The 121,896-nt window shown below is 43.6% G+C and overlaps 2 protein-coding genes, 1 long non-coding RNA gene and 1 pseudogene across 5 annotated transcripts; 2 read left to right on the forward strand and 2 right to left on the reverse strand.

Moving 5' to 3' along the window:
• Nucleotides 1-40,961: 40,961 nt before the first annotated feature.
• Nucleotides 40,962-52,400, reverse strand: LOC121539863 (fibronectin type III domain-containing protein 7-like). Its single transcript, XM_041848511.2, has 13 exons — nucleotides 52,397-52,400; nucleotides 51,751-52,008; nucleotides 51,150-51,410; nucleotides 50,191-50,448; nucleotides 49,667-49,921; nucleotides 48,931-49,185; nucleotides 48,354-48,611; nucleotides 47,911-48,168; nucleotides 47,470-47,724; nucleotides 46,914-47,174; nucleotides 46,724-46,753; nucleotides 46,526-46,563; nucleotides 40,962-41,705 (listed from the first exon to the last, which is right to left on the reverse strand). Exons 1-12 carry the CDS (start codon nucleotides 52,398-52,400, stop codon nucleotides 46,532-46,534), a joined length of 2,385 nt encoding a protein of 794 aa, XP_041704445.2. The 3' UTR covers nucleotides 40,962-41,705; nucleotides 46,526-46,531.
• Nucleotides 52,401-70,058: 17,658 nt separating this feature from the next.
• LOC121539862 lies at nucleotides 70,059-73,512 on the forward strand (annotated as a pseudogene).
• Nucleotides 73,513-76,384: 2,872 nt separating this feature from the next.
• Nucleotides 76,385-116,413, forward strand: LOC121540464 (G-protein-signaling modulator 2). 3 transcript variants are annotated; one of them, XM_041849347.2, is made up of 14 exons: nucleotides 76,385-76,544; nucleotides 102,504-102,725; nucleotides 103,861-103,996; nucleotides 105,012-105,151; nucleotides 105,368-105,491; nucleotides 109,817-109,932; nucleotides 110,203-110,358; nucleotides 110,581-110,689; nucleotides 111,009-111,180; nucleotides 111,595-111,671; nucleotides 111,907-112,104; nucleotides 113,958-114,120; nucleotides 114,351-114,586; nucleotides 114,821-116,413. In XM_041849347.2, exons 1-14 carry the CDS (start codon nucleotides 76,516-76,518, stop codon nucleotides 115,004-115,006), a joined length of 2,064 nt encoding a protein of 687 aa, XP_041705281.1. In that variant the 5' UTR covers nucleotides 76,385-76,515; the 3' UTR covers nucleotides 115,007-116,413. The 3 variants fall into 3 exon arrangements, with proteins under 3 accessions (XP_041705281.1, XP_041705280.1, XP_041705282.1); XM_041849346.2 differs by lacking the exon at nucleotides 76,385-76,544 and adding an exon at nucleotides 92,743-93,108; XM_041849348.2 differs by lacking the exon at nucleotides 76,385-76,544 and adding an exon at nucleotides 93,807-93,887.
• A 146-nt stretch (nucleotides 116,414-116,559) lies between these two features.
• On the reverse strand, nucleotides 116,560-119,308 carry LOC121540465. The gene is made up of 3 exons (XR_005995499.2): nucleotides 119,221-119,308; nucleotides 119,001-119,102; nucleotides 116,560-116,708 (listed from the first exon to the last, which is right to left on the reverse strand). It is a non-coding gene; the product is annotated as an uncharacterized LOC121540465 (long non-coding RNA).
• Between the last annotated feature and the right edge of the window lie 2,588 nt (nucleotides 119,309-121,896).

Raw genomic sequence — 121,896 nt, forward strand, 5'->3', positions numbered from 1 at the left:
GGTGTGCTGGCCTGGCTGTTGCACCCGCCACTGATGGAGTAGACGGTGAAGGTGTAGCGACGGCCACACACGGTGTTGGTGAAGAAGCAGGTTGTGTCTGAGGTCATACAGTCCATGTGTTCTCCGTCTGAGTCCACGGCTTTGGCCCTGTGCTGGGCTGTGTTGTTGGTGGCAGCCCAGGAGAACATGATCACGTTGCTGGAACACTCACGGTAGAGATCCAGCTCCTTGGGAGGACAGGGGTCTGAGAGAGGGAGAGGGATTGAGGGAGGGTGTTAGGCTATGGTTCAACCCAGCACTCAGAGAAACAACACGACAAAGGGAGTGGAAGAAACAAAAATATTTAATCAAAGTTAAAATTGTCTTAGTCCAAAAACAACTGAAGTAAAGGAACAGAGTGGGCTAGTCGGCTCCGGAGGAAGGAGAGGCTGAGGCAGGCAGGCAGGCAGGCAGGCAGGCAGGCAGGCAGGCAGGCAGGCAGACCGACAGGCAGGAAGGCAGGCAGGTTGGGAGATATGTCCGAAACTAAAGACAAAACAAACGACAGGTTAAGGAGAGTGGAGAGCCAGGCTGAAGACAAAGACAAAATAACTTTACTGGTGAGCCAAGTTACCGCTCTGGTAAGAACAACGATCTAGCGCCGGTGGAGAGCCATGCCCAGGAATAAGTAGTGCAGGTTGATGAGAGAATAGGATGCAGCTGCGTAGGCAGGAATCACTGGAAACAACCCGCAGCTGCACAGGAGAGGCAGATCCTGAGCACGCCCCTGATCCACTCCAGACACACCCACATAAAGGGGACAAACACACATACAGATACAACAGAAAAAGAGGGGACAAAACAAGGAGGAAGGGAAACAGAAAAGGGAGAGACAAGCTGCCCACATAACAGTACCCCCCTCAATGGTCGCCACCTGGCGACCCACCAGGCCTGTCAGGGTTGTCGTGATGGAAGTCCGTGATCAGCTGGGGATCCAACACAAAGCGCTTAGGGACCCAAGACCTCTCCTCTGGTCCATAACCTTCCCAATCGACTAGGTATTGGAGACCCCTACCCCGTCTCCGAGAGTCCAGGAGCCTACTGGACGGTGTAGGCCGGATGGTCGTCAATGAGGCGAACAGGTGGAGGTGGATCAGCCGCGGACACAAAAGGCTGGAGGACACAGGTTTCAGTTGGGAGACGTGGAAAGTAGGGTGTATCTTCATGGCTGAAGGCAACTTCAAACGAACCGCAGCGGGGTTAATGATGGACTCCACCACAAACGGACCCAGGTACCGAGGAGACAGCTTTGCGTGATTTGAGTACGAAGAGGTACGTTCTTAGATGACAGCCAAACCTCTTGACCAGGATGAAACACAGGTGCGGGAGTCCTGCTCCTATCCGCTGTTGTCTTGTTCCTGTCGGTGGTCCGAAGCAATGCTTCCCGAGCGTCGCTCCACACTCTCTGGCAGCGGCGGAGGTTCTCCCTGAACCGAAGGAACAGCCAATTCCTTCTCCTGAGCAGGAAACAGAGGGGTTGATAACCCATGGTAACCTCGAAGGGTGAAAGACCGGTGGCAGAGGCGGTGAGGGAGTTGTGGGCGTACTCTATCCAGGGCAGATGTTTGGCCCAGGATGATGGATGTTGAGCAGCCACACAACGAAGGGTTGCTTCGAGGTTTGATTGGCTCTTTCTGTTTGACCGTTGGTCTGGGGATGAAACCCTGAGGACAGACTAACGGAAGCACGCTAAAGCAGAACAGAAAACCTTCCAAACACGGGAAGTAAACTGTGGGCCTCTATCAGATACGATGTCCACAGGTATTCCATGGGGACGGAATACATGTTGGACTAGGAGGTCCGCTGTCTCACTGGCAGACGGTAATTTTGGTAATGCTATATAGTGGACAGATTTAGAGAATCTGTCCACAATGGTAAGTATAGTATCATTACCTTCAGACTTGGGTAGGCCGGTGACAAAATCCATGGCAATGTGGGACCAGGGACGGCTGGGAACTGGGAGGGGTAGCAGCAGCCCCGAAGGGGACTGATGGGAGGCTTTGCCCCGAGCACAGGTTGAACAGGCTGCCACAAAAGCCCGAACGTCAGTTTCCATTGAAGGCCACCAAAAATGTCTCCTAAGCAGCGTCAAGCGTGCGTCTCATCCCAGGGTGACCAGCAAAACGGGAGGTGTGAATCCACTGCAACACCTGAGACCGGACCGTCTCGGGAACAAAGAGTAGGTTGGGAGGTCCATCACCCGGTCCCGGGTCCGTGGCAAGTGCAGTCTTCACAAGAGACTCGATCTCCCACTGAACAGCCGCCACGACGCACGAGGAAGGCAGGACTGCCTCAGGCTCGCTGGTCTCCGAAGGGTCAGCAAACTGGCGGGACAAAGCATCTGGTTTAACATTTCTTGACCCCGGTCTGTATGTAAGAATAAAGTTAAACCTACTAAAAAACAGGGCCCATCTGGCTTGGCGTGAGTTGAGTCTCTTAGTGGCTTGGATGTAAGCCAAGTTTTTGTGGTCAGTCCAGACCACAAACGGCAGTTCAGCTCCATCCAGCCAGTGCCGCCATTCTTCCAGTGCAAGCTTGACCGCCAGCAGTTCCCGGTTTCCAACGTCGTAATTCCGTTCTGTGGGTGACAATTTCTTGGAGAAAAAAGCACAGGGGTGAAGCTTTTGGTCAGTGGGGGGAGCGCTGGGAGAGGACTGCTCCCCACCTGAGTCCGACGCGTCCACCTCCACAACAAACTGCAGAGAGGTATTGGGGTGTATCAACACGGGGGGAGGTGGAAAACAGTTCCTTCAAAACCCCTACCGCCTGCTCCGCCTCAGGGGACCACCGAAAGGGACTTTAGGAGATGTGAGTCTTGTAAGGGGTGCCACCACTCTACTAAAACCCTTAATGAATCTACGGTAGAAGTTAGCAAAGCCCAAAAATCGTTGAAGTTGCTTACGGGTGGTGGGTGTGGGCCATTCCGTCACTGCCCGGATCTTCTCGGGGTCCGCCTTCACCTGCCCGCTCTCAATTATGAATCCAAGGAACGATGTAGACTGTTTGTGGAACTCACACTTCTCTGCTTTGACGTACAGCTTGTTCTCCAAGAGCCGTTGAAGGACTTGACGGACGTGTGACTCATGCTCCTCGGGTGACTTGGAAAAAAACAAGAATATCATCCAGGTATACAAAGACAAAACGGTTCAAAAAATCCCTAAGAACGTCGTTCACCATGGCTTGGAAAACCGCAGAGGGGCATTTGAAAGCCCAAAGGGCATGACCAAATACTCAAAATGTCCCAGTGGAGTGTTGAAAGCGGTTTTCCACTCATCTCCCTTTCGGATTCGGACAAGGTGATAAGCATTCCTGAGGTCGAGCTTGGAAAACACTGTGGCGCCATGCAGAGGTTCAAAAGCTGAGTTGATGAGTGGAAGGGGATACTTGTTTTTAACAGTTATGTTGTTTAAACCCCTGAAATCGATACAGGGGCGTAACGACTTGTCCTTCTTTTCCACGAAAAGAAACCTGCACCCAAAGGAGACGACGAGGACGGATTATGCCCGAGACCAGAGAATCACCAATGTACTGCTCCATTGCCTCTCTTTCCGGTCGGGACAGATTGTATAACCGACTAGAGGGCAAGGGAGCACCAGGAAGCAGTTCAATAGGGCAATCATAAGGCCTATGTGGTGGTAGAGACAGAGCCTTGTCCTTACTGAAAACCTCCGCTAAGTCATGGTATTCTTTGGGGACAGATGACAGATCAAGAGGAGCTGAGGGAGGAGTTGGGTTACACTTAGTGGGGGAACCGCTGACCTCAGGCACTCGGAATGGCAGTTAGTGCTCCAACTGAGAATGGTGTGACGTGTCCAATCAATTTGTGGGTTGTGAAGAGCCAACCAGGGAAGCCAAGGATTAGGGGAGGTAGCTGAGCCAGACATAACTCTTAGCTGAATGCTTTCACAATGATTGCCAGAAATCACTAGGGGAAACGGGGTGGTTTGATGAGTTATCTCCGCGAGGAGGCGCCCATCAAGGGCTGTGACCCGAATGGGGTAGGTAGTGGCTCCATGGGGATACGAGCTTGTGTAACGAACTGGTGGCTAATAAAGTTATCTTCTGCACCTGAGTCTATGAGAGCTGAGAGTGGCAGGGAATGACTCTGGAAACGTAAGGTTACAGGTACTTGTAATCGGGGAATGATGGGTTCAGGATCTAACTCTGGGCTCGCAAGTAGACCCACCGTTACGAGCGAGCCTTGTCTTTTGGCCGCTTAGGGCATGTAGCCAGAATGTGTGTGGCGTCTCCACAGTACAGGCACTCACCCGCCTGGAGGCGCCGTTGCCGCTCTGCTGGAGGTAGTCGAGCTCGACCCACTTGCATAGGTTCCTCCTCTGTGCTCGGGATGGAATCAGGAACAAGAAGCTGCCGACTCCGGGAGAGGCGAGACTCGAGTGGTTGAAGGCTGGGGAACTCGTCCTCCTAGATGTGTGCTAATCGCTCTCTCTCCCGACGCCTCTCCCGCAACCGATTGTCTAGCTTGATGGACAGGAAACGAGAGAATGTAAATCATGTGGCTCATCACGAGCAGCCAGTTCATCCTTAATGGCTTCATTCAAACCGTTTAGAAATGCTCCTTGAAGTGCCACATTGTTCCACTTGGAGTCCGCTGCCAACGTCCAGAACTCAATAGAGTACTCTGCCACACTGTTAGAACCCTGCCTCAAATTAAAAAGTATCTTGGAGGAATTACCCACATGGTCAGGATGGTCAAAAACAGTCTTCAATTTAGCAGAGAAATCAGCAAAAGTCAATCCAGTCAAAGTTTGATCTGAGCACACAGCCTCAGCCCAAACCAGAGCTTTCCCTCTTAACAGCCCCAGAACATAATGTACCTTAGATGAATCAGTAGAAAAACGACAGTGGTCTCTGCCGAAAAAATCAAGTCACACTGAAGCAAAAATCCCCGGCACTTGTCCAATTCTCCATTGAACGGTTCGAGGCGACGTGACAGGGGGTTCCCGACGGAACGAAGCCTGCCTAGTGTCCGAGGAAACAACTTGGGGTGCATCAAACTGGGGGTCAGAGAGAGATGGAGAACTGATAACAGACAATTTAGAGACGTGTGTAGTTAACTGAGTCACCTGGTTCAGCAGTTGATGATTATCTTCCACAAGAGTCCGAATCAACTGGTCATGCTGTCCTAGCAACGTTCCTTGAGCCTGGATAGCTTGTTGGAAGCTGTCTTTGTTTGCCCCGTGCTGTTTCTCTGTTGGGTCCATGGCCAGATCGTTCTGTTAGGCTATGGTTCAACCCAGCACTCAGAGAAACAACACGACAAAGGGAGTGGAAGAAACAAAAATATTTAATCAAAGTTAAAATTGTCTTAGTCCAAAAACAACTGAAGTAAAGGAACAGAGTGGGCTAGTCGGCTCCGGAGGAAGGAGAGGCTGAGGCAGGCAGGCAGGCAGGCAGGCAGGCAGGCAGGCAGACCGACAGGCAGGAAGGCAGGCAGGTTGGGAGATATGTCCGAAACTAAAGACAAAACAAACGACAGGTTAAGGAGAGTGGAGAGCCAGGCTGAAGACAAAGACAAAATAACTTTACTGGTGAGCCAAGTTACCGCTCTGGTAAGAACAACGATCTGGCGCCGGTGGAGAGCCATGCCCAGGAATAAGTAGTGCAGGTTGATGAGAGAATAGGATGCAGCTGCGTAGGCAGGAATCACTGGAAACAACCCGCAGCTGCACAGGAGAGGCAGATCCTGAGCACGCCCCCTGATCCACTCCAGACACACCCACATAAAGGGGACAAACACACATACAGATACAACAGAAAAAGAGGGGACAAAACAAGGAGGAAGGGAAACAGAAAAGGGAGAGACAAGCTGCCCACATAACAGAGGGAGAGGAGAGAGGGAGAGAGAGAGAGGAGGAAGGGAGAGAGAGGGAGAAAGAAAGAGAGAGCGATCGGAGGAAGAAGGGAGAAAGAGAGGGGAGGGAGAGAGAGAGGGAGAGTGAAGGGAGAAGTGAGAGAAAAGAAAAGGAGAAAATGGGGCCAAACATCAAGCCTTTCTCAGGTAAAACACCCTGATGTTTAAGATAACAGCACTGTGGTATAGTTCTACACAGGGACTGCTTTGATCTAAATAGGCTGTTCTAAATAGGCTACAAAATACAATATAACATGACTTTCCAGCTCAATAGAGGACCTAGTTATCAAGAATGATGCATATGCACTAATGTGTGCGTGTCGTCTGTCTCTCTATCTGAATAAGAAACAAACAAACATGGATACCCATGGAAAAGCAGTAAGGTAACCAATTATTCCCTAATGACCAGCTGAAATGACCTCAGATATTATAAAAATATACAGTGCATTCAGAAAGTATTCTGACCCCTAGACTTTTTCCACATTTTGTTACGTTACAGCATTATTCTAAAATGTATTAAATAGTTTTTTCCCCCCTCATTAATCTACACACAATGCCCCATAATGACAAAGCAAAAACCGTTTTTTAGAAAATTTTGAAAAAAATTAATGAAAAATAAACTGAAATGTAACATTTACATAACTATTCAGACCCTTTACTCAGTACTTTGTACTTTCTTCTTGGGTATGACGCTACAAGCTTGGCACACCTGTATTTGGGGAGTTTTGCCCATTCTTCTCTGCAGATCCTCTCAAGCTTTGTCAGGTTGGATGGGGAGCGTCGCTATACAGCTATTTTCAGGTCTCTCCTGAGATGTTAGATCGGTTCAAGTCCGGGCTCTGGCTGGGCCACTCAAGGACATTCAGAGACTTGTCCCGAAGCCACTGCTGCATTGTCTTGGCTGTGTGCTTAGGGTCGTTGTCCTGTTGAAAGGTGAACCTTCGCCCTAGTCTGAAGTCCTGAGCGCTCTGGAGCAGGTTTTCATCAACGATCTCTCTGTACTTTGCTCCATTAATCTTTTCCTCAATCCTGACTAGTCTCCCAGTCCCTGCCGCTGAAAAACATCCCCACAGCATGATGCTGCCACCACCATGCTTCACCGTAGGGATGGTGCCAGGTTTCCTCCAGACGTGACGCTTGGCATTCAGGCCAAAGAGTTCAATCTTGCTTTCATCAGACCAGAGAATCTTGTTTCTCATGGTCTGAGAGTCCTTTAGGTGCAAACTCCAAACGGGTTGTCATGTGCCTTTTACTGAGGAGTGGCTTCCGTCTGGCCACTCGACCATAAAGGCCTGATTGGTGGAGTAATGCAGAGATGGTTGTCCTTCTGGAAGGTTCTCCCATCTTCACAGAGGAACTCTGGAGCTCTGTCAGAGTGACCATCGGGTTCTTGGTCACCTCCCTGCCCAAGGCCCTTCTCCCCCGATTGCTCAGTTTGGCAGGGCTGCCAGCGCTAGGAAGAGTCTTGGTGGTTCCAAACTTCTTACATTTAAGAATGATGGAGGCCACTGTGTTTTTGAGGACCTTCAATGCTGCAGAATTATTTTGGTACCCTTCCCCAGATCTGTGCCTCGACAAAAAACCTGTTTTCATTTTGTCATTATGGGGTATTGTGTGTAGATTGATGAGGAAACATTTTAATGTAATTCATTTTAGAATAAGGCTGTAACGTAACAAAATGTGGAAAATGTCAAGGGGTCTGAATACTTTCCGAATGCACTGTATATATATTTACAGCTTGCATAATACAAGATGTTGTATTGTCATCTTATGCGGACTGTATGTAAAATCAGATTAAAGAATTGAATTCGGGCAAAGCACTTGTCTACAGTAGGGGAAAACATGTCTGTGTGTGAGGTTGGAGGGATTAAAGGGTCAGAAGTGTAAGAGTGCCGTTCGTTCAGCCTTTTATGAATCATTGCCCTCCACTCCACTCTGTCCTCCTCTGTTTATTGTGGGTCCAAACATGTCTGTCTTACCTGTGTAAAATGCCTCACCTCTCTCCAGGTGTCTCACCTGTCCCGAAGTATACCTCCCTGATCTGTGTCCTTATCTGTGACAAAGTGTGAGGAGTAGTTGGCTGTGCTCTCACAGCTCTTGGACACAGCGGTGACCTGCACCAGGTAGTCCTTTCCGCAGCCCATCCCTGTGATCTGGCACTCCGTGCCCTGAGAGGTGCAGGACAGGGTGGTCCCGTCGCTGCTGGTAGCCACTGCTCTGTATGAGTCTGCTCCGAACACTGGGGACCAGGACACCATGGCTGAGCCACTGGTACAGCTGTAGTCCACTGATATGGACGTCACAGAACTTAATGCTAAAAATGACAAATAATACTACTGGATTTGGTTAATGTTCATGTTAAGGTTCATTCAGTGCTTGCTGTACTTCATACATTTTCTCTGATTTATGTTATGTATAGACAGAATTACATATTTACAGTGACAGAAATTATTCATACTCCTTGACTTTTTCCACATTTTGTTGTGTTACAGCCTGAATTCAAAAGGGATTAAATTGTGATTTTTTTGTCACTGGCCTACACACAATACCCCAAGTCTGTAAGAGCTTTCCACACCTGGATTGTGCAACATTTGCTCATTATTCTTTTCAAAATTTTTCAAGCTCTGTCAAATTTGTTGTTAATCATTGCTAGACAACCATTTTCAGGTCTTGCCATAGATTTTCAAGTAGATTTAAGTCAAAACTGTAACTCGGCCACTCAGGAACATTCAGGAAAAACTCCCCAGTCCTTAACGATTACAAGCATCATGGTGAAATCCCTGAACGGTTTCCTTCCTCTCCGGCAACTGAGTTAGGAAGTACGCCTATATCTTTGTAGTGACTGGGTGTATTGATACACCATCCAAAGTGTTATTAATAACTTCACCATGATCAAAGGGATATTCAATGTCTGCTTTTTTTATTTGTACCCATCTACCAATAGGTGCCCTTCTTTGCGAGACAATGAAAAACCTCCCTGGTCTTTGTGGTTGAATCTGTGTTTGAAATGTACTGCTCAAATAATTGTATGTGTGGGGTACAGAGATGAGGCAGTCATTCAAAAATCATTTTAAACACTATTATTGCTCACAGAGTGAGTCATTGTAACTTATTATGTGACTTGTTAAGCACATTTTTACTCCTGAACTTATTTAGGTTTGCATAACAAAGGGATTGAATACTTATTGTCTCAAGACATTTCAAAATATATAATTCCACTTTGACATTATGGGGTATTGTGTGTAGGCCAGTGACCCAAAAAATTTAATTGTAATCAATTTTAAATTCAGGCTGTACCACAACAAAATGCGGAAAAAGTCAAGGGGTGTGCATACTTTCTGCAGGTACTGTACTTATTGGCTATCAGTTCAGTGCAAACAAGAAAACATTCAGAAGAATGATTTGCTATTCATATTTTAAAGCAATAGGTCTGTAATTATATAGTTTATCATACAATTATGACTAATTATAAAACTGCTATTAAAGCTCACGGTTTGTAGTATACAAGTATTCTGTGGGCTCTCCTGGCTGCAGAAGCCACTGATATCTGATAATAGGAACATGGCAGTATATACTGTATGTCCAGTTGGTTGTTTGACACATTTGCCTTGAACGTGCCTTGTACAGAATAACCTTTTCCACTGGCTGTCTGCTCAGGTGTGCCAACCTATTTCCAATCTGCACGGCTGTAACTCCTTTTGGCGGTTGAACCACTATGGATGGACAAATGAACGGCCATGAATAATAGACTGCTGACTAGAGCTCACCTGTTGTAGGCTAGTTGAAGGGTAATGCCATAGTTAAGTACAGTATAAAGGTAAAGGTGGAACATTAAACATTTAAGCTAGAATACCCTGCCTTTAAAACTCACAGGTAGAAATGGTCCTCACTCTGCTTCTCTCTCCAAGACCAGCTTTGTTTCCGGTGTATATGTAACAGTCGTAGGCGGTTGCTGTCTGCAGGTTTTGGATCACAGCGCTCATGTTGGTGAAGGTCAAATTAAGTCTCTCTCCGCTGGTCTGTGATTCCACCAACAGGTAATGCTGCTCCGCGGTGTGCATGCGCGCCCATTCTACTTGGATTGAAGTACTTATCTGAGATGTGGCGGGAACTAAAAGAGTAAAGAGAGAGGGCAATGTCAGCTATTTATATTAGACTTATGTAATGTTGTTCTTTATAAACTGGGTGGTTCGAGCCCTGAATGCTGATTGGCTGACATCCGTGGTATATCAGGGGTATGACAAAACATGTATTTTTACTGCTCTAATTATGTTGGTAACCAGTTTATAATAGCAATAAGGCACCTTGGGGGTTTGTGGTATATTGCCAATATACCACGGCTAAGGGCTGTATCCAGGCACTCACCGTTGCGTCGTGCGTAAGAACAGCCCTTAGCCATGGTATATTGGCCATATACCACACCCCCTCATGCCTTATTGCTTAAGTAGACCAGTCCATGCGTAAATCTGCGTAATTTGGCTGGCACTATCTAACGCCTGAAAATGTTTTTTATGCCATGCCAAGAGTAGGGCTAGCCTTGGTAAATACATAGACCACATAAAAAATCAATCTGCGTGTTGTTGGAACTCATGTTTATCACAACTTTGCTGACTTACCTGTGGTGGCCACTTGTGTATCCAAGCACATCACATAGTAAAACTGGAACACTTTGACAGTGACACTATACATGGTTCCAGGTCTCAGACCCTGGACCACTTTCTCCGTACTGGACGCTGGAAACTTTACCACGACAGGTGCTATATCTACTGCATTTATTACCCGAAGGTCCAAAAAATAATTTGTTGCTCCAATGTATTTGTTCCATTTCACCAGAAGCGATGATGCAGCTGGAGATGTTATTGATGTAATCTTTCATACTGAGAGTGAGAGAGAGACAGAGAGAAAGTGAGAGTGAGAGAAAGAGAGAAGTTTGAGTAAAATTATAGAGAAAAAATTGCTCTAGGAGAGAATAGCCTACTAGAGCTCATTGTTGAGTAGTAAATCAGTAGACATCTAGGCCTATCTCAATACTCTATCAAGCATCATTGCCTGAGGGCATGACAATACGTTTTAAAGTTAATCTCCCCAAATTGTGTATACAATCTTTCAGTTACACTCCTTTCTGAAGTTTCAACATTTGAACACAGAATCATATTCAAGGAAGAAAGATGATGCAGTATTAACTGCTTGACAACCACATCTTCCCAGAGTCCAGAAACGAATAATATAGCTGGAGATGTACCTTGTACTTTTGAATATGATATCTGGAAATCAACAAAAACAACGAGTGAATTACACTCCAGAATTCATTTGACAAAACAATATAATATAAATATAAAAGTTTGCACACAAAAAAGTATATTCCAAGTATATTCCAAGATAAAAAGTATTTACCTGTGTAAGAGATACCAATACTAAAGAAAACCCTATTGCTCCTAACAATCCCATCTTTCACAATGACTGCAGGATCCCAATTAGTGTCACGCCCTGGCTCTGGGGACTCTGTTATGTTGAGCCAGGGTGTGTAGAGTCTATGTTATGTGTTTCTATGTTGGCCGGGGTGGTTCTCAATCAGAGGCAACGTGAATCAGCTGTTGCTTGTTGTCTCTGATTGGGAACCATACTTAGGTAGTCGTTTGGCATTTGTGTGGTGTGGTATCTTGTTCCGTGTTGGTTTGTGTATGTACCCAAGGACTTCACGTATCGTTTTTTTGTTTTTGTTCGTGTGGTGAATTAAAATAAAAAGATGTTCGCATTCCACGCTGCGCATTGGCCCATTTCTTCAAATGACGATCGTGACAATTAGTTTACTATACAAGGGAGTAAAATACAAAAGGTATTCTGGATTATTTTGAGCTAAAGCGCAGGTACGGGTACTGAGTGGGAACCAAATTGGGCCAGCTGTCCTCCTGATAGCCCTGGGCACAGAGTTGTCATGAGAAGATAGCGGAGCAGGGAGGGAACAAGGAGAGATGAGAAGAAAGACTTTGGGTGGCTCGTCTATTGGAATGGTACAGGTGGCTGCCCTTTCTCTCTCTGCATCCGTGTCAGTTTGGTTGCGTAATACTCTATGCATCCCTTACAGAATTTGGCGCACCTATTGTATATTATGTACAGTATTTACATTTGATTTGTTATTACGTCCACATTTACTTTTTTTATGCCACAAAGGCTGTGTTTACACTGGCAGCCCAATTCTAATATTTCTTCCGCTAATTGGTCCTATCACCAGTCTTTTTCAGATCTGATGTGATTGGTCAAAAGAGCAATTAGTGGAAAACATGTGCCACTATGACGGCATTTACACAGGCAGCCCAATTCTGATATTTTTTTTTTATTCATTTGTATTTTGACCAATCAGATCTTTTGCCAAGAATTGGGCAAAATATCAGAATTGGGCTTCCTGTGTAAATGCAGCCTATGTGCTACTATGTGGCATATTTGTATGTGTTGTGTTGGATGTGTTTGTGTTTCTCTTTGAGAAATAGATCAAGGTTTCTCAAAATAAAACAATGGGTTCTCATGATCATGATGCATTCATTTATCACAATGGATCACATTGTTGAGCCTATAGCTGCTCAGTTTCTTCACACCTCACTTATGGAACAATCTTCAGAATACCCTACTGTTGGATGCATTTGTGCCTTTCAGGCAATTCAGAATGTTGGTAGAGGACCTTTTCACTGAGGAATGTTGTTATATTTTATGATTATGATTTGTGTATTTTTCTTTGTGTTTTTCATATGCTCCTGCGTTCATTTAGTTATTGCTTGGTAATTGCTTGTCATGCAGGGCTCCATTGCAGGGTTCCTTTGGAAAAGAGACCTTGGTCTCAATGGGACTCACCTGCATAAATAAAAATAAAATAAAATAAAATACTATGGTCTTTCTTTTATGGGCTGGAAATGATCATGGGCCCTTGACGACTCCAAATCAAAGGGGTTTGTGCTATTACGTTGAGGTGTAAAGTCTTATATTGTATAACATGTAGTCACCTGCTAGTCAGAGGACTTGCTATAGTGTCATTCTGTAGTGTTGGCCACTATCAATATCCAGTGGTGTAAAGTACTTAAGTAAAAATGTTTTAAAGTAATACTTAAGTCGTTTTTGGGGGTATCTGTACTTTACTTTACTATTCATATTTTTGACAACTTTTACTTTTACTTCACTACATTCCTAAAGAAAATATTGTACTTTTTACTCCATACATATTCCATGACAAACAAAAGTACTCGTTACATTTTGAATGCTTAGCAGGACAGGAAAATGGTCAAATTCACACACTTATCAAGAGAACACGTGGTCATCTTGTTTGCTGCTGCATAAATTATGTAATATGCCAGGGAGATATGTATACTGTAGCTAAGAAAGTAATACTAAGTGTATGTTGTGTAGTAAGCTGTTAGTAGCCCATGTGCCTCACCCTATTAATTTGGTCTATTTTCACATCTTTAATTTCGCCTACTGTTCTGACTTGGTAGTGCACATGTAGCCTATAACCTGTTGTAGAGAAATGTCATCATCGAATATTGTAAGAGTTTTCATTGTCTGCTTATATGCCCCCTTTATTTATCCTACGGTTCTGACTTGGTGTACAGGGAGAATACTGTAAGAACAGCTCATGTTCTGAATTCTGTTGCTGTACATTTCTAAAGTGCTGAACAAATAGTTATATTGACTAACGTTACGTCCGTCCTAGCTTGCTCATTAATGTCTTAATCGAAATTACGGATTGCCTCTTATCTGCTTGTCGTCCCCTTATGCCATAGTTTGTACATCTCAATTGTCAGTAGAAACCACATTTGTTTCACCAAGTCAGCCATATCAGCTATGTTTTTTTTAAAGGCAGTAAATGAGGCTGAATGAACTGCTGCCAGACAAGGCTCCGCTGATAGCCAGGTGTAGCAGTGGTAAGGTGTTGGGACTGCTGTTGGGACTCTGCTGTTGGGACAGCTTTATGTAGGCCGTAACAGTTTGTGGGCACCGTTTGTCACCGTTATAGTGCAATTAATGTATTATTTATTGTTGTGTTGTGTAGTGGCTTTGCTGGCATGCATCCCACGAATATGTATTTTTTGCCCCACCAAGATTTACATGCTAAAATCGGCACTGCCTAGGACAACAAAAAATAAAAGCGTGTACTGTATGACAGAGTGATAGACCGTTTCATCAACATGAAAGAGAAGAGAATGGCGTTGGCGTTTCTCTACAAGTAGGGTGAGTCAACATGTTTTTTCTACTTCGGGTAGCCTTCAACAAGCTTCCCACAATAAGTTGGGTGAATTTTGGCCCATTCCTCCTGACAGAGCTGGTGTAACTGAGTCAGGTTTGTAGGCCTCCTTGCTCACACATGCTTTTTCAGTTCTGCCCACAAATGTTCTATAGGATTGAGGTCAGGGCTTTGTGATGGCCACTCCAATACCTTGACTTTGTTGTCCTTAAGCCATTTTGCCACAACTTTGGAAGTATGCCAGACTTGTGGAGGTATTCTATGTGTCTTCTTATTGTCTCTGCCTTTAGGCCTATATATCACAGTCACAAGGCATATGAATGAACAGGTTATAGAGCAAACAACGCAATAATCACAACACATAAGTTGTAATATGGCTTTTTTTTCTGGCTTCCCCAGTGATTTTACCCACGCATCGCTACTGCCTTTATGTAGTATGGCTTTGGTTATAAATGATTTTGTGAAGCAGCTACAGGTAACTGCCAAAATAAAGGAAACACTTGAGTAAATGAGGGATACAAAGTACTGTATATTGAAAGCAGGTGCTTCCACACAGGTGTGGTTCCTGAGTTAATTAAGCAATTAACATCCCATCATGCTTAGGGTAATGTATAAAAATGCCCAGTTGCCCATTATTTTGGCTACCATGGCTAGAAGAAGAGATCTCAGTGACTTTGAAAGAGGGGTCTCAAAGGAGCAAGTTGATAAACAGGTTAATGTCAAGCCCTGTATGTTTTTATCGAAAGTCTCATCGAATGTAAGCCTACATTGAACACAACACATACGATAGAACAGCTATTTCCATGTTAAAATGTTATGGGATGCATTTTCTCTATACATTATGATCAAATAGCCACAATAGCCTACTTGACCACTGTTAAAACTAACTTAAAGCGGGTACAGCCTCAGTGTTCACAGTAAAAGTGCGCCGGAAGTTGCACAGAATTTTCACAACGCTCAAGATATTAAAAAAATGAAAGGGAACATTGTTCCACGCACTTCTAGAATCTATTCCACATCGCATTGAAGCTGCTATTAAGACACTTTATGTTGGTGTTTCCTTTATTTTGTCAGTTACCTGTATGTAGTGCTAATGAAGACTTCATACGTGCTCTACAAAGCCTTCGTAAGTTGTTGTTCATTTTGAGTGTGACTAATAACTCTTTAGTGCCTTAGTTATTCATGGTTTCATTGTTTTTGTGATAACATTTATTTGTGACCATCACCCTCTTTACTCTTCGAGTTTGATTGATTTCTCAATGAAAAGACACGTTGTAGAACTGTGTATGTACAAAGGAAACCATTTGACCCAATCATCCTGACAAAGGGGAGTTATTTGGTCCACTTTACAGTTCGTCAATCACAGCTCTCTGACCGACATTGGTCATATAATTGAAATCAATGTCATAACCTCCTTCATATTTGCATATTCATGACAATATACAGTACAGTATCACTCCCAAATCTTTACATAAGACTTGATGTGTGTCCTGACCCACAGTCAGTCTCCATCTCCACTGTATAGAAACACAGTGGCACTTTGACCTAACCTAGAAAACAACCCACCTGTTGTGTGAAAATGTACAGTCATGGTCAAAAGTTTTGAGAATGACACAAATAATACTTTTCACAAAGTCTGCTGCTTCAGTTTTTATGATGGCAATTTGCATATACTCCAGAATGTTATGAAGAGTGATCAGATGAATTGCAATTAATTGCAAAGTCCCTCTTTGCCATGAAAATGAACTTAATCCCCAAAAAAACATTTCCACTGCAGTTCAGCCCTGCCACAAAAGGACCAGCTGACATCATGTCAGTGATTCTCTCATTAACACAGGTGAGAGTGTTGACAAGGACAAGGCTGGAGATCACTCTGTCATGCTGACTGAGTTAGAATAACAGACTGGAAGCTTTAAAAGGAGGGTGGTGCTTGAAATCATTGTTCTTCCTCTGTTAACCATGGTTACCTGCAAGGAAACACGTGCCGTCATCATTGCTTTGCACAAAAAGGCCTTCACAGGCAAGGATATTGCAGCTAGTAAGATTGCACCTAAATCAACCATTTATTGGATCATCAAGAACTTCAAGGAGAGAGGTTCAATTGTTGTGAAGAAGGCTTCAGGGCGCCCAAGAAAGTCCAGCAAGCGCCAGGACCGTCTCCTAAAGTTGATTCAGCTGCGTGATCGGGGCACCACCAGTGCAGAGCTTGCTCAGGAATGGCAGCAGGCAGGTGTGAGTGCATCTGCACGCACAGTGAGGCGAATACTTTTGGAGGATGGTCTGTTGTCAAGAAGGGCAGCGAGGAAGCCACTTCTCTCCAGGAAAAACATTAGGGACAGACTGATATTCTGCAAAAGGTACAGGGATTGGACTGCTGAGGACTGGGGTAAAGTCATTTTCTCTGATGAATCCCCTTTCCGATTGTTTGGGGCATCCGGAAAAAAGCTTGTCCGGAGAAGACAAGGTGAGCGCTACCATCAGTCCTGTGTCATGCCAAAAGTTAAGCATCCTGAGACCATTAATGTGTGGGGTTGCTTCTCAGCCAAGGGAGTGGGCTCACTCACAATTTTGCCTAAGAACACAGCCATGAATAAAGAATGGTACCAACACATCCTCAGAGAGCAACTTCTCCCAACCATCCAAGAACAGTTTGGTGACGAACAGTGCCTTTTCCAGCATGATGGAGCACCTTGCCATAAGGCAAAAGTGATAACTAAGTGGCTCGGGAACAAAACATTAAACTTTTGGGTCCATGGCCAGGAAACTCCCCAGACCTTAATCTAATTGAGAACTTGTGGTCAATCCTCAAGAGGCGGGTGGACAAACAAAACCCCACAAATTCTGACAAACTCCAAGCATTGATTATGTAAGAATGGGCTGCCATCAGTCAGGATGTGGCCCAGAAGTTAATTGACAGCATGCCAGGGCGGATTGCAGAGGTCTTGAAAAAGAAGGGTCAACACTGCAAATATTGACTCTTTGCATAAACTTAATGTAATTGTCAATAAAAGTCTTTGACACTTATGGAATGCTTGTAATTATACTTCAGTATACCATAGTAACTTCTGACAAAAATATCTAAAAACACTGAAGCAGCAAACTTTGTGAAGACCAATACTTGTGTCATTCTCAAAGATTTTGACCACGACTGTACACTGTTACTGTATGGCCTGGCCCACCCGGTCTTGGTTCTAGTGAGAATGCATAGCTATAACGTCACATTGGCCCTGTTTTTTATCCAGTGTTGTGTTTTTGTCCAGGAAACAATACATGGGAACAGAAAGGCTGACCTGCAACACAGAGATCAAGCAGAGGGAGGGGTCAGGTTAAGAAATGAGACAGGTGCCGGTGAAACCCAAGGAAAGTATTCAAACATGGGAATTGGGACGTTTACAATGTATGTCACCTTGCCAGGAATTAACAAGTCAGATCTTGAGGACCGCCAGTTCATCTGTGCCTTCAAGGCTACTCATTTCACCACCAGCTATGGACAGATGATGTTGGCATTTCTGATACAAAGTGTAGTTCAGTTTGATTTTGTATGACTAGAATGTAATCCCCCAGTGTGCTTTTTGTAGGCTACGTTTTGTGTTGAAAGGGATCTTTTATCACCAGAGAATAAAGGGCCTCTTAGTTTCTGACTGCGCATAAGAAAGAAGGAAGTCAACATGAAAGTGGATATGTCCCACAAAACCAACCAGGAAACTCAAACCCAGGCTTGAACAATGGGCATTTTTCAAGCTTAGCGAATAAGGACAAGTGGTGTTAATGCCTTGTTTTTTAAAATTGTATTATTTTATGAGCTTGCATTGCGATACAGTCCTGTCCTGCTACAGACACCGTTACAGTACATGTCACAGTGTAGGGACCCATAGTGAATGTCTGTGATGCAACAAATTTATGGTTGACTGTCATAATAAAACTACACAATAGCCCTATAATTTATTACCATACAGGCCGTTATATAATAGTACCAGGGATTGAAATAACTGGAAATGTCCTAAAAAGGGCATGACTTTACAGGGTAATTATTGTTTTGTGTTGATTATACTGTATTACAAATCTCACAGCATAATACGAGTGAAATAATCAAAAGCCACACTGGGTGGCAGGGTGGTGGTGGATGGAGGGTGTAACATGTGGTTGCTGTTTCAAAACCCACCCCAAGCCCTAACTCTAACCCTAACCTTAACCAATTGGAATTACTTGCCTAAACATAACCAATCACATACATTTCTGCCCTTAGGTAAGCTAAGTAAGTAAGCCTTGTCTGAGAATGGCTCATAGGGCCGGACCCTATCTACTGTATCTGTAGTATGAGGCAACTTGATGTACAAGTACACCCCCTGGACAGGACGCTAGTCTGACCCCCTAGAATAAGGAAAACTCCTATCTGCTCTCTGATAGGGAGTTACATAAGGTTCCAGTGCATATTGGTGTGGACATGGTACAGTAGCAACGATGATGGATGCTCGCAAAGAGCCTCATGCTGCTACTGCCTCGTGTTCCTTTTTTGTCCCTTTGAAATTTTAAGTAGAATTTGTGCACCAATATTGCATTTAAAACACTGTTATATTAAATGAAGTACCCTCCTTTAATATAGACCACATGTCAAATTCAATAAATCAGATTTTTAATTACCATCATATCTAAGCCAATGTGACACCAATGTCGATGAAAATTCACAAATCACCTTGATCACCATGAGCCGTCTGGCCGTTACCGAGAACCACATACCGGATTTTTAACAGCGTCATTAGGAAAATATATAAAATGTCTTGCCCTGATCTAGCTCAATATCTAGGCGTCACAACAACACAGCTGCTTGCACCAGGCTGCCAGTCATAAGAAGTGTATGCGAACAAACCTAGGCTACTTTAGAAAGCTATCTTAGAGCCCTGCATGTACATTTTAAGCCCGAGCCCTACCCATACCTGCAACGTTCAGGCCCTACCCTACCCAAGCCCGATTGCTTCTGCCAAATTTAAGGCCGGGCCCGAAACCCAAAATCAGAAATAACTTCCTCCATTAGTAAATCCATTAGCTGCTCCTCTCTGTCTGTCACTCGATCACTCCTTGCGCGCAGGCAGCTCGCTCTGCATGCACTCTGCTCATGGCAGCTCTGAGTCTGTGTATCCATAGCAACAACTCCGCTTGGGCTGCTCTGGCAGATATATTAGAGAAAGGGGGAGATAGGAATCCCTTTGGGCAATGAATGGAGGAACGTATAATACCCCACCAAGCAGATTGTCGACCAATCGCGTTCACGTTGTCATGCTGTTGTGAGGGACATTTTTGTTGTCTGAAGGGATAGCATTGAATTGTCCACAGCATCTCCTCTTACTCTATCTTGGTTCGTGCAGGTGACTGTGACCTCCTCCTCAGACCAATTGGCAGTACGCCCAGAATATTGCTCTGGAAACCAAGAGGAGTATCTCAGTTTCAAGGTCCCAGGTTTGAGAGAAGAAGCCTCGTCAGGCACATGCAGGAACCAAAGTTAAAAATGAATCATGAATAATGTAAATCATGCAATATATAAGGACTGAGACGGAACGCCCTTTTCAGAGTTTTCATCAAACTTGGATTGAGTTTGTGAACCTCTCCGGCCGTGATAATAAAGATTGATTCATTTACATTGAGTTTAAGTCCTTAGTGGTGGTGAATTTCCACGACACTGTGTTACGCAGTTGCTAAGCTAATCGTCACGCAATCCCTTCTCAAAGTCATGGTATGAGTCAAGAAACGTGCCTATTTTCCTCAAAAGTACTTAATGTCACAATTCCAAAGCTATACAATATTACAGATAGCAAGTTAATTATCTCACATCATATTGTACTTTGTTGACGAAATTCATGCTAATGATAGGTTTTTGATTTAGCGCCCAATTAACACTCATTCACTCTTTGAAGTAGAGCTCTCCTTGTCCCAGAATCGCCCAGAATGCACCACACGGCCCATTGACGTAGCATGGGCCACATACACAATGTGCGTTAATACGAGAAAACTCGGACAAAACTCTCCTGTCTTATATTTGACAAGGTTTAAACACTTCTGACACCAAATGATGATCTTAGTCAGATATGACAGCACTGCGCAGCAGAGCACAAGCAAATGGCTCAGCTTCAAAATGTTAGTGATCAATTTAGTGATACCCGAGCCCTACCCGTAGCCCAGTTATTGATGAAAAAACAGGCCCTACACGGCCCTAACCTGATGTACAACGTCGGGGCCCGTCAGGCTCGGGTCGGGTAGCAGAGCTCTAAGCTAGCTATATGGTGGTATTCAAGCTGAGGTTAATCAAGAAATGCAAACAGATATTTTGATTAGCTAGGTAGCTAGCTAGCTAATGTTAGCTAGCTACACAAGTCAGCTGAAAGCCAGTAGCTAACAATCAGGCAAAGAAAGGTAGCTAGCTATATTTGGTTATGGAAGGTTTTTACACAAATTACTTCAGCCATTAGCTAGCTAGCTAGAGCCAGTAGACAACAACAGCTGACCTTGACCCAGAAGCTAGCTAATGTTAGCTAGCTCACGTCCAAATGCCAGTCCTACATTTTTCCACAAAACATAGCTAGCAAAACCAACACCAAACTTTGGGCAAATTGTCACGTTGCTACCTCACAATGCATGCAATCAAAGATTTATGGATATACTGACAAGATACATATCTCTCCGCCCTAACAATGGGAGTCCTTGTCCACAAAGTGGCATGGTGTGTTGTCTAGCTCCCGCCTATCCTTTCTTTGGATTGGTGGATACATCTCATTGTTGTAATCCTTTATTGAATATTCGATGAGGGTTGTTGACATCAACAGCCTGTATTCAATGGAGAGAGACGCTATGCTACTAGCCTCATTCATGAATATGTATAGCTATCTATAGATACCTCCGATATAAATGTTTTTTCTCAAAGTTGCCGGGATGTCACGTGTCCTAATTATATCAGTACACTCGTAACAACTTAAGCATTATGAAACTTCTATTCAATCAAATAAACCTCAAATAGCAAATAAGCCATTCATTTTTTGTTGACCAAATTCGACTCTCATTGACCTCCATACAAAAACTCCTTGCTTGGTGGGTTAAACAATTAAAAAACACCACCTGCTGGAGGGAGACAGAATTTCCGCAGAGTTGGGCCTCTCTCTTCCTCTCTGATGCAATGGGCTTTTGCAAAACTAGCTGGCTGGCTACTGCATAGTCCAAGCTACGGTAAGAGCTAGCCACATTTTACTGTCGTACAGGAACCTGTGTGAAGCTAGCCACAATAAGGATTAGCCAGAATAGTGGAATTTGCGGTTTGCCTTCAAAATAAAGTCCCCCATTTGAAAGTGATTCAAACAGATACAAATAGCGGAATGCGGAATGTTGTTATATAAATTCTACAAAAGACAATTTCAGAGATTTTACTGAGTTACAGTTCATAAGGAAATCAGTCAATTGAAATAAATAAATTACGCCCTAATCTATGGATTTCACATGTTTGGGAATACAGATATGCATCTGACGCCATACATGTGGTCTGCGGTTGTGAGGCCGGTTGGACATACTACTGCCAAATTCTCTAAAACAACGTTGGAGGTGGCTTATGGTAAAGAAATGAACATTCAATTCTCTGGCAATAGCTCTGGTGGACATTCTTGCAATCAGCATGCAAATTGCACGCTCCCTCAAAACTTGAGACATCTGTGGCATTGTGTTGTGTGACAAAACTGCACATTTTAGTGTGGCCTTTTATTTTCCCCAGCACAAGGTAATGATCATGCTGTTCAATCAGCTTCTTGATATGCCACACCTGTCAGGTGGTTGGATTATCTTGGCAAAGGAGAAATGCTCTCTAACAGGGATATAAACAAATTTGTGCACAGCATCGGAGAGAAATACGCTTTTTGTGTGTATGGAACATTTCTGGGATCTTTGATTTCAGCTCATGAAACATGGGACCAACACTTTACATTTTGTGTTTATAGTTGTGGATGTGTTAAGACTTTAGAATACTTATATGCACTGTACAGCCTAACCTATGGATGTTGCACCTATGAAATGAGGTATCAGCCTACTCAGTGACACTCACAGAACACAACTGTGTAGAGTTTACATAAATATTAGCGTCTTAGCACTTATTGCAGGACTTTGACTGTGGGAAATCATCTTTCCCATAGCTAAGATGCTAATATTTGTGTAAACTATACCCCAAAATTCACCATCATTGTAAGCCCTGGTTATTTTGTTGATTTGACAAAGTCATTTCTGGAGATTATTATTTATTTCAGGTGATTAGTGAATCATTTGAATGTTGAAAAAAAATCTGTCCCTCATTTTAAAGTCAACACTGTTATGTGAACTGAACTCTTGTTTTAATATGGTGAAATTCTTCCTTTTTAATCGAGCAGTGCAGTAAAAAAAAGTTACTTTCCTGTTTTTTAAAATTATATTTCCACACAATAGCTAGGTTTCCATCCAATTGGCGACAGATTTTCATGTGAATATTCAAAAATCTACACAAAAACAATATGCAAATTTTCCCACCAGAGATGTTTCCATCAAATTGATAAAAGCCTGTGCTTGATGACGTAGTGCACATAAAAATAACTTTTGCGGTTAAATTCCCATGTGGTCACTCTGGTCTTGGCACTTGCAAAGGAGAAATGAAGCCAACAGCTCGCACTCGCAGATACAGTGCGGGTGTAGCCTACATGATTAGATTATTTTGGACAAAAGAGCAAGATTGTTTTATTAGTAAAACGGCAGCCAAGCATCAATCATCATGTCACCTGTATAAGACTCTTGATTTTTATTTGAAAGGAGTATCAAGCTCATCACCGTGCACTTTCACCACCCTGTGAAGTTTATCATAATTTATTTAATCTGTAACCATAATAAATTGCATGCTTTCCTGAGTCGTAGTGGGAGGACCACACAATATCATAGTGTGACTCCAATTTACTTCAATATGATGGTTATTATATCAATATTTGTGCATAAAAGCGTTTCTCACATAATACATTTTAACGATACAAAAAAATACCACCTTTTCTAGCGTATTTTGTTAAGTAGACATTTGGAAAGTTAACAGACAAATTTGCTGTTTCCATCAGGCATGTTGTGACATGTTTTATTATTAATATATATTAAATAATGCCTGGTATTTCAGTCTGTTCAGGTGGAATGGAATTTTGGGCCCACAGCATGACATCACAATCTGATCTGATTATTCTGACCAATGGCGAGTCATCTTTTATTTGCACATGTTTCCTCCTACTTTGAAGGGGTAAGCAGGGTAGGCTCTATCAGGGTAGAGTCTAGACAATCCTATCTGCCAATCAGGGCTGTGTATGTCAATATATTTACATTTGTATCAACACGCCAAAAACGTATACTTTTGACTCATCTGTCCATAGAAACTTCTTCCAAGAGTCTTGATTTATCATCCAGGTGCTTTTTGTCAAACTTCAGGCAACTTTTTGGAAGAGATGGGTGCCATTATGTCTGGCGAAAACCAAACACTGCATTCCACAGTATGAACCTCATACCAACGGTCAAGAATGGTGGTGGTAGTGTGATGGTTTGGGGATGCTTTGCTGCCTCAGGACCTGGATGACTTGCCTTAATAGAAGGAACCATGAATTCTGCTCTGTATCAGAGAATTCTACAGAAGAATTTCAGGCCATCCGTCTGTGAGCTGAAGCTGAAGCGCAGCTGGGTCATGCAGCAAGACAATGATCCAAAACACATAATCAAGTCTACATAAAAATGGCTAAAAAGTATCACATTTTAAGTTTTGGAATGGCCTAGTCAAAGTCCAGACCTAATCCCAATTTAGATGTTGTGGCAGTACTTGAAACAAGCAGTTCATGCTTGAAAACACAAAAATGTCACTGAGTTAACCTCTACGGGATCGATGTCACGTATATGGGACGGTTGAGCTAACGTGCGCTAATGTGATTAGCATGATTGTTGTAAGTAACAGCAAACTTTCCAGGACATAGACATGTCTTATATGGGCAGAAAGTTTAAATTCTTGTTAATCTAACTTCACTGTCCATTTTACAGTAGCTATTACAGTGAAAACAGATACCATGCTATTGTTTGAGGAGAGTGCACAACAACAACAAAACGTATCATGGCAACTGGTTTGATATATTCACCTTTGAATGTAAATAATGTACTTACATTCAGTAATCTTGCTCTGATTTGTCACTTTAAGGGTCGCAGAGATATAATTTAGCATAGTTTTGTTTGATAAAATACATTTTAATATTCAAATGTAGGAACTGGGTTCTACAGTTTGAACCCCTGTTGTCTCTGGCTCCACACCCACCCCGCCAGGCCATCTAGAGGAGTGAAAGTTAGTGTATAAGCTAATGATCCATCATGTATGATATTCCTGGGAGTGTGTAAATTGACATTTTGTATTACCATATCATGTTTGTGTGTTCTCTATAGTTATGTACTTGAAAATGTATCAATTGACCAATTCGGCACATTTGGGCAGACTTGATACAACATTTTCCAGTATTGCAATGCTTCACTGGATCAATCTGAAACTTTGCACACACACTGCTTCCATCTAGTGGCCAAAATCTAAATTGCGCCTAAACTGCAATATTATATTGTGGCCTTTCTCTTGCATTTCAAAAATATATAGAAAACACATGTTTTTTTTGTTTGTATTATCTTTTACCAGATCTAATGTGTTATATTCTCCTACATTAATTTCACATTTCCACAAACTTCAAAGTGTTTCCTTTGAAATGGTATCAAGAATATGCATATCCTTGCTTCAGGTCCTGAGCTAAAGGCAGTTAGATTTGGGTATGTCATTTTAGACGAAAATTGAAAAAAATTGTTTGATCGTTAAGAGGTTAAAGCAGTTCTGCATACAAAAGTGTGCCAAAATTCCTCCACAGCGATGTGAGAGACTAACAACTACAGGAAGCATTTGGTTGCAGTCATTGCAGCTAAAGGTGGCACAACCAATTATTGAGTGTAAGGGGGCAATTACTTTTTCACAGATGGGAATTGGGTGTTGCATAACTTTGTTAATGAAATAAAATAAGCATAATTTGTTTTTGTTATTTGTAGGTTCCCTTTATCTAATATAAGGTTTTGGTTGAAGATCTGATAACATTCAGTATCAAAAATATGCAAAAATAGAGAAAATCAGAAAGGTGGCAAATACTTTTTCATGGCACTATAAAAGCACACATTCATTCAGGTTACAGACCATGTCACTAGGCCTAGGACCCCTAGACAAAGCAAGTATAACACTATCTGTGGGCTAGTCAGGGGCGGTGTGTTCAATAGGGCGATATGGGCGACGCACTGCCAAACGGGAAAAGGAAGGGATTTTTTTCCTAATCAATTATATCACGGCAACAGTAGTTATCAGTGTTCTAATCTGATCTGACTGCCACTAAATGTCAAATCAGGCTAAAGTCGTGCTTCAAATGGCCCCGCCCGTTTTTGGGGCGATTTCAGTCATGTTGAAAATCGCCCAGAAGTCTGTCATAGACTCCCATGTAAAATCTATTTTTTTCTAATTTCAAAGCTTTCAATACAATCTCTATGGGTGTCTGTGGGCTTGCACTTACGCGCTTTCGTCATACGTGACGTAACCATGAACGTAACTAAGAAAATAGCGGCTAGCAGCGTCTCTGTTGCGACCTGCAGTGTGGCGTTATCTTATGTTTTTAATTTGTACACTTAGTGGCGTTATTTTATGTTTTTAATTTGTACACTTAGTTTACAAACATTCTGCCAACCATGGATTTCCAGTGGTGGGTTTTGGACTGATCTTGTTGATCGTGTACATACCCGTTACGAACGGACTAAATAATGAAAACGCTGCTGGCAGCGGAATCCAATACAGCTGGGAGACTTGGCTGGATGACAGAGTCCCGGACAGAGAAGTGGAGCCGGCCGGCTTCACCCTGGTCAGAGCGGACCGCGATCTGACACAGTCACAGGGAAAATCGATCCTGGTAAGAGAGCGACTCTGTACCCCGACATTGAACTGCTTTCTGTGTCACTGCGACCTTACTATCTGCCCCGTGAGTTCCCCCAATTGTTTGTTACCGTTGTGTACTGTTGATAATCACAAGTTTACTGGAGAACTGAGACCAAGTAGAGACTTTGGACAGGGTGGATATGGTATAATAAAGGCAGTTTATTCAGAGGTAAAGATATCTGGAATCGCGTGCACGGACTCGTTCGTCAAACTCTTAGGGAGCTATCTGAAGAGAGCCCCGAAAACATTGTGTGCAGACATTTTATACAATAAATGATGTAGGTTGAATCTAGTAGTTCTGATCTTCTGATTGGTCCTGATGAGTTGGGCGAGGTCCCCTCCACTGTTGCATTGGCTCTGAGTCGGGTTCTCTGTCTTCAAATGTTCAGCCTAAAGAGAGGGGATTTTTGTGTGTGTGTGTGTGTGTGTTTAACAGTGATGATGTGTGTGTGTGTGTGTGTGTTATCAGTGATGATGTGTGTGTGTGTGTGTGTGTGTGTGTCCTCAGAGCAAGAACTCGTGAGTTGGAAGAACTGAGAGACCTATGGCATGGGTGTTGTCCTTGGCCACCTGCTGACAAGGCTGACAAGATAGGACTCTTTTGTCCATTGTTATAGGATAGGAACAGCATTGATTGAAAACAAACGCCCAACACAAAATGGGTCATGCACAAGATTTTAGTCAGACCAAGCTATAACATTATATATTTACTACGACAGTACATTCAACCAAAAGCTAATATAACAAAGGCATCAGAGATTATTTATAATCTGTCACAGAAACTGGAATCCATCTCCCCAGATCAGTCAATAAATGCTTCTGGTATTGACTTATATGCTGCCCCTGTCTTCATGTTGTTGCTGGACATATCTTTTTTAAAATGTGTGTAGGTCACCTAAATCATCAGAAAAATTGCCCCTCCTGAGAATTTTTTCAGGAGCCGCCACTGGGGCTAGTTATGGGTTTCATAACAGGAACCGCCAATTGAAACTTACTCCCTGAAAAGATAATAGGTAGCACATGCAGGATGGTAGACAAAAGGACTGTTCCTCTGTGACCAGCGTACTTCAGTGTTTGATTTAGAATGCAACTTCATTGTCCAATGTGAATTGGAAATGTATGCTATTCTCAACACCCTGGCACCACACATACACACACGAGAGGCTATACGGCTGTTCAATGTCGGTCCTGGATGGCCGACACACTTCTGGTTTTCATCCTCTCCTTCTAATAAGGGACTAATTCAGACCTGGGACACAAGGTGAGTGCAATTAACTACCAGGTAGAAACAAAAAACAAAAGTGTTTTCGGCCCTCCAGGACCATAATTTAACAGACCTGGAGGTAGCACAAAATCAGCGGCAGAGCAGCAGTTTAGGGGTTAAGTGCCTTGCTCAAGGGCATAACGGCAGCAGGTGGCACCTGAGATTCTGGTGTCAGAAACACTCTGGTTGCCAGCTCACTCCCACCAAATTTCCACATCAGCCCTGGGATTTGAACCGGCAACCGTCCGGTTACTGGCCCTAGAGGTGATGAATACATTACATTATTCATTTGATTAAAATGTTTTGTCACTTCAGAATACTCTTTCTCAGGAGTTATTGCATTAATGTTTGTACAAAATGCTCATTGGCATTCGATTATGTAAATGCAATAGATTTCAAGCTGTGTGAAGAACAACACAGCAAGAACATATTGGAATTGGCTGCAGCCAGGTTGTGGTTTTGAGAGCTTCAAAGTGGAGCTACCTCATTGTCTGAAGTGTTAACGTTAGGTAGTAAGTAGCTACTGTGCTCAAAAACTGTGCTCGAAATGTAGCTAGCTTGTTGCTACCTGGATAGCTACTAAACAATAGCTGGAACGACCTAGCGAACAGACGCGAACTGGCTGAGTCGATTCAGTGGCTAGCTTTGCACTTGGCTAGCTAACAGTAGCTGCTAGGGGTAAGTTATAACCTACATTTGTGTTTTGTTTTTACATACTGGTAACCAGAGTCGTTCAAGGGAATTCGGGACATGGGTGACTAGTTAAAGTTAGCTTGGCTCTCTCTGTGTGTTCGTGCCGTGGGAGGAGTTTTTTTTTCGTTGGCTGAAAGCAATGGCTAGCTAGTATGCTAACTATTCTAGCTAACTAACTGGCTGAATAAGTTGACGACGGACTCGCTCAAGCTGTCGGGACTAACCCACAACGTTAGACACGGACACGAATGATCTGCTTGGCGTGTTGACACACTGGTGGTTTGTTGTGGCCGAGTATTGGTGCTAAACCGTATTGTTGGAGGCTGGCATGCTAGTTGGCTATGGCGTCATAGGACTAGGAGCCCTGGACGGTTTTCACGGAAGAATACTGTACTAGCTGAATAAGTTAGCTAGCTGAATAAACTAAGTTAGTCTATTCCTAGAAAACATTGAACCGCTGTAGTTTATACAGTGGCGGTTTTACACGGAGGCCGGGGGAGGCCCGTGCCTCCCTGGAAATGTCCCTGGCCACCCCTGTGGCCCCCCCGTGCTGACCAAATAAAAAATTATGAATTTATAACTATTTTACACGCGAGCGCCAAAAGCGGAACTAATGCAACGCTCTACACGGCAACGTTCTACACGGGTAAATTAGAGTGGCGCACCCAAAAACAGTATCCTGCCATCTGCCTGCCTGCCACGTGTGGTGCTGCTTCGGTGAATGAGAGCTCAGCAACTACTATTTGCGAGAGGAGCTACGATTTGCAGGAGTCGAAGGTAAGCAAAACGATTTAATATCATAAGTGACTTGTTGTTCTTGCACATAGCCTACATGTTCCTTTTGTTCCTCACACATAAATCAAATCAAGTTTTTAAATGTCTGGTCTCGATTTGTTTAGAAATGTAATCATATCTAAGCAAACTCATCGAAGCAGAAGCAAATATCCAAATGTTAGTAGGCTATCCTTGCTAGGTCTACACAATGTTGTGATGTTAACCACGTAACTTCATCCGTCTTGGCTGTTGCATCGCGATAACAAATACATTTTTTGTAAAGTAATCAACAGGTTATCTGCCAGTGTTAAGTAGGGAGGGATGGTTAGGTAACAAAATGTAATGCATGCCCCTACGTTTTTTCTTCTTCTAATAGTTATCATGAAACGAGGAAGGGACATAAAGTCATTTTTTGCCCCAGCAAACAAAAAAGTGAGAGAAACAAATCGAGGTTTTGAGAAAGTTGAGGAAGAGGGAGAGCCAGCATGTGATGAAAGTGAGGGGTCTGACAAAGAGAGGGAAATTCCAGAGGGTGAGGATGATGAAGAAGAGGGTGAGGAGGATGAAGAAGAGGGTGAGGAGAATGAAGAAGAGGGCGAGGAGAATGAAGAAGAGGGTGAGAAGCATGAAGAAGAAAGCATACAGGGACAGAGAGATGAACAGCCAGAGGGACAGCAAGTGGATCCATGTGGATCAAGTACTGCACCATCAGGTTTGTGATGAGGAAGGTTCTTACTATTTGCAAAGCAATGCAATTACAATGTAATGGTAGGCCTGCTGGGTGTCCTTAAAATGCTGCTTTCTGCTGTTAATTCTTTTTGTGTCAATATGGCTCTGTTTTTTTTTTTAAGTAAATACTTTGCCTACATTTTGAAATACATGCAGATATACAGTAAATAAATGTTGTAGTTGTGCCCTATGTTTACTGTCCACCTTCTTCAGATATCAGCAAGTCTAAGTATGACGTACCAGTACAGCCGAACTTGAAGATATTCCCAACCACACTGATGGGGGACAGAAGACGAAGCTTCAGACCAAACTGGTACACTACTCATCCATGGCTTGAGTATTCTGTAATGACGGACTCTACATGTTGCTATGCATGTAGACATTTTAGCACACCAAATGCCCCAGACACCGTTTTTGTTTCAACACCTGGTTTTACAAACTGGAAAAAGGCAACTATGAGAAATGCAGGGTTTTCACTACATGCAAAGTCTGAACGACACAAGTGTGCAATGATCGCATGGAGGGATTATCAAAGAGCTGTTAGAACTGACGCAACACTAACAGATCTCCTTGACAAAGAACACACTAAACAAGTACAAGAAAATCAGGCATACATTAAAACAGTTGGGGAAGTGCTGTTGCTTACAGCTACACAAAACATAGCACAAAGAGGACATGATGAATCTGAAGGGTCCACTAACAAAGGAAACTTTAGGGAAATTCTTAACACAGTTGCTAACCACGACCAACTTGTTAAGAGAAGATTAACTACCATTCACAATGCAAAGTACACAAGCAAGATCATCCAGAATGAGGTTTTGGGTTGTTTGGCAGAAATGGTTCGGTCTGAAATCATAGAAGAAGTGAAGAAAAGTGAGGTTTTTAAGGCGTCATGGCAGATGAAACAAAGGATATTTTAAAAAAAAAGAACAGATGTCCTTCACACTCAGGTACTATTACAATGGGGCCATTAAGGAGAGTTTTCTCCATTTTGAATCTGCAGAGAGGTTAGATGCAGCAGGGCTTACTGGAAAAATAGTACACTTACTGGAACGTTATGGCCTGGACTACAAAAATAACCTCGTAGGCCAAGCGCATGCGATGGCGCTGCCGTTATGAGCGGTAAGCATTCAGGGGTTCAGGCAAGGATCAAAGAACAGGCTAAATTTGCCTTCTACGTCCATTGTAGTGCTCATTGTCTGAATTTAGTGTTAGTTGATGTAGTCAAAAGTGTCCCAGAAACGGAGGAGTTTTTTTCTTTGTTACAGAGTCTTTATATGTTTACTTCTTCCTCATATGTGCACCCAAAATGGCTGTCTCTCCAAAGAGAAATGTATGGCAGAACCAGAGAGCTGCAACGTTTAAGCGACACACGTTGGTCATGCCGATTTCTAGCCCTACGTAATATCATGGACACTCTACCTGCCCTTAAACGACTACTGCAAGAGATTGCTCAAGAACGTCATGGTGAAAGAACTGTTGAGGCCCGAGGTCTTCTTGCTCAAATTGACCTAGAATTTGTTGTGCATCTTGTTACTCTGCGTAAGTTGTTTGGGGAGACAAAGCTATTGTCTGACATGTTACAGTCACAAACTGTTGATCTGTCAAGTGCTGTTGACTTAGTAAATGCTTTAGTCCTGACATTGAAAGACCACAGGCAGGAGTCTTTCTTTGATGAGTTGTGGGATGAAGCATTGAATATTTGTGAGCAGTGTGATTCTGCAACAAGGTCAGTGGCGAAACGTCAGAAAATGCTGAGCTCTAGACTCAGTGGCTACTGCACGCTAAGCACTGTTGGTCAGAGGGAGGTAGAACGTGACAAAGATATGTTTCTCACATCATTTTTCTATCCTGTAATTGACAGCATGCTCAATGAGTTGAACAGACGTTTCTCCAATACAAACTGTGAGCTCATGAGAAGCATACAGTCTCTCAGTCCCCAGATTGATACCTTTTTAAAGGAGAGCAATGTTTTTTCATTTGGCCGTTTGTATAATGCAGACATTGATGATTTAGGGCATGAGCTCCATCAATTTAAGAGAGTTTTGGACAGAAAAATACAGAGTGGTGAAGTCAAAAAGCCATGCAGTACAGTTGAGCTGGTTTGTTTTATTGAGCCATACAGGGAAGTTTTCTTTGAGCTCTTTAGACTGTGCAAGATTGCTGTAACCCTTCCTGTAAGCTCAGCCTCTTGCGAACGCAGTTTCTCCACACTGAAACTGATAAAAACCTTCCTGCGGTCCACCACTAGTGATGAGAGACTCAGTGATCTTGGTGTCCTGAGCATAGAGTCCAGAAGGGCCAAGGCTCTGGATCTTGATGTATTTGTGGACCGTTTTGCCAGACAGCACAACCGCCGTATCCTGTTGCTGTAGTGTATCTATATGATATATACGCTAGTAGCGTATGAGTGCCGCTGTGAGGAAAAATAGATATAATGAACAATAAAACAACAAGCTTGAGCTTCTTAAGACACGGTGGGTTTATCTGTTCTCAATACCACCGGTAAAATGAATGGAGTTAGTCTGGTGTCCACATGAAGTTACGTGTGTAGACAAAGAGTCTGGTGTCCATATGAAGTTACATGTGTAGACAGAGACAGTCTGGTGTCCATATGAAGTTACATGTGTAGACAGAGACAGTCTGGTTCCCATATGAAGTTACATGTGTAGACAAAGAGTCTGGTGTCCATATGAAGTTACATGTGTAGACAGAGACAGTCTGGTGTCCATATGAAGTTAGATGTGTAGACAAAGAGTCTGGTGTCCATTTGAAGTTACATGTGTAGACAGAGACAGTCTGGTGCCCATATGAAGTTAAATGTGTAAACAAAGACAGTCTGGTGTCCATATGAAGTTACGTGTGTAGACAGAGACAGTCTGGTGCCCATATGAAGTTAAATGTGTAAACAAAGACAGTCTGGTGTCCATATGAAGTTACATGTGTAGACAGAGACAGTCTGGTGCCCATATGAAGTTACATGTGTAGACAAAGAGTCTGGTGTCCATATGAAGTTACATGTGTAAACAGAGACGGTCTGGGGTCCATATGAAGTTAGATGTGTAGACAAAGACAGTCTGGTGTCCACATGAAGTTACATGTGTCTACTTAGATGAACCCACCGTGTCTTAAGAAGCTGAAGCTTGTTTTATTTTTCATTTTACATCATCTATCTTTTTTTCCTCACAGTACCAGTAGTTCCACACACTACTAGAGTGTATGTATGTTTGTATGTATGTATATATATATCCCACCAATCCTCTCTCAAGAGGTTTTCAAAAAAGGGGCAAACTCATGTCTCAAGACCTGCTTCTGTTGGTTCCCCTCTCCTGCCTGTAACTTTCCATCCACATCCCCAAAGTTTTGTGGCCCATTATGACATCACTCCATTAAGTGATTGCTGCATGTACTGCTCTAAGGAAACACTTCTCTCTCTCTCTCTCTCTCTCTCTCTCTCTCTCTCTCTCTCTCTCTCTCTCTCTCTCTCTCGATAGATAGATAGATAGAGTTTATGATTTTATTCTTTTGAATTATCTCTGCCAAACATCTATGTACTACAAATCTTCAAGCTCCACAGATGTTTTATGGCATCCACTAAACCTCTTTAGATATTTGTAAATTATACAGTGTGATACCTTTCAACTAAAGTTTATTTAATTTTTTACCAACTATGATTTTTCCTTTTGAAAACAAGCAAAGCAAGAAAAAAAAGAAACAAAATCACTCCAATCATTGCACACTTGTGTCGTTCAGACTTTGCAGGTCCAGCTTTGACATGATGATCTAACTAACACTAATATTGTAACTAATATTGTAACTGAAATATGTATGATCCTATGATGAGCGATTGCTTACTTCCCTTTCACATAAAATGTGTATAAAAAGGTATATGTAGTATATGTTTGTTTAGTGAGCATTCATGCTGTCATTTTTTCCTAATGTGAACTATGGTGGAAATGTGCTGTCCTAAATGGACTTGCCCATATACAGTGGGGAAAAAAAGTATTTAGTCAGCCACCAATTGTGCAAGTTCTCCCACTTAAAAAGATGAGAGAGGCCTGTAATTTTCATCATAGGTACACGTCAACTATGACAGACAAAATGAGGGAAAAAAATCAAGAAAATCACATTGTAGGATTTTTAATGAATTTATTTGCAAATTATGGTGGAACATAAGTATTTGGTCAATAACAAAAGTTTCTCAATACTTTGTTATATACCCTTTGTTGGCAATGACACAGGTCAAACGTTTTCTGTAAGTCTTCACAAGGTTTTCACACACTGTTGCTGGTATTTTGGCCCATTCCTCCATGCAGATCTCCTCTAGAGCAGTGATGTTTTGGGGCTGTCGCTGGGCAACACGGACTTTCAACTCCCTCCAAAGATTTTCTATGGGGTTGAGATCTGGAGACTGGCTAGGCCACTCCAGGACCTTGAAATGCTTCTTACGAAGCCACTCCTCCTTTGCCCGGGCGGTGTGTTTGGGATCATTGTCATGCTGAAAGACCCAGCCACGTTTCATCTTCAATGCCCTTGCTGATGGAAGGAGGTTTTCACTCAAAATCTCACGATACATGGCCCCATTCATTCTTTCCTTTACACGGATCAGACGTCCTGGTCCCTTTGCAGAAAAACAGCCCCAAAGCATGATGTTTCCACCCCCATACTTCACAGTAGGTATGGTGTTCTTTGGATGCAGCTCAGCATTCTTTGTCCTCCAAACACGACGAGTTGAGTTTTTACCAAAAAGTTATATTTTGGTTTCATCTGACCATATGACATTCTCCCAATCCTCTTCTGGATCATCCAAATGCACTCTAGCAAACTTCAGACAGGCCTGGACATGTACTGGCTTAAGCAGGGGGACACTGCAGGATTTGAGTCCCTGGCGGCGTAGTGTGTTACTGATGGTAGGCTTTGTTACTTTGGTCCCAGCTCTCTGCAGGTCATTCACTAGGTCCCCCCGTGTGGTTCTGGGATTTTTGCTCAAGGTTCTTGTGATCATTTTGACCCCACGGGGTGAGATCTTGCGTGGAGCCCCAGATCGAGGGAGATTATCAGTGGTCTTGTATGTCTTCCATTTCCTAATAATTGCTCCCACAGTTGATTTCTTCGAACCAAGCTGCTTACCTATTGCAGATTCAGTCTTCCCAGCCTGGTGCAGGTCTACAATTTTGTTTCTGGTGTCCTTTGACAGCTCTTTGGTCTTGGCCATAGTGGAGTTTGGAGTGTGACTCTTTGAGGTTGTGGACAGGTGTCTTTTATACTGATAACAAGTTCAAACAGGTGCCATTAATACAGGTAACGAGTGGAGGACAGAGGAGCCTCTTAAAGAAGAAGTTACAGGTCTGTGAGAGCCAGAAATCTTGCTTGTTTGTAGATGACCAAATACTTATTTTCCACCATAATTTGCAAATAAATTCATAAAAAATCCTACAATGTGATTTTCTGGATTTCTTTTCCTCAATTTGTCTGTCATAGTTGACGTGTACCTATGATGAAAATTACAGGCCTCTCTCATCTTTTTAAGTGGGAGAACTTGCACAATTGGTGGCTGACTAAATACTTTTTTCCCCCACTGTATGTTGTAAAGCCTTTTTTTGTACACCTGCTCATCAACTGACAGTGAAGTACACAAAGACACAGACACACACACACACACACACAGACACCTGTAATATTCTTGTTTTCATGTTGTTGCTGATATCCATCAGTGTTGTTCATATTGCTACATTGTGTTGACATGATTGTTGCTTTTAAACTAATGTTAACTTAATGTTTATTGTCTGCATCCTATTGGACTACTGGATGTTAATGTGTAACACGTTTCCCTGTTTATGTGCTTTAGCAATACTGTATGTCAATATGGTCATGCTAGTAAAGCCTCTTTGAATTGAATTTCTTTTCTGATTTGGTTTATTTTACCTAAATGGATACAGGGTAGTGTGTTTTGTTTATAAATCACTCAGAAAGTTGTCTTTCTTAAAACAAAATGTGGAATCAACTGTCCACAGTAGTGGGGCTTCCATAAATAAGAAATGGCACATTGTTGTACCCTTTGTTGTATCCTGGAGTTTTGTTCACATTGAATATGAACCCTGTATTTGTACCCTGTACTTTTAATTTTTAATTTTTTTATTTATTTTTTCATTTTTATGGCACTATCTCTCTTGCATCTGCACTCTTGTACAAAATACGTGTTATAATAAATGTCATATGATTTTAAAGTAAAATAAAGTTTATAATCTTTGAATATCATGTGTTGCCAGTTTTTTTATGTGTGCCCCCCTGATTAAACACTGGCCCCTCCTTGGCCCCCCTAGTAAAATGTGTCTAGAACCGCCACTGAGTTTATAACAATTATAATTTCTGAGGTGGAAGTTGGGAGAGTTATATTTGGGTGTTTCAGTGAAACGTAAGTGAGGGAGGCCCCGCTCTCTCGCTTTCCCAGATGTTTAGTTCATTTCGTTCCGATCTCCTTTGCATTATTGTAGCCATTTTCTGTAGCCTGCCAACTATGCGTCTGTCTATCCCTGTTCTCTCCTCTCCGCACAGGCTATACAAACGCCTCACACCGCGTGGCTGCTGCCTCTCTAACCTGGTGGTCCCTGCACGCACGACCCACGTGGAGTTCCAGGTCTCCGGCAGCCTCTGGAACTGCCGTTCTGCGGCCAACAAGGCAGAATTCATCTCAGCCTATGCTACCCTCCAGTCCCTCGACCTCTTGGTGCTGACGGAAACATGGATTACCACTGAAAACACTGGTACTCCCACTGCTACTCTCCTCGTCTGACCATGTGTTCTCGCATACCCCGAGAGCATCTGGTCAGCGGGGTGGTGGCACAGGAATCCTCATCTCTCCTAAGTTGACATTCTCTCTTTTTCCCCTGACCCATCTGTCTATCTCCTCATTTGAATTCCATGCTGTCACAGTCACTAGCCCATTCAAGCTTAACATCCTTATCATTTATCGCCCTCCAGGTTCCCTTGGAGAGTTCATCAATGAGCTTGATGCCTTGATAAGTTCCTTTCCTGAGGATGGCTCACCCCTCACAGTTCTGGGTGACTTTAACCTCCCTACGTCTACCTTTGACTCATTTCTCTCTGCCTCCTTCTTTCCACTCCTCTCCGCTTTTGACCTCACCCTCTCACCGTCCCCCCCTACTCACAAGGCAGGCAATACGCTTGACCTCATCTTTACTAGATGCTGTTCTTCTACTAATCTCACTGCAACTCCCCTCCATGTCTCCGACCACTACTTTGTATCCTTTTCTCTCTCGCTCTCCTCCAACACTACTCACTCTGCCTCTACTCAGATGCTAATGCGCTGTCGCAACCTTCGCTCTCTCTCTCCCGCTACTCTCTCCTCTTCCATCCTATCATCTCTTCCCTCTGCTCAATCCTTCTCCCTCCAATCTCCTGATTCTGCCTCCTCAACCCTCCTCTCCTCCCTTTCTGCATCATTTGACTCTCTATGTCCCCTATCCTCCCGGCCTGCTCGGTCCTCCCCTCCTGCTCCGTGGCTTGACGACTCATTGCGAGCTCACAGAACAGGGCTCCGGGCAGCCGAGCAGTAATGGAGGAAAACTAGACTCCCTGCGGACCTGGCATCTTTTCACTCCCTCCTCTCTACATTTTATTCCTCTGTTTCTGCTGCTAAAGCCACTTTCTACCACTCTAAATTCCAAGCATCTGCCTCTAACCCTAGGAAGCTCTTTGCCACCTTCTCCTCCCTGCTGAATCCTGCTCCCCCTCCCCCCCTCCTCTCTCTCTGTGGATGACTTCGTCAACCATTTTGAAAAGAAGGTTGACGACATCCGATCCTCGTTTGTTAAGTCAAATGACACTGCTGGTCCTGCTCACACTGCCCTACCCTATGCTTTGACTTCTTTCTCCCTTCTCTCTCCAGATGAAATCTTGCGACTTGTGACGGCCGGCCGCCCAACAACCTGCCCGCTTGACCCTATCCCCTCCTCTCTTCTCCAGACCATTTCCGGAGACCTTCTCCCTTACCTCACCTCTCTCATCAACTCATCCTTGACCCCTGGCTATGTCCCTTCCGTCTTCAAGAGAGCGAGAGTTGCACCCCTTCTTAAAAAACCTACACTCGATCCCTCCGATGTCATCAACTACAGACCAGTATCCCTTCTTTCTTTTCTCTCCAAAACTCTTGAGCGTGCCGTCTTTAGCCAACTCTTGCTATCTCTCTCAGAATGATCTTCTTGTTCCAAACCAGTCAGGTTTCAAGACTGGTCATTCAACTGAGACTGCTCTTCTCTGTGTCACGGAGGCTCTCCGCACTGCTAAAGCTAACTCTCTCTCCTCTGCTCTTGTCCTTCTAGACCTGTCTGCTGCCTTTGATACTGTGAACCATCAGATCCTCCTCTCCACCCTCTCCGAGTTGGGCATCTCCGGCGCGGCTCACTCTTGGATTGCGTCCTACCGGACAGGTCGCTCCTACCAAGTGGCGTTGCGAGAATCTGTCTCCGCATCACGTGCTCTCACCACTGGTGTCCCCCAGGGCTTAGTTCTAGGCCCTCTCCTATTCTCGCTATACACCAAGTCACTTGGCTCTGTCATATTCTCACATGGCCTCTCCTATCATTGCTACACAGACGACACACAACTAATCTTCTCCTTTCTCCCTTCTGATAACCAGGTGGCGAATCGCATCTCTGCATGTCTGGCAGACATATCAGTGTGGATGACGGATCACCACCTCAAGCTGAACCTCGGCAAGACGGAGCTGCTCTTCCTCCCGGGGAAGGACTGCCCGTTCCATGATCTCGCCATCACGGTTGACAACTCCGTTGTGTCCTCCTCCCAGAGTGCAAAGAGCCTTGGCGTGACCCTGGACAACACCCTGTCGTTCTCCACTAACATCAAGGCAGTGACCCGATCCTGTAGGTTCATGGTCTACAACATTCGGAGAGTACGACCCTGCCTTACACAGGAAGTGGCACAGGTCCTAATCCAGGCACTTGTCATCTCCTGTTTGGATTACTGCAACTCGCTGTTGGCTGGGCTCCCTGCCTGTGCCATTAAACCCCTACAACTCATCCAGAATGCCGCAGCCCGTCTGGTGTTCAACCTTCCCAAGTTCTCTCACGTGACCCCGCTCCTCCGCACACTCCACTGGCTTCCAGTTGAAGCTCGCATCTGCTACAAGACCATGGTGCTTGCCTACAGAGCTGTGAGGGGAACGGCACCTCCGTACCTTCAGGCTCTGATCAGTCCCTACACCCAAACGAGGGCAATGCGTTCATCCACCTCTGGCCTGCTGGCCCCCCTACCTCTGCAGAAGCACAGTTCCCGCTCAGCCCAGTCAAAACTGTTCGCTGCTCTGGCACCCCAATGGTGGAACAAGCTCCCTCACGACGCCAGGACAGCGGAGTCACTCACCACCTTCCGGAGACACTTGAAACCCCACCACTTTAAGGAATACCTGGGATAGGATAAAGTAATCCTTCTACCCCCCCCTTACCCCACCCCCCCAAAAAAATAAAAAAATAAAAATAAACATATTGTAACGTGGTTATCCCACTGGCTATAAGGTGAATGCACCAATTTGTAAGTTGCTCTGGATAAGAGCGTCTGCTAAATGACGTAAATGTAAATGAGTACCAATAGGACCTTCAGAAATGTGTCCATTTATTGCAGGAAGTGTCAGAGCAAGTCCAGCCATGGTTGATTGGGAGTGTAAGGGAAATTAGTGGTGATTGGATTGTTTGCAAGTCCATCAAGGAGTGTGGTGCTGGAAGTGAAGCGTGATGTGGTTTGGTTTGGAAGGTAATTTGAGTCAGCTTGAGTCTGACCTCTTTTTATCAATCTCTCAAATGATATCCAATCAACAAATAATTAATGTAAGGAATGTGTTTTATTGAAAGGAATATGCAACAGTTTTACACAACCAAACAAATACATACTCCAAACAGTTTTATTCTTAAGGTTCATCCTGGGAATAAATGACAGAACTCAGAGATGGCTTACATTCAGACAGGTGCAAGATGCAATACTGTACAACCACCACACAATGTTCAGGCAATGTTGTGGCAACATTGTGTGGTGGTTGTTTGTTTGCTGGGTTGCTTCTCTTGTCTAGTTAGCACAATTGAACACCCATCACACCCAGGAGGCAGAATACTTGGGAGTAACCTTTTACTGCAGTGGGCTAAATCAGAATCACACAGAGTGTTCCTTGGTCGTCTTAAACAAATCTACTTTGAAACAAAAGTATGCACATCACACACATTGTTATGGGATAAAGAAAGAAAGAAAACACCTGTACCATGTCAGATATAGAGTTGGAATGTATTCAATTTTGAGTTTGCATCCCAATATTACATTTTCAATCGGAACGTATTCAGACCCCTTGCCTTTTTCCACATTTTGTTACGTTACAGCCTTATTCTAAAATTTATTAAATTGCTTTTCCCCCTCATCAAGCTACACACAATACCCCATAATGACAAAGCAAAAAACTGCTTTTTATAAATTTTTGCAAATTTTTAAAAATAAATAAACTGAAATATAACATTTGCATAAGTATTCAGACCCTTTAGTCAGTACTTTGTTGAAGCGCCTTTGGCAGCGATTACAGCCTAGAGTCTTCTTGGGTATGACGCTACAAGCTTGACACACCTATATGTGGGGAGTTTCTTCCATTCTTCTCCGCAGATCCTCTCAAGCTCTGTCAGGTTGGATGCTATTTTCAGGTCTCTCCAGAGATGCTCGATCGGGTTCAAGTCCGGGCTCTGGCTGGGCACTCAAGGACATTCAGAGACTTGTCCCAAAGCCACTCCTGCGTTGTCTTGGCTGTGTGCTAAGGGTCGTTGTCCTGTTGGAAGGTGAACAGTCGCCCCAGTCTGAGGTCCTGAGCACTCTGGAGCAGGTTTTCATCAAGGATCTCTCCGTACTTTGCTCCATTCATCTTTCCCTCGATCCTGACTAGTCGCCCAGTCCCTGCCACTGAAAAACATCCCCACAGCATGATGCTGCCACCACCATGCTTCACCATAGGGATGGTGCCAGGTTTCCTCCAGACGTGACGCTTGGCATTCAGGCCAAAGAGTTCAATCTTGGTTTCATCAGACCAGAGAATCTTGTTTCTCATGGTCTGAGGGTCTGAATAGCAAAATGTCTCACAGCAAAGGGTCTGAATACTTTTTTATTTTTAATACATTTGCAAACATTTCTAAAAACCTGTTTTCGCTTTGTCATTATGGGGTATAGTGTGGAGATTGATGAAGAAAAATTAATTTAATCAATTTTAGAATAAGGCTGTAATGTAACAAAATGTGGAAAAAGTCAAGGTGTCTGAATACTTTCCGAATGCACATGACAGAAGACTGAAATATAACGAAACCTTTTGACATAGAAACACAGGATTTTCGGCTTCTATTTTTTATTGGAAATATTAATAACATTCCACTCATGAGGCCACTAGAGGGCAATTTGGTCATTTGACTGCAGGAAAGGCTACTCTACCTCAATGATTAATTGTTGTTCATCTTTGTTTTTTAAATTTCCAGTTAATGATCGATAGTTGGCATTTGAGTTTCAGTTTCAATAACAAACATTTCAATTACTCTGCATGATGTACATTTCAGTAAACCTTTGTACAATCATTATATAGATTTAAATGTGGAACATTTCACTTCCTTATTTCCCACTACATATCATGATTGTACTTTAATACATTTAATCCACATTTAGTCTGGTAACTACTTATCTTTTAAGTAGCAGTAGTAGTAGGTACTTTTTATTGCATTTTGCTGACACATATGTAAATTAATGTATTGAATTTGTCATTCTTATTAAAAACAATTATGAAAACACTTAATCAAAAAAGTGTTACATGAAAAATAATCGACTTATTCAGGATGAATTCGTTTTTAAATTCAGTATATTTGGTCAGATCAGTAACTGTAGATGTTTTGCACATCCCAAAAACAGGTCTTCCAAAAAATATAATTTAGGCTGGGATATTTTGTAGAGAGGTTCACTTCCTCATGGGGATTAGGTAGACATGTTGGAGGAATGTGGATGAGAATCTTGTCTCTGCTCCTCCTGATATCTACGGGACTGGAAACTGTGAAAGCAGAGAAGAATAACATACAAAAAATCTAATTAATTATGCATTAAAGGGCGTCTGCACTACCTAATTTGGCCCAGTTTTGAAGATCGATCATTAAGTAATACTAGCGGCCATGACTGAAGCCAAACGAGAGTTGTCTTGGGGGTGTGGTTTGATGTGGGTGTGTTATGTTTCGATATTGTAGCCTGGCAGGTTCTGTTTGTCCCTCCTGAGTCACCATAGCAACAACATAACCAGTTCCTTAAAAATGTATGCACACGTAAAAATGTATGCAAATGTATGCACACATGACTGTAAGTCGCTTTGGATAAAAGCGTCTGCTAAATGGTATATTATTATTATATTATTATTAAAATGAGAACAATAACATGACTACAACTTCATCATTGGCAAGCTGTCAAACTATCATAAATAAAGCACAAGCTACACACTTTTTATTAGTGCCCAAAATCACTTGCTAGCTAGCTAAGTTCCAACTGTTTGTCAATGAAGCTAGCAAGTAGTAGCTAGCAGGCACATTGAGCAGCCAGGCCACAATCAACTTATCAAGTCACTGGCGAGTGGTGATGTGTGTGCTTCAGTGCTGTTTAAAAAATAAATAAAAACTTTCACACTATCTATTACAGGGCTGCCAACTTTTGAAGATAGCTTGGAGTGAGATTTCCTATCTTGAATGTCAATGCTCCACTCCTAGCCGGGGGGTCTGAGGGTCAGCACCCCTACCCTCAGCACCCCTACTTCCTGCGGCTATGAATGCAAGTGGTGGATTGATGTGGATATAATGTAGCCTATGGATCTGGGCTAATGCAAGTGGTGGATTAAATCACTAGTAAGCCTAGTAGACTACAGCCTGTTATCACATACTGTCATAAGCAGGGATGTAGTGCTGCCATAGCATGAGGGACCCGTCAGTTTTTTTCAGTTTGAGAATACACAGAGCTGCATGGTAAAATAATTTCTGGAAAATTAATTCTGATAAATTCTAAATAAATTATTTTAGGCCTAATTTCCACTAAAATGCAATGAAAATAATAGAATGCCAAACTAAATAAATATGTAGGCTATAGCAGCCTATAGGTAGGTAGCCTAAATGGCAGCCTGGTCTCATAGACTGGACGTAACATAGTAAACATAAATCGTTTGGTATGATTACATAAGACAGATGGTTACTTAAGGCAAAAACGAAAGTAGGGTGGCTGCTCGGGGTGGAAGGGTGGTTGTATAACACGAACGTCTAGCAACCAAAAGGTTACGAGTTTGAATCTTATCATGGATAACTTCAGTATTTTAGCCAATTAGCAACTTTTCTACTACTTAGCATGTTAGATAACCCTTCCCCTAACCTTAACCCTTTAACATAACTCCTAAACTTAACCTTAACCTTAACCCTAACCCCTAACCCCTAGCCTAGCTAACATTAGCCAACTAGCTAACATTAGCAACCTAGCTAGAATTTATAAGATATCATATATTTTGCAAATTCGTAACGTATACTACGTTTTGCTAATTCGTAACATTACACATTTTGCAAATTCGTAACATACATTATCATACGGCAGGGCGGCAGGTAGCTTAGTGGGTAAGAGCGTTGTGCCAGTAACCGAAAGGTCGCTGGTTCTAATCCCCGAGCCGACTAGGTGAAAAATCTGTCGATGTGCCCTTAAGCAAGGCACGTAACCCTAATTGCTCCTGTAAGTCGCTCTGGATAAGAGCGTCTGCTAAATGACTAAAATATAAAAATATAAAATATATATAAATATATACGAAATGAGTGATGGACATACCATATTAAACATAACATATACTAAATGGAGCATCTCAAATGTATGTACAGAATAATACGAAATGCTCTGAGACCAGGTTGTAAATGGTGGTTCCTTCCCTATATTCTTTCTCTATGGTGGTGGCACGAATGATGAACTGTAGGCGTGTGTGCAAAGACCCATCGATCGGAGGCTTGACCACTGAGTGAGCCAAATCCGACGAAACAAGAACAGACAGAAAACTCCACCAGGGGTTGCTAAAACGGCTGTCCTCTAAAGAGTCTTGTACAAAGCACTTGAACTCGCCCTACTGTCCGAGTACTGTCCTTATTATCACACCAACGAGATCTAGGATCCAATTCACCGCGTCTGCCATGAAGTTCCTAAAACTCGTCTGGCACTGCAGGATTCGAGTCCCTGGTGGCGTAGTGTGTTACTGATGGTAGGCTTTGTTACTTTGGTCCCAGCTCTCTGCAGGTCATTCACTAGGTCCCCCGTGTGGTTCTGGGATTTTTGCTCACCGTTCTTGTGATCATTTTGACCCCACGGGGTGAGATCTTGCGTGGAGCCCCAGATCGAGGGAGATTATCAGTGGTCTTGTATGTCTTCCATTTCCTAATAATTGCTCCCACAGTTGATTTCTTCAAACCAAGCTGCTTACCTATTACAGATTCAGTCTTCCCAGCCTGGTGCAGGTCTACAATTTTGTTTCTGGTGTCCTTTGACAGCTCTTTGGTCTTGGCCATAGTGGAGTTTGGAGTGTGACTGTTTGAGGTTGTGGACAGGTGTCTTTTACACTGATAACAAGTTCAAACAGGTGCCATTAATACAGGTAACAAGTGGAGGACAGAGGAGCCTCTTAAAGAAGAAGTTACAGGTCTGTGAGAGCCAGAAATCTTGCTTGTTTGTAGGTGACCAAATACTTATTTTCCACCATAATTTGCAAATAAATTCATAAAAAATCCTACAATGTGATTTTCTGGAAAAAAAATTCTCAATTTGTCTGTCACAGTTGACGTGTACCTATGATGAAAATTACAGGCCTCTCTCATCTTTTTAAGTGGGAGAACTTGCACAATTGGTGGCTGACTAAATACTTTTTTTCCCCACTGTATATGTGCTGTCTTTCCAATTGATGTAAACTTTCCACACAAATATTCATTTGAAAAAGCTAAAGACCTTCACAGTGTAGATCTGTTGTTTCAACAATGTAATAACAATTTATAATGTTATGTGTATATAACATTCAGTAACAGTAATAATAAGTGTATAGCAGTGTAACCGAACTGTTTATAACAAATGTACAGCACATCTACCAATGCCCAGATGTGTTTCAAGAGCATAAACTATTTTGTTTCTGAATCCTTGCACCCCTGACTGGGAGCAGCATGGTGGACAGTGCCATCTAGTGGAAAGGAAATTAAGCTATTATTCAGATATTATTTAATGAAGAATATTGAACTTTCAATCATTAACTCCTTTTCAACTCATTAATATTTAACATTGTTGTTTAATACACATTTTGTTGTCCCCTTATTAAAATAATGTTAATTACGTTTTTGAACATGTACTGATTGCATGTTATTTCATTTACCCACCTAGGCAGAGTACCTATTTACAAATAACCACTAGAACTCAACAATTAACCTCAATACCGCATCTTAAAGCAGCAATCAGCAGTAGAAACAATAGCAAAGCGCCCTCCCCACCCCTGGTTCGATAAAAAGCTGAGGGATGGGGCTGGAGAAATGGTATCACTAAAATTCATAGACAGAGCTATGGATGCAAGGATTGACCATCAATGATATCAACATTATAGTTTTAACCATGTTTTGAGGCATTGTGTTTGTTGACATTTTTTTGTTTACTAACATTGGAGTAAAAAAAGCTTATGTTTTGGGTTCTAATGGGTTCTGATGGGGTATGACAGTTGAACTAAGATCATGAGGCATTTATAAGTTATATTCTTCAAGAATCAATAGATACATACAATTATTAATTAAAGTCAAAAAATGGATGTAGCAGCTGCTGATTAGCCCTTTAAAACAGGCAGAAAATATACTACGATTTGTGAACTTGTGTTCAAGTAGAGGGAGGACTTTTATTTAGAAGCTTTTTGCATGATGTGGCTGATTTCACAGAGCTGTTCTAAGGGGCAGTTGACTTTTAAAGATTCAAGTGAAAATGTCACTGTGAACTCAAATGTAATGTGAAAATGTGGCCATCCTTGCAATGTCTGTTTGTGACCAGCAGAAGGAGACTGCTATTCTTAATTCATAGAGAACCATTACAGCAAGGCATTCCATAAGACTCACATCTACATCCTCAGGGTATGAGTATATTTGATGGGTCCCCATCCTCCACACCCACAGTAGTCATTCTTAGGCAGGAGCGGACTGGGACCAGAAATTGGCCATGGCATTTCTAACATACCAGCCCACTCTTCCCTTGAGGCCCCCACACCGGACCATTTTTTCCCCTTGAGGCCTCTGTTATTAGCCAAATAATTATAATTCAATGCTAAAACCCCAAGTTAGACAGGCCAGTCTGCCCCTGTTGTAAGGTGTAGACTATAGTAGGGAGGTGGCTATCTGAGTCAGTTTTTGTAATTCTCATAATAGTGTTTTATATCAACCATCTATTTTATAGAAAGTTTCATTTTCCCTGTATCGATTATGTTACTTCAACTGTACTTTGGCTGACCCTGTAAAACAACACATTTCACTGCACACCTATCCAGTGTATGTGACAATAAAACATATATATACTGTATATAAAGGTCTATGGTTGAAAACCCTAATCACTCTGACAGGGTGGGGACGTTTTTTATTGACCCATGATTTCAGTTTAATGCTTCCTGTTGTGCTCTGCTGTGGTTCGATCCGCCACTCAAAGGCTATTTATTTCTAGAGTGTGTTCAGTTGGGATGACACAGGGAGCTACTTTGGGACATAATGGTAAATGCAGTAGGTATAGTATTATGAGTGTATGTTTGGATTGTGTACTTGAGTCGCTCTGATTCAAACTGATGAGAAATGGCATGATACATACCATCTGCTAGTCCAGACTTCTCTTTCCTCGATAGATTACTGTGGGAAAGAATACATTTGAGACATGTTAGAGAAGTGAACACATTTTGCACTGAAGCATAATTTCCCCTCCATTATATCCCACAAAATACCATAGGCTTGAGTATGAAAACCAATAGTAGACTACAGATCATTTATGAAAAAGTATTCAAAAACGTACCCATTCCAACATTGCTTCCCGAGCAGGAAACTGAAATCCGACAAGAAGATGTTAATAATCTGGTATATGCCAATGACTTTGTAAAACCATGCTATACTAACAAAGCAAAATGAACTTGACTGAAATGTCATTTCCTTTTAGATTATCTATGTAGACCTTTCCAGTGGTTTTGTGGTATTGAGTAGCCTACCTGAGTACATCCTCTGGGGGCAGAACTGGACCATGGCTCCGTCCTGGGTGAGAGGGGCCACCACTACATTGTAGACGTCCCCACACATGATCTCCGGCACTTTACAGGTGTTACCCCCGATGGGAGGGGTGCAGGTGTAGTTGGACTGGCTACCAACCATCTCGGCCGTGTAGTTATGGAGACCGCCAGTGGAACGCCAGTATACACGCAGTGTGTTGTTGGCCATCCTGTACAGCTTCACGCCCGATGGACAACAGGCACCTGGGAGGGAAAGCTAGTTCAGTAAGGCACTATAGTGGCAACTGTGCAGGGTGCAATGGTATGTGGATGTTACAATGTACTTAGCTATGATCAAACTCGGACACTCTTCTGTAACTTACTGCTATAGAAATTCCTTGTGTGTTTGTGGTGAATGTTCCGGAGTCAGTAATTCACCTAGTACTTTTTCCATTTGCTCACTCACTGACTCAGTGGTCCCTTTTTCGCTATGATTGGTGCTTGTGTCTTTCACTCATTGGATGAGAAGCTGTGATAGATTAATCTATCTGTCACTCACTGGATGAGAAGCCGTGATAGGTGCACTCAGACTTGTGTCCAGTGCGGCTGATGGCCTCCATGCTGACGGTGTAGTTTGTTCCACAGGTGATGCATCCCATCAGGCAGTTGGTGTCCAGGGTGTGGCAGCGGGCGTTGCCTTTCGGTGAGGTCAGGGAGGTCACGTAGGTGTGTGTGCCTCTCGCCATCGACCAGGTGACATTGGTCATGGCCTGAGTCACCTGGTCAACGTTAAGGGTTGCCGGGCAACAGGGCGCTAGGGGACGAATGAAAAGCACAATTGTGAGAAATATTGACATTTTTATTTTTTAACTGTACATAGCTGAATGAAAAAGTTCATAATTTTTTCACCACAACATCAACAGTAACAAGTGATACCAGTAGTCCAAACGAATTAACCAAAACATTTCCCTCTCCCTATATGGTTTCCATGGTTCCCTACCTGTTTCCAGTGGAATAGTGTAACTGGGTAAACTGTCGCCCACGGTGGTGGTTGCAATGGCGCTGACCTCATAGACCTCGCCACAGGGCAAGTCAAGTATCTCACAGGAAGTTCCTCTGGAAGTGCAGGTGTGTGTGTCATCCTGGGCCACTACGCTCACTTTGTAGTTGGTTCCTGCTCTGTTGGGCGCACTAAAGCTGATGTTGACACCGGTGGTGTTGATCTGGGCCACACTCAAGATCTCTGGCATACAGGGAGCTGAGAGAGAGAACGTGAAGGAGAGAGGAGGTGGCGGGGGGAGGGTTAGGGTCACAGTGATCTTTTACCTGTGGGTGTAATGACACACAAATCATGTTTTCCCATTCATCCAAATAAACCGATGACACGATTAGTTATCAGACACTTTTTCTATGTGGCAATTTTTTTAAAGATGTGTGTCTTACCTGTCTCCTTCGTGTGTGCTCTGCAGGTGTGGTTGCACCCTCTAATCTCATTACAGGGGATCACCACCACACTGTAGGGGCTGTTACAGGTGAGGTCGGAGAGAGCGCACACTGGTGCCGTGTCGTTACACAGGATGACCTCTGACCCTTCCACTGCCCGCGTCTCGTACACCTCCGCCCCTCGCACCGCTGACCACATGATCTCCAGGGTGTCGGTGGAGGCCAGGGAGATTAACACATCCTCGGGACAACAGGGTACTGGAGAGAGAGAGAGAGAGAGAGAGAGAGAGAGAGAGAGAGAGAGAGAGAGAGAGACATGGAATATATTTATTTCAGTATTTAAATAATTGTCAATATGAATTGACTTGGGCTATTTGAAGAATATCTGTCAGCCTTCAGTATTCATTAGGATCCCCCATTCAATGAGCTGAATCAGGCTTGTGTGAGCTGTTTTTAAAATGTGTGATTTCAGAGGTACATTATCTGTGCTGGGTCTCTGGGCAGAGTGTGTGGTTATGTGAATGATTGGGTTCAAACCTGTACACCACAAGACTGTGGAGCTAAATCTTCTACTTACGGGTGGTGTAGTTGAGCACGGGGCCCGGTAGGCTGGATCCAGCCAGGCTGAAGGCAAACACAGTCATCAGGTAGGTGTATCCACACTGGCAGTGATAGTTACAGCTGGTGGAGCTGGTGTTGCACCTCTCCTCCTGACCATCATCCCTCTTGATGAAGGCCATGTAGGTGTCGGTGTAGGGTATGGCGTCCCACGACACAGAGCAATTACCTGCCTTGGTCTCCTCCACACGCAGAGGTTCTGGTGGGCAGGGGACTGCAGGGAAACACACGACAGGGTGTGTAGTTATTACATGTTCATTATACGGTTATTACATGTTTGTAATAGTGGCTAAAGGTCAAGTTATTACTATACATTAATTACTGTGTTGTTAGTACCTTACATATGCATCTCATGTGTTGATGAAATAGTAGAATGATCTCAAGTGTATCAATATAATATAATAATAATATGCAAATTTGCAGACGCTTTTATCCAAAGCGACTTACAGTCATGTGTGCATACATTTTTACGTATGGGTGGTCCCAGGGATCGAACCCACTACCCTGGCGTTACAAGCGCCATGCTCACCAATTGAGCTACAGAGGACCACAATATGCTGTGCTTTATATGGCAGGTTTGTGACTTCTATTGCTAGATGTCACAAACCTGCCATAAAACAAACAATCGATTTGTTTGTTTGTTTGATTGATTGATTGATTGATTGATTGACTGATTGATTGATATGTCTCCTCACAGGTGATGATCTCTTCAGGAGCAGAAGGGATGCTGTGTCCTCCCTCGTTGATGGCTGTCACGGTGACGGTGTGTCTCTGGCCACACCCCACGGGGGCCAGGGTGCAGGCGCCGATGGTAGAGGTACAGTTCAGCCCCTCGGAGCTGAAGGTCAGGTACTCCCCTGCCCCCTGAGAGGGAGCCCAGGACACAGACAGACCATATTCAGAGCCCACAATCCTCACCTCCAACTCAATAAGCCCAGGGATGCGTGGGCCTGGAGGGAGGAGAGAGAAGCAATATGAGCACACACATAATTAGGTAGAGACCTAGATGAATTCTAAATGTGCTTACAAATATACTGTACAAATTGGTGCTCTTGCTTGTCATTCGCTCCACCCTATCCCTATCAACAGGTCTTGAAAAAGCAATTTTGTACCTCAAGGGACTTGCCTTATTAACTGAAAGTTAAATAAAGCTAGATAAGGTACATTTTCTGAAGGAAATGTGTGTGCTTGCTAACCAATATCCCCCTCTCTTCCTTACGTGTGATCTGACAGATGGTGAAGTCGTCTCCCTGTCTTTTCTCGGGGTCCCAGGCGTTGCCCTTGATGCAGTAGGTTGTCCCGGCCTCCAGGCCAGGGAAGGTCACGCTGGTGTCGGTGGTGTTGAGCTTCACCCTGCTGTCAGAGCCCTCCATGATGATGCTGATGGTATACAGGACAGCGTGGTCCACGGGCTCCCACCCCACCACAATGGTGTCATTGCTGGGAGAGGTGGAGTTGAGCTCGGGCGCAGCAACCACTGTAGGAGAGAGACAGCAATGAGACATGTTAAGTGGAGTGTGTATTTGTTTGTCTGTGTTGGGAGTGTTCATGGTTTGCCTTTTAATTGTGTGATAGCCCACTTATCACTTTAAATTCAGAAAGCTCTAAAGTGTATTTTCTGTTCTGTGGGATCCCTTTACAATGTACTGTATGACTGAGATTTGAGAAGATAAAAATTCTCTCCCTCTCTTCTGCCTCTATAGAAGGTCAAACCACAACACAATAGGATGAAACTGGTGGTGGCTTGTTTTAGTACATGAAGATATCCAATAGGCTGACTAACTCAGGTCCTACTCCCAGGGTAACCAACCCAGTGTTCTCAGTTGTCAAGCCAATAAGGTTTATTCTTTGTGTTTATGGAGAGGGACCAGATATAATTACAGCGGATACCTCCCTCCTCAGGGCAGAGGGAGTATCTCACTAATAGAGGAAAGTACCGGATTTGCACTACCTCATCTGAAATCAGGTTTTTAAGGTCAGGTATGTAGCTACTCTCCTCTTCCTGGCTTTCGTTCATTTACGTCAGCAAAGAGATCGAGTGACTTATGGTGGGGGTACTGGAGATAAAGGTTGTCACTGTTCCCTATGAATGACTAATTTCTTTATACCAGGCTTTCATACTCTTGTATTTTTTTCTTTCCCCAACAGACGGTGAATGTGAGGTACAAGGGACAATACCTGTCTTTGCTACCACAGGGAGGGAAGGCTGGCTTCTGCCTCCGTTGTTGACGGACATGACACTGAGAGTGTAGTCGGTGTAGGCCTGAAGGTTGAGCACGGTCCCAGGGGAAGAGGACACCACGGTCTCGCAGAAGAAGGACAGGTCGGTGGTCTCGGCACGCAGGATGTAGGAAGTGGCCCCGGACACCTGAGTGAACTCCACGGTCATGCTCTCACTCTGTTTCGATGTTGCCATGTTGATGGTGGGCACCTCAGAAGCTACAGAAAAAACAAGAAGAGGGAATTGTTTAAACCTAAGGAGCTACACACAGGAACATGTGATGATTGTAACCAGTTACACCACAATAATCATCACTGGTTTTATTTTTCACTATAAGCCCACTGTAAAAATATACTTTATATTTCTTATGAGAGTTTGTCCCTTAACATTGCTATAAGGACAGGTTTTCTATATTCCCTTATAGCTCTGATGAGAGAGAAAAACAGAACTGGCCCTGGAGCAGAGATTAATAACAGAATGTTACGAGATCACAACATAATGTATAGCCTATTGTTTCACCATCATCTCCTTAGGGTCAAATATGAGACACTGATTTACCAGTGGTCTCTTCAACTTCAGCCTGGCTCAGAACATTCAGGCTGTTATCCATGGCCTCAGCCTTGATGATGTACATGTTGTTGGGGGTTAGAGAGTTGATGGAGCCCATCACAGAGTTGGCACCGAACTGGGTGAAGGCTGAGGCATCAAGGGAGTTCTTGGGGGTCACTGTGATCTTGTAGGAACTGGCTCCTGAGTATCTGCTCCACCGCACTGTCATACTCTTAGATGTTACGGTGAATATCGACACTGTGATTTCTGAGGTGAGAGACAGAATCACAGTCAATTACTGGGTTCATGTCTGGATCAAATTAGAAAATATTATAGCACTACTATTGCATACATGTACTACAATTACAGTGTAATAATCAAGATTCTTTTAATCCACTTTCATCCGACCATAATTTTCTGCATTTGAAAAATATAGACTGTTTCGGAATGTACATGTAATGTGACAAAAATATAAATGTTTTACCCGATGAAGCTGAACTCTGGAAGTAAAAACAGAAAAGGAAGTAAAAACTACAAAAAACTTCAAAAAATGTACTTCAAGGGAATGTAAAACAAATTACATTACACAATGTTCATACAATGAGAAGTTTTATAAAATTCAAACAATCACTTTCCTGGAATGAATGTTCCCTACTCATGGTTAATCTTACAGTACACCTGATGACAGGTATGCCAGTCAATAAGGCAGTGTTCTGTCTAAATAGCTCATTCCTTTTCCTCCAACAGACTATACATGTTCTTCTGGTGTTATTGCAATAGTAATGTATTTGAAGTCTATGATATGTCCTACACAAATAGCACAGGTATATAGCTTCACAGTAAAAAAAATAAGTCATCCGTCTTACCTGAGAGCCTATGCCTATCAAGGCAAAAATCACCATCCACTTAAAAGATCCCATTCTGTTTTTTTCTTCTTGATGTTATCCTTTTCTGTTGTTTCTTGCACTCCGGGGTTTCTCTCGATTAGTTGAAAGAAGCTATTTGAGAATTGCTTCACGTTATAGGTTTATCTTTTCTTTAACACATTTCTGGTCTGTGTTGGCTGAAATACCTATATGTGACCCCGCCCACTGCAGCCAATCATTGGTAGGGCCAGAACAGCTACCTGCAGACAGGGATGCGTTCAGTTCGCTCCAACGTTTGCTACGTTGCGTGGCAGTTTGTATTGAACGACACATTTCCCCAAAACGGTGCACAGGTACGTTTGCGGTTTGCTCCCGTTCGGTGGGTGTGGCCTGATCAATATGTGTGTGACCATCTGAAATTGTTTAATTCAATGTTGCACACCGTTCTGTCATATTGAACGCATTCCAGGTGTACCTGTAAGCAGGCTAGATCTGTGTTATAGAAGTTGCTTTTGTGATGATGACACATAGCAAAACTGGCACACAACTGGCACAAAACTGACACATCATGCAGATGGAAAAACCGACACATCTGTCTCACTGAACTTGTCTTCCCATAAACATTTTTAAATGGCATCATTTTTATGGATATATACAAAGAAATGTCAATTGAAAAAAGGTAAAAACGAAACAAAGTGCAGCTAGTTTGCAGTCTTTCCAGCTTCAGTTTGAAGTGATTGTGTTAGCTATGTCGTTTGCTAGCTCCTCCGAACAACAGTGTCCTGACGAGAGAGCACATTTTCTTGCCAGGCGAAATCGCGCCTCATTAGCTCATTGTTATTGATGTATCCAAATAAATGTCACTAGAAAACAGCTTAAACAAATGCAAATGCAGCTACTGTTGTTATTCTGGCTGCACTGTTTGACTTGACTGTAAGTTAGCCGTAGTTGGCTAGCTAGCAAGCAAGGGATAAGAACGTTGCCAGCCAGTATGACAATGGAACATTTAGAACGAAACAAAAAGACTGAACGACTGGGTCGCGTCTCTGGCAAACGAACGGATAGAATGAACGACCAGCCGGCTTGGGTAGCAACCCTAGATTTGTGTCGGGACTATATCTTGTGAAAGGATGAAATAGTATGAATAAATTCATCAAAATAACGTTTTTTATGAAAATATGTAAATCATTGTTTGAATATGTTGGTAACCCGTTGTATAAAAGTGATAATGCCCTCGAAGCCGGTGTTTGGAGGATACTGTATATTGGCAAGGATGTTGTTAGCAAAACGTGCCAATATATCCTCTAAACACCGGCTTCTCTGGCATTATCACTTAATTATGAGTGCGATATCACACATGTGGGGAATCGCTATGATCACCTACTCTCAGAAGAACCTTACAAAATCATCTGTTGGAGACAGACAGGTAGAGTAGCGAACTACCCACACATCCTTTAAAAGGAGCCACTTTCCCGCCTTCTGGTTATTCTCAAGCATACTTCTCTTCCTCACGCTCTTATGAGCAGGGGAATACGGTAAGATATTTCACCCCTAATATCAGAGAACTGGGGTTACGCAAGTAACCTTAAATTCTCTTTAAATTATTCGTTTTGATATCTCACATGTGGGGATATGGCTGTTGATGATCACAAGTTTACTGGAGAACGGAGACCAAGTAGAGACTTTTGGACAAGGTGGATAATTGTATAATATAAGGCAGTTTATTCAGAGGTAAAGATATCTGGAATCGCGTGCACGGACCCGTTCGTCAATCTCGTAGGGAGATATCTGAGAGAGCCCCTAAACATTGTGTGCTGACATTTTATACAATAAAATGAAGTAGGTTGATTCTAGTAGTTCTGATCTTCTGATTGGTCCTGATGAGTTGGGCGAGGTCCCCTCCAGGTTAGTATCACTGTTGCATTGGCTCTGAGTCGGGTTCTCTGTCTTCAGATGTTCAGCCTAAGAGAAGAGGATTTGTGTGTGTGTGTATGTGTGTGTGTGTGTGTGTGTGTGTGTGTATGTGTGTGTATGTATGTGTGTGTGTGTGTGTGTGTGTGTGTGTGTGTGTGTGTGTGTGTGTGTGTGTGTGTGTGTGTGTGTGTGTGTGTGGGGGGTGTGTGTGTGTGTGTCCTCAGAGCAAGAACTCGTGAGTTGGAAGAACTGAGAGACCTATGGCGTGGGTGTTGTTCATAGCCACCTGCTGATAAGGCTGACAAGATAGAAGTCTTTTGTGCATTGTATTAAATACAAAGGCCCAACGCAAAATGGGTCATGCACAAGATTTTAGTCAGACCAAGCTATAACATTATATATTTACTACGACATGGCCAACTCCCATATATTGCAAAGACATGCTCTCCAAAGTAGTGTTAATTTCGTCAACAAAAATAGTGGCCTATTTTTCAGTGGCAATTGAGAAGACTATAACTGACTATGTAGACCCAGAGAAAACGAAAATGATTTTTAATTTCAGTTGACTAAAACGAGACGAGACGAAATTACCTCTGTGACAAAAATCTGACTACTAACTGGACAATAGTTTTTGGAGAGATTTTTTCAGTGATAAGCACAATTAATATTAGCAGCACAGAAGCTGGGGAAGCAAGCGATGAGTGTGGGCAGACAGGCACCGCCTCCGCCTCCGATTATACACATTGCGCAGGTGACTCTCTTGCTTCCCCGTAGCTACACTGTTAGCCGTTTTTGTAATTTTATCAGTAACGTCCTGTATTAATCAATATCAGTATGTCTGTATAAACTGAACACAGTAGATTACCATAGATTGCACAGTAAAATACCATACATTTGTTTTACAGCACACTGTAAGACCTTTCTGTAATTTCAACAGTAAAACACTGTAGCATGCACAGTAAAGTACTGTGGTCTAAGGCACTGCATCGCAGTGCTAGTGCTAGCTGTGCCACTAGAGATCCTGGTTCGAATCCAGGCTCTGTCGTAGCTGGCCGTGACCGGGAGACCCATGGGGCGGCGCACAATTGGCCCAGCGTCGTCCAGGGTAGGGGAGGGAATGGCCAGCAGGGATGTAGCTCAGTTGGTAGAGCATGGCGTTTGCAACGCCAGGGTTGTGGGTTCGATTGTTGTCCCAGGTGGTGATACAGCCCGACAGGATGCTCTCAATTGTGCATCTGTAAAAGTTTGTGAGGGTTTTAGGTGCCAAGCCAAATTTCTTTAGCCTCCTTAGGTTGAAGATGCTCTGTTACGCCTTCTTCACCACACTATTGTGAATCCCGTCGATGTGGAAAGGGGGGTGGACCCTCTGCTGTTCCCTTAAGTCCACGATCATCTCCTTTGTTTTGTTGACGTTGAGTGAGAGGTTATTTTCCTGGCACCACACTCCCAGAGCCCTCACCTCCTCCCTGTAGGCGAAGTGGAGGTGTTGTTTCCTACCTTCACCACCTGAGGGTGGCCCGTCAGGAAGTCCAGGACCCAGTTGCACAGGGCGGGGTTCAGACACAGGGCCTCGAGCTTAATGATGAGCTTGGAGGGTACTATGGTATTGAATGCAGAGCTATTGTCAATGAACAGCATTCTTACATAGGTATTCCTATTTTACATGTTGTGTTTATATTTTTGTTCAGTATATTTACTGCAGAATACTGTAAATTATGGTTCATTGTGGAGAAATATTTTGGGAGGAGAAAGAATTGCTGGCTCATTAACATATTTAAGGCGTACCTTGTAAGAGGCTATATTTGTTGTGAGAGTCCTGTACCAGTTTAAGTGATATGTGGTAGTAACAATTAAATGTATATAGGGAACAGATCAGAGTAGTAGCAGGTCTTAAACTTTTTAATGGTTGAAAATTTAACCATGTCCAGTTGATCTGTTCTTCCCTGTAATCACGGCCAGTTTAGAAGCCTTTGTTTGGGCCTCTGAAAGTGCAAGTGATATAAACCACCTAGTATTCATTAATATGCTGTAATATGCAAATGCATATAGCCAACCTGCTTGCTCCAATCCCTTGTAATTACAGTAAAATACTGTATAAAAATGTTTCTTACAGTTTAATAGTCACTTTTACTGTATTGTACTCTATTTCATTGCTCTGGCATCAAGTTACCATGAATATCTCAGTATTGTACTGGCACTATCCAGAGATAGTCAGAGATATATCAGAAGAGACCTTGTTGTAATTAGAATTATTTTGAAAACCAATGTATTCTTAACTACAACAACATTTTCAGTAACGGTTACAGACACTATTTACTTGCTATGACCGTGATATGTTTTTTTTTATCAACCTTGGTTGAATGCACTGTAAGTTGCTAAGGACAAAGGCGCCTGCTAATGACCAAAATGTAGATGTAAAAATGAAAACATGCAAATAACACTGGGTAATATGTCGCTGCATGGGTAATTCCAATAATATACTGTAAATTAGATTACAGTAACATTTTTGGTACTGTAAAATAGATTACAGAAGCTGTACTGTAAACAAATAACTTTCCTCTGAAACTCGTCAGTCTATTCTTGTTCTGAGAAATGAAGGCTATTCCATGCGAGAAATTGCCAAGAAACTGAAGATCTCGTACAACGCTGTGTACTACTCCCTTCACAGAACAGAGCAAACTGGCTCTAACCAGAATAGAAAGAGGAGTGGGAGGCCCCGGTGCACAACGGACCTAGTTGAAGACCGAATACAGCCCCGGGGCAAAATGAGTTTGACACCCCTGCCCTAGACATTGTCTTGATATATTTAGTTGAAAGGTTAGTAGGGTCATTTGTGTTAGTAAGTAATTTAAATATCACAAGTTAGTGAGGCTAGCCAGATACTGTAATTACTTAACACTACAATGAAAGTACAACACCACAAAGTGTAACACTACAATGTAAGTGACACCTCTTTCTGTGTGTGATTTGTTGTCCCCTCAGGAAAAGACCCAGGCCCAGCTGTTCATTTAGAGGATAGCAGCACAGCAGCTAAGACATTGATACAGCAGATACAAAGGAAAATCTATTTTAGCTTGACATGTGCCTTAAGCATGTTCTTTGCTACATACTGTAACATAGACATACAGTGCCTTCAGAAAGTATTAATCCTTTGTGTCACTGGCCTACATGCAATACCCCATAATGTCAAAGTGGAATTATGTTTTTAGACATTTTTACAAATTCATAAAAAATGAAAAGCTGGAATGTTATTGAGTCAATAAGTATTCATCCCCTTTGTTATTGTCACGCTCGTTGAGTACAGGATTGGACCAAGGTGCAGCGTGGAATGCATACATGTTTATTCACTAAGTTAACACATGACAAAACAACAAAAGCAACGTAACGTGAACCTCAACAATGGCTACTCCCAAACAAGCCAAACAAGAGTCAAGATCCCACAACATAGGTAGGCAAAATGGCTACCTAAGTATGATCCCCAATCAGAGACAACGATCGACAGCTGCCTCTGATTGGGAACCACACCCGGCCAACATAGATTTAAACATACTAGATCAGGGGTGTCAAACTCATTTTAGCTCAGGGGCCACATGGAGGAAAATCTATTCCCAAGTGGGCCGGACCGGTAAAATCATGGTATATATAACTTAAAAACAACAACTTCAGATTGTTTTCTTTGTTTTAATACTATCAACATAAAACATAAAGCTGGAGCCTGAGGACAGTGTGTCCAAAATAGTACAAGCACAACATCACTATTAATCATAAAACACCTCAAGTTTATTTGAAAATGCTAAAGAAAAAGAACACACAAACACACAATGCCTCAGTGATTCACAGAACTGTTTCACAGATCACAGAACTATATCAGGGTGTCATTTCTCAGGCAGAAATGTAGATACAAATAATGAAATCCTGTTCCCCAAACAAGTGCAAGAACCACAGAGTCAAGAATAGGTTAAATATACAAATAAAATAAAATCAATTAAAAACAATAGCACATCAACATAAAAACATATAAACATAAAGCTGGAGCCTGAGGACAGTGTGTCCAAAAGCACAACATCACTATTAATCATAAAACACCTCAAGTTATTTGAAATTCTGAGGACAAACAACACACAAACACACAATGCCTCAGTGATTCACAGAAGTATATCACAGATCACAGAACTATATCAGGGTGTCTCATGCAGCACTTTAAGTGGGGTTGCATAGTTTATTTGACTCCTGATACCTGGCATCTTTAGCTTTCACCAGCGCATCAATATCAGGCGTCACATCCTGAGTGGCAGCCAACTTCAGGATGTGATTCAAGTGCTTGTGCGTGAGCCTTGAGCGCAGCTTTGTTTTATTTATGCTCATTACAGAGAACTTGCTCACAAAGATATGTGGTTCCAAACATGCACAACAGTTTTGCAGCGAGGGCTGTCAAGTTGGGGTAACCTGGCAAGAGATTCTGATAAAATGTGTCCAAGCCAGCTGCGGCATATTTGCCCTTCAAATCCGAGTCACACTGCAAGTCTATTATTTCAAGTTGGATGCTGACGGGCAGATCAGAGGGATTCACGGTGAATGGCGAACAAAAAACTTTGAAGTCTTTCTCCAGTTCACCAAAAATCTGAAAGCGTTGCTCAAACTCCCTTAACAGTCCCGTTATTTTATCTTTGAACCGCTTCATGTCTGCCACATGTTGGGTCGCGCACACATTTTTCAGACAGGGGAAGTGAGCTGCATCACCACCGGCGAGTTGCGTCTCCCACAATGACAGCTTCAACTTGAAAGAACGTATGCTGTCATAATACTGCGTGGCAACTTTGTTGCGCCCTTGCAGCTGTTTGTTCAAGTTATTCAGGTGCTCTGTAACATCCACCATAAATGCAAGGTCCTGCATCCATTCTGCGGAATTAAATTCTAACACTGGTTTGCCCTTTTCTTCCATGAACTGTTCAATTTCTTCTCGTAAATCAAAGAAACGCCTCAGCACAGCACCTCGGCTTAACCATCTTACCTCAGTGTGGTATGGCAGGCCATAGATGTGGTCTTTCTCTCTGAGAAGGCTGTCAAACTGACGGTGATTCAGGCTTCTGGATCGGATGAAATTAACAGTTTGGATGACCACCTTTATGACGTTATCCATCTTTAATGACTTGCAACACAAAGCCTCCTGGTGCAAAATACAGTGAAAAGTCCAAAAATCACGTCCTCCATTTGCAGATTGCACTTTCTCTCTGAACTTTGTCACAACGCCTGCTTTTTTCCCGATAATTGAGGGTGCACCATCTGTAGCCAGGCTGACAGCGCGGGACCAGTCCACTCCGACCCTGTGCAGCGCGCCGACGAGTGCAGTGAAAATATCAGCTGCTGTCGTTGTATCTGTCATCGGCACCAACTCCACGAACTCCTCGGTGACGGTCAATGTGTCATCAACTCCGCGGATGAAAATGGCCAGTTGTGCAACATCTGTAATGTCCATGCTTTCATCAATTGCAACCGAAAACGCAATAAATGACTTTACTTTTTGCTTCAACTGGCTGTCCAAATCCACTGAAAGGTCGGAAATCCTGTCTGCAACTGTGTTTCTTGTCAGGCTGATATTTGCAAAAGCCTGGTGCTTTTCAGGGCACACAATCTCTGCTGCCTTCATCATGCATGTTTTTACAAATTCACCCTCACTAAATGGTTTTGAAGCCACTGCGATTTCATTAGCAATGAGGTAGCTAGCTTTCACTGCAGCGTCACTGATGTCTCGGCTGTGAGTAAACACAGACTGCTGTTTCTTCAGACCCACCAACAGTTCATTCACCTTCTCTCTTCTCCGCTGTCCTTGAAAGTTGTCATATTTGTCGGCATGAAGACTCACATAGTGGCGACAAAGGTTATATTCTTTCAGCACTACAACATGCTGTGAACACACCAAACATACAGCTTTCCCATTCAATTCCGTGAATAAATAGAAGGATGACAATTTTTCTTGGAACACTCTGCACTCTGCGTCCACTTTTCTCTTTTTTGACAGAGACATATTGGGGCAATGAGGGTGCCAAAGCACATAATGTTAAAAGTAGAAGCCGTAATAAATATCGCGGGCAAAACAAAGTAGCTCATCCGGACTGGCTGCACTTGCTTGACCTATTTGCTCTGCCCCGGTATAAACAGTTTGCTTGCTTAACACAATTGCTATTGCGCCATCCAGTGGACACAATTGGAACAGCAGTTTATTTTATTGAAAAATTGCAGCTCATTTTTATACTTTACAAAATCATCTCGCGGGCCGGATTAAACCCATTTGCGGGCCTGATCCGGCCCGCGGGCCGGACGTTTGACACCCCTGTACTAGATCTACACATAGATATACACATTACATAGATACTCACACCCTGACCATACCAACTAGCGAACTCTATGTCAGGGCGTGACAGTTATGGCAATAACTGTCAGGGTGACGTGTATGCGGTAAACGAAGTCAAGCGCAGGACACCGAGCTACTGGCAGACATACTTTACTGCACACAGTAATCAAAGTACAAAACAAACCTCCTAACAGGGAGGAACAATAACTCGCACACAAAAGCAACTGCCGACCTAACGAAAAACAATCACACACAATACACCATGAGAGACAGGGGGTTATAAAGGGAATACAATGCAACATAATTGGAAACAGGTGTAAACAATAAAGACCAAACAAAACAAACAACGAAACATAGATCGGTAGCAGCTAGTACTCCGGGGACGACGAACGCCGAAGCCTGCCCGAGCAAGGAGGAGGAGCAGCCTCGGCTGAATCCGTGACAGTACCCCCCCCCTTGACGTGCGGCTCCAGCCGTGCGCCGACCCCGGCCTCGGGGACGGCCAGGAGGACGCGGAGCAGGGCGAGTCGATTGACTCCGGTGGAAATCCCTCAACATGGAGGGATCTAGGACGTCCCTCCTAGGGACCCAGCACCGTTCCTCCGGACCGTACCCCTCCCACTCCACGAGATACTGCAGGCCCCCCATCCGACGCCTCGAATCCAAGATGGAACGGACTGAGTACGCCGGAGCCCCCTCGATGTCCAGTGGGGGCGGAGGAGCCTCTCGTACCTCACTCTCCTGGAGTGGACCAGCTACTACAGGCCTGAGGAGAGACACATGGAACGAGGGGTTAATGCGGTAATTAATGGGCAGTTGTAACCTATAACATACCTCGTTCAATCTCCTCAGGACTTTAAATGGCCCCACAAACCGCCGACTCAGCTTCCGGCAGGGCAGGCGAAGGGGCAGGTTTCGGGTCGAGAGCCAGACCCGATCTCCCGGTGCATACACCGGAGCCTCACTGCGGTGGTGATCTGCGCTCACCTTTTGCCGCCTGATAGCCCGCTGCAGATGGACATAAGCAGCGTTCCAGGTTTCTTCCGAGTACCGAAACCACTCGTCCACCGCAGGGGCTTCGATCTGGCTCTGATGCCAAGGAGCCAGGACCGGCTGATAACCTAGCACACACTCAAAAGGCGTAAGGTTAGTTGAGGAGTGGCGGAGTGAGTTTTGGGCTATCTCTGCCCAGGGGATATATCCCGACCACTCCCCCTGCCGGTCCTGGCAATAGGACCTCAGAAACCTACCCACATCCTGGTTCACGCTCTCCACCTGCCCATTACTCTCGGGGTGAAAACCTGAGGTAAGGCTAATCGAGACCCCAAGACGTTCCATAAACACCCTCCAGACTCTAGAGGTGAACTGGGGACCCCGATCAGACACTATATCCTCAGGTACCCTGTAGTTCCGGAAGACGTGTGTAAACAGGGCGTCAGCAGTTTATAGGGCTGTAGGGAGACCTGGCATAGGAATGAGACGGCAGGCCTTCGAAAACCGATCCACAATGACCAAGATCGTTGTGTTCCCCTGGGAGGGGGGAAGGTCCGTGACAAAATCCACCGATAGGTGAGACCACGGCCGTTGTGGAACGGGTAGGGGTTGTAACTTCCCTCTGGGCAGGTTTCTAGGCGCCTTACACTGGGCGCACACCGAGCAGGAGGAAACATAAACCCTCATGTCCTTAGCTAAAGTGGGCCACCAGTACTTCCCACTAAGGCAGTGCACTGTCCGACCAATACCAAGATGACCAGAGGAGGGTGACATGTGAGCCCAATATATCAATCGATCACGAACCTCGAGCGGCATGTACTTCCGACCCTCTGGACACTGTGGGGGAGTAGGATCGGTACGTAACGCCCGCTCGATGTCCGCATCAACCTCCCACACCACCGGTGCCACCAGACAAGACTCCGGAAGTATGGGAGTGGGCTCAATGGACCTCTCCTCTGTGTCATGTAGTCGGGACAGGGCGTCTGCCTTAGCGTTCTGTGACCCTGGTCTATAGGTGAGCGTAAATACAAATTGGGTAAAAAACATAGCCCACCTTGCCTGGTGAGGGTTCAGCCTCCTCGCCGCCCGGATGTACTCCAGGTTACGATGGTCAGTCAAAATGAGAAAAGGGTGTTTAGCCCCCTCAAGCCAATGCCTCCACACCTTCAGGGCTTGAACCACAGCTAACAGCTCCCTGTCCCCCACGTCATAATTGCGCTCCGCCGGACTGAGCTTCTTAGAAAAGAAAGCACAAGGGCGGAGTTTTGGTGGCATGCCCGAGCGCTGAGACAGTACTGCACCGATCCCCACCTCGGACGCATCCACCTCAACTTGGAACGCCAAAGAGGGATCCGGATGTGCCAGCACTGGAGCCAAGGTAAACAGGTCCTTCAGATGTCTAAAAGCCCTGTCCGCCTCAGCCGACCACTGCAGACGCACTGGACCCCCCTTTAGCAGGGAGGTAATGGGAGCTGCTACCTGTCCAAAGCCCCGGGATAAACCGCCGGTAGTAATTGGCAAAACCCAAGAACCACTGCACTTCCTTCACCGTGGTGGGAGTCTGCCAATTGCGCACGGCTGAAACGCGGTCAATCTCCATCTCCACCCCTGATGCGGACAACCGGTGTCCCAGGAAGGAGATGGACTCCTGGAAGAACAGACATTTCTCCGCCTTCACATACAGGTCATGCTCCAACAGTCTACCAAGCACCCGACGAACCAGGGACACATGCTCGGCTCGTGTAGCGGAGTATATTAGAATGTCATCAATATACACCACTACACCCTGTCCATGCAAGTCCCGGAAAATCTCGTCCACAAATGATTGGAAGACTGAAGGAGCATTCATTAAACCGTATTGCATGACGAGGTACTCATAGTGACCCGAGGTGGTACTGAATGCTGTCTTCCACTCATCTGGAAGCCTGCCCGAGCAAGGAGGAGGAGCAGCCTCGGCTGAATCCATGACAATAACTAAATAAGTTCAGGAAAAAAATTTGCTTAACAAGTCACATAATAAGTTGCATGGACTCACACTGTGCAACAATAGTTTTAACATGATTTTTGAATGACTACCTCATCTCTGTACCCCACACATAATTATCTGTAAGCTCCCTCAGTCGAGCACTGAATTTTGAACACAGATTCAACCACAAAGACCAGTGAGGTTTTCCAATACCTCACAAAGAAGGCACATATTTGTAGATTAAAAAGAAAATAGCAGACATTAAATATCCCTTTGAGCATGGTGAAGTTATTAATTACACTTTGGATGGTGTATCAATACACCCACTCACTACAAAGATACAGGCATCCTAACTAACTCATTTGACGGTGTCACGGATGTTAAAGGACAGGTCAGACCAAGGTGCAGCGTGAAATTCATCCATGTTTATTAAACTGTATAAACATACAAAAACAACAAACGCCAACGAACCGTGATGTCGAAAGGCTATACACACAAGCCCAAACTCACCGAACACAAACAAGATCCCACAACACAGGCAGGAAAACTGGCTGCCTAAGTATGATCCCCAATCAGAGACAATGAGCGACAGCTGCCTCTGATTGGGAACCACACCCGGCCAAACATAGAAACAGAAACATAGAATCCCCACATAGGAAAACCCACACATATATTCACACCCTGACCAAACTAACTAGAGTCTATAGGTCAGGGCGTGACAGACGGAGAGGAAGGAAACCGCTCAGAGATTTCAACATGATGCCAATGGTGACTTTAAAACAGTTAGTTTAATGGCTGTGATAGGAGACAACTGAGGATGGATCAACAATATTGTAAATACTCCAAAATGCTAACCTAAATGAAAAGGAAGCCTGTACAGAATAAAAAATATTCCAAAACATACATCCTGTTCGCAATAAGGCACTAAAGTTAAACTGCAAAAAATGTGGCAAAGAAATTAACTTTATATCATGAATACAAAGTGTTCTGTTTGGTACAAATCCAACACAACAAATCACTGAGTACAACTCTTCATATTTTCAAGCATGGTGGTGGCTGCATCATGTCAACGGCAAGGACTGGGGTGATTTCTTTAGGATAAAAAGAATGGGAAACGAAACACAGCTAAGGCAAAATCCTAGAGGAAAACCTAGTTTGGTCTGCTTTCCAACAGACTGTCACGATCGTTAGAGTGAGTGGACCAAGGCGCAGCGTGAGATTTGTACATCTTATTTAATTAAGTGCACACACAATAAACAAAACAACAAACGATACGTGAATTCCACGGTACAAACACAAAACCAACTGGAACAAGATCCCACAACTATTGTGGGAAAACAGCCTGTATAAATATGGCTCCCAATCAGAGACAACCAGCAACAGCTGACACTCGTTGCCTCTGATTGGGAACCACTCTGGCCAACACAGAAATACAATACTACACTGTGACATAGAACAAGAACACATAGAAACTACACACCCTGGCTCAACATATAGAGTCCCCAGAGCCAGGGTGTGACAGTACCCCCCCCCAAAGGCGCGGACTGCGACCGCGCCTCAACATAAACCAAACAGGGGAGGGCTGGGTGGGCATTCCTCCTCGGAGGCGGTTCCGGCTCCGGGCTTGCCCACCACCCTCCAATAATCCCCCCGTAACGCCCCTGGTCCGGTCTGGCCCCGCTGGCTGGAGCTGGACTGGACATCGAAGGAGCGGATTGCTTAAGCTCCGGTGTGGAGCAGCTGACCGGTACCTGATCAGGCACCGGTGACCCAGGCACGGGTTGTGCCGGACTGACGACGCGCACCCCTGGCTTGGTGCGTGAAGCAGGAACGGGCCGGACCGGGCTGACGATGCGCACCCCTGGCTTGTGCGTGGAGCAGCAACGGGCGGACCGGGCTGACGATGCGCACCCCTGGCTTGGTGCGTGGAGCAGGAACGGGCGGACCGGGCTGATGAAGCGCACCCCTGGTTTGGTGCGTGGAGCAGCAACGGGCCGGACCGGGCTGGCGACACGCACCCCTGGCTTGGAATGCGTGGAGCAGGAACGGGCCGTACCGGGCTGGCGACGCGCACCGTAGGCTTGGTGCAGTGGCAGGAACAGGCCGGGCCGGGCTGGTGGCGCGCACCGTAGGCTTGGTGCGAGTGGCAGGAACAGGCCGGGCCGGGCTGGCGACGCGCACCGTAGACTTGGTGCGAGGGGCAGGAACAGGCCGGGCTGGGCTGGCGACGCGCACTGTAGGCTTGGTGCGAAGAGCAGGAACAGGCCGGGCCGGGCTGGCGACGCGCACCCGTAGGCTTGGTGCGAGGGGCAGGAACAGGCCGGGCTGGGCTGGCGACGCGCACCGTAGGCTTGGTGCGAGTGGCAGGAACAGGCCGGGCCGGGCTGGCGACGCACCGTAGGCTTGGTGCGAGTGGCAGGAACAGGCCGGGCCGGGCTGGCGACGCGCACCGTAGGCTTGGTGCAGGGGCAGGAACAGGCCGGGCTGGCGACGCGCACCGTAGGCTTGGTGCGAGGGGCAGGAACAGGCCGGGCTGGGCTGGCGACGCGCACCGTGGGCTTGGTGCGGGGAGCAGGAACAGGCCGGGCCGGGCTGGCGACGCGCACCGTAGGCTTGGTGCGAGGGGCAGGAACAGGCCGGGCCGGGCTGGCGACGCGCACCCTTGGCTTGGTGCGGGAGCAGGAACAGGCCGGGCCGGGCTGGCGACGCGCACCGTAGGCTTGGGTGCGAGGGGCAGGAACAGGCCGGGCCGGGCTGGCGACGCGCACCGCTAGGCTTGGTGCGAGGGGCAGGAACAGGCCGGGCCGGGCTGGCGACGCGCACCGTAGGCTTGGTGCGAGTGGCAGGAACAGGCCGGGCCGGGCTGGCGACGCGCACCGTAGGCTTGGTGCGCAGTGGCAGGAACAGGCCGGGCCGGGCTGGCGACGCGCACCGTAGGCTTGGTGCGAGGGGCAGGAACAGGCCGGGCCGGGCTGGCGACGCGCACCGTAGGCTTGGTGCGAGGAGCAGGAACAGGCCGGGCCGGGCTGGCGACGCGCACCGTAGGCTTGGTGCGAGGGCAGGAACAGGCCGGGCTGGGCTGGCGACGCGCACCGTGAGGCTTGGTGCGAGGAGCAGGAACAGGCCGGGCCGGGCTGGCGACGCGCACCGTAGGCTTGGTGCGAGGGAGCAGGAACAGGCCGGGCCGGGCTGGCGGACGCGCACCGTAGGCTTGGTGCGAGGGCAGGAACAGGCCGGGCCGGGCTGGCGACGCGCACCGTAGGCTTGGTGCGAGGGGCAGGAACAGGCCGGGCCGGGCTGGCGACGCGCACCCTTGGCTTGGTGCGGGGAGCAGGAACAGGCGGGCCGGGCTGGCGACGCGCACCGTGAGGCTTGGTGCGAGGGGCAGGAACAGGCCGGGCCGGGCTGGCGACGCGCACCATCAACTTAGTGCGGGGAGCAGGAACGGGCCGGACCGGACTGTTGACGCACACCACTTGCTTTTTGTGAGGAGTGGGACTGGGTTTCGTCATAACCCTCCGCTCCCCCAGCTGCCTACACAGATCCTCTCGCCGTGCCTCTACTCTCACCTTCTCCCTTATCGCCTCCAGTAGCTCCACCCTCTGCACCACTAACTCCTGCTCCCTCTGCACCAATAGCCCCCTTAACCTGGTGGCCTCCTCACCTAACCTCCTAATACGCCCTGTAGCTGCCTCCTGCTGCCCCGTCGCCCATGCCGTGTGCCCCCCCCTAAAAAATGTTTGGGGTTGCCTCTCGTCCGTCCGACGACGACCCTGTTGACGCCGTTGCTCCTCTCTCCGTCGCGCCTCTACCGTCTCCCTCCATGGACGGCGATCCATCCCGGCCTGGATTTCCTCCCAGGTCCAGGACCCCTGCCCGTCCATTATCTGCTCCCACGTCCAGGCTGCCTGCTCCTGGACACGCTGCTTGGTCCTGGTATGGTGGGATCTTCTGTCACGATCGTTAGAGTGAGTGGACCAAGGCGCAGCGTGAGATTTGTACATCTTATTTAATTAAGTGCACACACAATAAACAAAACAACAAACGATACGTGAAGTCCACGGTACAAACACAAAACCAACTTTGTTTCTATTTTAACGATTGTGAATTTCATTTTCATACTATAGCATAGCTGTCCCCTTCATACTTTCATTATCAATTCATTATCTTATTGCCTGCTTTCAGGAAAGCCTAAGGTATGCCTATAATTTTTAAATACGTTTTAAGGAAGAAATGTTTCCTCCTGTGTCTGACATACAGTGGTGGCTTTGATTGATGGGTGTTTTTAGGGGTGTGTGAGCTGGTCGTCTAATACAATAGCCCATCCGTGACAAGGACCGACGAGTTGTGCGTTCCGAGATGCCGTTCTGCACACCACTGTTGTACTGCGCCGTTATTTGCCTGTTTGTGGCCCGCCTGTTAGCTTGCACGATTCTTGCCATTCTCCTTCGACCTCTCAACAAGCTGTTTACACCCACAGGACTGTCGCTGACTGGATGTTTTTTCTTTGTCGCACCATTCTCGGTTAACCCTAGAAGACACTGTCGGGCATGAAAAGTCCGGGAGGCCATTCGACGCTCAACTTTACTTAGGTTACTTGTTTTGCCCATTCTGATGTTCAATCGAACAGTAACTGGATGCCTGTCTGACTGCTTTATGTGGCAAGCCACGGCCACATGACTCACTGCTTGTAGGAGCGAACCGTTTTCATGAAAACTTAGGACACTAAAGAGACCTTTCTACTGACTCTGAAAAACACCAAAAGAAATATGCCCAGGGTCCTTGCTCATCTGCGTGAACGTGCCTTAGACTTGCTGCAAGGAGGCATGAGGATTGCAGATGTGGCCAGGGCAATACATTGCAATGTCCGTACTGTGAGATGCCTAAGACAGCGCTACAGGGAGACAGGATGGACAGCTGATCGTCCTCGCAGTGGCAGACCACGTGTAACAAAACCTGCACAGGATCGATACATCCGAACATCACACCTGCAGGACAGGTACAGGATGGCAACAACAACTGCCCGAGTTACACCAGGAATGCACAATCCCTCCATTAGTGCTCAGACTGTCCGCAATAGGCTGAGAGAGGCTGGACTGAGGTATTTTAGGCCTGTTGTAAGGCAGGTCCTCACCAGACATCACCGGTAACAACGTCGCCTATTGGCACAATCCCACCGTCACTGGACCAGACAGGACTGGCAAAAAGTGCTCACTGACGAGTCAAGGTTTTGTCTCACCAGGGGTGATGGTCGGATTCGCGTTTATCGTCGAAGGAATGAGCGTTACACCAAGGCCTGTACTCTGGAGCGGGATCGATTTGGAGGTGGAGGGTCCGTCATGGTCTGGGGCGGTGTGTCACAGCATCATCAGACTGAGCTTGTTGTCATTGCAGGCAATCTCAACGCTATGCGTTACAGGGAAGACATCCTCCTCCCTCACGTGGTACCCTTCCTGCAGGCTCATCCTGACATGACCCTCCAGCATGACAATTCCCCCCAGAAATGTCTGGGAACTTGCAGGTGCCTTGGTGGAAGAGTCGGGTAACATCTCACAGCAAGCACTGGCAAATCTGGTGCAGTCTATGATGAGGAGATGCACTGCAGTACTTAATGCAGCTGGTGGCCACACCAGATACTGACTGTTACTTTTGATTTTGACCCCCCCTTTGTTCAGGGACACATTATTACATTTCTGTTAGTCACATGTCTGTGGAACTTGTTCAGTTTGTCTCAGTTGTTGAATCTTGTTATGTTCGTACAAATATTTACACATGTTAAGTTTGCTGAAAATAAACACAGTTGACAGTGAGAGGACATTTCTTTTTTTGCTGAGTTTAGTTGTCACCTGATGTCACTAGTGTGTGTTGCCTTATGTAAGTAAGAATGTTGTTTTACTTCACACACACACACACACACATATGCCTGCACACACACACACACATCCACTCACTGTTTGTTTGCTGTTGTATTTGTGCTGTTGCAAGTGTCTTCTGTCTGTGTTGTCCATTTTGTCTTACATTGTTTTTGTTTTTATCCTCCGTCCCCACAGGAGACGGCCTTTTGCCTCTTGCCAGGCCGTCATTGTAAATAAGAATTTGTTCTTAATTGACTTGCCTGGTTAAATAAAGGTTAAATAAAGGTTAAATAAAGTAAATCATTGTTTCCATCACTATTTTCTATGTTTTCTAGATCACAATAAGCGGCTTATCCCAGCTTACGGAGAAGATGCCCCACTTCCGTAAGCAGATGGCTCAGGTATACAGTCCGTTTTGGTTGTGTCATTCTGATTTGGTCTGCTCTGGTTGGGTGTGATGCCTCCGAGGCCCAGTATATTGTGGTGTTTTTTTCACCTGCTCTCTATGGAAATGATACTGTGGAAAAACAGGTCATTCCTCTATTATGTGACTGGGTTGATATGGAAATTAAAGCTGTTCACTTATACTGCCATGTGGGAAAATGTATTGATATTAGAATAAAATATATTAGATATTAGACTGTTTTTCTCAGCCATGTTTCTATGTCAACCACAGAAAACCGTCCATCTGAATTTGACTGAAGACTATATGAACCACTTCCAGAAGAATGTGCAGAAACTCTGCAAAGCTGAGCAGGTATGCTTTACAGTGTCTCATATGTATGGCCAAAATGTCACTGTTGCAATGTACATGTCCCTTATGTATGACCTTGTGGTTTCTGACTGATGTTATGTGTTCACTGTTGTATAGGACCTGGCAGTAGGGTCTGATGTGGAGGGTCAGAAGGTGAAGGACCCGATAAGGACACTGCTTCCTGTCCTGCTGCACCCCCACGACATCTATGACAAAATCAGAGCTGTTCTCCTCTACATCTTCAGCCTCAACGGCGAGTCTGCTGCTCTGACACAACCTGCACTCTCACACAGTTTTAAAGAGAATCTTTATATTTACATGTAAACATTTAGTCGCTTTTATATGGCATCTATTACATTGAAAATGGAATGAAAGTCTATGGTTTGAAAATGGAAGATCATGAATTCCTTATGTGCCCCTTGACTAAGGTACGATTGGAGCTTCAGCTATAGGAATATTCCTTTAATATAATCTATTTTCAGTTGGCCTGAGGTAACTTTAGTCAATTATCATTTTTAAAACCTTTTTATTTCTGGTTCTGAACAGGAACAACAGAGGAGAACCTGAACAAACTCATCCAACACGTTAAGATCAAGGAGGACATAGAGTTTATTCTCAACTGGAGAGAACTGGGAGTCCCCATCATATCTTCGATAAGTGAGATGTTATAGGGCATAGCCTACTGTATGTAGTTTGCTAGATCTTAGCACGGTCATAGCCCAGGTGGATTATACAGTACCATCAGTGTATTGTATTATAGTGTGGAACATCACTAGTTTTATGTTTTTTTTCTTGCAATTCTCATTTTGTATCTTCTTACCTTAAACCAGGCTTTTATATTTATGGTTTTGTTTCTTTCCTTCTATATCTCTCTTTCGCTCTCTCCCTCTCCCCAGCCGAGCTTGTTCCCACTGCGTAGGTCGTCTCGAAGGGGGCGCTCTCAGGAAGAGACATACAACCTGTCCTGATGGACACCTGTCATCAAAGACATGATGGAGGTCAGCATAATGCAGGCACTACCTCCTCTCTGTCCCAACAAATGTATTCAGACTCTGGACCCATTACGGACAAAAATGCCATCATTGATGCATTTAATCGTCATTCTATTTCAGCAGGCTATCTTTTTGAAAGACTGTGTAACCCTACTATCTCTAAGAGTGGGCTAAATGCTGATTCTGGAATTTAGCAGATTGACTCAGAAAATTTTAGTGAAGTTTTTGCATTTGGTCAATTCACAGAAAAATTATTCCTGGATTCCTTACTTGCTATAGATACCAATAAATCCACAGGGCTGACCAATTGGAACCAGGTCTGCTCAAGTGTGCTGCCCCCCTCATTGCTGGCTCAGTAACCCATATCTTAAATCTAACATTGTTATCAGGAAATATTCCAAAAAGTATGGAAAACAGCTTATGTGCTGCCACTCCATAAGGGCAGGATAGTAGTGATCTTGATCATTATTGTGACGTAAAAAATAATGCTAAATGACGTAAAAAATGGTGCCATCTCCAGGCTTCCATGTCTAGCTGAAATTCTTGAATCTTTGGTAAATAAGTAACTTCGCTCTTTTTTTTTTATCTGAGCATGGTATTTTGAATATAAATCAATCTGGGTTTAGGCCAGGGCACAGTACTGTCAATGCGTTAGATGCTAAAATGAATTGTGCTGCTTTGTTTGTGGACCTGTCAAAAGCCTTTAATACTGTTTTTCATGCTATTTTATTGAACAAGTTGTCCTCGCTTGACCTGGGCTCTGATGCCTGCTCATGGTTTCATGATTGTCTTAGTGACAGAACTCAGGCCATCGTGATTGATGGGGTTAAGTCAGAATTTCTTGAAGTACCTAAAGGTATTCCGCAGGGGTCGATACTAGTACCTGCTGTTTTCACTATTTACATAAATGCTATTGATTAATCTGTTAAAAATTGTCAATTTCATCTATATGCGGATGATACTATTATGTACTCAATTGCCCCGACAGCTGACCTGGCTGTGACAAGGCTACAGTCCGAATTTGCAGCTGTGCAGGAAGCCCTTACTGATTTTAATACTTGTGCATAATACGGGCTAAACTAAAGACAATCGTTGTCTCAGATGGATTACATCTTCACTCATCGGATGGTTCTATAATCGAAAGAGTCCCTGCATACAAAAATACCTTGGTATTTTGATTTACAATGATTTAACGTTTAAAAAACATACAAATTAGCTTGTTAAGAAGCGAAGATTTAAAGTGGGAATGTTCTACAGAAAGATTTTGCCTCTCTTTAGTCAGCACAAAGCAGATTGTGCAGTCAACCTTTCCACCTGTTTGTGATTGTGATGCTATTTATCAAAGTGCAGCCTCCACTACTCTTAAACTCCTGGATGTCGTTTTATCATAGCGCCCTTCGTCTTATCACAGGAGACAGTTGTATTACTCATCACTGCATTCTTTACCGAAAGGTTGGCTGGACCTCTTTAAAGTCACGTAGATCACATCAGTAGATCACATCAGTAGATCACATCATTACACTCTCTTTGTTTACAAAGCCCTGCTCCACAAGCTTCCAATTTACGTAACTTGACTGTTAAGATTTCAAATTACAAGTTATCAAACACGTTCACTGGGTTGGTTAACTCTGGAGACTCTTTTGGTGTCTACAGAGTTAGGTAAATCAGCCTTTAACTTCCTTGAACCCTATGTTTGGATTAATCTCAGATGGATTAATCTTTGGTGGCCCTAGGGTAATTCAGACAGCTGACAGAGGATTTTTAGAATGAAGAATTTGTTTATTTTAATTGACTGTTATGTATCTTAATGTGTATTTAATGTGTATATTGTGTATATTTATGTTTATCTATACTTGCCTATTGATGTTTTTTTTTAAATATTGTGCAGGGCTCATTTGCTAAATAGATTTAGTCTCAATATAAAAGTTGTAGTTTATGACTGACATCCTGTATTGATTGAGACTGTGTGTGGGATGTGTGGTGTTCCAGGATGCTGTGGAGAACAAGCTGGAGACCAGGGAATGGCCACACCAGTCAGAGTGCCCAGCGGCCTGAAACGGCTCTGGGGCTGTCAGGTAAGATTCAAGATTCTTTAATTGTCACAACTGCAGTTGATGTATTTGCTTTTGGTAAAGCATGGCAACAAACATGTGCACAAGGATGACATTCATAGACAAATTGCAACCCAAAGGATGGGTTGAGGAAGGGGTTATGGGGGTTAAAGAAGGAGTGGCAGGGAGCATTGGCACTCAAATCAAACTCTGAGGCTTCTCCCATCCCTGTTTGTGACAAATAGTGGTCCACATTATTTTACTGCGTGTCAGTTATACAAGCTGAACTCTTTATAGCAGGGATCATCAACTAGATTCAGCAGCGGGCCCATTCATGTCTTGAGCAGCTGGTCGGGGGGCCGGAACATAATCACAAATAATTTGTAGACTGCAAATTGACAACACGAATCCCAAACAGATATAATATTTGACTAAAACATCATTTCAAACCTTGCTTACATTTGTATACGATCTCTCTATAATGCGTGGGAATATTTGGGAACAGACTTCCAACATTAAAATCACTTGGAGACGATTTCGGGTATTGTTAGTCTTGTATGTTAATATTGTTAATCTTTTGAGATTCACCCAACCATTGACATTGTCCCCAACTACAGCCCAGTCAGTACCTGTACTAGTGCTTGACACCCCCTGCTGTAAATAAATGGTAGTACAAAAAACAGGAGGTAATGAATGGAAAATGATGATTCACAGTACAGTATGGTTCTGTCTTGGTCTTGAATGTCAGGCAAAGCAACACTACAGAATGTTCTTCATCTGTAATTTGTATGACATTGTTATTTTGTTATTATTAAACAAACATGTAATTTTCATTCAATCTCCAGGATCGTCCTACATTGTGGCCCTGAGCATACCAACCACCACCAAGGAGTCCTTTACAATAGTGAAGGAGTGACCCACCCTGTAACCCTTCCCCCAATATAAGACCAACCCCGCTCCCTGTTTCCCTATACCCCTTCCCCAAATGTAACACCATCCCCCACCCTCCATCCCTGAGCACAGAGCACAGAGCACTCAACTTCCTCAATGGAAGACTGAAGGGAATTCATATTCTAGATGCTAGTCATTAGCTATGTGTATTATTAATCCTTCACTTTCGAACCTGGTGCATATTTGTAACATAACCGTTGTGCCCTACCCTAAAGTGCAGTTATTACCTTTTAAAAATCTAATCGACCTGTGTGGATGCGTCTCAAATGGCCCCCTATAATAGGGCTCTGGTCAAATGTGGTGTACTGCTGGGGAATAGGGTGCCATTTGAGATGCACCCTGTGTATTGTTTTTGTCTCATAATGTTCCATGTTGGAAAGCCTGTGAGAAATGCTTAGAGATGTAATTTGGATGAAATAAGATGTAGAAGAGCTAAGATAATGTACATATGATGTAAGCACTGTCTGCTGCTTGCTAAACTCTCCCTCCCTGCTCTTACTGTTTAGATATTCTCACCTATATTATGATTATCAAGAAAGTGTTTTTAACAGATTATTTACCTTTTTATTGTATTGAACAACTGATGAATAAATGGATGATGTGGTTCAATGGTGTCTTATTATTTGGAGTGATACTCACTTTGTTACTTAAAATTCTGCTATGAAAAACAACTATACTTTAGTGTTAGAGCCATTTACTGAAACACTCATATTTATCAAGGTTTTTTATAAAAACATATATGGTTCATCACCACACAATATAATTTTGGTGATTGTTTGAGGTTTTGAGGAGAGGTGTGAAACATCTCTTATCTGAATAATGAAGAAAATATAAATTCAATCAGAAAGCCTCATCAGAACAACAGTAATATGATCTTTGCAACACATGTATCCAAAGCCAGTCCTCTCCAGTGGGCTACTACAGAAAGGAAGCAGCGGTGAAGGTTCAATAGAGAAGATAATAAGAGCAGCAGGGTTTTTGTCTGGTATCTGGCAGAGCTGGGACATGGGTATCGGGTGGACGAAGTGTCCTCATACCTGAGGGAGACACAATGGGTCTCCCCCTCTCTCAGAGAATATGACGAGGCTTCTGTAATGTAATATGTCAAATCTGCCATACGTTTAGCCAGTCTCTCCGAAGAATGCAGGATCACAGCCATGTTTTATAATGTGTCAATTGATTGTTGGTGGTGAATCATAGCATTGGAGTCTATAGGCTACATATACTACTAGTGCCCCATATTGACCCCTATTAGCAACCTGAATTGAATTGACTGAACTTTTTTCAGACTCATTTTCTTTTCATAAGTGCACAGTATAACACTTAATGAATCGATAAGGATGGGTATATAAAATATCTAACATTAAATATATGAACAAAATATGTATCCGTCTTTTGTTTTCAGATCAGTGTGTAGATGGAGAGGAGACTAGGAGAGGAAGCAGGTGTAGAGTATTGAGACAGACCCTTCCCTAGACTGAGACAGAGCAGATGTGGCTCACAAATCTGTTTTTGAACATGGTATATAAATAAACAACAGGAGATTGAACAACATTGATACTACAGGGGACCATACTTTCTCAAATTGTTGTTGCTAAATGAATTGAGCAATAAAGCGTTATTCATTATCATTAGGTGGACATGCATGTCATTTCTTCAATTTACCTCATTCAGAGGTTTGTGAATCAGATTGCATTTCTTATTCAAATATTGAACACACTAGACTCGTTTATAGACCAAGTCCATTGGCAGTAGTAGTCTAATGCCACCTTTATTTCAAAATAACCTTGAAAACAGTAACAGTAGAGTAAAAATTACAATGTGTAATCTAGACTATAGGTATGTTGAAATGTAATTGGTCAAGGATACAGTGATACTATGAGGCGTGGTTTTCTTCAAATTGTCTTTAGCGCCATTGGCCAATTTTGTTTTTTTGGGAGGGTGGCGGCTGGAGAAAGTAGTGAGGCAGACATTTTTCACTTCAATGACAGGGTCTATTTGCAAAAAATATACATAACCGCGAAATTGAAAATATGTATAGGATTTTGCTGTTAGGTTTCTAAAGTCTAAACCACATTGAATGGGCGAATCCGAATACACAATTATAAGGTAAGTTTGCACAGGCTACTACTGCGAAAGTGCCAGACGACTCCACGCATGAAAACAGTGGCTTGTGAACTTTGGGACACATATGGAAATGTACATGGTATTGTAGTCTAGATGCATGAATATGTAAGCTACACTAACTATGTTTTATTGGACTGTGCTTAAGAAGCCTCTTGCGTACTATGTACTGACCTGGTATACACTAACAGCGAAAAATGGCATATTACCAAGTGGACCAACCATGAAAATGTAAACGAGGGAGTAAAATACTTGATAGGTCCTACGATTATGATAAGGGTAAAACAGTTGTAATCTATAAAGTAGGTAATATACTTCGAAATCAATTGGTATAATTCATTAGGTTTAATTACTGTCTGAATAAGACAGGATATTGGGCAATAGGTAGCGTGTCAGCTCTCTGATTTTGTGTTCCAGTTCCTGACTCCAGCATGACGTTCTCGTGTTTCAAAGCCTCAACGTGAAACCCAAATCCACAGTACGGTCATTTGCAACCAAATTTCCAAATAACTCGCCCTGGCCCACCAAGCCTGTCTTTCATCAGTCTTGAAAGAAGGTAAAAGAGGCTAAAACCAGGGTTGAGAATGAAAAGCCTTACTCTTGGCCAAACATCCAAGCTGAAATGCAGGCAGCCATAATGCAAAATCTTCTATGAATGGTTGCCTTATACACACGCTGCCGGGCCTGCAGTCTCCCTCCCTGGTTGTGATTACTTTGAACACTACAGCAGGGATTGGCAATTTTGATGGGGCTGGAGGCCACAAAAAATCTGAACTCATCATGAGGGGCTTCCTGGTCTGCGTACCCACATCCAGAGTGGCTGACAAAAGTAATGGGGGTCTCCTGGTCCATAATTCGAACATGATTGCTACAAGTTCAGATAGCTGGCTGGACTAACTTACCAATGTAAAAAATGTTAGCTGACATGGGCTAATTGAGTGACTGACATAACAAGAGAGAAACTTCTGATGCACAACCAAATTTGTGTATTCTACTATTCTAACTCCCAGTAAATTGAGACCCTGACAATTGTTGTATTTTTGGGGGAATTGATCTGCGGGGGGCGGGCTGCCAGTTGGCCATCCCTGCTCTACAGGATATTGGCCCTTCCAGTGCCAGGCCTGATCTCACTGTATGTTGTTGCTGCATTAAGTTACTGAGAGAGCACATTGAAACTGTAACAGGAGCTCTTTACTTTATTCATCCACCATAACATTGGATTTAGTGTGCTTTACAAACTAACTGTTTTGCCTATAGGTGTAGCTGACTTGATATCTGAAACTCTCTGATCTTGACTTTTAGGGTACACAGTTCTGTTCAAGCCCCCAACCGTTTACAAGCTGAATGTGTGTATTCCTTCAGTGAACGTCTTGCCCGACCACTCTATAGTCTGGTCAAAAGAACTCCAGGTGCTGTGGAGCTTAACTGACAGACAGACTGCTCGGCTGCCTCACCATTGGTATGTCCAGCTGATTCCGCTTCTGGTTGCTGCTACTGTACCTGTGTCACTGAATCTGTGTTGCTATTGTGCTGCATATGGAGAATAAGGCCTTGCTCTCACCCAGCATCTCCAGTTTCCCTCTAATGAAACAGGGACTGGGAGAGAGGGTGATTGAGAGATTTGGGAGGTTTACTTGTGTAAGGTCTTTGCTGTTGTTTTTCTCTTGTGCAACGTTTGTGTGGCGTATTTGTGTCACTGTTTCACTTACCCTCTGGCACTCACAGCAGTGGCTGCCTGACTTCCTTTTGGATTGGTTCGCATCTGGTTTGGGTTTATTTGAGCTACTTAATTTGGTGTATGGTCGGTCGTGATTCCTCCACCATGCTCTCCAGCTCTCTTTTTCCCCGCCTGGTTTTAATTTGGATCATAAGGACTTCTGTGCTTGTTATGCACCCAAATGGACAGCAGTGTTTCTCTGCTTAGTGCGCAGGACAAGGAGCAAGCTCTTCATGCACGCCACATATACAGTATGTGTGCACTCTCCTCTCATTTTGGGCATGTAACTATGCCACCCTTTTTGGAATGTGAAGACTTGCCACTTATCTCTAAGCCATCTGAAAGCAGAAATATTATTTGAAATTATACCAAAGGCAAATCCAGGAATAACCTGGGTTCCCATAGCAGTATAAAATGGGTATAGGAAAACTCAAATGTTGATTTATTATTAGAAAATGATTGTTTTTATTTGTTCAGTGTATTTTGGTTAATTCATTGTATTGGTTAGTTGTCTGTGTTCCCTGTGGTGACAGTGACAGGAGGTAGGCTGTTCTCTCCTTCAGTCTCAGTAAACCTACATCCCAGTGGGAGGCCAGTGATATTGAGTTGAGGGCTGTTGAAGTAGGCTTAAGAGGCATGGGTTGTAAGTAGTGTTTTGTTCCTGTCAATATTTAATAGTAGAATGAAACATTAATGAGAACCCTCAAATGAATGCCTTGCTTTCTAATGTCTATATAGTTTGGCCTCAGTCTTCCACAGTGCACACTGTGAATGATCTGCTCTCCATTTTAGAGCGTCTCTGAACTGAAGCACATTACATGTCCAACTGTCATTCCACAGACCGGTTTGCCTGGAAATGGAGCAAACTGGTCTGATATATCCATATAGTATAGGTTACATAGCAACGTCTCTCTTGCTTATAAAAATAGCCCGCCCCATTTTACTGGGAGTAAAGATCCTGGTCAACAGACAAATAATCTCCTGTCATTGCCATGTGCATGACTGAAACCTTAATTCAATTTAACCTAGATCGGAGGCGTGACCTAACCAGTACTTTGATGCCACCTGTCCTTGTGAAAGCTAATAGGTGAACATAATGGTTCACCATAGCATACTCTCAAGCCGAGGGCACCTTGGACCAGGACAGTCATTAGGGTCGTTCCATGTCATTTCAGCAAGCCACGTTTATGTCCCATCCTTCATTCTGATATTTACCATGTTCTGACCACTAGATGGTGCTGTTCCTACGTTAAGTTTATTATTTTAATATTTTTAAGAATCCCCCCCATTGCAAAATGGCATATTAGTTTCCTTACACTGTAAGCAGTCTATGGACACGGTATGAAAGCAACCCATGCTTTGGTTTTGTTTACCTGGCCACTCTTTCAAATGCTAACTGTTTAGCATTTGTTGCACAAATCCAATGCAACTAAATGGACCCTATATCAGCATTTCCGCGCTTCATATCCAAATAATCTATAAGTAACATCCTTGAGTTACTTCAGGATGATTTGGACATGAAGTGTGAAAATGCTAATAATGGTTCCATTGACTTGCATTAGATTTGTGCCATAAATGCTAAAAAGTTAACTTTGGAAACACTGAACAACAAAACCAGCGCATGGATTGCTGTCATACCTTGTCCATAGACTGCTTACAGGGTAAGGAAACCAATATAACTTTGTAATTTGGGGGAACTATCACTTTAACATTGAGGAAGGGGGGTTAAAAAGAAGTCACTTGAAACAGCACCATCTAGTGGTCAGAACCTTGTAATATCAGGATGTAGGATGGGACATAAACCTAACAACTTCAATGACTAATATATCTGAAAAGGGGGAAAAAATCATCACCAAATTCACTGGGAATACATTACATAGGATGAAGAAATAATACTCTGAGATGCAGCTCCATACTCCTTGTCAGACTTAGAGAACTGATACTATGTACTCGTTGTTGTTGAGGTGGGATTGGCGTTGTGTATGGAGGGTCCGTGGGTGGCTTTTGACTCGGTTAGAAAAATGTTTGGTCCAAATCAGATGTTAGGTACTATATTTATTGAATATTATATGAATCCTATAAATTAAAATGGCCTATTTGGGAGCAATCAATTAGCTGAATTTCTCAGAGATCAAATTATATTTCAACAAAATAATGTTGCAGGAATTCTAATCTTATTTGTTTCTAACAGATACAATTTCAGAACAATCTGAGATGGTGGGTGTCAATCCTATTTTTTTTTGTTGTGCTTTTTGAGGTGGAACGACCCATTAATTAGTTAATGTGCTAAATACACACAAGTGGATTTCTACAGATTGGCCTTATTTACCCGACTGGAGGATAAGTAGAGGGCCACCACAGTGCCTTGTAGGGAATGGAGTTCTTACCCTGTTCCTGTTTGATGTGCTGCTGTAGTATCTACGGCTGCACAACTATCTCCATCATGGACATTTTTTACTTCATGATATCCGTGTCAAAGAGTCAGACCTTTCTCCAAAGCTCATATCAGGGGTCACTGAAACTCGTGTAGGGGTTCACTGAGTCTCATCTTCACAATCTTTATTAATCTGTTTCAAGTCAGTAAGACACTACATTACCAAAAGTATGTGGACACCTGCTCGGCAAACATCTAATTCCAAAATCATGGCCATTAATATGGAGTTGGTCCCCCTTTGCTGCTATAACAGCCTCCACTCTTCTGGGAAGGCTTTCCACTAGATGTTGGAACATTGCTGCGGGGACTTGCTTCCATTCAGCCCCAAGGGCATTAGTGAGGTCGGGCCCTGATGTTGGGCGATTAGGCCTGGCTCGCAGTCGGCATTCTAATTAATTCCAAAGGTGTTCGATAGGGTTGAGGTCAGGGCTCTGTGCAGACCAGTCAAGTTCTTCCACACCGATCTCGACAAACCATTTCTGTATGGACCTCACTTTGTGCACGGGGGCCATTGTCATGCTGGAACAGGAAAGGGCCTTCCGCAAAGTTGGAAGCACATAAGCGTCTAGAATGTAATTGTATGCTGTAGCGTTAAGATTTCCCTTCACTGGAACTAAGGTGCCTAGCCCGAACCATAAAAAACAGCCCCAGACCATTATTCCTCCTCCACCAAACATTACGGTTGGCACTATGGATTCGGGCAGGTAGCATTCTCCTGGCATCTGACAATCCCAGCTTCGTCCGTCGGACTGCCAGATTGTGAAGCGTGATTCATCACTCCAGAGTCCAATGGCGGCGAGCTATACACCACTCCAGCCGACGCTTGGCATTGCGCATGGTGATCTTAGGCTTGTGTGCAGCTGCTCGGCCATGGAAACCCATTTCATGAAGCTCCAGACTAACAGTTATTGTGCTGACGTTGCTTCCAGAGGCAGTTTGGAATGCAGTGGTGAGTGTTGCAACCGAGGACAGGCAATTTTTTTTACGCGCTTCAGCACTCTGCGGTTCTGTTCTGTGAGCTTGTGTGGCCTACCACTTTGCGGTTGAGCCGGTGTTGCTCCTAGACTTTTCCACTTCACAATAACATCACTTACAGTTGACCGGGGCAGCTCTAGCAGGGCAGAAATTTGACGACCTGACTTGTTGGAAAGGTGGCATCCTATGACGGTGCCACATTGAAAGTCACTAAGCTACTGCCAATGTTTTTCTATAGAGATTGAATAGCTATGTGTTTGATTTTATACACCTGTAAGCAAAGGGTGTGGCTGATATAGCCAAATCCACTAATTTGAAGGAGTGTCCACAAACCTTTAATAAATATAGTACCTAGCATCTGATTTGGACCAAACATTTTTCAAACATTGAGTTTAGACATGAATCCACCCACGGACCCCCCACACCAATCCCACCCCAACAACGAGTATATAGTATCAGTTCTCTGCATCTGACAAGTAGTATGGAGCTGCCGCTCAGAGTATTTTTTTCTTCATCCTATGTAATGTATTCACAGTGAATTTGGTGACGTTTTTAGTTTTTCCCCTGTTCAGAGAAATTAGTAGTCGGATTGGACATAGGTTTATGTCCCACCTAGTTCACCTAGTCGCATCTCGGGGATTCGAACCAGCAACCTTTCGGTTATTGGCCCAACACTCCTAACCGCTAGGCGACCTGCCGCCCCGTACGTGCTTACAGGGTAAGGAAACAATATGTAATATGGGTGAACTATCCTTTTAACACTCGGAACGCCAGAATTCTTAACTACTAGAATGGCCATGACGGTCATTCTTACTGTTGATATTAAAATTGTGTAAATATTCCATAATAAATAATTAATTGCTAAATGAATGCATTTATTATGTTAAAATAGGTAATAAGTAACCTCAGGACACCAAATGTAAATTGTAATCGGTCAGAAAATATATTGATTGACCCAGAAGTGCATAGACTGTAAATACTAAAATAAGAAGATAGTGTATTTTCTGACTCTTAAGTATAAGTTGCCTGCCCAGCAAGTATAACCTATATTAAAACTAATTTCCCACATAATTATAATAATAGATTTACATTTACATCATTTAGCAGACGCTCTTATCCAGAGCGACTTACAAATTGGTGCATTCAACTTATGATAGCAAGTGGGACAACCACTTTTTTTTTTTTTATGTGGGGGGGGGTAGAAGGATTACTTTATACTATTCCAGGTATTCTTTAAAGAGGTAGGGTTTCAAATGTCTCCGGAAGGTGGTCAGTGACTCCGCTGTCCTGGCGTCGTGGGGGAGCTTGTTCTACCATTGCGGTGCCAGAGCAGCGAATAGCTTTGACTGGTCTGAGCGGGAACTGTGCTTCCGTAGAGGTAGGGGAGCTAGCAGGCCAGAGGTGGATGAACGTAGTGCCCTCGTTTGGGTGTAGGGTCTGATCTGAGCCTGAAGGTAAGGAGGTGCCGTTCCCCTCACAGCTCCGTAGGCAAGCACCATGGTCTTGTAGTAGATGCGAGCCTCAACTGGAAGCCAGTGGAGTGTGCGGAGGAGCGGGGTGACATGAGAGAACTTGGGAAGGTCGAACACCAGACGGGCTGCGGCGTTCTGGATAAGTTGTAGGGGTTTAATGGCACAGACAGGGAGCCCAGCCAACAGCGAGTTGCAGTAATCCAGACGGGAGATGACAAGTGCCTGGATTAGGACCTGTGCCGCTTCCTGTGTAAGGCAGGGTCGTACTCTCCGAATGTTGTAGAGCATGAACCTGCAGGATCGGGTCACCGCTTTGATGTTAGCGGAGAACGACAGGGTGTTGTCCAGGGTCACGCCAAGGTTCTTGTGATGTGTCCTATAGACAATATTAAATTGACAATAGTCTGATGGGTGACAATTTCATCAATTGTCAAATAGAGTTCTGAAGAGACTAATGACCAGCGCAGTGTGCATTGACAATGAAGGGAACAGAGCTTACCAAATAGCACTTCTTCCATATCATCTTACAGAGGTCCGTGCAGGCCAGATGTTTTGATTTGTATACCCTATCAGAAAGAGCAGATTCTAATTAACCTATTTGTGACCCGTTTCAGGAAGCTAGGTGTATGTCGCACGTCACTACTTCACAGGAGAGGCATTTGAACATATTTATTTTTGTTTAAATCAAAATGTATTTTTTGTCAAAGGCTTTCTGGAACATGTGAACTTTCATGTGCCTTAATAACAAACTGTTTTGCCGTCTCTACATACGAATACAATTGTTAAATTACGAGTCTGTTTATAAAAATACAGGAACCATCCCGCTAGCCATGATTGGCAGAGATAATGGATGGGCAAAACGTGCCGAGAGATGAGTTTGGATTGGCCTGCCATGTAGCACGCTTCTGTCTATAACATGAGTTGCTCAGTATGTGTAGGTAAATGTAAAATAATCCATGCTACCACAGCTTTTTTGAAAGATAACGTTAGCCATAGAGAACTCCAAAAGTGTTGCTACTGCTCTCAACAACATTGCTGCCCAGAATTTGGCAGGCACTATCGATTTAAGATCAGTGGGAAAAAGTTGTGATGGACTAGTTTCTGCACACGGTCAGTGTGAACCGGAGTGACTTGACACAACAACGGGCCAAACAAGCTGTAGCTAGCTACAAACCAAACGGAAAAGACACCCCGCCGTGAAGCGTTCATCCATGTATACGGGTAAGGGTCTAGCTACATTTTCAGATATTCTAAGTTTCAAATTTTAACAGAAAGTCGTTTTCATTGCAATTTAAAGCTAGTTAATGTTACATGTATGATCTGTGTAGTAATATTATTAGTATCTCAGAAATCCATTTACATTGCTAGTTATAGCCTAATGTTAGCTAGCTAGCGTTAGCTACCTGCAGATTCATACTCCAGCATTTCATGCATGGTGGCTAGCTATGACAATCCGTTTGTACTGTAACTATGGGTTGGGATTATGGTTCATTGTTTAGCTAGCTAGCTAGCTAGCTACATGTCTAAACAAAGGACTCCACTTCGTCAGATAATTACATGACCCATCAAGTTAGCCAGGTGTGTCTGGGGGTGATTACGGACATCGAACATGTGTACATGTCTAGACAATAGTGACCCATCCACTTAGCTAGATGTGGCTGGGGGGTGGTTATAGCATTTCTTTCACATGACCCATCAATTTAGACAAGTGTCTCTGAGTAAGCATCATCTAATAATTATACAATATTTTTATCTGGACACTTTCAAAGTCAGATTAGGATATAGGCCAAGGACTAGATAAAGTGTATTTTTACCTAGAGTTTTTCCTAATTGCAAGCTACTACTTTTGCCAATTTTAGTCTTGAAATCTTTGGTTGTTTACTACACTACCTTACTCACTCTGTGTAGCACATTACCTAAATGTGAATTCTCAAAAAGATGGGTGAGGCTTAAGAGGGTGTGAATGATGCTGAATAGGTTTAGACAAAGAGGAGCTCTCCAGTAAGTGTACCATAACATTCAAGGGCCATTTTCTCAAAAGTGGGGTTACAAGTTGATCAACTTTCAAAGCAGAATTACTTTCCCATTGTTCCCCAACTGCAGTGTATGATATACAATTTTGTAGCTGAGTCTCTACATTTTATCCGATGTTAAAATAAAAAACAATTTCAAATTTTTCGACATAATATCGAGGCGGTCGGTCACATTTTTGCCGAACAACTCTACAAATTGTGCGGATGGTCTTTGTTTAAAAATATAACTTTTTCCTAGAATATCCATGGATCTGTGCATGTTCCTCATAGGCTACTGGTGACGATCAGCAGTAGTCATTTCAGAAAAATATCCTATTTTCTTCTGTTATATAAAATGATATTCTTACTGTAAAATATGTGTGTTGACTGTGGTAGGGCAGGGACCGTGATGTCTGCTAAATGAACAAGTTGATTTCATTGGCATGACACAGCCATAGAAGAGCATGTCACAGCCATAGAAGAGCATGTCACAGCCATAGAAGAGCATGTCACAGCCATAGAAGAGCATGACACAGCCATAGAAGACTATGGCACAGCCATAGAAGAGCATGGCACAGCCATAGCCTTTGGTACTAAGCACAGATAAATTAAACTCAACATGCTATTTAGTTTTTTGAATAAATGTCTTGTATCATGTTTTTCATGACCTTCCTAAACTAAATATTAATGGATTTCTTTGTGGTTGTGTATGTTAACACTAGGGGGCGGTTTTGCGGACACAGATTAAGCCGAATCCTAGACTAAATTGCAGTTCCTCTTGCTGCGCCATAGGCAAGCACCATGGTCTTGTAGTGGATGCGAGCTTAGACTGGAAGCCTGAATTTATTATGTATCCCCATACTCTTCCTGGGCTTCAGTGAAATTAAGCCAATTATACATTTGAAAAACATTGCAATACCTTCATAATAGATTTCACAACATATTAAGTGTGTGCCCTCAGGCCTCTACTCTACTACCACTTATCTATAACACAAAATCCATGTGTGTATAGTGCGTATGTTATCGTGTGTTTGTATGCATGTGTCTTTGTTTGTGTTGCTTCACAGTCCCCGCTGTTCCATAAGGTGTATTTTGATCTGTTTTTTAAATCTAATTTTACTGTTGGCATAAGTTACTTGATGTGGAATAGAGTTCCATGTAGTCATGGCTCTATGTAGTTCTGTGCCCCTCCCATAGTCTGTTCTGGACTTCGGGACTGTGAAGAGACCTCTGGTGGCATGTCTTGTGGGGTATGCGTGGGTGTCCGTGTTGTGTGCCAGTATTTCAAACAGACAGCTCGGTGCATTCAACATGTCAATACCTCTCACAAATACAAGTAGTGATGAAGTCAATCTCTCCTCTACTTTGAGCCAGGAGAGATTGACATGCATATAATTAATGTTAGCTCTCTGTGTACATCCAAGGGCCAGCCGTGCTTTTTGTGGCACCTGACCACGCGACTGAACAGTAGTCCAGGTGCGACAAAACTAGGGCCTGTAGGACCTGCCTTGTTGATAGTACTGTTAAGAATGCAGAGCAGCGCTTTATTATAGACAGACTTCTCCCCATCCTAGCTACTGTTGTGTCAATATGTTTTGACCATGACAGTTTACAATCCAGGGTTACTCCAAGCAGTTTAGTTTTCTCAACTTGCTCAATTTCCACATTATTCATTACAAGATTTAGTTTAGGTTTAGTGAATGATTTGTCCCAAATACAATGCTTTTAGTTTTTGAAATATTTAGGACTAACTTATTCCTTGCCACCCATTCTGAAACTAACTGCAGCTCTTTGTTAAGTGTTGCTGTCATTTCAGTCGCTGTGGTAGCTGATGTGTATAGTGTTGAGTCATCTGCAAATGTGGACACACTGGCTTTACTCAAAGCCAGTGGCATGTCATTAGTAAAGATTTAAAAAAGTAATGGGCCTAGACAGCTGCCCTGGGGAATTCCTGATTCTACATGGATTTTGTTGGAGAGGCTTCCATTAAAGAACACCCTCTGTGTTCTGTTACACAGGTAACTCTCACAATATAGCAGGGGATGTAAAGCCATAACACAAGTTTTTTCAGCAACTGACTATGATCTATTATGTCAAAAGCCGCGCTGAAGTCTAACAAAACAGCCCACACAATATTTTTATCATCAATTTCTCTCAGCCAATCATCAGTCATTTGTGTAAGTGCTTGTTGAATGTCCTTCCCTATAAGCGTGCTGAAAGTCTTTAGTCAATTTGTTTACTGTAAAATAGCATTGTATCTGGTCAAACACAATTTCTTCCAAAAGTTTACTAAATGTTGGTAACAAGCTGATTGGTTGGCTATTTGAGCCAGTTAAGGGGGCTTTACTATTCTTAGGTAGGGGAATAACTTTTGCTTCCCTCCAGGCCTGAGGGCACACACTTTTTAGTAGGCTTAAATTGAAGATATGGCAAATAGGAGTGGCAATATCGTCCGCTATTATTCTCAGTAAATTTCCATCCAAGTTGTATGACCACGGTGGCTTGTCATTGTTGATAGACAACAATCATTTATTCACCTCTTCCACACTTACTTTACAGAATTCAAAATTACAATGCTTGTCTTTCATAATTTGGTCAGATATACTTGGATGTGTAGTGTCAGCGTTTGTTGCTGGCATGTCATGCCTAAGTTTGCTAATCTTGGCAATGAAAAAATCATTAAAGTAGTTGGCAATATCAGTGGGTTTTGTGATGAATGAGCCATCTGATTCAATTAATGATGGAGTTTGCCTTTTTGCCCAAAATTGAATTTAAGGTGCTCCAAAGCTATTTACTATCATTCTTTATGTCATTTATCTTTGTTTCATAGTTTACGTTTTAGTCATTTCATAGTGTAGTTAATTCTTTTTTTCTCAAGTTGCAGTATGTTTGCCAATCGGTTGTACAGCCAGACCTATTTGCCATCTCTTGCCTCATCCTTCTCAACCATAACTATTTTCAGTTCCTCATCAATCCACAGGGATTTAACAGTTTTTCTACAAAACTTATTGTATGACCTTTTATACACAATATTAGGCCCAGCCTTTGGAACTTTGGTTTTCCTAGATATGGCTACTTTTTTGTGATCACTACATCCGATGGATTTGGATACTGCTTTCAAACACATTTCTGCAGCATTAGTAAAGATATGGTCAATACATGTTGATGATTTCATTCCTGTACTGTTTGTAACTACCCTGGTAGGTTGGTTGATAACCTTAACCAGTTGCTGGCACTAGTTACAGTTTGAAGCTTTTTCTTGAGTGTGCGGAGGAGCAGGGAGACATTTGAGAACTTGGGAAGGTTGAAAACCAGGCGCCCTGCAGCATTCTGGAAAAGTTGCAGGGGTTTGATGGCACAAGCGGGGAGCCCAGACAACAGCGAGTTGCAGTAGTGAAGACGGGAGTTGACAAGTGCCTGGATTAGGACCTGCGCCGGTTCCTGTGTAAGGTAGGGTCGTACTCTACGGATGTTATAGGGCATGAACCTGCTTTGATGTCTGCAGAGAACGACAGGGTGTTGTCCAGGGTCATGCGAAGGTTCTTTGCACTCTGTGAGGGCAACACTGGAGTTGTCAACTGTGATGGAGAGGTCTTTGAGCGGGCAGGCCTTCCCCGGGAGGAAGAGCACCTCCGTCTTGTTGAGCTTGAGGTGGTGGGCTGACATCCATGCTGAGATCTGCCAGGCACACAGAGATGCGTGTCGCCACCTGGATCTAGATCTAGGAGGATGAGAACAGAGGAGAGCGAGAGAGTCAGCTTTGGCAGTGATTTGAGCCTCTGTGACACAGAGAAGAGCAGTCTCGGTTGAGTGACCCATCTTGAAGCCTGACTGGTTAGAGTCAAGGAGATCATTCTGAAAGAGATAATGAGAGAGTTCATCAGAGACGGCACGCTCATGTGTTTTGTAAAGAAAGAAGGGATACAGGTCTATAGTTTTTGACGTCCGATTTGACGTAGAGTGTTGGTTTTGTGAGGAGGAGAGCGACTCGGGCCATTTTGAAGTCAGACGGGACGTAGCCATTTTAATGAGGGAAGTGAGGAATGGGAGAAGGTCTCTAGTGATGGTCTGGAGGAGGGGATGGGGTCGAGCGGGCAGGTTGTCGGGCGGCCAGACCTCAGGATTTCATCTGGAGAGAGAGAGGAGAGAAAGAGGTCAATGCCTTAGAGTAGTTCTGTGTGGGTGGGACCAGTGGACTCAATAGGCTGAGTGAATGAGGAGCGGATGTCGTCAACCTTCTTTTCAAAGTGGTTGACAAAGTCGTCTGCAGAGAGGGAGGTGGAGGATTAAGGAGGGAGGTTCTGTAAGCTCACAATGAGCCACGGAGCAGGCTGGGAGGGCTGAGCGTGCCGGGAGGAATAGGGACAGTGCGAGTCATAGGATGCGAAAGGGAGGAGAGTATGGTCGAAGAGGCAGAATCAGGAAACCGACGGGAGAAGGATTTAGCAGAAGGGAGAGATGATAGGATAGAAGAGGAGAGCGTAGTAGAAGAGAGAGAGCGACGATTACGGCGGCGCATTACCATCTGGGTAGGGGCTGAATGATTTTGATTAAATCAATTTCCGTTTCCGTATGTACAAAGAAAATGCAGCTGATATTTGTTTGCTTTAGCCAAGGCTTTCATCTGACTCTCTTCGGGGAAGGCCCGTCCCAACTTCGTTACAAGTACTGATCACCTTGAGGTTTTTGGCATCATATTCCCAATAAAGTGTCCCTCTATAGCAGATGCTGAGGAGTACAGGAATCTTAAACTGGTTCTCAATAAATGTACAAAGTGTGCATTCCCAATTTTGCAGTTCTCCAACATTGTTGCACGTTGGAAAGGTGAAAGTCATGTCTCAAGGATTTTCCCAAACTCCTCTTGGTATGCTCAGCTTGAAGGTGGACAACATAGTGGAATCATATTTGGTGACAGTGGGTATGCACAGACCCCTATCTTCAGGCAATAGGACCTGAGCAACAACGGTACAACCAAGCTCATATCCACACCAGAGGTGTAGTGGAGTTCATGTTTGGTCTATGAAAGAGGCGTTTCCAGTGTCTCAGAAACACATTGCGCTTTCAACCAAAAATATGCTGCATTGTCATAATTGCAATGGCAGTGCTTCACAGTGGAAATGCGTTCTCTGGAGTGATGAATCACGCTTCACCATCTGGCAGTCCAACGGACAAATCTGGGTTTGGTGGATGCCAGGAGAATGCTACCTGCCCGAATGCATAGTGCCAACTGTAAAGTTTGATGGAGGAGGAATAATGGTCTGGGGCTGTTTTTCATGGTTCGGGCTAGGCCATTTAGTTCCAGCAAAGGGAAATCTTAACGCTACAGCATTCTGTGCTTCCAACTTTGGCAACAGTTTGGGGAAGACCCTTTCCTGTTTCAGCATGACATTGCCCACGTGCGCAAAGCAAGGTCTATACAGAAATGGTTTGTCGAGATCGGTGTGAAAGAACTTGACTGGCCTGCACAGAGCCCTGCCCTCCACCCCATCAAACACCTTTTGGGATGAATTGGAATGCCGACTGCGAGCCAGGCCTAATCGCCCAACATCAGTCCCCGACCTCAATAATGCTCTTGTGGCTTAATGGAAGTAAGTCCCCGCAGCAATATTCCAACATCTAGTGGAAAGCCTTCCCAGAACGGGGGACAAAGCAGGGAGCAAATTGCGGACCAACTCCATATTAATGCTCAGGATTTTGGAATGAGATGTTTGACGAGCAGGTGTCCACATACTTTTCATGTAGTGTAGCTCAAGTGATTGTCGCAAACAATAGCCATGGATTCACAAATGGAAATATCGGGACCCCGAACTGGTTCTAGTTCGAGAAGAACATTGGTACTGCTGCTGCTTCATGTTTCTCTCCTCCTCCTCCATAGCCAACTCAACATCAAATGATTCGCATCTTCATATCATGCTCTTCTTTTAAATACATTAGTTTGTGCTCATGAAATTCCATGGCCAGTTTCTCATGCATGCTCAGCCTCTTTTTCTTTGTCCTCTGGCCTAAGTTAGTGAAACAATCTTCCCTCCTGGCTGCTGCAGATGTAGCGGGCTGACCTTCATCCTGTTAAGACAAGTCCCCTCCAAGCTATGGTGATCATCTGCCTCTTGAAAACGATTGCTGCATTAGAGAACATAATTTATTCAAGAGTTGAGTTCATTACATAATTTTTGATGACTGACAACATGACATATTCCCTGCAGTCCGGGGATAGCACATGTTGAATGAATGTGTACTACCAAATGAGGATTGGAACAGAACGGTCCCCCAACTGAACTGCCCAAATGGTCCTCATCAGGGATACCTTCCAGGGGTTGCTGGCTATCAATGATCACGGTCAACAAGTCCCCCAGTTCATCTGTCTCTCGTCTTGAAATGCTCCCTACGAGCAACAGCATTTGTCTTTTTTAAATTATGTAATCACCAATTGTGAATGAAGAACAGGGCTGGCCATTCTGTTGCATTCATCTATTCTAATTATTATCTCAAAATGGTGTAACCTATATCAGTCCACCGAAAACAAGCAGTTTTATTAAGGCGTATGATACAAAATGCATTATACGGGGATGATTTCCGTATTTTGAAAGTTAAATATCTTGAAAATGTGAGTGCTGACAAGCAAAACATTTGGGGATTATGTCAACAATGGAGTAATGAAACAAATACCAAAAGATAGTTTTTGGGTGGAATTTTCCTTTGTCTACTCTAGACCTAAATGGGGTTGGCTACACAGTGAGAGCGTGCGCAATCTACAATGGCAAGACCAAGACAAATGGATGCACATGTTGCTTTAGCGTTGCTGCAAGATCTAAATGAAAATGACTCAGATGGCGGGGAAGAAATGGATCATAACATTTCTGATTCATGCTTGAACGGCTTTCCATATCTGGGAAAGGATCCATATCGGGCAGCAGGTGAGTGAGTTTCGGATCAGATGGCATGGCTGTACTTTGTGAAAGGAGGAACTCGCTGCTGGCCTGTTGCTGTGTTCTACAACATACTTGGCTGCTATCAACGCACACGTGTTGTTCCAGTTGTTCATAAGTCTGGCACACGGGCAACGTGAGACATATGAGGGCCAAGGCAGCAGCAAAGATTCCATGCGAGAGCCAAATTGCGCACAGCTCCCGGGGAGAAGAAACTGCCAGGTGGGCAGATGCACTTGGAACAGAACCCATGACCATGGGTGTAATCAATTAGCTTAATTTCTCAGAGATCAAATTATATTTCAACAAAATAATTTTGGTGGAATGCTAATCGTATCTATTTTAGGGACCACAGCCTAAAACAGCGCGCTGAAGGATCGGCAGATGAACACTAGATCCACATTCGTTTCAATGTGTGCAAGCCTTAAGGAGTGAGTTTGCCCCAGTCTGTAATGAGTTCACAGGTCTTTTGTGACAAAGGGCATTATCCCTGTAATTACCTCTGAACATGCTGACTAATGAGATGTGACACACACCAGCAGGTGGCCAAGAGGAGGCGGAGGGAGACTAAATGCTGCCGTCGGCTAAGCCCTGCTTACTGTAGTCACCACCACAACCCCTGAACCCATTCCTGTATGGGAAACCTACTTTTACCTTGAGACTGCAGCCCTGATTAGACTGTCAACAAAATATTTGGGAGGAGTCAGGAGTCTCCGGACAGAAGGCAGTTATAGCCCAAAGTTGTGCTGTTACGACAGGTCAGAGAGACGGTTTTAGAGACTGTGTCGGCATTGGCGAATCTTCCTGGGGAGAATATATATTTTTTGCTGTGCCTGGGCTGGCTAACGGGTCACCGTCGTTGGTATGTGTATGCACGCCAAAGGACAGCAACTGAGTTGTCTCTCCCTGAAGGAGCCGGTCTCGATCATAGCCAGTGACAGAGTGATCAAGAAGCTTGAGATGTCTGTCCTCTCAAGGGTCCGGGAGTGGGTTAGGATGAAGAGATGCAGCAGGTACAGTACTGTATGTTGGCGTCTGAAGTCTCTTGATGACTGCTCTTGACTGGCCCATATGTCAGGGCCAAAGACAGATTCATTCGTTTTCCGTGGGTGTCGGACATTCTATTCTAATCTAACTTTAATCACAGTAATGATTTTGTCTTGAAATGGACATTGGTTGTGGTTGTTCATCAATGTACTATTTTTCAGTCCGCTAATGTTCATTGAAGTTTGAATCGGATGCTGGAAAATGCTTGATTGGTAGTGAGGAGAGCAGGAGTTGACTGTATTCCAGGTGTTGAATTGAGTTGACAATGTTTTTGCCACTTCAGGCCATGTGCATACAGCATGTGTTATATGCTGTGCCAAATGGAGGTGGGGAGTCATGCTTGGACAAAGCCATGATGTAGGTTAATTGTGATGTAATAATAATCCTATAGTTTCCACCCCCTCAGCAGTATATTCTCCTGGTAGGTACTGTAACCTCATCCCCAGGCTAACCCAGGAAAAGTCTGGTGAATGACAGTACTCTTCTTGAGAGACCATATAGAAATGCCTGTTGTTTTGCTGCCTCTGTCTATGGTGGCATGAGAGGAAGCCTGAAGCCGTACCTTTTAAGGAAGCAGCATAACTTCCTAGAGGAGTAACCAACCACAGCTGTTTTTAAGCCGATGGTGTCTGGGTGTGGACTATGAAGTTCTACAGTATAGATGCAGATCCGAACCACGTACACAGATGGGTGTGCTGTAGAGCCGAACTGTCTTCGTGGAGAGCTGTATACCAACATGACAAAGGTATTTCTGCAGTCCATGTCATTGGTCTGGTGTGCCCTGAGTACCAGTTGTGCTATCATGCAAACTCTTGCCATGTTTGGCTTGACAATGACAGCAATTGTCATGAGCACAAACAGATCTGGGACCAGGCTAGGTTTGGTATTCTCTGACTGGGACAGCACTCTGACTGTAACTGCTATGTTTGCTGTTTGCTATCTTATGTGTATATTTGTTCTGGTGGTGGTGGTGGTGGTTGTTGTTGTTGGATTTTAACACTAGAACCGCCATAGGCCAATGCCCCCCCAAAAGCTATGTCCTGCTCCTTCCCTGACTTTTCCTAAATGTTTTGTATTTTACACTGCTCATTTGTCAGAATTTTAAAATCACAAACAGAAAAGTATTTAGAGCCTTTTAATCTGCAAAGACAATGTGCTGTATGACGTTGGTACATTTACATTTAAGTCATTTAGCAGACGCTCTTATCCAGAGCGACTTACAAATTGGTACCCAGCCATGCGCTAATGCGTCGCTCTCTCCTCACTGAATGAATCACAAATGGATGAATGAGTGATAATTGTGCACCTTACTTCACAATTGAGTATAAATTAGGCCTAACTGAATGAAGGTGAAGAGGCTGATTTCATTTAGAAAGATAATAGTGTAATCATGAGTTTGTAATGCCTATTTATCAGCAGCCAATAATTTGAGCGCGCGCCTTGCAGGTTGATACCATTCTCTTTTAATAATAATAATAATATGCCATTTACGTTTTACTTTGTAAAAATAAGCTGTTATGGGACTGTTTTATTTACTATAACACGCTAACTAATCACATTTATTGTAAGGGAAACGAAAACATGCTACATGTTGCAGTAGGCTTTTAGAATAATGCTAAACATATCCTTGACTCTATCCAGTGACGCAATTGATGCCAGCCAACTGAATGAATGACAAATGGATGCAATGGGTGATAATTATGCAAGTTGCTAAACAATCAAATGTAAATGTGGCCTAACTGAATGATGAGGGTGAAGAGGTTGATTTTAATTTAGAACAACAATAGTGCAATGATGAGTGTGTTATGCGTATTTATCAGCGTTGGTTCTCGTGTTAATAATTTAACCGCACGCCTTGAGGGTTGATACCCTTCTCTTTTATGTTTTACTTTGTAAAAAGAAGCTGTTACAGGGCTATTTTATTTACTGTAACTATATTACTAATCTAATGTATTGTAAGGGAAACGAAAACATGCTATGTGTTGCAGTAGGCCTTTCGAATAATACAAAATATGTCCTCTATCCAACATGATGAGCAGATAACAAATGATGCCAGTCAGCCTGCACAGCTCTGGCCCATCGAAACTATACCAAAACTAATTTTGCACATAATGAGAGTTAGCCTATAAACAAGATTAAATTGACAATCTGATGAGCATATTCTGCAGTTTCTATTACACTTACCTTTGTCAAATACAGTGCATTCAGAAAGTATTCAGACCCCTTGACTTTGTCCACATTTTGTTACAGCCTTATTCTAAAATGGATTCTATTGTTTTTTTCCCTCATCAATCTACACACAATACCCCATAATGACAAAGCTAAAACAGGTTTTTAGATTTTTGCAAATTTATAAAAAATGAACATAACTTATTTAAATAAGTATTCAGACCCTTTGCTGTGAGACTCCAAAATTGAGCTCAGGTGCATCCTGTTTCCATTGATCATCCTTGATGTTTCTACAACTTGATTGGAGTCCACCGGTGGTAAATTCAATTGATTGGACATGATTTGGAAAGGCACACACCTATCTATATAAGGTCCCACAGTTGACAGTGCATGTCAGAGCAAAAACCAAGCCATGAGTTCAAAGGAATTGTCCGTAGTGCTCCGAGACAGGATTGTGTCGAGTCACAGATCTGGGGAAGGCTACCAAACGATTTCTGCAGCGTTGAAGGTCCCCAAGAACACTGTGGCCTCCATCTTTCTTAAATGTAAGAAGATTGGAACCGCCAAGACTCTTCCTAGAGCTGGCCACCCAGCCAAACTGAGCAATTAGGAGAGAAGGGCTTTGGTCAGGGAGGTGACCAAGAACCAAATGGTCACTCCGACAGAGCTCCAGAGTTCCTCTGTGGAGATGGGAGAACCTTCCAGAAGGACAACCATCTCTGCAGCACTCCACCAATCAGGCCTTTATAGTAGACTGGCCAGACGGATGCCACTCCTCAGTAAAAGGCACATTACAGCCCGCTTAGAGTTTGCCAAAAGGCACCTAAAGGACTCTCAGACCATGAGAAACAAGATTCTCTGGTCTGATGAAACCAGAGCCCGGACTTGAACCCGATCGAACATCTCTGGAGAGACCTGAAAAAAGCTGTGCAGTGACGCTCCCCATTCAACCTGACAAAGCTTGAGAGGGTCTGCAGAGAAGAATGGGATAAACTCCCCAAATACAGGTGTGCCAAGCTTGTAGTGTCATACGCAAGAAGACTCAAGGCTGTAATCACTGCCAACGTTGCTTCAACAAAGTACTGAGTAAAGGGTCTGAATACTTATGTAAATGTGATATTTCAGTAAAAAAAATTATTGATTTGCAAAAAAATCTAAACCAGTTTTTGCTTTGTTGTTATGGGGCATAATGTGTAGATTGATGAGGGGGGAAACAATTATTGAATCCATTGTAGATAAAGGCTGTAACGTAACAAAATGTGGAAAAAGTCGAGGGGTCTGAATACTTTCTGAATGCACTGTAACTCTCATAATTCAAGAGGTACAGCTCGGTATTTCCAAATTTCCCTTTTTCCAAGAATATCCGTGCTGTCCATACATTCAGCACATGACCACTCACGTGGCAGCATTGCTCTGCCTACTAAGCAAAAACTAGTAACATAATAAACGTACAATTTAAAATATGCTATTCTGTCGTCAATGGATGAATGGGCGATAGAAACCAGATAGAAACTGATAATGGTGCATCTGACTTCAATGAACTAAATGATGAGGAGGGTGATTTTAATTTGATTGATTTGAAGGATGAGGGTGAAAGTGGTATATAATCTCCCCTCAGAGAGTCAAATCAGACACTGAGTACAACGTTCACAATGGCAAGTCGAACCAAACGAATGGACGCACTGACAGCATTGCAAATGCTGCCTAATGTAGACGAGTTGTAGTCAGATGGAGGATCGGATATTGAGCTTGAAATCGATGTTGCTGATGAGGAGTCTTCATCTGATTCTGATGTTGATTTCAAGCCTCTGCCTCCGATGCCTGAGCTTCGCCGCAGAAAAACCAGAACAGAGCCAACTGTCACAGTGATCCCAACTGCCACGGTGAGACAGGAGTCTGGGAACGATGGCACAGTTTGGGTAGAAAAGTGTGTAGAGAGCTCAACAGGAAGGCGGCCTTCCCAGAATATTCTCACAGAGAGAGCAGGCCCTACACCTCACGCAAAGAGACAAAATGCCAGCGCACTAAAGAGATTTCTTTGTTTATGTGACATGCAGATGTTGAAGCACATCAGAGATTGTACTGTCGCTCATGCGCACAGAAAAGGAAACAGTAGGTGGGACATGTCTATGGATGAACTCAAAGCATTTATTGCACTTTTGTATGTCCACAGAGCATATGGCGGAAAGAGCAAGGATGTGGAGTCATTTTGGCCTGATTGGTATGGGGTGGACTTTTTCCGAGAGACCACATGCCACACAAACGCTTCAGAGAGATTATTCGACACCTGCCTTTTGATGACAAGGAGACAAGACCGATACGCGTGCAGAAAGACAAGTTTGCCGCCGTCTCCGACACCTGGAAAAGTTTTGTGAATTGCATCGCTTGTTACCAGCCAGGAGAAAACATAACTGTTGATGAGCAACTGTTCCCAACAAAAGCTTGGTGCTGTTTTACCCAATACATGGCCAACAAACCAGACAAATTTGTAATTAAGTTTTGGTTAGCCGCCGATGTCGAAACCAAGTCCTTGCTCAATGGCTTTCCATATCTGGGGAAAGCTGAAACCAGGCCAGCAGGTGAGCGTCTGTCTGAGACTGGTTTTGAGACTCGTGGAGCCTTACATGGGCAAAGGCAGAAATGTGACCATGGACAACGTCTTCACATTAATTTCCCTGGCAGACAAGTTGATTGCAAAGAAGACTAGACCTGCTCGGAACAATAAACAAACAAAGGCGGGAGCTGCCCCCCCTGCAAAACAACATACAGTGCCTTGCAAAAGTATTCATCCCCGTTGGCGTTTTTCCTATTTTGTTGCATTACAATCTGTAATTTTAAATGGATTTTTGTTTGGATTTCATGTTATGGACATACACAAAAAGTCCAAATTGGTGAAGTGAAATGAAAAAAAAAAACTTGTATAAAAAAAAATGCTACATAATAAATAACGGAAAAGTGGTGTATTCACCCCCTTTGCTATGAAGCCCCTAAATAAGATGTGGTGCAACAAATTACCTTCAGAAGTCACATAATTAGTTAAATAAAGTCCACCTGTGTGCAATCTTAAGTGTCACATGATCTCAATATACAGCTGCGGAAAAAATTTAAGAGACCACTGCAAAATTATCAGTTTCTCCGGTTTTACTATTTATAGGTATGTGTTTGGGTAAAAATAACATTTTTGTTTTATTCTATAAACTACTGACAACATTTCTCCCAAATTCCAAATAAAAATATTGTCATTTAGAGCATTTATTTGCAGAAAATGACAACTGGTCAAAATAACAAAAAAGATGCAGTGTTGTCAGACCTCGAATAATGCAAAGAAAATAAGTCCATGTTCATTTTTAAACAACACAATACTAATGTTTTAACTTAGGAAGAGTTCAGAAATCAATATTTGGTGGAATAACCCTGATCTTTCAATCACAGCTTTCATGCGTCTTGGTATGCTCTCCACCAGTCTTTCACATTGACGTTGGGTGACTTTATGCCACTCCTGGCGCAAAGATTCAAGCAGCTCGGCTTTCTTTGATGGCTTGTGACCATCCATCTTCCTCTTGATCACATTCCAGAAGTTTTCAATGGGGTTAAGGTCTGAAGATTGGGCTGGCCATGACAGGGTCTTGATCTGGTGGTCCTCCATCCACACCTTGATTGACCTGGCTGTGTGGCATGGCACATTGTCCTGCTGGAAAAGCCAATCCTCAGAGTTGGGGAACAATGTCAGAGCAAAAGGAAGCAAGTTTTCTTCCAGGACAACCTTGTACGTGGCTTGATTCATGCATCCTTCACAAAGACAAATCTGCCTGATTCCAGCCTTGCTGAAGCACCCCCAGATCATCACCGATCCTCCACCAAATTTCACAGTGGGTGCGAGACACTGGCTTGTAGGCCTCTCCAGGTCTCCGTCTAACCATTAGACGACCAGGTGTTGGGCAAAGCTGAAAATTGGACTCGTCAGAGAAGATGACCTTACTCCAGTCCTCTACGGTCCAATCCTTATGTTCTTTTGCAAACCTCAGCCTGGCTCTTCTTTGCTTCTCATTGATTAAGGTCTTTTTTCTAGCTTTGCACGACTTCAGCCCTGCCCCTAGGAGCCTGTTTCGAACCGTCCTCGCCGTGCACTTCACCCCAGCTGCCGTTTGCCATTATTTTTGTAGGTAATTTGATGTCATCCTACGGTTGTTGAGTGACATTCGAATGAGTTGGCGGTCATCCCGGTCAGTAGAGAGTAGTTTTCGCCCTCTGCCGTCTGTAGCTTTGTTGTCCCCAATGTCTGCTGCTTGACCTTGTCCTTATGAACCGCCGTCTTTTGACATTTTAAACATCCCCACAGCATGATGCTGTCACCACCATGCTTCACCGTAGGGATGGTGCCAGGTTTCCTCCATACGTGACGCTTGGCATTCAGACCAAGAGTTCAGTCTTAGTTTCATTAAACCAGAGAATCTTGTTTCTCATGCTCTGAGAGTCTTTAGGTGCTTTTTGGCAAACTCCAAGCGGGATGTCATGTGTCTTTTACTGAGGTGTGGCTTCCGTCTGGCCACTCTACCATGAAGGCCTGATTTGGTGGAGTGCTGCAGAGATGTTTGTCCTCCTGGAAGGTTCTCCCATCTCCACAGAGGAACTTTGGAACTCTGTCAGAGTGACCATCGGGTTCTTGGTCACCTCCCTCACCAAGGCCCTTCTCCCCCGATTGCTCAGTTTGGCTGGGTGGCCAGCTCTAGGAAGAGTTGGCGGTTCCAATCTTCTTACATTTAAGAATGATGGAGGCCACTGTGTTCTTTGGGACCTTCAATGCTGCAGACATTTTTTGCTACCCTTCCCCAGATCTGTGCGTCGACACAATCTTGTCTTTGAGCTCTACGGACAATTCCTTCGACCTTGTGGCTTGGTTTTTGCTCTGACATGCACTGTCAACTGTGGGACCTTATATAGACAGGTATGTGCATTTCCAAATCATGTCCAATCAAGTGAATTTACCACAGATGGACTCCAATCAAGTTGTAGAAACATCTCAAGGATGATCAGTGGAAACAGGATGCACCTGAGCTCAATTTCGAGTCTCATAGCAAAGGGTCTGAATACTTATGTAAATAAGGTTAAAACAAAATTAAAAAATGTCTAAACCTGTTTTCACTTTGTCATTATGGGGTATTGTGTGTAGATTGATGAGGAGAAAAATAAATTTAATCAATTTTAGAATAAGGCTGTAACGTAACAAAATGTGGAAAAAGTCAAGGGGTCTGAATACTTTCCGAATGCACTGTATGTCTGCCATATACAGATAGCCTTTCCATCTTCTAAACACCAAGTATTATCTCCTTTTACATTAAAATATTTGTTGTTACTATTAGTATTATTATTCTATATAATTCTATCATTTTCTATTTTATTTTATGCAATAGGTTGGTGTGGATGTGCTCGACCAAATGTCAAGACTGTACTCTGTAAAAGGAGGTACTCGCCCCGACCTGTTGCGGTGTTCTACAACGTGCTCGACATGGCTGCTATCAACGCGCACGTGTTGTACAAGCAATGCCTTGACAAGACAGTCAGCAGGAGAGATTTCGTCATGGATGTGGCATGTGAGCTTTGCGAGAACCTCATGACCGCCGAGTAGGCCGCCAAGGCAGCAGCGCGTCCTGCTCTCTCTCTACTCTAAGCACCACAGCTCCCACTCGTGGGGGGGGGGGAAGAAGACACAATGTCAAGTCGGCATGTGCACACGAAACAAGGCCCATGAAAACTGTGTGCAGTGCAAACGATTTGTTTGTGGTGCTTGCTCACGCAAAGCCCTGAAGCTGTGTGCTGACTGTGGACCCGAAGCATAAAGAGAAGACGCGATTGATTCAGTCGTAAAGGCACGGGTGTAAGGGCACAATGCAGTGTCCGATACAATCAACAAATGACTGTTTTTATATTTTGCCTTGAATATATTTCCAAGAATATTTCTTTATGCAATTCATCCTTTACATTTGTTCATACACTGGTGCTTTTGTTTAGGAATACACTAAATAATTTCACATGCGCACCTGGATGGTTATGATTTTAGATTTTAGTCGTTTAGCAGACGCTCTTATCCAGAGCGACTTACAATTAGTGAGTGCATACATTTTATTTTTATTTATTTTTCATACTGGCCCCCCGTGGGAATCGAACCCACAACCCTGGCGTTGCAAGCGCCATGCTCTATTATTATTATTATTATTATTATTATTATCATCTTTTTTGTTTCTAATTTGTCAAAAGAAGCTGTAACTGGACTTTATTAATTACTATAAGTCTATTACTAATCAAATCTACAAATAAAGTTGATCAAATGGATTACACTGTAATGTTTTTATTGTAAGGGGAAACTTAAATAGGCTATAGGCCTACATTTTTTCTATGACTTTGTGGAATTATACAAAATATATCCATGACTCTATCTAAACAAATGACTATTGTTTTTAGTATATTTCCACAAATATTTATTCATTCAATTAATCCTTTACAATAGTTTATGCACTGTTTATCAAGCGTTGGTGCTTATGTTTGCGTACTTTGCGGGTTGATATGGATCTGATGCATGTGCTAAAGGGGACGCCCGGAAACGTTCTCTAGTGGGTACTTCTATGCTGAAAGGCCATGCGGTTCTAGTGTTGATGTTGTTTTACCCTGTCTGCCGCACAAAATGTCCAGGTACATAAACGTGTTGGGTACGGTTAATTTCCATGTGCCTATAGGCAGAACTTAGCAGCTTAGGTAGGGTAATTCTCCTGAGGTTAAGCGTCACTAGCTGTAAATCAGCTATGGTGGTCTTAATAGATAATACTATGTCTAATATATGGTCTACTTTGAACCAGATGGATTATAGGCTTGACTTATGTTATGGTCTGGGCCTGGAGAATGAGTGGATAAGGATGTTCATATAATGAGAGTTTAGGGGAGAATGTGACTGACTCTGTTGGATACATTTTCTGTCTTCCCTCTGTTTTATTAAACCTTTTAAAATACAAAAGTGGTTTGCCTTATCCTTTGAATTCATAATTTCCACACCTGAACAACCTAAAATTCATAACAAACGAAAGTACACCTCAACTTTCCTCCCAAATGAGTTTCTGTTCCTAGACAGTCTGATCACACGCGTACGCACGCACACACACACACACAGACAATGGGCTATAAAGTGTTCTTCTCCTTCTAGGATGGAGATGTCATGTCTGGAGCTGGCCCTGGAGGGAGAGAGGCTGTGTAAGGTGGAGGATTACCGCGCCGGGGTCTCCTCCTTCGAGTCGGCCATCCAGGTGGGCACAGAGGACCTCCAGATCCTCAGCGCCATCTACAGCCAGCTGGGCAACGCCTACTTCCACCTGCAGGAGTACAGCAAGGCTCTGGAATACCACTGCCATGACCTCACCCTCACCAGGTACACACACTTAGCAGGACCTCACACTGACCAGGTACACGGCACCGCCATGACATCACAACACCACTACAACCTCACTTTGACCTAACCTAATGTAGCAGGCGTGAAATAAACACATGAAACTAGATACCATACATCTGTCTCCTGAGTGGCGCAGTGGTATAAGGCACTGCATCGCAGTGCTAGCTGTGCCGCTAGAGATCATGGTTCGAATCCAGGCTCTGTCGTGCAATTGGCCCAGCGTCATCCAGGGTACGGGAGGGAATGGCCGGCAGGGATGTAGCTCAGTTGATAGAGCATGGCGTTTGCAACGCCAGGGTTGTGAGTTCGATTCCCACAGGGGGTATGAAAATAATAATGTAAGTCGCTCTGGATAAGAGCGTCTGCTAAATGACGTAAATGTAAATGTAATACATACTGGTCTTGACGAGAAGGGAAAAACAACTTGGGAGGTTCTGTTTTGCGCTGCTCAACCAATCCAGTAAATGTGGAGGGGGAGTTAAGATGGAGTTGTTGGGGACTCTGCAGAGGCTACTCAGGTGCACGCTACCGCCATGACCTCTCTGACCAGGCGCACACTACCGCCATGACCTTAGGAACGTACGGTCCGCCTTAAGACACTGCCTTTGGCCAAGTGAAGATTTCATAAGACTAACATGAGACTATGCTGCCCTTATAAAACTGGTCCAATGCGAGGTTTGTTGCACTCTTAAATTTACGTTTAAGTCATTTAGCAGACGCGCTTATCCAGAGTGACTTACAGTAGTGAGTGCATACATTTTCGTACTGGTTCCCCGTGGGAATCGAACCCACAACCCTGGCGTTGCAAGCGCCATGCTCTACCAACTGAGCCACACGGGACCATGTGAAATGTGAAGGTCTGGAGAAATGAGAGCTGGGGGACTGGTAAAGTGACCAAGTGATCAGTTTGTTGGTTTGGGCAGAAAGTAAGCAAAGCACCCAGGTAATTTATCACATTTATCACTTCAAATGGGAGCCTTACTAGAGTAGGGAGACAAACGCTGGTTTGTGGAACAAATTCTAATTTCTCCTTTCTGGGTCAAGAGTGCCTGGCATGGTACTGTAAACCATTGACATTTCTCAGATTCTGTGTTTGGATGTGATTTCTCTCCAGAACCATTGGGGATGAACTTGGAGAAGCAAAAGCCAGTGGTAACCTTGGAAACACCTTGAAGGTTCTGGGACGGTTTGATGAAGCAGTGGTCTGTTGCCAAAGACACTATGACATTACCAGAGGGATGTACGATAAGGTGAGACATTCAAACATAATAATTTAATCACAAGTGTTAGGTTCTAAACAAACAGAGTAAAAACTCAAACGGATTACTAGGAAAAGCTCAAACCAAGTTTATTCACCCACTGGGTCAAACAGCTGCTAAGACAAAGACATGTTTACACAAGAACATATATTTAAACCCTCCTACTAGGCGGAGTCAACTCCTTACACATCTAGACAGCCAATACATCTCTGTTGCTAGTCAGGAACTTAATTGGTTCCTCTCATTGGTGTAGTCATGGCCCCGCCTCCTGCTAGAACCTTCCTATGCATGTAAGTATATGTGTGTAACAGGACTGTTCGTTGTCACTTCATCTGACCTGACCTCGGGCCGAATTCCTCACTCCTCCCTAATCCACGGCTGTCCTATATTATCAGTGACTGAAACCAGACTGTTGCCCTTTGCCTCCCTCCTTAGGAGCTATGAGATTTAACAATACCATGTTTTGACAGAATGTAAACTTTCTGCACTCCCCCTTCCTCACTCAGTAACTTTCCATATACCTAGTTCTCATCCACCCTCCATTGACCCCAACATATACATTCCTTACAAAAAGTTATAGTATGGTAACATGAATAAGTATATTTCGAGGTAGAATCCAACACAAGTAAATCATATTATTGGATTGTAATGGTCCTAGAGAGAGCAACATGCTGTTCTAATCTTGGTTCCAGCCCAACACTAATATCTTATTCAAACGTTCAATCAAGACTTTGCTTAACTGAGATTTAGTGCTAGACTGGAACGAAAGCCTGATTACCCAGGACTTTCCAGGACTAGGGCTGGTGACCACTGGTTGTGGCCATAACAGGGAGTTTGTTCTTCCACTGTTGAATAGTTGGGGAGCTAGAATAACTGATGAATAATTATGTGCTGATGTCTAGAATAGTTTGACACCCGACCTTCTGTTTGTGTGCTGGACAAGTATTTACAACGTTGGTTGTGTTGGTCTGTGAAATGCTGGTGGTGTGTGTGTGTGTGTGTGTAGGTTGGGCAGGCCCGAGCGCTGTATAATTTCGGCAACGTTTACTACTCCAAGGGGAAGAGCATCTGCTGGACTGGAGCGGAGCCAGGAGAAATCCCAGAGGAGGCCAAGTTCGCGCTGATCAAAGCCACAGAGTATTACGAGTGAGTTAATCAGTGGGTTTCTAAAATAGAGTCCGCCTATGCTGTAATGGTGAATAAATATTACTTTTGTGAATGTCTGTTACCTTTTAATACTTTCTATGATGGAGTCTGCTGAAAAATAACTAAGTGAGAGTAAATCGCAGTCTATGAATAAATTACTTTTGGTGATTGTGTTACCTATTTATGTACTTTTTTTTGTCTCTGTTTATTGTATAGATTCAACCTGTCCATTGTGAAGGACTTGGGGGATCGGGCAGCACAGGGACGAACCTATGGTAACCTAGGTAACACATACTATCTGCTCGGAAACTTCCAGAAAACTGTGGTGGCCCATGAACAGGTACATACCCTAATTTAGTGGCATCACAAGTCTTAGTACATGACTATCAGGGTTATTTATATATGTATGTATGTATGTATGTATGTATGTATGTATGTATATATACATACATACATACATACACACACACACACACACACACACACACACACACACACACACACACACACACACATAGTGAGGGGAAAAAAGTATTTGATCCCCTGCTGATTTTGTACGTTTGCCCACTGACAAAGAAATGATCAGTCTATAATTTTAATGGTAGGTTTATTTGAACAGTGAGAGAATATATACATATATAATATATACATATATGTTTGTGTGTGTGTGTGTGTATGTATGTATGTATGTATGTATGTATGTATGTATGTATGTATGTATGTATGTATGTATGTATGTATGTATGTATGTATGTATGTATGTATGTATGTATGTATGTATGTATGTATGTATGTATGTATGTATGTATGTATGTATGTATGTATGTATGTATGTATGTATGTATGTATGTATGTATGTATGTATGTATGTATGTATGTATGTATGTATGTATGTATGTATGTATGTATGTATGTATGTATGTATGTATGTATGTATGTATGTATGTATGTATGTATGTATGTATGTATGTATGTATGTATGTATGTATGTATGTATGTATGTATGTATGTATGTATGTATGTATGTATGTATGTATGTATGTATGTATGTATGTATGTATGTATGTATGTATGTATGTATGTATGTATGTATGTATGTATGTATGTATGTATGTATGTATGTATGTATGTATGTATGTATGTATGTATGTATGTATGTATGTATGTATGTATGTATGTAATGTATGTATGTATGTATGTATGTATGTATGTATGTATGTATGTATGTATGTATGTATGTATGTATGTATGTATGTATGTATGTATGTATGTATGTATGTATGTATGTATGTATGTATGTATGTATGTATGTATGTGTATATATATATATATATATATATATATATATATATATATATATATACACACACACACACTACCAGTCAAAAGTTTGGACACACCTAGTCATTCAAGGGTTTTTCTTTATTTTTACCATGTTCTACATTGTAGAATAATAGTGAAGACATCAAAACTATGAAATAACACATATGGAATCATGTAGTAACCAAAAAAGTGTCAAACAAAACAAAATATATGTTCTTCAAATAGCCACCCTTTGCCTTGATGACAGCTTTGCACACTCTTGGAATTCTCTCAACCAGCTTCATGAGGTAGTCACCTGGAATGCATTTCAATTAACAGGTGTGCCTTCTTAAAAGTTAATGTGTGGATTTTTTTTCCCTTAACGCGTTTGAGACAATCAGTTGTGTTGTGACAAGGGGGGGGTATACAGAAGATAGCCCTATTTGGTAAAATACTAAGTCCATATTATGGTAAGAACAGCTCAAATAAGCAAAGAGAAACGACAGTCCATCATTACTTTAAGACATGAAGGTCAGTCAATACGGAACATTTCAAGAACTTTGACAGTTTCTTCAAGTGCAGTCGCAAAAACCATCAAGCGCTATGATGAAACTGGCTCTCATGAGGACCACCACAGGAATGGAAGACCCATCGTTACCTCTGCTGCAGAGGATAGGTTCATTAGAGTTACCAGCCTCAAAAATTGCAGCCCAAATAAATGCTTCAGAGTTCAAGTCACAGACACATCTCAATATCAACTGTTCAGATGGAACTATGTGTTTCAGGCCTTCATGGTCGAATTGCTGCAAAGAAACCACTACTAAAGGACACCAATAATAAGAAGAGACCTGCTTAGGCCAAGAAACACAAGCAATGGACATTAGACTGTGGAAATTTGTCCTTTGGTCTCGAGTCCAATTTTTTTATTTTTAGTTCCAACCGCCATGTCTTTGTGAGACAGTGTGGGTGAACGGATTATCTCCGCATGTGTAGTTCCCACCATAAAGCATGGAGGAGGAGGTGTTATGGTGTGGGAGTGCTTTGCTGGTGACACTGTCTGTGATTTTATTTAGAATTCAAGGCACACTTAACCAGCATGGCTACCACAGCATTCTGCAGCGATATGGCATCCCATCTGGTTTGGGCTTAGTGGGACTGTCATTTGATTTTCAACAGGACAATGACCCAACACACCTCCAGGCTGTGGAAGGGCTATTTTACCAAGAAGGAGAGTGATGGAGTGATGCATCAGATGAGCTGGCCTCCACAATCCCCCGACCTCAACCCAATTGAGATGGTTTGGGATGAGTCGGACAGCAGAGTGAAGGAAAAGCAGCCAACAAGTGCTCAGCATATGTGGGAACTCCTTCAAGACTGTTTGAAAAGCAATCCAGGTGAAGCTGGTTGAGAGAATGCCAAGACTGTGCAAAGCTGTCATCAAGGCAAAGGGTGGCTATTTTGAAGAATCTCAAATATAAATTATTTTGATTTAACACTTTTTTGGTTACTACATGATTCCATATGTGTTATTTCATAGTTTCGATGCCTTCACTATTATTCTACAATGTAGAAAATAGTAAAAATTAAGAAAAACCCTTGAATGAGTAGGTGTGTCCACACTTTTGACTGGTACTGTATATACAGTGGGGAGAACAAGTATTTGATACACTGCCGATTTTGCAGGTTTTCCTACTTACAAAGCATGTAGAGGTCTGTAATTTTTATCATAGGTACACTTCAACTGTGAGAGACGAAATCTAAAACAAAAATCCAGAAAATCACATTGTATGATTTTTAAGTAATTAATTTGCATTTTATTGTATGACATAAGTATTTGATACATCAGAAAAGCAGAACTTAATATTTGGTACAGAAACCTTTGTTTGCAATTACAGAGATCATACGTTTCCTGTAGGTCTTGACCAGGTTTCTGCACACTGCAGCAGGGATTTTGGCCCACTCCTCCATACAGACCTTCTCCAGATCCTTCAGGTTTCGGGGCTGTCGCTGGGCAATACGGACTTTCAGCTCCCTCCAAAGATGTTCTATTGGGTTCAGGTCTGGAGACTGGCTAGGCCACTCCAGGACCATGAGATGCTTCTTACGGAGCCACTCCTTAGTTGCCCTTTCTGTGTGTTTCGGGTCGTTGTCATGCTGGAAGACCCAGCCACGACCCATCTTCAATGCTCTTACTGAGGGAAGGAGGTTGTTGGCCAAGATCTTGCGACACATGGCCCCATCCATCCTCCCCTCAATACGGTGCAGTCGTCCTGTCCCCTTTGCAGAAAAGCATCCCCAAAGAATGATGTTTCCACCTCCATGCTTCACGGTTGGGATGGTGTTCTTGGGGTTGTACTCATCCTTCTTCCTCCAAACACGGCAAGTGGAGTTTAGACCAAAGAGCTCTATTTTTGTCTCATCAGACCACATGACCATCTCCCATTCCTCCACTGGATCATCCAGATGGTCATTGGCAAACTTCAGACGGGCCTTGACATGCGCTGGCTTGAGCAGGGGGACCTTCCGTGCGCTGCAGGATTTTAATCCATGACGGCGTAGTGTGTTACTAATGGTTTTCTTTGAGACTGTGGTCCCAGCTCTCTTCAGGTCATTGACCAGGTCCTGCCGTGTAGTTCTGGGCTGATCCCTCACCTTCCTCATGAACATTGATGCCCCACGAGGTGAGATCTTGCATGGAGCCCCAGACCGAGGGTGATTGACCGTCATCTTGAACTTCTTCCATTTTCTAATAATTGCGCCAACAGTTGTTGCCTTCTCACCAAGCTGCTTGCCTATTGTCCTGTAGCCCATCCCAGCCTTGTGCAGGTCTACAATTTTATCCCTGATGTCCTTACACAGCTCTCTGGTCTTGACCATTGTGGATAGGTTGGAGTCTGTTTGTTTGATTGAGTGTGTGGACAGGTGTCTTTTATACAGGTAACGAGTTCAACCAGGTGCAGTTAATACAGGTAATGAGTTGAGAACAGGAGGGCTTCTTAAAGAAAAACTAACAGGTCTGTGAGTGCCGGAATTTTTACTGGTTGGTAGGTGATCAAATACTTATGTCATGCAATAAAATGCAAATTAATTACTTAAAAATCATACAATGTGATTTTCTGGATTTTTGTTTTAGATTCCGTCTCTCACAGTTGAAGTGTACCTATGATAAAAATTACAGACCTCTACATGCTTTGTAAGTAGGAAAACCTGCAAAATCGGCAGTGTATCAAATACTTGTTCTCCCCACTGTATATATATCACATACATGATGCCTGTGTGAATATTGTTTTATGATACTATATGTTCTCGTTTCTTTATTTAGTAGAACGAGAACATCACTCTGACCTTGATTTGTTTTTGTAGCGTCTCCTCATCGCTAAGGAGTTTGGGGACAGGGCGGCTGAGAGGAGGGCCTACTGTAACCTAGGGAACGCCTACATCTTCTTGGGCCAGTTTGGAGTGGCAGCTGAACATTACAAGTGAGTGGACTTACTTCCTTAGACCAATTGACCATCAAAGGCCCAGGAATTTTCAGACACTCCTGTCTTGTACTGCCCAGTTAGGACATGCATGTTTGGACTTGGGAAAGAAGAAAACAATTAAGGGAAAAGGGTTGTGGGGAAATTATAATAAGTGAATATGATGTTTCTGGAAGTCTCTTACCAAAGCCCCACAGTTAGGGGCAAGCAAGACTAGTTTTTGGTGACCTCTTCCTTATCATCCTCTGACCCTTGACCTCTGCCCCCCAGGAGGACTCTGCAGCTGGCCAGGCTGCTGAAGGACAAGGCTGTGGAGGCTCAGGCCTGTTACAGCCTGGGGAACACCTACACACTGCTGCAGGACTACGAGAGAGCCATCGACTACCACCTCAAACACCTCATCATCGCACGGGAGCTCAAGGACAGGTACACACGCTTACTTGGTTGCTTATGGTTGTCGAGCGTAATTTGATCATGACCATCTTCTTTAATTATGAGTCCTCTGATGGCTCTAGAGACCAATGTTCATCTTTTCCCAAGACACACATTGTTCAAAAGGCTTATGCAAAGTGTTCACAGTAGAGAAGTGTACTTTCTGAGTTGGCATTACTCAATCTCTCTTCTGTCTGTCCCTCTGTGTTTGTTCAGGGTCGGGGAGGGAAGAGCATGCTGGAGTTTAGGAAATGCCCACAAGGCCCTGGGGAATCATCAGGAGGCCATTCACTTTGCTGAGAAACATCTGGAGATATCCAAAGAGGTGCTTTTTACTGCCTGGTCAATGTTTAGTCCACTTCCCTATCTAATGCATGTTATCAGTACCTGTCATCTAGTCACAGCTCTTTCTACATGGTAATAACCTGCTCGTTATTATCCAATAAGTCACAACTCTAGGAATTCTGAATGAATAAAATGAATGAGGCAATCTCTTCCGGTACCGAGGAGAGGGGTGAGGACAACAACACCTGGACTCTCTATATGGCCAGATGATTCCCCTGCTGTGTTCGAGTTGTGTTCCTCTTATGCAGTTCTCACAGTTTTTTTTCTATAATACACTTCTCATCCTGTATTTGGTCCAGACTGGAGACAAAAATGGCGAGGCAACCGCCAGGATGAACGTGTCAGACCTGAAGTTATTGCTGGTTCTGGGTCAGAACCCAAGCTCAAGCCTCAACACCAACAACAGCTCCGACTTTAACACCAACAGCTCTGTTCTGACTGAGAACCTCAGGAAGCAGAACACCTTACCAGGTACAAGTCCCTTCCGGCCTACCTGTAACAATGCTACACTATTATTATGATTATTGATTTTAGTGTAAATAAATATGATCCTGTGTAGCTCAGTTGGTAGAGCATGGTGCTTGCAATGTCAATCGTGGGTTTGATTCCCACTGGGGCCACCCATGCGAAAATGTATGCACACAGTACTGTAAGTCACTTTGAATAAAAGTGTCTGCTAAATGGCATATAATAATAATAATAATAATATTATTATTATTATTATTATTATTATTATAAATAAACATTATTCCATTTGTACTCATTATTCTGAACCGTACACAAATCTGTAGTCCGGAGTCAGTCCAGGTGCAAGCCTGGCAAAGTGACACAAATGGGAGTAGATGCATATGGCACCCATACCGACTTCTGATATGTTCGTTTCAGGCATTAAGTCAGAAGGAAGGAGGAACAGTATAGAGAACTTGGAGCTGATAGGGCTTAGTCCTGAAAAAACTGTAGAGGTACAGTACACATGCATATTAACACATTTACATAAGCTTATGAGCAGAAATATCCCTTATCCGTAATGTTACTATTGTATTGATTTATGTACATTTCGTTTTTATTGATTGATATTATATAGTATTGGTGACGTCTCAACTAAACTGCCTACACACACCACCTATCACTCCCCTATCATCCATGTTTCTTTTCATGTACCAGTACTTTTGTCATCATGTACTGCCCTTACAACAGAACTGGGACGAAGTCGTGTTCAGGCCTCCTAACCCTAAATCCAGCATGGCCAAGGCCACCTCCAAGCTGTTCTTTATCAACCGGCTCAGAGGGAAGAAACACAAGAAGCACAGCTCTCCTACCAGAGACGGAGTCCTCCAGGACACCAGCAACAAACCCACAGCCCCAGAGATGGACACACAGAAGTCAGAAGCCAAGGTAGCTTCAACCGTAGAGATAAGCCTACATAGTAGTGTAATCATATAAATCATATACAGTGGGAGAAAAAAGTATTTAGTCAGCCACCAATTGCGCAAGTTCTCCCACTTAAAAAGATGAGAGAGGCCTGTAATTTTCATCATAGGTACACGTCAACTATGACAGACAAATTGAGATTTTTTCTCTCCAGAAAATCACATTGTAGGATTTTTAATGAATTTATTTGCAAATTATGGTGGAAAATAAGTATTTGGGCACCTACAAACAAGCAACATTTCTGGCTCTCACAGACCTGTAACTTCTTCTTTAAGAGGCTCCTCTGTCCTCCACTCGTTACCTGTATTAATGGCACCTGTTTGAACTTGTTATCAGTATAAAAGACACCTGTCCACAACCTCAAACAGTCACACTCCAAACTCCACTATGGCCAAGACCAAAGAGCTGTCAAAGGACACCAGAAACAAAATTGTAGACCTGCACCAGGCTGGGAAGACTGAAACTGCAATAGGTAAGCAGCTTGGTTTGAAGAAATCAACTGTGGGAGCAATTAATAGGAAATGGAAGACATACAAGACCACTGATAATCTCCCTCGATCTGGGGCTCCACGCAAGATCTCACCCCGTGGGGTCAAAATGATCACAAGAACGGTGAGCAAAAATCCCAGAACCACACGGGGGACCTAGTGAATGACCTGCAGAGAGCTGGGACCAAAGTAACAAAGCCTACCATCAGTAACACACTACGCCGCCAGGGACTCAAATCCTGCAGTGCAAGACGTGTCCCCCTGCTTAAGCCAGTACATGTCCAGGCCCGTCTGAAGTTTGCTAGAGTGCATTTGGATGATCCAGAAGAGGATTGGGAGAATGTCATATGGTCAGATGAAACCAAAATAGAACTTTTTGGTAAAAACTCAACTCGTCGTGTTTGGAGGACAAAGAATGCTGAGTTGCATCCAAAGAACACCATACCTACTGTGAAGCATGGGGGTGGAAACATCATGCTTTGGGGCTGTTTTTCTGCAAAGGGACCAGGACGACTGATCCATGTAAAGGAAAGAATGAATGGGGCCATGTATCGTGAGATTTTGAGTGAAAACCTCCTTCCATCAGCAAGGGCATTGAAGATTAAACGTGGCTGGGTCTTTCAGCATGACAATGATCCCAAACACACCGCCCGGGCAACGAAGGAGTGGCTTCGTAAGAAGCATTTCAAGGTCCTGGAGTGGCCTAGCCAGTCTCCAGATCTCAACCCCATAGAAAATCTTTGGAGGGAGTTGAAAGTCCGTCTTGCCCAGCGACAGCCCCAAAACATCACTGCTCTAGAGGAGATCTGCATGGAGGAATGGGCCAAAATACCAGCAACAGTGTGTGAAGACTTACAGAAAACGTTTGACCTGTGTCATTGCCAACAAAGGGTATATAACAAAGTATTGAGAAACTTTTGTTATTGACCAAATACTTATTTTCCACCATAATTTGCAAATAAATTCATTAAAAATCCTACAATGTGATTTTCTGGATTTTTTTTTCTCATTTTGTCTGTCATAGTTGACGTGTACCTATGATGAAAATTACAGGCCTCTCTCATCTTTTTAAGTGGGAGAACTTGCACAATTGGTGGCTGACTAAATACTTTTTTTCCCCACTGTAATTGGTCTATTGCTATTATTTTAAATATATTCCTACGGGTTCAACAGCCTACTGGGGTTTTTCTACAGTAGATAACATAGAGGTTGGGCATGTTGTGCAGTCTATTGTAACGTTCTTGTCTTTGTAATGATAGCCTTTTTTATGGTTATATGAGACTTTGCTGGTTGTTTTAGTGGGTGTTTTGTGCATCTTTTCTCTTGTAGATTGGAGGTTCTGACACTCTGGGTGGCGAAGGCTTCTTCGACCTCCTCAGTCGTTTCCAGGGCAGCAGAATGGACGACCAAAGATGCTCCTTATTGGACGGCCAGAGCAGTCTCACCGACCCCTTCTCTCTCTGTACCACCCCGCCCGTAGCCATGAGGAAATGTAAGTTAGCCCCGCCTCCCTCTGCATGCCATGTCTACCAATGTGCCTTGTTGGCACTTTGTGACCTACGCGTAGTCCGATGACTTGCCTGTGCGTACCTTCCTTATCCTATTCATAATAAGTAAGGCATAATACACATTTTAAAAAGATTGCTTTGGCGAAGGAGATGTAGCTTTCAGGCTAAACTGAAACCCCTTCCTCACCTCCCTGTCCTCTTCCACCTCTTGTAGCTACTTCCGCGTGCAAGGCCAACCCGGAGCCTGGGCATATCCGGGACCTGCTGGCCAGCTCCCAGGGCCGTCGGCTGGACGAGCAGAGAGTCAGCGTGGGCAGCAGCTTCCCCGGTCTACGTCTCTGCACCTCTGATCAGCCCCTCAGCCCCCCCACCATGCTCAGTCCTCTGATGACCAGTGCTGACCAGCCTCAGGCTGACGACGTTTTCTTTGACATGCTAGTCAAGTGCCAGGTAATCAAGACAGCCTACAGTAGCCTATTTTAGCTGGTTTACTGAAAATGACTTGACTATTAGTCAGAAGTTAGTAAAAGCCTAATTTGCTTACATACTGAATTAGTACCTATTGTAAAGATGATTAATTGTAACTCATGGACCATATTTATTGAAAAATACTATATATCAGACATTTTACTGACACTGTTGATTTGAGATCACAATCTGGTCTGTTCCGATGTGCCTGTGTAGGGTTCTAGATTGAATGACCAGCGGTGTGCAGCACCCCCTCCCCCCACTAGGGGTCCTACTGTCCCAGACGAGGACTTCTTCAGCCTCATTCTGCGATCCCAGGTCAACAGGATGGACGAGCAGCGGGTCCCGTTACCACTACCCCCCAGCTCTGACTCTGTCCCTAGCCAGCCCTGCCCAGACTGATGCCCTATATGTCTACCTACCTATCTTCTAACTTCAGCTCAGCCCTGAACTCCTCACAGCCTGGACCAGACTGACTCTATCCCACTTCTACCTGCCCAAGCATGAGCTCCTCAACAGACTGATGCAATCATCACAGGGTTTCCTCTACCACAGCCGAAAATGTATCTACCCTGTGAACCCAATTAACCTCTGCCAGACATTCACGACAGTATTCATTCACGACGGGCCCAGACAGTCAACATGTGTCTCCAACTCCACACAACTCTCAATGGATTAGTGGACAGTCTTCTCTGCAGGGAAACATGAACTGAGCTCCCACACTACTCTAGAATCACCAGATTCGAGTTGGATGAAGCGATATGAACTTGACTCCTGCTGAAATGTTTGCATTTTTTATTTCTTTACATAGTGTTTGAGTTGACACTTTCTATTACTGTACAGAAATGTTATTCTGGCAGAGATTTAATTTTTTTTATTGATATGATGACGGAGATCCTTTCAGCTGTTCTCAGTATGTGAAGAACAAAACAGTGCAATGAACTCTGGCACCAATTTACCAGACATGTCATAAACACCTTTTAATGAAATGTACATTCTGTGACATATACGCTTATGTTGATAGAAGAGTTTAAAAATATGATGAGCAAAAAAGAAATTGTACAGGTCAGCTATGTTTTTTACTTCCAGTTTATGCTGTCCTTAGAGAAATAAATCCTAATTTTAACAGAAAATAAGTTGCATTTCCTTATCTGTTTCCAGTATCCTTATCCACTCTGATTCAATGCTTGCTCATGACTAGATGCAAAATGTATTTGGAACGCCAGCTAAAAAGTTACAATCTACTGGGCTCTGGAAAAATATGTTTATGGAAAAGGGACTTAAGGCAACATTGATCGAATGAATGGAGCAAAGTCTTTGAACAATTCACAATTTAATGTTTACAGTACATTCAAATAATCATCTCACATATAAAGCTGGTGCATATCAGTAACGTTCATCAGTGCATATCATCATGTGGTCATCAACTTCTGTAAATTTGATCAGGCATCTTACACAGTGACTATTCATAACAGGTCCTACCTCGTCCTCAGGCTCGATGCTACTGCATAGAGAGTTGGCAGGTGGTCTAGAAGTCCAGGGCAATAACAAAGTTCTGCAGGGCTAAACCATATAGTAAAGTGCTGGTCATGGTTATGTACATTGTAAGGTTTCTTACTAATCTCTAACTTTAGGAGACAGATAAAGGTCCGCTATGGCTCAGTCTATTGATTCAGAGCTCAGTCTTTCTCGTGAGTCATTACATCTGAGGGGGAAAACAACACTTTTTAGAGGTTAGTTAAAAGTTACATTGGTTGATTTTTGAACTGAAAGAACGTGTCACTTCACATAACCTGTGTTCAAGCCTTGGTTCCTCAAATAAACTCTTTTGCAATTTCAGTTTCTGAATACTTTCTGAATTTAAATGGAGTTGACCCCAACCCTGGTTCTGTTGTGGTCCAGAGTTCTAGAATCGGACAAAAAACAATTTAACAGGTAACCTCTGACCACTGTGATGTCACTCAGGTTGGTCTCACTTGGGGAAGCAGCTGGTTATGGAGGAGCAGGTACAGGAGCCCTTGACTTGGTAGCGTCCTGAGGTGAGCAGGTCTTTGCACTTCGACATGAACGCAGGCAGCGCCGACAATAGGCTCCACTCCTGCTGCTGTAAGACAAACAAGGAGGATTTTTCTGATTATGAATATTTTGACTAGAAAGAAGAATTGTAAAAAAGAAAGAACACGAGTGAAATGTAATAACAGTAGATCAAAACATTAGGTTTAGAAATCAGTTGAAGTTTGGGTAAGGATTCATGTCTGCTGGCTAGATACGCACTGCCTATAATGCATCATAACCTTGATGGTGTCGTAGGTATCGGCGATGAAGAGGGAGATGAAGGTGTAGAGGTATACAGTTGTGGTCAAAAGTTTTGAGAATGACGCAAATTCTAATTTTCACAAAGTCTGCTGCCTCAGTTTTGATGATGGCAATTTGCATATACTCCAGAATGTCATGAAGAGTGATCAGATTAATTGCAAAGTCCCTCTTTGCCATGAAAATGAAGTTAATCCCCAAAAAACATTTCCACTGCATTTCAGCCCTGCCACAAAAGGACCAGCTGCCATCATGTCAGTGATTATCTCATTAACACAGGTGAGAGTGTTGACGAGGACAAGGCTGGAGAACACTCTGTCATGCGGATTGAGTTAGAATAGCAGACTGGAAGCTTTAAAAGGAGGGTGGTGCTTGAAATCATTGTTCTTCCTCTGTTAGCCATGGTTACCTGCAAGGAAACACGTGCCGTCATCATTGCTTTGCACAAAAAGGGCTTCACAGGCAAGGATATTGCTGCTAGTAAGATTGCACCTAAATCAACCATTTATCGGATCATCAAGAACTTCAAGGAGAGAGGTTCAATTGTTGTGAAGAAGGCGTCAGGGCGCCCAAGAAAGTCCAGAAAGCACCAGGACTGTCTCCTAAAGTTTGTTCAGCTGCGGGATCGGGGCACCACCAGTGCAGAGCTTGCTCAGGAATGGCAGCAGGCAGGTGTGAGTGCATCTGCACGCACAGTGAGGCGAAGACTTTTGGAGGATGGCCTGGTGTCAAGAAGGGCAGCAAAGAAGCCACTTCTCTTCAGGAAAAACATCAGGGACAGACTGATATTCTGCAAAAGGTACAGGGATTGGACTGCTGAGGACTGGGGTAAAGTCATTTTCTCTGATGAATCCCCTTTCCGATTGTTTGGGGCATCCGGAAAACACCTTGTCTGGAGAAGACAAGGTGAGCGCTACCATCAGTCCTGTCTCATGCCAACAGTAAAGCATCCTGAGACCATTCATGTGTGGGGTTGCTTCTCAGCCAAGGGAGTGGGCTCACTCACAATTTTGCCTAAGAACACAACCATGAATAAAGAATGGTACCAACACATCCTCCGAGAGCAACTTCTCCCAACCATCCAAGAACAGTTTGGTGACGACCAATGCCTTTTCCAGCATGATGGAGCACCTTGCCATAAGGCAAAAGTGATAACTAAGTGGCTCGGGGAACAAAACATAGACATTTTGGGTCCATGGCCAGGAAACTCCCCAGACCTTAATCCCATTGAGAACTTTTGGTCGATCCTCAAGAGGCCACCCGCCTCTTGAGGTGGCCTCAAAAATCCACAAATTCTGACAAACTCCAAGCATTGATTATGCAAGAATGGGCTGCCATCAGTCAGGATGTAGCCCAGAAGTTAATTGACAGCATGCCAGGGCGGATTGCAGAGGTCTTGAAAAAGAAGGGTCAACACTGCAAATATTGACTCTTTGCATAAACTTAATGTAATTGTCAATAAAAGCCTTTGACACTTATAGAATGCTTGTAATTATACTTCAGTATACCAAAAATATGTCATAACACTGAAACGGCGAACTTTGAGAAGACCAATACTTGTGTCATTCTCAAAACTTTTGACCACGACTGTACTATGCTGAACAGCCACACCAAGTAACTCATCCGCTGCATGTCCTTGAAAATAGGATACATGTCATCTCCGTTGATCAAGGAGAACAGGCACTCTGATACTGTGTTCAAGTTCCGAAATTAACAACAAAATAAAAACGTTTCCAGTTATAGCCTCCTTTTGATGTAGAAAAATTCCTGCACCTATGTTGTTGAGTGATAACACTCCAAACACAAAGCACATGAAGGTTGTGGGTTCAATCCCTGTTTTATCTACTTTCTCGTGGTAGGGCCCGAGTACGATCCAGCCACAGAAACAGTACCCCAGGTAGATGATTCTGGTACAACCGATGAAACGAAACTCTGCTCTCAGGGTCAGAGTGAGAATCTAGGAATACCCAAACACAATACACAGATCAATGGAATTCCGGTGGAATTTATCAAGTATTCCACTTAAAACTAAGTAATATGGCTTGTGTGAAGCATCAAGTGTTGAATTCAACAAGTTTCTTACATTGTATCTCTTGAAGTAGCCCATGTAGTGTATGACTCCCATCGAAACGAGCATTGTGCCTGTCCCAAGAAAGATACTGCAGACATCGTAATTGGTCATAATCTAATGGGGGAAAGCACAAAGACAAACTAAAATGCTGCCACCACAAATTAAACAAATCATATTTATGTCATGTGTGAAGGCTAATGAAGTCACACACACATACAGTACAAAACTTTACCTTTGTCTGGATTTCTATTTTTTAAATGGAGCAGATGATGAGGATATACCAGCCTTTTAGAAACTCCAGTCTATCTGACCATGGAACATCCTCTCTGTGGCGGACCAGACTGTGTACTCCTGTCATATCACACAGACAGGTTTACATAAACAAAGGATTACACAGACACAGACATTTCTTTGTATATATCCATAAAAATTATGCTGATTCATGATGTCGACTGGTTGAGAAAAGATGTAAGTTTCGTCATGACACGTTAATTGTCAATTGGAGATCGAAACAATGTTGCAGATGTCGAGAGACAGACAGCAACGTTTGTACAACCCCCTGTTGTTGCAAACCAAATGTTAGGCTAGAAGCAAGGGGGAATCATGTCTAGATGCTTTTTCCAGTGGAGAGCAAGTTAATTGATTGGCTGGCTGAGCTGATAGGACACTGGATGAGCAGGAATTTCTCAGATGGAACAGAAAACAAGATGTTCATTTTTGCATCGTAGGCTAACCTGTGTTAAACAGGTTTTTGGCTTAGAACACGTCTCAACCAATCACAATGCTTGTTTTGACCAACCCGTTGTAAAATGATCCTATAAGACTCCTAAAAGAAAAAGTCTAATCATTATGCATAAACAGAGACAGTATACACATTGTGCCTTTGTGTTTACCATGATGCTATAGCATAGTGTAAAAGAAGATATTACTTTCTTGTAATCATATCAGTAGACTTACAAACTGAAGTTGAATCCTGTTGAGCACAGAGCATGTGCAGAGTGAGGGAGGTGATGCTTGTTACAATGATGAGACAGTCAAAGAGCAATGGATAGTTCTTAACCGACTTTGAAATACAGTGAAATCCAAAAGGATACATTTTTAAAATGGGAACAAACTTCTAACACAGAAAACATACTGTCATACTGGGAATCTGAATGCAATCTGCCTAGCTAATAGGTTAAGTGAAGTAGACAAACAGCCTGAAGTCAGATGGCATACCGTGACTTCAAAGACATAGCAGTTTGGCAGCTCTCTGTGTCTGGCTGTCTGTAGATTTATGGCCTGAGAATGGCTCTGGAATGTATAGCGTCCGTTTTACGGGCTCCTGACCAATTCTGCTATTTTGTGTGTTTTTTTGCTCTAATCTTGAAAGAAATGTACATAATGTTTCCCGAAAAGAGCTTCTGGACATCAGAACAGCGATCACTAACCTCGATTTGGATGAAGATTTCTAGTTCAATGAGTCAGCGGCACAGGACATATTGCTCACCCCGGACCAGGCCCTAATCCCTGACACTCTGAAGGGAAAGAAATGGCGATATAAAAGCTGACGTGCGGGTAACCTGATGAAAATATGGCAACGAGTAGTAAATTATCCGTCTCTACCCTCTATTCTATTGGTGAATATACAGTCACTGGAGAACAAACTGGACGAGCTCCGTTCGAGACTATCCTATCAACGGGACCTGAAGAACTGTAATATCCTATGTTTCTCGTAAACTTGACTGAACAAGGACATGGATAAAAGCTGGTTTTTCTATGCATCGGCAGGACAGAACCGCACCGTCGGGTAAGCTCAAGGGGAGTGGTGTGTGTCTCTTTTTTAACAACAGCTTGTGCGCGATCTCTAACATTAAGGAAGTCTCAAGGTTCTGCTCGCCTGAGTTAGAATACCTCATGATAAGCTGTAGACCATACTATTTACCAAGAGAGTTTTCATGTATATTTTTCGTAGCTGTCTATTTACCACCACAAACCGATGTTGGCACTAAGACCACACTCAACGAGCTGATAATTAAACAAGAAAATGCTAATCCAGAGGTGGCGCTCTTAGTGGCCAGTAATTTTAATGCAGGAAAACTGAAATCCGTTTTACCTAATGTCTAATAAGTGCATCGACGATGCACCAACAGTAACCGTATATATCCAAACCAGAAGCCATGGATTACAGGCAACATCAGCACTGAGCTAAAGGCTAGAGTTGCCGCTTTCAATGAGCGGGACACTAAACCGGACACTTATAATAAATCCCGCTACGCCCTCCATCAAACAGGCAACGCGTCAATACAGGACTAAGATTGAATCCTACTACACTGTCTCTGACGCTCGTCGGATGTGGTAGGGCTTGCAACCTATCTTGAGCCTACCAGATGAGCTAAATGCCTTCTATGCTCGCATTGAGGCAAGCAACACTGAACCATGTGTGAGAGCACCTGCTGTTCAGGACGACCGTGTGATCACGCTCTCCGTACCTGATGTGAGTAAGACCTTTAAATAGGTTAACATTCACAAGGCTGCAGACAGATTACCAGGACGCATACTCAGAGCATGCACTGACCAGCTGGCAAGTGTCTTCACTGACATTTTCAATCTCTCCCTGACCCAGTCTGTAATCGCTACATGTTTCAAGCAGACCACCATATTCCCTGTGCCCAAGAACACCAATAATATAATAATAATATGCCATTTAGCAGACGCTTTTATCCAAAGCGACTTACAGTCATGTGTGCATAATTTTTTTTTGTGTATGGGTGGTCCCGGGGATCGAACCCACTACCTTGGCGTTACAAGCGCCGTGCTCTACCAGCTGAGCTACAGAGGACCACAAGGTAATCTGTCTAAATTATTATCATCCCGTAGCACTCACATCTGTAGCATGAAATGCTTTGAAAGGCTGGTCATGGCTCAC

This window comes from Coregonus clupeaformis, unplaced genomic scaffold (genome assembly GCF_020615455.1).
Source record: "Coregonus clupeaformis isolate EN_2021a unplaced genomic scaffold, ASM2061545v1 scaf0127, whole genome shotgun sequence".
Classification (NCBI taxonomy): Eukaryota; Metazoa; Chordata; class Actinopteri; order Salmoniformes; family Salmonidae; genus Coregonus; species Coregonus clupeaformis.

Excerpts from the sequence above, each read along its gene's own strand:
- LOC121540464 (XM_041849346.2), top strand. The coding sequence starts at position 92,960 with ATGTGTATGCACGCCAAAGGACAGCAACTGAGTTGTCTCTCCCTGAAG. Across the intron at positions 105,152-105,367 it reads AAAGCCACAGAGTATTACGA|ATTCAACCTGTCCATTGTGA; the intron begins GTGAGTTAATCA and ends TTTATTGTATAG. Across the intron at positions 111,672-111,906 it reads GTCCTGAAAAAACTGTAGAG|AACTGGGACGAAGTCGTGTT; the intron begins GTACAGTACACA and ends CCCTTACAACAG.
- LOC121539863 (XM_041848511.2), bottom strand. Across the intron at positions 47,725-47,910 it reads CACTATTCCACTGGAAACAG|CGCCCTGTTGCCCGGCAACC; the intron begins GTAGGGAACCAT and ends TTCGTCCCCTAG. Across the intron at positions 46,564-46,723 it reads GGGAAGCAATGTTGGAATGG|TAATCTATCGAGGAAAGAGA; the intron begins GTACGTTTTTGA and ends TCTTTCCCACAG.